Source organism: Jaculus jaculus, chromosome 3 (genome assembly GCF_020740685.1).
Source record: "Jaculus jaculus isolate mJacJac1 chromosome 3, mJacJac1.mat.Y.cur, whole genome shotgun sequence".
Classification (NCBI taxonomy): Eukaryota; Metazoa; Chordata; class Mammalia; order Rodentia; family Dipodidae; genus Jaculus; species Jaculus jaculus.
This window is the reverse complement of record NC_059104.1, coordinates 32,521,611-32,632,753: the sequence shown is the minus strand read 5'-3', so window position 1 is coordinate 32,632,753 and position 111,143 is coordinate 32,521,611. Positions and strand designations below refer to the sequence as shown.

At 41.9% G+C, this 111,143-nt stretch overlaps 1 protein-coding gene across 2 annotated transcripts; it reads left to right on the top strand.

The window, feature by feature from the left end:
- The first annotated feature begins 9,618 nt into the window (after positions 1-9,618).
- Positions 9,619-75,007, top strand: Slain1 (SLAIN motif family member 1). 2 transcript variants are annotated; one of them, XM_045144800.1, is made up of 9 exons: positions 9,619-9,935; positions 9,990-10,291; positions 23,471-23,610; positions 48,140-48,289; positions 49,285-49,434; positions 51,943-52,284; positions 61,331-61,486; positions 69,904-70,192; positions 73,909-75,007. In XM_045144800.1, exons 1-9 carry the CDS (start codon positions 9,642-9,644, stop codon positions 73,982-73,984), a joined length of 1,899 nt encoding a protein of 632 aa, XP_045000735.1. In that variant the 5' UTR covers positions 9,619-9,641; the 3' UTR covers positions 73,985-75,007. The 2 variants fall into 2 exon arrangements, with proteins under 2 accessions (XP_045000735.1, XP_045000734.1); XM_045144799.1 differs by lacking the exon at positions 48,140-48,289 and having other exon boundaries at positions 9,619-10,291.
- The last annotated feature ends 36,136 nt before the right edge of the window (positions 75,008-111,143 follow it).

Sequence of the window (111,143 nt, the reverse complement as noted above, 5' to 3'; positions counted from 1 at the left end):
CCTCTCTTTTTCTCTTGTCAGTCCACCTGTGTAGGACAACAGCATGGAAGCAAGTTGTTGTGACCACCTCACTAGCAAGTTACAGTGCCGCAGTCACTTTTTAAATTTCTGCTCATTTTAAGTTTTCTTCTTTGGGGCTACATTTGCCATTTACTAGCTCAAACACAGACGTTTCAAAGGTATGGTGTTCCGTTTCTTGTTTTCTGTATCCCCGGTTTTTCTAGTAGCATCTGGGAGCTTTAAGGTGTTGCTCTTCATGTGCTACTAATACTTGTCTCTACGTGCCATCAAATTAAGCAATGGGTAGCCCACCAAACTTCTAAATATTCATGTTCATGCCTATGGACTGGTGCCGCTCTCAGATTTGGCCGGAAAAAACTTCTGCAGTTGTTAGAAGTTTCTGTAAAGACCTCAAACTGGTCAGAATGTGGAGAAAAAGTGACTGTTGAGTACTGAGCCCTACATGAGGTGTCTATATCACCTCTTCCACGCCTCAGGGAACATAGCAGAAGTAAGGGTGGAAAGAATGCAAAGCTGGAAGATGGGGAGGAGTGCTGTGGACTGCCATCTTCCTGACATGACGTAGTCATTGCACTTAGGAACTTATAGCAGCCTGTGATCACCTGCACAAGACATGAGCAAGGTTGGGCCAACCACTGGTCTGTGATGGCTGGGGGAGAGATTCATGAGGACCTATCCCACCCTGAGGAGCTATTGGCAATTCATGGTTGCTACAGGAAGGGGATAGCCACTAGTAAATGGTATAGCCACTAGTAAATGGCTCATGCTATGGTAAATAACCATCTACTCATGCTCATACAAGCAACCCTAATTCAATTCAGTAAGTCATACACACATAAAGACCCTTGTGGTAGTTTGAGTCTAAAGTGTCCCCTACAGCCTCATGTGTTTGCAATTAAGCCTCATACTCAATCCTTAGCTGGTGGCAATTAAGGAGATGGAACCTTGCTGGAGGAGGTGTGTCACTTGGGGCAGACCTTGAGGTTTATTACCCCAGCATGCCAGTGATAGATAGCTCACTCTTGCCTCTTGCTGCTACTTCCCAGTTGCTATGGCAAGATGCAATGCCCAACATCTACTCTGCCATACTTTCCTGCATGATGAAATGTCCCCTTGAGAGCTGTAAGCTGTTTTAGACCCTTTCCTCCCTTCAGCAACTTATGGTCAGATGTTTTGTTGTTCTAGCAACATGAACGTAGCTACAATAGACATCAAAGGAGAAGGGGCATTAGAATACTAGTTGGGAAGAGGAAGGGTTTCAGAAGAAGCAGGAAAGGGAATGAGTGGTGAATTTGATGAAAATGCATTTCATATGTATAAAATTTGTCAAAGTAAAATTAATAAAACATTAATCCCTGAGGCTGAGGTAGAGACTTTAAATTGGTTATAAAGATGGAAAACCCTCATGCAGTTAATTTTTCTATTCCCCATCCATATTGTCCAAGGAAAACAAAGGCATGAGAAGAGGGTGAAAATCACCCCTTGGCCAACAACAGGTGGATAACAACATAAGGAGAGTGTATCAAACACTGGCAAGGGGAAGCTGGCTATAACACTCCTATGCCACTCCCATCACCTCCAGGAGGCTCCAATTCCCAAATTGTCACTAGCTGGGGACCTGACATTCAGAACACATAAGTTTATGGGGACAACAGAATCAAAGCACCACACTTACTTTCTGAAAATAAGCTATTTACTAAGATAAAAATAAGAACATATAGTCATATGTTGGTTCATAATGGGGATGTGTTTAGAGAAATGTATTTTAAGATGATTGTGAAATTGTGAAAACATCACAAAATGTACTTAAGCCAATCAAGATGGTGATGCTGTCACCTGGTAACATAATCTTATGGCATGGTAGTACTGCTGTTTCTGTGGACTTAAATGCCATGATATGGTGTATAAACCCATCTGTAGTCTTGAGACAAGGTTATGATCAACATTATCTTGTCAATATAGTCACATACAATCATATAATCACAAAATCAACAAAATAAGTGAGGCAATCTTAGATTATGGTTGAAATATAGGTCATCTCTTTATGATACAATTACTATTGTTTTCTGAAAATTATGTATACAGAGCATGCATTACTCATTGGAGGCTTGATTTGAACAAATGGGGTACAAGTTCTTTCATGGTGGGATGATCTGGCAAAGCATGGTGAGCACTCTAGTCTGAGTACCCCTCTGCACCCCAGTTTGCTAAGTTCCCAGAGTCATGGACTTGCGGCTGAGATGGTTTCTCGTGGAGGATGGAGGAGATCTACAGGGTCTCAGACTACAGGTGAACTTGTTGCCTTCCCATGTCCCACAGGCTATCAAATGATTTCTGGCTTAGATTTTTTAAGAAATGAATGAATTAATTAATTAATGTGTGTGTGTGTGTGTGTGTGTGTGTGTGTGTGTGTGTGTGTGTGTGTTGGCTTTTACATAGGATCTGGAGATCAGAATTCACACACTCAGTGTGGTGCAGCAGAAACTTTATTCACTGAGCCATCTTCCCAACATGGGCTTAAATTTTTTTTAACAATTTAGTGTGATTGTGACTTTTATAAGTAAACAAAAACTAAGGTAATGGTAGTATAAGTGACATTTTTTTTTCTAGCCAGAAAAATAATTTATTTTTATAGTTAGGTATAGTTGCTTTTGTTAATTTATTATTATATTGATGTATAAATATAAAGTAACTTTCGTTCATTTATTTATTTCTGTAAGCACATACTAATTGTACAAGTAAATGGATCTGACTGTGACATTTCCCTAGATGCATATATAGTACCTTGATTACTTTTACCCTGCCTTGTCTCCTCTCACTCTCTCCTTCTTCACCCCTTTCTTCTCCCTTCCTGTAGCTTCCTTCCTGGTTCTTTATAGTCCTGTTTTTTTTTTTTTGTTTTTTTTTTTTGTTTTTTTAGCTCCAATATATGAAAGAAGTATGTCACTCTTATCTTTTTGCGCCTCTGTTACTTTGATTAGCAGGGTATCCTCCATGTCTGTCCATTTATTTTTTTTTAATTATGGGATTTTTTATGGCTGAATAATTCCCTATTGTGTATATAGATCACATATTCTTTATCCATTCATCTGTTGATGGTAGTCTGATCTGATATCTTGGCTATTGTAAACAGTGTTGTTAATAAACATGGTTTGCTTGTATCTTTTCTTTGTTCACTACTTTATTCATAAGATCAATTTTTAAATATATTTTAAAGTTAGCAAGCAAAGTGATGTGTTTTATTATGACATTCTCATGCATATATGTCATTATACTTTGTTCTTGTCCATGCCCCTGCCTCACTGCTGTCCTCTGCCCACCCTGTACCTGCTTTCATTATCCGTTCCTCTCCACTCAAACAGTCCTCTATTCTGCTTTTTATGTCACATGAATTCAGCTGCTTTCTCTTTCCCCTGCCCCTTCCCTTAAGATCTTTTCCCCATTTTCATGGTCCCATTTCTAGTTTAATGGCTTATAGCACACACACACACACACACACTTAACTCTAGCTTCTAATATCAGAGAAAAATGGTCTTTTGGTATGCAGGTATCTTTTGTTTTCATCAAGGCACTTATTTGCAAGAAGAGCAATCCTCCATAAAACTTCTATTTGCTTTAAATAAAAACTTTTCAATTTTAAAAAAAGTTTATAAGTTTTTTTGGACTTTAAAAATTTAAAACACTTTCCAAGCCAGTGTCCCATGAACTTTAGCATTTATTTTTTTAAAAAATATCATTTTAATTTATTTATTTGAGAGAGGAGTGGTGGGAAAGAATGGGTGAGCCAGGGACTCCAACCACTGTAAATGAACTCCAGACACATGTGCCACCTTGTGCATCTGGCTTACATGGGTGCTGGAGAATTGAACCTGGGTCCTTTGATTTTGCAGGCAAGTAAGTGCCTTAACCACTAAGCCATCTCTCCACCCTGCATTTCTTTTTCAAGTAATTTTATGAATGATCTTAACATGAAAGAATCCAGGTGGCTAGAAATGAAAAACAGTTCAGTGATAACTTATGCTGTTATTGTCATCTGCTGAGAAATAAGCATTGAATTTATTCACTGTGCTCTCAGAAGTGCTTTTCCTGCACTGGCATCTTTGTTGATCTTGGAAGATCACTGTTTTCATCCGTGCTTCACTCTTACAATAACATTTCCTTGTTAATGAATCTCCCTTTGTTCAAGACATCCCAGGTATTTACTAGTGAGTAGCTTTTACTTATAGGCCAGGAAGACCATACCAAGGTACTTTGCTATGTGCTCCAAGGTTCAAGAAGAAATAGTGCAGTTTAAGAACTTGGACTATCATCCCCATGCTAGGTAAAACTTACTAGCTTTGATTTCTACTTAATGGTTGGGTAACTCTGGGCAGATTCACCTCTCTGCTTCAGTTTCCTCATTTATAAAATAGAATAATAACTACCTCAAAGGATTGTTTGAAGATTCAGGGGGTTAATTACTAAGCACCAGTTGCCACTCTTAAGAAAAACCATAGAACGTTCCCAGTGAAAATAGTAGATAAGAATTATTAATTTTAAAAATGCAAGCTAATTTGCCACAGAGGAAACAATATTTAGAATTTGATCTGGTAGACCCTAAGGAGACCCAAAACTCATAAAAGCAGAAAATCAGAGGCTATTGAAAGCAGAACACTAAAAAGGACTTTATATTTTATTTTTATTTATTTGAAAGAGGGAGAGAGAGATGGGGGGAGGGGGAGAATTGGCATGCCAGAGCCTCCAGCTGCTGCAAATGAACTCCAGATGCATGTGCTATTCTTTGCATCTGGTTTACGTGAGTCCTGGGGAATTGAACCTGGGTCCTTTGGTTTTGCAGGAAAGCACCTTACTTGCTAAGCCATCTTTCCAGACCCTAAAAGAGACTTTAACCATGCCCCCCCCCCACCACGCCAGGCTCAAGAGAACACTGCAGAAGAGGTGGCAGAAAGAATGTAAGAGCCTCAGGGTGGGGTGGTGTAGCCTTTGTCCCACATACAGGAACTGACTTGTGCAGTCATGACCCCATATTAAATATGGAAAACCCCACTGAGAAGGGCCCTCAGTGAAATGTATGTGGGGGAGTATAAGTTATAAGAGCATAACCCAATGAGAATATGACCCATTTTGCCATATATTCATATATGAAAGTTCTCAATAAGAAAAATAATTGGATCTGGGTGCTATATCCTCATTGTATTGTTGAGTTTTTATATCCTTACCTTGACTGATAAATGATTACCATAGTCCTTGTCCTAATGCCTCACATCTGGATGAATGGAACCAAATGAAGTCATGTCATTTTTCTACATGAAGCCTTTACAAATTATTTAGCCAAAATGGCTCTTTTTGGCCATCTCCTATGCCACTGACTTGTTTTTTTTTTAATATTTGTATTTATTTATTAGAGAGAGAGAGGGAGAGAGAGAGAGAGAGAGAGAGAGAGAGAGAGAGAGAGAGAGAGAGGAGAATATGGAAGTATTAGGCACTCCAATCTCTGCAAACAAACTCCAGACACATGCGCCACCTTTGTGCATCTGGCTTATGTGGGACCTGGGGCATCCTGGGTCCTTTGGCTTTGTAGGCAAGTTCCTTAACTGCCAAGCCATCTCTCCAGCCCTGATTTGTGTTTTATTCATCATACTTGTCACACGAAATTTGGTGCAGCAGGTAATTGTCCACATTCTTCTTTCTGCAATTGGATAAAATCTTGATGCAGACACTCTCTTAAATAATCATAGTGTAGTGTGACTTGGCCATCATAGATAATAAGCATTTATTTTTAAAATCTTTTAAAAGTATAGCTTTCTAAATGAACAGAATTATTATTACTGCCTATATTGTTATTACAACTACTACTCTATGTGATAATTGTGTAAGAATAGTTACATGGGTTACTGATACAGAGATGAGTAGCAAGTGTTGAGTGAAGTTAGGATGTGCAAACCAACCAGGGTGATTATCAGCATGCTTTCATGTCTTCTTGTTTCTCTCCACCTTATCCTCTGACATTTCAACACAACACCTCCAATGTTGAAGCATTTTTCTAGTTTAATTTGGGTCAGATGTGAAATAATTGATTATCATGGGGTCTGCAAAAAACCTTCTTGGCTTCCCTTGTTGCTTGCACATGATAAATGAGGCTTATGGAAATAACTAATTAGATGCTTGTCTAAATCCCAGCTACAACATGGGGATTTATTAATTCATCCGTTTTTAGAAGCATCTCAATGTTGCTTTGGGATGTGTCCAACACTGTGAGGGACTGTGGGACCACAGGGGCAACTGGACAGAGATATTCACTTTACTGTGTGAACAAGCAGATATCTCAGTAAGGGGCATGACAATCCCTCAGGCTATTTCCTTTGCATCAATTTGAAAACACAGTCAGGGATGCTTGTTCTTGATTTTACACATTAGGTTACTTTTCATTTCTTGGGGGAACTGGACCTGAGATCTTGATTTCATGCAGGGTACAGAGGAGCAATTATTGGGTTACTAGGAACTGCTAAGAACTGCTATCATTTTCATGACTCAACTTGGATAAGTAACCTCATCTGGCTCAATTATAAAACCAGGATCACAACAGGCTGTTTCTACTTTTCTTTGGTGAATTATATTCATATGTTCAAGAAGAAACTCTGCTGTGTGTGCACTTCTGTTGGATCAATGATTAGATCAATAATTGATTGCTGAGATTAAAATAAGTTCATTTTATTTCTTAAAGTTCACTGATGTGATCTTGGTATAATTCTGAACTCTAAAATAAGGGCCTACTGGGCATTATGCATTTCCTTACCAGCTTTTTTTTTTTTTTTTTTTTTTTTTTTTTTTTTTTTTGAGGTAGGGTCTTGCTTTAGCTGAGGCTGACCTGTGATTAACTATGTAGTCTCAGGGTGGCTGTGAACTCATGGTGATGTCCTATCTCTACCTCCCAAGTATTGGGATTAAAGGCGTGCACCACCACTCCTGGCTTATACTAGCTTTGAATGTGTTATATATGGATGCTTTCCATTACTTTATGGTGTTTCCTCCTATCTTTAAAGCATAAACTTTTTAACAAGATATACATTTTTATGCTCCCATTTTTTTCTTGCAGATCTCTGAAGTCAGCTTATTATATCATTTAACATGAAAAGAAAAGAGCAACTATGCCTCCATTTTTCTTTCAAAGCACACAGCCAAAAATTTGCATCAAAATAAAAAGCATCAAGACTGCTTAATTAAAACCTTGACACCATCAACCTCTTTAATTATGTGTTAAGAAGACTGGCGTTCTGGGGATGCAAGCTTAAAATCAGTGTGCATGTTACACGTGTGTGGTGTGTGTACGTACAATAGTTCTCTGAAGGGAAGAAAAGAGAGAGATCTTTAATGGGAAAGAATGATCTACAAATTTCTCTGAACCCGAATGCTTTCAGGCTTTCAGATAGAGGGCAAGTTTGCAGAACACGGAAGTCAAAGAAAATGTCCCCCACTTTCCCGTGTTTAAATTGTCGATGTGTGCTTTCTTTTAAAACCATAAAGATTCCTACAATAATTGTTGTATAGAAAAACACACTTCTGAAGCCTGGGAGTTCAGGTTGCTGTGATGTGTTTTCTAGACCATACAGGGACCATGGGAGAGGAAAGGGTTGCTTGTTCCTATTCACTGGAGTATACACATTGTGTTGTAAAAGACCACTTCTCTTTACTTATTTCTGTTGTCTTTACTATTACGTGCCAATTTCCCATTTCTTTCACGAGTGTGAAATCCAGCAGCTCTTTGTTCTCCTTGTGTCTGTCCTCTCCCTTTCTTTGTGTGGCAGGGATCCTGCCAGCCGCATCTGCCACTGAGCATGCGGAAAAATCCCTCAATTGATTCTGTACTGGGGACTTTCTGTAGTATGACTCCACGCATCCAGGTTTTAGCAATAGCCAATACACCAAAAAAAGGTAGACTGAAACTTGGAAAGGTGATGGGAGATACAGGTGGTTTGGAGGTAGGCTGGAAAGCTGGGACTCCAAGGAGGGAAACTTCAACATTTAATTTGCTGCAACATTGGTCAACCAAGTTAAACTTAGAACACCCTCCCTGGGCATACACAGACATGAGAGATGAAGCTTGACCAGTCACACACGTGTTTCTGAACAGAAAGGCATACAGCCAGATTTAAAAACATTAGATACACGCTTGCAGTGTCAGCAGCGTGGAGTATCTTGTCACAAAGGATGGTGTGTACAGTTCCTAACCTAGGACCTTCTCCGGGAGGTGAGAGCCAATGGTATGGGCTTTTCTCATCATTAAAAGGCAGGCTCTCTTCGGTGTCACACACGCAAAATGCTAAGTCAACAATAATGGAATGAAATGATTCCCTTCTGCTTAAAAAGCCTTTTGTTGAAAAGATATTTTAAAAGCACTGTTTTCAAGAGGTAAGAAACTGCAGGTTTTGTTCTGGGTGAGATTCGAGGGGGCGGGCTTAGGGTAGATTTTGAGGTTCTCTGAATTTTGCTCTTGACAAGTCTGACTTTAAATGGCATGCAAATTACTTAACAGACTGAGCACCCCACAATGTTGTTATCCCTCCCCAGCCCCCACAGTGGCTTTTGCCTGACTGTACACAGCTCTGAGGAGGGTGTGTGGCATACGGCGGGCCTTCAAAGGCCTTTTGTGGATTGAACGCATGGCAGGATCACAAACAAGGGACTCACTTTATGAAGACAAGAGTTCAGATTTGGCTATTTTAAAAGAGCTGCGGGGGAACACTTTTGTTTCTTTAACACCTAGCTGTTCTTAGCAACAGCAGTTTTCCCTCTTCCTCCCTGGTCTCCCCTCTCCCACCATCTTGTTTTTCTGTCACCACCCCCCGACTGCCTCAGAAGCATCTCCCCAGAGCCTTTCTGATCTGCTTCTGTTTCTCCGCTTGTTAGAATCGTGTTCCTGGGCTTTGGCACGGGGGTCGCGTCAGGAAGTGGCCAATAAACCCCCTCAGTCAGCTTTTGGAAGGGACGCAACCATTGGCCCAGGGAATATTATTGTGGCACCTGCTGCGGCTTTTTTGGAACCCACCCAGGCGGTAATGCTGGTCGATGCTGGCGAGGTGAACGGTGATGCCGGCGGTGAGGGGCGCCCTTCGCCCTCTGCCCGCTGCAGCGGGAAGTACCGGTGGCGGGAAAGTCGAGGCCAGGTCCAATCAGGCACCTGCGGGTAGGTGGCGTGGGAGGGGACTCGATGGCCTCGGCCCGGGTCCTCGCCGCAGGCCACGCCCCCTCCCCAGCCCCGGGGCCAATCCTTCACCTTCGGCTCCGCCCCCCGGCCATGGCCCCGCCTCTCCCCGCCCCGGGGGCCGGGACCAAAACCCGGAGCCTCCGAGCGCCCAGAGGACCGGAGGGACGCACTGAGCATGTGCAGAGGAGCCGAGGCCGGGCCCCGGTGCTGATGCTCAGGCCAGGCTTGGCATCGGTGCCCGCGTGCTGGGCTCGGCGAGCCGGGCATCCGTCGTAGCGCGGGCGCGGCGTGGGGAATCCATCCGGGCGGTTGTGGGGTTGGGGTGGGCGGATCAGTGGGGGGGGGTGGGGTGGGTGGGCTGATCGGGGGGGCGGCGACGCCCCTCGGGGAATAGGGGAGGGGGCTGTCCCCCGCGATGATGGCGGAGCAGGTGAAATGCGCGTCTCCGGGACCCGGCGCGGGGCCGGTGGTGAACGCGGAGCTGGAGGTGAAGAAGCTGCAGGAGCTCGTGCGCAAGCTGGAGCAGCAGAACGAGCAGCTGCGCAGCCGGGCGGCCAGCGCGGCCTCCGCCGCCCCGCACCTGCTGCTGCTGCAGCCGCCCGCGCCGCCGCCGCCGCCCTCCGCGCCGCCCTCCGCGCCGCCCGCCGCCGCCGCCGCCGGGGCCTGCAGCCCGCTCGGACCGCGCAGCCCCCCGGCCGCCGCCGCCGCCGTCGTCTCCTCCACGGCCGCCGCCGCCCCGGGGAGCCTGGGGCTCGGGCTGCAGCTCGGCCCCGCCGGCGGGGCTGCGGGAGGCTCCGGGCCCGCGTTCCCCGCCGCCTTCTGCCTGCCCAGCCCCGCGCCCTCCCTGCTCTGCAGCCTGGCGCAGCCCTCCGAGGCGCCCTTCGTCTACTTCAAGCCGGCCACCGCCTTCTTCGGCGGCGGCGCAGCCGAGCCCGGGCTCGCGGCGACGACAGCGCCCGGGGAAGCCGCCGTGCCGCCCTCGCCGCCCCCCACGCTGCTGGATGAGGTGGAGCCGCTGGACCTGGACGGTGTCGCCGCCTGGAGGGACGAGGACGACGACACCTGGTACGGAGTCGCTCCGCCGTGTGCCCCGGCGGACCCGGGAGGAGAGGGCAGGAGCGTGCGGAGGATGGGCACCTCGCGGGTACCCCCCCATCCCCATCTCCCCCCTCCCCCCCAGTTCCGGGTGGCCTAGCAGGTGCCGAGCCGCAGCCCCGAGCTGAGACTTTTCAATGAAGGCACAAACGTGTTTCCTGAGACCTAGTCTCGGTCCGTCCAGGGACCGGGCAGGAAGTGGGACCTGCCATCTGCCTGGCGTTTCTGCGCTGCGCTCGTGACTGGGTCCCAAGTGCCTCGTTAGCATTAGCTGCAAACCCGTGTCATCTCGTCGCTCAGCCCCGCTCTTTATTCCTGCCTGTGTGTGTGTGTGTGTGTGTGTGTGTGTCTCGGGGGTGCATTGGAGCTGGCTTCCATCTGCCACTTACTGTTCTTTCCTTCCTAAACAAACGTCGGGCACGATTGCCTTGCTGTCCCCTCTCTTGGCATCCAAAGCCGCCTAGTGATGGTTCTCTTCTAAGTTCTTGTGTTGGAGCCATGAAGTCTTTATTCTCTCTTTCTCTGTATTTTAAAAAAAAAAAATTATTATTGATCATCTTTTTTTTTCCCCCAGACAATGATTTGCTTTTTAAAGATGGGTTGACTTTTTTTCAAGAATGATGTAAAAAATGAAGTCTTCCTTGGGAATGGAGGGTCCCTGAAAGCCCCCCCCCCTCTTTTTTTTGTTTGTGTGTTAGCACATGACACGGGGATTTTTATTAATTAAAAAGTTAAACTTGAATGAGAGAAGTGTAATTAGAGAAACATTATTTTATTGTTTTTAGAAACCTTTAGTTATCAGAAAAGTTGAGACTGGCAGCATTTATTGAGCAGAAATCTGGTTAACTAACCATGCCCACTTGGTATGAATGAGTACGTTTCAGAGGGGCAGGTAGCTTGTTCCTTTCTCAGTGTGTTTCAGAGTAATACCCATGAAAAGAGTGACTTCCTGGGGTTGGTTTGGTCTGTTTTCTTGGTCACTGGTGGTACTCAGTGGAATTGGTTACTGAAGGTGGAACTTGGTGCCAGTAGCATGAACAATAGCTGTGGTGGTTTGTGTGTTAGATTATGAGGAAGGACGTCATGTATCCCAGGCTTGCCTTGGACTCACTATGTAGCCTAGGATGTCCTTGAACTGCTGCTCATCCTGTGTCCACCTCCTGTTGCACGATTGCACTGGATGGAAATTGGAGATGGCCAACTTTCTTGTTTTCCACTGGGAGCTACAGTGTTTCTTTTTCCTTTACACTCCATCTGTACACTCTGCTATCTATATACTATGCTAACTGCTTCCGCCGGAGAATCAAAGTATCTAGAGCTTTGTAAGCCTTTCAGGGACCCATTCATCGTCTGTCTCAGCACTTGAATTTTGGCAGCTGTTCAGGTAGCTTAAGAGGTACAAATCAAACAACTGAACACTTCCTGAAAGTTTAAGCCCGTCTTTGAAAACTACAATATTTTGTGTGTGTTGGGGGGAGTCCAGGTTTAATTGTAATCTCACTTTCATCCTGAAGACGGTCTTGGGAAATAGTGTCACGATGGAGTGTAGATTTTTCATTAGTACTTATAAACCCTTGGCCTCTTTCAAGTCATTTGAGAGTGATTTGGTCCTTGGTCTTTATTTCATGATGTTGTACATGAACAGTGGGAAGTCGCTTGCTTATCATTTTGAAGTAGATGCAGGAGAGCAGTTAATTCCATGCTTTGAAAATACATAGTGAAAGACTGGCACCATGGCTTAGTGGTTAAGGCTCTTGCTGCAAAGCCAAAGGACCCAGATTCGATTTCCCAGGACCTATGTAAAGCCAAATGCGCAAGGTGACGCATGCATCTAGAGTTCATTTGCAGTGGCTAGAGGCCCTGGTTCACTCCCCCCCTTCTCTCTCTCTTAAATAAATAAATAAAATAGTTTAAAAAAACCTTAATGCCATGATGTATACATACAAAATTTGTTCTTAATAATTAAAAAAAAAAAAAACTCATTGCAAGGAAAAGAAAAACATAGTGAATTCCAGGTCAGCCTGGGCTAGAGCTAGACCCTACCTCAAAAAAAAAAAAAAAAATACTGGCATGTTTAATGTAGTTTGAGCTGCCATAGTATTGATTTTTGTAGCACAGGCTGACCTTGAATCCCTGATATTTCTGCTTGAGCCTCTGAAGTGCTGGGATTATAGGTGTGAGCCACCATGCCTGGTTTGAAGTTTGTGATATCATTATTTATCTAATTAATAATAGTACACATACACCTAATTTAATTTCAATACTGTCTTCTCTTTTGAGTGGATTTCTACTATATTTACTTATCCAACTATTCACAGATATTAATATGTAGGTTTTTGTTTCATTAATTTTTTGCCCAAATATCATTATAAGAACTATTTTTTGAAAATATTTTATTTATTTGAGAGGGAGAAAGAGACAGAGACAGCTGGTGAATGGGTACGCCATGGCCTTTAGTCACTACAAACGAACTCCAGATGCATGTGCCATTTTGTGCATCTGGCTTTATGTGGGTACTGGGTAAGTGAACCTGGGTCCTTAGGCTTTGCAAGCAAGTGCCTTAACCACTGAGCAAACTCTCCAGCTCTGAAAGAACTATTTTTTTAAAAAAAACAACTGTTTGGTGGGATTGGCATATTCCTTTATACAGTTTGAAGTAAATTTAAATTAAACCAGGTTCTGTTAATTTCATTAATCAAATGTAAATGTGAAAAAGTTAGTGCCTCAGTGTTTGAAAAGAAAAACACTTCTGAGGACATATGGTACACTATTTCTAGTCTCTTCACATGGGACGGGATCCCAGGTAGAAAAATGAGGAGGGGTCATGGATCTTAGTTGGATGGACTTAAAACCTTAAGGTCACCTGATTTATGGAAAATCTTCTGTTATTACATTTTTTTCATATTGCAATATTTTGCAATATTGATGCACAAGTAATCGACAGGATTTGATTTCTTTAAGTTTAACTTGTGTTAATACTTGCAAAGGACTCCAAAGTCCCTTTACCACTGTAGACATTGCATGTCCCTCACCTTGTGCCTTGACAACATTGTGCTTTTCATTTGGATTCCCTAATAGGGTACAGGATGGATGTGTGTGCGGGTGTGTGGGTATACGTGTGTGTGCAGGCCAGAGGTTGATGTCAGGTGTCTTGCTTGATCTCTTTCCTCATTTACTGAGGCAGGGTCTCTTACTTGAAACTTGAGCAGCACTCATTGACTCAGCTAATCTAGTTTGACTCCCTTTCGCCCCCTCTGGAAGGCAGGCCACCATACCCATCCTGTATTTCCATGGATGCTGGGGATCTGAACTTCTGTTCTTCTGCATGCATGGCGTGGGCTGTATTCACTGAGACATCTCCCCAGCCTCAAGCTTATTTCTTATGTATTCTAAACACATTTGGTGTGGGTATATAGTACCAGGCTATTTTAAAAATAAAATACAATAAAATAAAAGCAGAAGTGAATATTAAGTTACAGGTTGAAAACCCTTTCTTGTGTCTGGAGTTCACTACCAATATAGAATCAATCCTATAAACGCTATAGATCCTTCCAGATAAAAACATAATTATACAAAGTAGTATAAAATAAATACATATCAAGTGGATTTTTTTATGTTTAATATTTGGCTTTTCGAGGTAGCCCTGGTTGACCTGGAATTCACTATGTACTCTCAGGGTGGCCTTGAACTCTCTTTGATCCTCCTAGCTCTGCCTCCCAAGTGCTAGGATTAAAGGACTGCACCTCCAAGCTTCAAGTGGTTTTATACTTAACCCTCATTAAACAGATTCTAGAAATTTATGTAAATGTAACTTTGCATGTCTTTAAAGTGACAACTGTCAGCCCCAAGATACTGTTAGCGATCACCTAGTTTTCCTGCACTTTTATGATCTCAGCTAACAGATTAAGCAAATTATATTAGATAATTAGAACAATGTCATGCATTTAAGAAAGTAAGTTTACAAATGTAGATCTTCATTGACTGTTTGAGGGGTTCTTTCATCTAAGTATGTCCCTTCTCATAAAACTTGGACGTTTTGGCTTAAGAATCATAATAGAAAAAGTATTTTAGTGAGATAGTTTATTTATTTATGAATGACCAACCAGCTCTCTTAAGAGACATAAAATGTATCTTTTTATGAACATTTATTTAGCCTGTACGTAGTATTTTGAAAAAAAAATGTTTAAGTATATGTTCGGCTTCACTTAAGTTTTTGAAACATTTTATTTCTTTGAAAGCTTATTTCAATTGAATTTAAAGTATCTAATTAATCAAACCTGGTTATCTTAGCATAGGGTTGCTAGAATTAAATGTTTTAAAAATTAAGGCTGACAATATTCTAGAACCTTAATTTTCAAGTTCATTTACTGTGTCCATGTAAAGTTCAAATCTTTACAAGTAATTTGGCAGCTTGCCTCTTCAGAAGACCATGGGCAAGAAAAAAGAGAAAATGAGAACCAAAAACAGACTTCTGCTCTCACAACTCATAACCCATACCTCCATGGTGAATACCAGTAACCTGCTGAGGAGGGAGGGCCCTGTGTGGAATGGGCATGGAGGAGGGGAATGGTACCAACACATGATTTGTCCATACAAAGCTTCTGCTTAATTTAGAAACAAAATTAAAAAGCAGACAAAAAGTTCAAAAGGAGGAATATCTTGATGTGTCTCAGGAACATGGTGCCACTGGATTGATTCCCAGTCTTGGAAAGAACGTGTCTCTGCCCAGTGTTAAGCAGGTTGAGGAACCAGGGGTACAAACAGTAAAAGTCAGGTTGGTGTGGAATGGCAGTGGGAAACTTTGACTGCAGATGAAACCTTTCTGTTGATGGACAGAAGCTGTCAGATAAAGTGACTTAAGACTAAACTTTGGGTTCACAAATTCACAGGGGTTCCACCAATGATGTTTTCCCACTAGCAACATTGTGATCTAGCGTGGACCATGATGTTCTACTTAGTGCATGATGTTTTCCCACTAGCAACATTGTGATCTAGTGTGGACCATGATGTTCTACTTAGTGCATGTACTAACTATTTTATTTTAAATGAAGTTCAGTAGATTTCAAAAATGAGAGTCCATCACACTTTATATGCCTGTCTTGGTTAAACTTGCGTGCCTTGACTTGAAGTATTGAATGCGTTTGTATGTTATGGTCAAAGTTAGAAACACAACTCTTTACATTGTGAAAACACAGTGAACTTGGAGAAACAGGTGGAAAAACAGCTATTTGAAGCAAGTGTAACTTTGTGGTTTTAAGTCCAGTTTTGCACACTTCAATGAAGAAGACAGACTTTTTTTTTCTATATTTAAGGAACTGCCAAGATAAACACACTCTAGTTCATAGAAAAATATGCCAGCTAGGAATGGGTTTTAGTGGACATAGTGACAATTTGCAAAATGCTGAGACTTATATAAAGGAGATGTAGTAGAAATTTTAAGTTTGCTCAAGTGGAAGGGACAGAAGAAAAATTATTAATTATATCAGGGGACATGATAATATGTACAAATTAAGGGAAATTTAATGAGTAAGATATTCATCTTCCATATGTAATCCCAAGACCCTGGACAGCTGGCTAAAATCGTTGCCAATTCTTCATCAAAGCTGTTAAACACCTTGCATTATACATATGGCACAGAGAAATTAGCCCACCTAAACTGATCTTTGCATAATTGATTTTCTGTGAGAAGACCACAGGGGGCTTCACTTTCTGACAATGCTAATTGAAAATACACAGCGTCACCTAGGAGCAAACGGTGTTGACCGAAGTAGAAGAGGATGCGTATTTTAACCAAGGAACTTAGAAACGATGCAGTGAGTCAGTGAAGGACTAGGAGTTTACACACTTGGGGTGGACGGAGTGGAGGGGAAGTTTGCTGTAGGACAGTTTGATAGCCAGAAGGTGGATTTCGTGCATCTTCTAATAGCTGAGTTCTGCAGTGGCTGGCCAGTTTCTTCCCAGCTAGATGCTGGGGAGTCTCATCCTGTACTATTTGTGTGCATTACATCATTTCCTTAAAACAGCGGTGACTGATGGCTCTTAAAATTACTTGTCTGAAAGTCATCATATATTACTTTTTGGTGAAGGCTATACAAGTGTATGTAATTGTATATATTTGTTGTATGCTTTTTTTTCAGTTCCAGTTGTTTTCTTTTCTTTTCTTTTTTTTTTTTTTGTTTTGTTTTGTTTAGTTTAGAAGGATGGTTTTAGAGCCAAATAGTTTTGAATGTAACTGGTTTTCTTTTCCACACTGTTACACTACTTCGCTTGAGACACTCAGGTTATCACCCCAGATTTTGGGTTGGTTTTGATCTTCCAGTGTTTCTTCAGGTACTAAGCGAGGGGGTCCAGAATATGCATGTGCACAGGAGGAGATTCTTTGAGGACGAGGATTTCTAGGCAGGTGCTTTCTGCATGTTATAGAAGGGAAGTTAAGGAAAATTAGAGAATGACATTTCAAATTGTAGTTTTCCTAATATTTGAAGAATCCTGAAGTTTTCGCTGAAGGCTTTTCAGATATCTTACCAGACTTCAGCGTACCATTAACAAAACGACTGACGTTAAGAGTGGCTTGTCACTGGAGACATGTTGCACAAGAGATACAAAGAGCATTGTAAAAGTTACTGGTGGTATCAGGGGAATTCATAAGGCAGTTTTTATGACTTTTTAGAAGCATAGCCCTATTGAAGAGGAATATAGATTTTGCTTTGCTTTTCTAATCTGTTCCATGAGTCTATATGAACTAACACCCTCTTTATGACAGTCTAGTTCTTGGCCTCATGGTAAACATCACAGGCACAGAGCTGTCCTGGACCCTGATAGAGACCAACCCTGAGAATGATCAGTTCTGTTTTCATGTCCTGCATTTGCAGAGAGCTTCTATAGTTTTTTTCTTTTTTGCATTTTCTTTCTTTGGAGAGAAAGAGAATTGGCGCACCAGGGTCTCTAGCCACTGCAGTCAAACTCCAGAAGCGTGCGACACCTTGTGTGTCTGGCTTATGTGGGATTTGGAGAGCTGAACATGAGCCGTTAGGCTTTGCAAGCAAGCGCCATAACTGCTAAGCTATCTCTCCAGCCTGAGCTTCTATGTAGTTTTATTACAATAGCATGTTATGTCCCTCAGAGGTTGTCTAACCCAGTGCCAACAGCTGGGGGCCACGTATTCCATCACATGAGACTATGAGGGGTGTTTCCCATATTAACTATAACACTCTGATGTAAAGATTAATAGGCAGAATAAAAGCATAATCGAAATCATTTCCCCTCAGGTTCAAAGGTGTTTTCCCTTTCATTGCAGTTGCTAGTATGTTCTAACTATTAGTGTGCGCTGTAGTTTGGGTAGGCTGACTTCCATTACTTTTCCTTCAGCTTTCTTTATTCCTAGTATTGTAGTGTGTCATGTTGTACCAGTATGGGTCTTTCTATTTGGTGCCTTAAGCAATTATGGTTTTCCATAGGAAAGAGTCCATACAAACAAGGACCAAAGAGAGGATCTAAAGAGGTTGGTGGGAATATCTGAAGTCTGGAGGCAAACTGGTTGGTGGAAGCCTCACAGCTACAGAAGCTATCAGTAGTGATCCCAAAGGATGCTGCTTAAGGTGATGGGTAGACAGCTCCTGTTGGATTACTAGTGAGAGGAATTGGAATGCAACAAGCAAAGGCCAAAAGAGACTGCTTCTGTGGAAACAACAAAGAGGAAAACCGGTTAGGTGTAGAGAAATGTTCCACTGGCAAGGAGCGGCTCTGTTCTCAGGGCTCACTCTTGTGTCTGTTCATGTACGTGGTAATGGCAACTATGAGCTTTACACCTGAAGAGCACAGAGAGACAGAAGTGGTCAGTTTCTTGTGGCATCTTTTAAAAAAAGAGTTTTATTGAAGTGTAACTGGTACGTAAGTGACACTCCCTTTTTTGAGTTATAGTTTCATTCTAGTCCAGGCTGATCTTACATGCTAATCTTCCTGCCTCAGGTACCAAGTCCTGGGATTATAGGCACGAAACACCGCAACTGGCTCGAATGACACATTTTTAACATGCATAGTTTGATAGTTCTTGACATGTGAGTGTCTGGGAAAGTATCACTGTGGTCAAAGTTGTGAGTGAAAACACTGTTAAACTTGTTTCCTCATGACCCTTTCTGTTTCTTCTTTCCGAATCCTACCGGCCTCCAACGACAGGCAACCACTGATCTGTTTTCTGTCAGTGTGGATTTAGCGTGCCCTTTCTATAGTTTTCAAATCATGTAGCATGTCTGCTTAGCATTTGTTTAGTGTGATCTGGTTTATGAATTTCATGCACACTGTTACATAAATAAGTAGTTTACATTCTCTCTCTCTCTCTCTCTCTTTCTCTCTCTCTCTCTCTCTCTCTCTCTCTGTGTGTGTGTGTGTGTGTGTGTGAGAGAGAGAGAGAGAGAGAGAGAGAGAGAGAGCGAGCGAGCGAGCGCACAAGTGAGCTATTACAGGCTAGATAGAACCACTGTTTGTTATACCCTCATCTTTTGATGAGCATCTGGGTTCTTTTCAGTTTTTGGTTATAACATAAAATGACTTGAACTACTGTGTCTTTGTGCATGCCTTCTCATTTCTCTTGGGTGCATTCTTATGACTTGAGTGATGGGAACTGAGTAAGTTTGTGTTGATTTGTTAAGATGCTGCCAGACTTTTCCCAAAGAGGCCATGCCAGTTCCTATTTTCACCAGCAGCAGATGTTTTGGCCCTAGTTTTGCTCATCAGTACGTGCTATGGCTAGTCTTTTTTTCTTTTACCATTCTAGCAAATGTGTGATAATGTCTTACTGTATATACACATTGCATTTCCCAGATGGAGAGCATCTTTTCATATCCTGTTTGTCATACACAGGCCTTCTTTGGTGAAATATGTATTCACATCTTTTGACTAGTTTCAAAATAGTTGCTCACTATATTTGAAGATATTTTCATTTTATTTATTTATTTAAGACACATGTGTGTGCGTGCGTGCATGCGCATATGGGCATGCCAGACTGCAAACAAATTCCAGATGCATGTGCTATTTTGTACATTTGGCTTTACATGGATGCTGGGGAATTGAACCTGGGTCATCAGGTAATGCCAACAAGCACCTTCAATTGCTTAACCAACTTCTCCAGCCCTAGTTGGTTATTATTGAGTGTGCAGTTACATATATATGTATGTAATCTATATCAACATTCTTTGCCAGGTACATGGATTGCAAATATTTCTCCAGACCTATAATTTGTCTCTTACTTGCAATGTCTTCAGAGAACAAAGATTTTATTTTTGATAAATCCAACTGATAACCTTTTTCTTTGATGGATTTTACATATGCTTTCAGTCTTGGAAATCATATCCAACAAATATTAAGGTGTAGGCCTATGGTTTTTCACAAAAGGTTTCTGAGTTATTTTTGTAGGTTATGTGAGAAATAGATGACCGTTCACTGTTCTTGTGTATGGGTTCTCTTTTGTTGCAGCATTGTTTGTTTAAAAGATCAATCTTTATTGAATTTTCTTTGTATGGTGTTAAAAAATTCAACATTCTGCATGTGGTTATGTTTTTGGACCATATTTTCCCCAGTGACACATTTATGTTTTTGCCACATTAAGCTGTCTTCATTATTGTTTTGTCTTGTCTCGAACAGTTAGTGACCACTTTCTAACTTTGTTGCTTTTAAACCGTTATTTGGCCCTTCTAGGATCTTCATATTTTCATGCAAACTTTAGAATCAGTCTCTACGTAAAACATGCACATGCATGCACGCGCACACACACACACACACACACACACACACACAGTCCTATTAGGATTTTGTTATTGAAAATCATATTTAAGGAGAACTGACACTTTACTTCACATTATTTAGTCTAAAGCTGGTATATATCTTTCCATCAATTTGAGTCTTTAATTTCTTTCTCTGTTTGTTTTATAGTTCCTAGTGCAAAGGTGTTTTACATATGTTTTCAGATTGTTTTGTGCATATAAATGTGTATTTCGAGTATGAGTGTGGTATATGCACATGTGTGTGCAGGTATGCATGCCTCATGTGTGTAAGTATGAGTGTGGTTTATGCACATGTGTGTGCAGGTATGCATGCCTCATGTGTGTAAGTATGGAGGAAGTCAGGTATATGATCAACACTCAACCATGCATTTATTTAACTTGGGGTCTCTCCCTCAACCTGGAGCTGATATCCCTCAGTGAGCCCCAACAATGCTGTGGGCTCCACATCTCATGGACTGAGGTTACAGATTTGTTTTTAACGTGGGTTTTGGGGAGTTGGCTGTCTCTGGCCAGAGAGCCCCTCATACTTAAGTGACCAACACACTTAATTGTTGAGCCATCTCCTTAGCCATATTGTCAGATTTAGTTTTAGATTTCCTAGGTTTTTTTTCTATTGTAAATGGAAAATGAATTTAAGAGTACTATGTTTTTTTTTTTCTAACATATACAAATACACAGTTAACTACATGAATCCTATCATATTGCTACTAATCTCACTGGTTTTAATATCCTTAACTGTAGAGTCATCAGGATTTTTTTTTCATAGAGCATCTTATCTATGATTAAAAATAGACTTACTACTTTCTTCCCAATCCAAGTACTTTTCATCTGTTGCCTGATACCACCGGCTCGAATCTCTGTAGCATATTGGAAGTGGGGAGAGCCAATGTCCTTGTTTTGTTCTCTAGGGCAAAAGGGTTGTGTCTTCTCTAGTCAGAAGTACTTTGAATGGAGAGAGAACTGTGGATTCTGCTTTAGAGAATCTTTGAACAGATCTTCATCTGGAGAGGATGGATTCCCTTCTGTTTCCAGTTTACTGGAATGTGTCTGTAAATTAGAAATAGCTAGCAAGTACCTTTTCCTTGTCTATTCAGGTTATCGTCATTTTTCCCTTTTAGTTAATACAGTAATTTTAGTGTGTTTTAATGTTAAACTACCCTTTCACGTCTGAGATAAGCTGCAGTTGGAGGTGATGAAGTAACCAATATTGAACTTGCTGAATATTTAGTCTAGATTTGTTGCATCTGTTCATGAGTGATACTGGTCATTAGGTTTTTCTTTTGTTTTCATATCTATGTCTGTTTATGGAGTCAGGATAATGTTCCCTCATAGACTGTGTTAGTATGTACTCCCTCCTCTTCTTTTTATTATCTTAAAATATTTTATTTATTTATTTGCAAGTGGGGGGAGTAGATATAGAGAGTGGGCACACCAGGGCCTCTAGTCACTGCAAATGAACTCCAGATGCATGTGCCTCCTTGTGCATCTTGCTTTTGTGGGTTCTGGGGCATTGAATCTGGGTCCTTAGGCTTCGCAGGCAAGCACCTGAACTTCTAAGCCATCTTTCTAGCCATCTCCCCTTCTGTTTTGTGGAAGAGTTTGTGAAGAATTGATTTTTTTTTTTTTTTTTTTTTTTAGTGTGTGGTAGAATTCAATCATTAGCCTTCCTGGCTTGGTCTTTTCTTTGTGGGTATCTTTGAATTTTGTTTTTCCTTTTAACATACCTCTGTATCACTATTTCAGGAGTGTTTTCTGTAAGCAACATGTAGGTATGTCCTTTGTGTCCACATTAGACATGAGGAAAAATTTGCCCACAGCCTACCACATGATTTCCCTTCATTATTATTGACTTGGATTGTATCCAGAGACTGGGCCAAGGGAACAGTGGAATTGTTGTGATTGTTTTAGTCTACATCCTCTTAGGTATGCCCTCCAGACCAGTGATATCGGCATCTCCCGGGAACTTACTGGAAATTTAGATTCCTTGAACCTACCACAAAAAAACAAACAAACAAAAAAAAAAACAAAAAAAAACCACCACAATTTGTATTTGAAGCACCAGCGATTAGGAATAAGTAACCAAGCCTAAACCTGTGTTAGAGTAGAAAGTTGTAGACCCGGTAGGAGTCTGCTGGCAAGAAGGTTAGAATGGATTATAACCTATCACTATTATAGAAGAGCAGGAGTGGTGCCCAGAAATAGGAAGTTGGATCTAAGTAATGCACTTTTAATGGAGATAGAACTGTGGACTGTACCAGTATATGATGCATTGAAATTACCGTGAAATCAATTGGAAGTGATATTTTATTTGTAAGGGAGTCAGCTAAGTGTGTCCCTAGGGAAAGTCAGATCTGTTACGTGCTTTGTGTGGCTGGAAAGATAAAATTCTACATTAAAAAAAAAAAAAATTACTTATTTTTGAAATGGGGATGGGGGTAAAGTGGGTGCACTAGGGCCTTTCAGCCACTGTGAACAAACTCTAGATGTGTGCGCCCCCTTGTGGTGTAATGTGTGACATTGCATGCTTGAATCACTGCCTGTCAGGCTGGGTGGGACCTGGAGAGTTGAACATGAGTCCTTAGGTTTTGCAGGCAAGTGCCTTAACCCTTAAGCCATCTCTCCAGCCCCAAATTTCACATTTTTAAATGATGGGAAACATCAAAAGAATGTTGGGAATTATGGGTCATATAATTTCATCACCTATAAGTAAAATTTATAGGATCACAGGACTTATTTATATACATATTATCTGCAGCTCTTCTTGGCTAGAACAACAGAGTTGAGTACTTGTAATAGAGACTGCGTTCCCAAAAACCAAGGATCTTTACTAGCTGGCCCTTTTCAGAAGCTGTTTACCATCCTCTTGTCTAGAGGCATAAATTACCAAAGAATTCCCCGCCTATCATGGATGACTAATACGTTACTCTAATAGGTGGAAACCCTGTCTAAGTTAGCAAAAGTGTAAATAATGAGGTTTGGTATTTCAAGAATATGTGCACATTAGGATTCCAGTAATGTTGAAGGATTCTGTGGCAGGAAAGAGATGGTGTTCTTTTCCTGACAGGTCAACTGAGGTCATAAGACTCTTAGTGCCCATTCAGTTGCAAAATTCCCTAGTGTTTGCCTTTCTGAGGCACAGTCAAGGGAAAATTGTTTGCCCTGGTTTTGAAGTCATTCTTGGCAGGCTTTGGAAAGCACCCTGTTTTATTTGGGGATATTTGTTCATTAGAAATGACTTTGGACAGGTACTCAAATGTGAGTTCCGTTTCTGTAGAAACTGCTAAATGTATGCTGTTTTCCCCCAAAAGACAGGCACTGTCTCGCTGTCTCTCCCTGTATCATACCTATAATGTAGATTTCTCTTTTCAAGGTTATACGTTGGCTCTTCAAAGACATTCACCTCATCCGAGAAATCCCTGAGTCCTTTGCAGTGGTGTAGACGTGTCCTAGATAACCCGACTCCTGAGATGGAAGCAGCCAGGCGTTCCCTGTGCTTTAGACTGGAGCAAGGTACTGTGAATGTGTGCATTTTTCGTTCTCCAACTCTCGCTCTCTTTCCACTCTACTTTTGTTGCTGGGTTCCAAACCTTCCCCTCGATGTCCAAGTGTGCGGTTCCCTTCACACATATTACTCACTACAGTTTCTCAGCGTAGGTTGGGTTGAGTTTATTTATTTATTTATTTATCTCAAATTTTATTAACATTTTCCATGATTATAAAAAATATCCCATGGTAATACCCCCCCCACTTTCCCCTTTGAAATTCCATTCTCCACCATATCTCCTCCCCATCTCAATCATTATACTTACATATATACAATATCAACCTATTAAGTACCCTCCTCCCTTCCTTTCTCTTCCCTTTATATCTCCTTTTTAACTTACTGGCCTCTGCTACTGAGTTTTTTCCTTCTCATGCAGAAGCCCAATCATCCTTAGCTAGGATCCACATATGAGGGAGAACATGTGGCGCTTGGCTTTCTGGGCCTGGGTTACCTCACTAGTATAATCCTGGGTTGAGTTTTGGGCTGTACTTTTAGGCCAGTTTTAAACTTATAACAGAGAGACACCTATTCTTTTCCTTTGTACTTCAGAATATGTCAGGAAGTAAAATGGGTCACTTCCGTTTCCTGATTTGGTCCTGAGGCAGTTGTGCTCGGTTCTATGTCAGAAAATGAGGGGTTTCCATTGGGATCTGAGCACCAGCCTTCCTGAGCTCCTTCTGTGTTAGTCTTTAGATGTGTCCCTGGAAGTTTCATAAACCAGGAAGTAACCTTAGTGTTTTCTGTAAGGTTGGTGAGATTGTGGAGCCCAATGGAAATGGTAACACACACACATACATATACATGCACATACACACCACATACATACACACACACATATACACACACATATACATACATATACACACACATACACACACGTACACACATACACACACACACACAAAAGAAAAGGAAATTTGTAGAAGCAGCAGCAGAGGGAATGAGAAATCTTCACTCCTCACTGTTTGAGGCAGGAGACCAAAGGCTGAGATAACTTGAGCTTTCCGCTTTTTCTTAACTGCCCTGTGTCTGTTTGCATTGTCTAAGAGGCTATTTATATTCTCTGGACCCTTTCTTTGCCTTCCAAGTCACAGCTGAATCTGACAGGAGAGCATTCTGCCCCCTCCAGGGTAAAGAGTGAGTGTATCTGAGGGAAGAGCCAGGAGAATTCCTCATTGCCAAGTTCACAGATGTGACTCTCTGGCACACTCGGTAGGTAATGAGTGCTTATGAAATATTTGACTATAAATCAAACCATAGGTAACATTTCTTGGCCCTGGTAGTCAGTCCCTTAAGGTCACCTGGCATAGGTACTACACTCACCTGTACAGAGGAAAAAAAAAAAAAAAGTTTTTAGGATTACAAGGCCCGCATGATACCCGGGGACAAGATCAGATCCAGTGTCTCCCTGACATCAGAGATCCTGTCCTGAACTAGTATTCTGTCTGTTGTACTGATATGACCATAAATAAATGCCAACAGAAATATAGCTTCATTACCTGAGGCAGGTAGAATTAAGGCATCCTTTTTTTTTTTTTTTTTTTTCCTTTCAGGTAGGGTCTCACTCTAGCCCAAGCTGACTTGGAATTCATTATGTAGTCTCAGGGTGGCTTCAAACTCAAGGTGATATTCCTACCTTTGTCTCCTGAGGGGTGGGATTAAAGGTGTGTGCCTGGGAAGGCACATGTTTTATTTACGTGTTACATGCTAATTAAAATGAAATAACTGATGTTAATTAACAGTAGCAAGTTGAACAGTCACAGAGGATCAGAGATATACTTGGGGTAAAACCTTAGCCACTGTTGTAGTCATTTCCTCATTTCTAGACAAGCACTTGACCAGAACCAGCTTCAAATTCAAGGGACCATCATCAGTGAAACCTGCTCACTTCCATTGTATAAGCAGAGGGACACCATCAAACAGCCAGAAAGTACCAACATCAAGCAAACAAGAACAGCCAGAGTTCTAGGACTGATCTCAGCACACCTAATAGGGCTAGACTCCAGATTAACCCCCAAACACACTTTAGGATGAGCCTCTAAGATCTGCCGCCTGTGACAGGTGCCTTGTAGCAGGGATCCGTCTGCTAGGGGCTCGAGCTGCAAGCTCAATTTTAATCAGACACCTGAGTCTATGGGGCCACACATTCAAACTTCTAGAGCCTCCAGTGCTTATCCTGTAGTGCAAGCAGCTCCCTCCATATCCTGTCCTCCTTTCTTCTTCCTTCTCTCTCCTCTCCCCTCCTCCTCACTTCCTGCTTGCTTGCTCCCTCCCTCCCTCCCTCCCTCCCTCCCTCCCTCCCTCCCTCCCTCCCTCCCTCCCTCCCCCCTCCCTCTCCCCCTCCCTCCCTCCCTCCCTCCCTCCTTTCTTTCTTTCTTTCTTTCTTTTTCTTTCTTTCTTTCTTTCTTTCTTTCTTTCTTTCTTTCTTCTTCCTTGTTCTTGTATCTATCTGATGGCTTTTTGTTTTCAGTTATTCAGATGGTAAAATCTGTTTTTGGTAGAAATGAGAGAGGACCAGTTGTTTGGGCTGGGGTTTAAGCACTTTCTTAAATATTTTCAGTCTTGTTAAACTTTACTTCGCCACAAAACTTACTCCGCTCTGTGATACCTTGTATGTGGTGGGTGGCCATCATCCTGCATTTCTTTTGTCTGTCTGTCTGCTTTTGCTCTAGCTGTTTAGCCCTTGATAACTTCTTGGCTATACATGTGTTGTGGGGTGGGGAGGGCATTAGCTTTCTTGCGTTTAAGGAGTGAGCGACGCAAGGCAGCATAGGAATGAAACCTTGTCATCCTTAGTTTCTCTCTTTTGTTCTTCTCTATCCTTCCCCTTTTAAATTTTGAGATAGGGTCTCATGTAGCCCATGACTAGAGATCCTCCTGCCTCTGCCTCCAGAGTATCAGCACTCCACCTGAGCCACACACCAGCCCATGTTTGGCTTCTAGGCACATCTGGTTACACTTCTCTCAGAGTTTTCTTCAGAAAGCTGCTCATTTAGGGACCTCTGAAGGCCATCTCGTTCTAGTTCACCTTTGACTGTGTGACCCTGGATCAGACTAAGAAAATACAATAAATTTATGTGAAAATTTATGGAAATTCTTTAAGCTGAATGTTGAAGCTCTGAGAACAAGCTCAAAAATCCCGCCCTCCTGAAGAAAATGAGAGGAAGGAGAGATATTTTGTGAAATTTAATTTTTTATTTATTTTTTATTGACAACTTCCATGATTGTAAACAACATGCCATAGTAATTCCCTCCCTTCCCCCACTTTCCCCTTTGAAACTCCAGTCTCCATCATATCCCCTCCCCCTCTCAATCAGTCTCTCTTTTATTTTGATGTCATGAACTTTTCCTCCTGTTATGATGGTCTTGTGTAGGTAGTGTCAGGCACTGTGAGGTCATAAATATCCAGGTCATTTTGTGTCTAGAGGAGCACGATATAAGGAGTCCTACCCTTCCTTTGGCTCTTACATTCTTTCTGCCACCTCTTCCACAATGGATCCTGAGCCTTGGAAGGTGTGATAGAGATGTTTCAGTGCTGAGAACTCCTCTGTCACTTCTCAGCACCATGGTGCCTTTTGATTCATCCCAAGGTCACTGCCATCTGAAAAGAGAAACTTCTGTAACCAACAATGTGAGTAGCATTAATATAAGGGTATTAACATTAAGAGATGAGCTTACTTGGCAGTTTGGTGAGCATAGTATATACATTTAGCCAGACAGTAGTAGACGTTACACCCCTAGGGCTCATGACTACCCCTGTTGTAGGTTTTCAGTATCAGGGATGTATTCTTTCCCATGGAGAGGGCCTCCAGTCAAATTAGAGGGTGGTTAATTTTCCCCATAACAGACATGTCACTATTGCAAGCATTGGCTTATTTGGCTTGTCTGGCCAGATACAATGCTTGCAGTGTCCACTGTGGGGTGTCTTCACTGGTGACTGCTCTCTCTCCCATGCCCTGCATGCAGCATAGCTTTTTCCAGCTTTCTGTCAGCTGGTCTACATGAAGGAGGTTTTCAGCTCAGTTCCAGCAGGATTTCTCAGTGGCCTTGCAGCCCAACTATATGGCGTCTTCAGCAATAGGGTCTTACCATCTATTCCAGGTGGGAAACCAAAGGCCTCGGCAATGGTCTGTAATGTTTTGGGGGCATCAGGGACCTCCCTGGCCAACAACTCACTGGAAGGTATCCCATCTGTTGCAGTCCGGTTCGCATTGCTGGTAGAAATCACCCAACCAAGAGCAGCTTCTGGGAAAAAGAGGTTTATTTGGCTTACAGGCTCGAGGGGAAGCTCCACGATGGCAGGGGAAAACGATGGCATGAGCAGAGGGTGGACATCACCCCCTGGCCAACATAAGGTGGACTACAGCAACAGGAGGGTGTGCCAAACACTGGCAAGGGGAAACTGGCTATAAAGCCCATAAGCCCGCCCCCAACAATACACTCCCTCCAGGAGGCATTAATTCCCAAATCTCCATCAGCTGGGAACCTAGCATTCAGAATACCTAAGTTTATGGGGGACACCTGAATCAAACCACCACATTCTGCCCCTGGCCCCCATAAACTGATATCCATACATGATGTAAAATACAATGCTTTCAGTCTGACTTTAAAAATTCCCATAGTTTTTATCAATTCCAATGATGTTCATATATCCCCATAGTTTAAGACCTTTTAACTGAGCCATAATACCAAAATATAACCTCAAAAAACCCATAATGGCACAGAATATTCACACTGCAATAGATGGCATTGGGCATAGCAAAGAAACATTTAACCAATACAAGATTTAAAACAACCAGGGCAAACATCAAACTCTGTAGCTTCAAGTCCAGCAACTCTAGCCAGTGACAAGTCTTCAAGTCCGATAATTCTAACCAGCAACAAGTCTCTGGAAATTCCAATTCCGCCCCTCCAGCTAGGCTACTCACAGTCCTGGGAAACTTCATCCGGCCGGCAGCTCCTCGGCAGCCATCTCATGGTCCCGGCATCTCCACTGGGTCTCCACTGCAAGCCACGGTTCATCCTCATGGCCCCATGGGGTCTCTATGCAGGCAACCAGCAAACCCGCTTCACACTGCCCATGGCCATTTCCAAAACACAAGACCGTGTTGCAAACTCAATGACCCTCTTTCCAGCATTTCTTATACTCCACGATACCAGGTAGGGTGCCATTTTGTTAATCCAGGGGGGAATAAAGCAGACTTTGAAGAACAGGACTCCTTAAGCACTCAGGCCCCTTCAAAAGAGTTGACATTCTTTCTGTTGCCCCAGCACAGGTCAGCTAGCCCAGTCTGAAAGGTTGTCATCTCTCAGTTGCAGCTGAACGGGCAGCAGTTCACCCAAAGATTTTCCTTTCTGTGCCATATCCCTCTGTACACACCGGTTCATTTCTACGCAAAGCAACCCTGCACAACTTCTCAGGACATGGGCACAAGAGCAAGCTTCTCACACAAACTGCTAGCCCAGTCCAGGCACAGCTCTTTCTCACCCTCATAAGCCAAACCTCACAGTCCATAGTTCTTACTGCATTCAGGTCTTAGAGCTCAGACCAGAATAGTCCATTAAGCTGTACTTACAGCACTGCAAGGCATCTCTTAGGCCTAGGTTTCAACTCCTTCCACTTTCCTCTTGAAAATAAGCTCCAAAAGGCCAAAGCCACATAGTCAGGTGTCTAGCAGCAATCCCACTCCTCGGTACCACTTTACTGTTGCGGTCCGGTTCGCATTGCTGGTAGAAATCACCCAACCAAGAGCAGCTTCTGGGAAAAAGAGGTTTATTTGGCTTACAGGCTCGAGGGGAAGCTCCACGATGGCAGGGGAAAACGATGGCATGAGCAGAGGGTGGACATCACCCCCTGGCCAACATAAGGTGGACTACAGCAACAGGAGGGTGTGCCAAACACTGGCAAGGGGAAACTGGCTATTAAGCCCATAAGCCTGCCCCCAACAATACACTCCCTCCAGGAGGCATTAATTCCCAAATCTCCATCAGCTGGGAACCTAGCATTCAGAATACATAAGTTTATGGGGACACCTGAATCAAACCACCACACCATCACTGGCACTGAAAATTTTCTAGTAACTATATATGGCTCCTGTGTGTTCCATTATCTGAAAAAGTAGGTTTACATATGACTTATTTATATCCTTTTAGATTTTGATTAGCCCTCCTTCCACTTTTCCTTTACTCAGTCTCTTTTCCTGACCTCATTTAGGCCTTTTGACTCCCCTTTAATCTGTTCTTCTACTTACATATATATAATACCATTCTATTAATTGCCCCCATCCCTCCCTTTCTACATCATCACTGTTACAAAGAATAGTTTGTTGAAAGTAGCAAAAGTAATACTGAAAGTAAAACGATTGCTAGAATCTTCTAATACCTCCAAATCAGTAGTTTATTTGTATAAAACTAGTTAATAAAGCCTAGAAATTATACACGCACATACATTTCTGAGCACTGATTTGAGTATTAGACTGCTTAGTGAAAGCTCTGATCTTGGTTGGTTTTTCTTTTTTAAAGATGGCCTTACTTTCCATTTGAGCAACTCCATTCAGTTAACCCTTTTATGCAGTTTAACCTAAATACTCCTTTTCCCAGTAGGAAAAGTATCTGATGATAGAGGCCCATACCACGATTTTGTCTTAAATTACTAGTGCTTAATTCAACTTCAAACATGTTTTAGATGTTCGATGTTTATATATATATGTATATGTGTGTGTGTGTGTGTGTGTGTGTGTGTGTGTGTGTGTGTATTTGGCTTTTTGAGGTAGAGTCTCACTCTAGCCTAGGCTGACCTGGAATTCACTGTGTAGTCTCAGGGTGGCCTGGAACTCACAGCAATACTGATACCTCAGTCTCCTGAGTGCTGGAATTAAGTGTGTGTGCCACCACAGCCAGCTTAAAATATTTTATGTAGTTATTTGTGAGGGGAGAGAGAGAAGGGGGGGCATATCATGGCCTCCAGCTGCTGCAAATAGTTTTTTGATGCATGCACCATTTTGTGCATCTGGTTTTACATGGGTACTGGGGAATCGAACCCAGGTCATTGGGCTTTGCAGGCAAGCACCTTAACCACTGTGCCAACTCTCCAGCCCCAGAATGTCTGATTTTCATAATTGACTAATTTGATACATTTACATTTCTTTTCTCTTTGCTTTTTGTTTTCAAGGTAGGGTCTCTCTCTGGCTCAGGCTGACCTGGAATTCACTATGTAGTCTCAAGCTGGCCTGGAACTCTTGGCAACCCTTTTATTTCTCCCTGTTGTGTGCTAGAATTAAAGGTGTGCATCACCATGCCTGGCCATTTACATTTCTTGGATGTGCAAAAGAACCAATTCTCATTGAACATTTGGTATTGCAAACAACATCCTACTAATCAAGCCAGAAAGGCTTCCTCGCCATATGGTGGTGCTCACGAAAATGTCAGCACTGAGGATGGAACTGAAGTCTGTCCTGAGGTAGCCCTTTCAGTTACTAGAGAAGTTCTACTGTTGTAGGCACTGAATGCTGATTATTGAATGGTTTGCTATGGTGGAAGGAGTTTTAACCAGTAGCCAGACTTAGTGTCCCCCAGTGCCGCCTCAACGCTTCTCAAGTTTGCAGGTGAATGCAGGCTTCTTGTTTCCAGTGTCTCAGTTGGTAAGGAGGTGCACTGAACAGAATTCCTTGGACGACTAGAAAGAGTTCAGCAAATGTTGAGTTTAGGATTGCCTTGAAGACTATGAAGTGCAGTGTGAACACACACAGACATTTCTGCTGGACAGTTAGCTCCTGAAGATTCAGGAATTAAATAAACATGCAGGACTCCTCTCTAAGTCTGCTTATGCAAGAATAATGTCATTTACTCTTTTTGAGGGAGGTTCTGTTTATTCTACCTAATGGTAAAGGTACTTGTTTGAGTTAGGGATTGTAAACTGGAAAGTTTTAGAAAAGGATAGTTGGCTTAACTCATAGAGTTTGAAAATTCAAAACCCTCCCTAATTTGTTCCTTCTGCTTCTTTGCAGAATGGTTTGTATAAGTTGGGCATCACCAATTTCAAGATATCCCTACAAAATACTTTAAAATTGGGAAATTTTGAAAGCCAACATAATATTACAAATGGAAAATCCCATGCTATCCACTTTATTTCATGCACAAAATTATTTAAATATGTATGTAGTTATTTTCAGTCTGTTATGTCTAAAGTATATGTAAAACCAAAGAATTTTCTATTTAGACTTGCATCCTATCCCTAAGATACCTCGTTATGTGAATGTGCCTATTCTAGAATATTAAAAACAAAATGACCTCAACATCTGAAAACCTTTAGCTCTGTTCCTGAACTTGGTGTTCCATTGTTGACATGCCCTTCTTTAATCTTCCCTAGAACCTCTACACTTTTCAAGTGCAAATGCTGAAACCCCATAGAACTTCCAAGGGTAGCATTGACCCATGTGATATTGTGAATTAAAATAATGATAATGTCGATTTTTTGCTAAATCCATGTCATGAGGCTGGGATGTTAACCAATAGCCGATTAAAAAGTTTATCTCAGTAATTTGAAACACTCAATGTGTGACTCACTTAATATGGGCCCAGTGAGTAAAAGCTTATCTTGACTTAAGGTACTCACATATCCTGTTGAATCAGGACAGGTCACATTTGAGGAGTCTGGGTGTAGTTTTCACAAATGGCATAGCTCTGCCCAGTTGCTGCCGTGGGTCATGTTTCCCTATGACCATCTCATTTCCTTTAGGCTTATATGCCGAGGAAATGTGAACAGATCTCATCCTTCATTGAGCTTTTCTTTGCCTTCGTATAATTCTTGATTCCTTTCTTCTTTCAGTTGTTAGTGTAGTGTTAATTTCTGAATTTAGCCTGTGAAGAAGAAACTTAGCAGTGACCCAATGATCTGAAGGTGGCCTTTTTGTTTGTAAAAGCCGCACAGATTGAGCAGAGACATTAAGTTGCTTATCAAGAATCTGTCTCCTGGAGCCTGCCCAGTGTCTCCTTGCATGGCCCAAGATGCTATCTGTACCAGCTCCTGTTTCCACTAGAGATGCCGTGTCAACATTCAGAATACAGAATTAAAACTTAGAGAGTGGGGTTCATGTTAGGTAAACTTGGAAAGGATTCCCTTTCTCATTGGAAAAAAAATAAATTGGAATTAATCTTAAGTATTTTGTATGAACAGGATCTTCTTACCCATTGCTATTATATGTGGTCTGGAAATTAAAAACACCTTGTCATGGCTGTGGGGTTCCATCACTTGTTTGCTTCGGTATTAGGTTCAAAATAACCTCCACGCGTGCTTCGGTAGAGACAGTGATTTAGTGTCGTGGCTCAGAAATAACTAGGGGGTGTGCTTCTGTGAGGTTTCCCAGCGAGCTAGGTGTGCGTGCCACATACCCTGAGACCACACTTCTTTCTTTTCTTCTGCCAACTGTACATGTGTTTATGTGGTTTTAATTTTGTTTTGCATTTCTACCATGATTAGAAAGGTGTTTACTAAAACAAACCAGAAACTCATGACAGTGCATAATTCTTGTCTCAGAGAGTTTATTGTTGACACACTCTTCTGTTATGTCTAAGGAAGACAAATAAAGCAGTATAAGGAGTCTCCGAAACTGTGTGTGTGCGTGCGTGCACCCATGCCTGCTCACGAGGGATTTAACCCAGAGCTTGTGCTCTGCCATTGACCTCACCTTCAAGCACCCAAAGTTGTTTTTTTTTTAACTGTTTTCATGCTACTGTGGTGGTTAAGTTTGACTACATAGAAATGAAATTTGCTTTTATGTGGTGGATAGTCATGTTTTATTCTTGAGACCTCTGAAATACATTGTTAGGTTTAAGTAAGAATTCCAAGAGAGTGCTTTTATCAACACTGGGGCTTGATCACAGCTAAGTCCTGAAATCATTGAGTGTTTACTAGCTGCAAGCAACGGTGCTAAGTAGAAAGCGTAGCTGGACAAGCTCAGTGCCTGGCCTTTTGATCGGCCAGTTGAATGGAAGAAACGGATGGTGTAGGGAACAGTTCTTACACTACTTCGTCCTCCTCAAAACAAGCATAATGACGCTGCATCTGTGAGGCGTGGTCAGTAGCACTTTCCTGAGGATGTGCCTTGGCGGTGGACATGTGAGGACCAGAGGCATCAGCCCTTAACTTTGGAGGTTGGGTCAGAGCAGAAGGGTGTCCCAGGCTAAGAAACAGCACTTGGATCAGCCTTGCAATAAGAAGGGATGTATAGCCTGAGAGGTACTGTCAGGCCTTCGTGGAGGGTGTAATGGCAGAAATGAAGAGGGAGAAATCCTGAGCTGAATGGCTCTGAATAAAGGTGGATTCTGATGGGTTCTCACAGTGTGTCCGGATTCTGGACATGACTCTACAGTGGTTGGGAAGCAAAGGATAGCCTTGAACATGAATGCTATGGGCTATTCTGCATTGTCTTGAAAAAAACAGGATAGCCGGGCGTGGTGGTGCACGCCTTTAATCCCAGCACTTGGGAGGCAGAGGTAGGAGGATCGCCGTGAGTTCGAGGCCACCCTGAGACTACATAGTGAATTACAGGTCAGCCTGAGCTAGAGTGAGACCCTACCTTGAAAAAGAAAAAAAAAAAAATAATAAAATTTAAAAAAAAAAAAGGACCCTTGGGCTAGGGAAATGGCTTAACGGTTAAGGCACTTGCCTGCAAACTCTAGTTTGATTAAAACAGGACCCATGTAAGCCATATGTACAAGGGGGTGCATGCGTTTGGAGTTCATTTGCAGTGGTTGGAGGCCCTGGCATGCCCAGTCTCTCTCTCTCCACCTCTTCCTCTCTCTCTTTCTCTCTAAAATAAACAAAGAGATAAAATATTTAAAAAGGGTCCTTTTTGAAATCAGACAAGATATGTTGAGTAAAATAGTGATTTTAGAAATTCCTTGGAATCTAAGGTTAAGCTTTAGCATTTTTTTTTATATTTAAAGAAAGGAATTCTTTTTCTTTTCATTTGTATGTGTGGATGAATGTATATGTGTGTGCTTCTGCAGGCCAGAGACCCCACATCCATTGTTTTCCCTCAGTTATTTACTGTCTATCATATATGTGTATATATATATATATATATATTTTTTTTTTTTTCTTCCTCAGTTGCTATTGTGTGTGAGTGTGTGTGTGTGTGTGTGTGTGTGTGTGTGTGTGTGTGTGTGTGTGTTTGGGCAGGGTCTGTCACTAAACCTAGAGCTTGTGAGTACAGATAGCCAAGCTAGCCAATAAACCCCAGGGATGCTTGTGTCTGTGTCCGTCCCCCCCCCCCCCACCCCGTGTGTGCTGGGATTCCAGGTGCTGCCCATTCTCACCTGGCTTTCACATGGGTTCTGGGGATCTGATTCCGGTTCCTCATACATGTGTAGCAAGGCCTGCTTTTAGGCTAGGACATCTCACAGCTCTGGGGGTGGGGTGGGGTTGTTCTTTAACTGAAAGAGACTGGAGAGTTTGTTTTGTTTTTCCTGCTTTGTGCATTGATATGCTAAATTTCCTGTGTAAAGCTGTCTAAACATGGCCAAGCTCTTCTTGACACTTAATTTGCTTTGAATGATAAGGACTTGACTTGTTGGTATTCTAGATTGCTTACAATGTGTAGGGACTTCAGGGTTTAACATAGTCATGTTTCATGTATTTGAGTCTTGATGCTCTTATTACTTTATATTTGTGAGTTTCTTTTCTTTTTTTTTTTTAATAATCCCTTGTTGCAATTGTCTTGAACTCATGGTGATCCTCCTACCTCTCTGCCTTCCGAGTGCTGCTGGGATTAAAGGTGTTTGCCACCCTGCCCGGTCTTGGTTCTGAATTTTTATAAAGTAATAGCATAAACAAAATCAACAGATCAGTTAGCTTTGTGGGGATAAAGAATTTTTAGTGTGCTCAGATTTATGAGAGAATAATCCATCTTTAAAACAAGAATGAGCTGCTTGTAAAATGATGCAGTCAAATCACTGTTAATTTAGTTACTGTTTTATTCTAGAAGTCCTGAACTGAAAAATGGGCAGAGGCTGAGAAACAGACTATGTCTGTGGAAAATCAAAGGAGTTATCCCAAAGTGATGTAAACCTGAGAGGCGTTAGGGAGATGGAGGGAGGGTCTGATGTTTAACAAACTCCTGTGAGCACTGCTGACAGGTCTCTAAACAACAGAAGAAAACTTCCTGGAGCTGAACGCAAACAAATCCTTAGTTCAAAACAGAACACAGAAAAACTTGCCTACCTGGTTGAATTCCATATTTTCTAAAATGAAAAGAGAAGTCTCTAAAATGAAGAAATAGGTTATCTGTATTAACAGCCTTCAGATACTTTGAGAATAATATTTCTTAAGTAATATGAAAGTAGTATATTCTCTTTAAAACTTTGACCAATGTTATTTGTTTCCAAGTAAGTAAGTGTAAAGACAAAAGGACGAAACTTAGTTTTCTAAAGATTTAGAACATTTTTACTACATTATGTGTCCTGTTTGAATGATGGGAAAATATGAGGTGAAAGATGGTATGAAATTTACAAAAAAACAGTGGCTGTTGAGGTGACCCAGGAGAAGACGAGAAAGATGAAATAAGGCCTTGAGGTGATTCTCAAGTCGGGTGACCACCTTCACCTGTGGTTAGATAGAGTCCAAGTGTGAAGCCTTGCTTGAGTGAATCTGACAGGTATGTTACACTTGGGGATTTTATTTTGTAAGGCTCAGAAAATGAACACCTATTTCAAAATAGTAACATGCCTTCCTGGACTTTCCCAGACCTTCGTCTCTTTACTTTTCAGGTTCTGGGGCACCATAGAAACTTATGCTGCTCAGGTTTATCCAGTAAGAAGGAATAGATAGATAAGCTGAAGACCATATGCTACTCTGGGGGGCTTGCTCACACTGGAAGCAGCTCAACAGTGCTCACACACTGAGGCTGAGTTTTGCTTCATTCTTGCTGGTTTGTAAGAGTAAAACAGTAAAATGCTTTGGTTTTAAAATTCTTTTCTAAAAACTTGTCCAGGCATTTGAGTATGTGCCGGGTTTGTGTTGGAAAGGATGGCACAGGAGAGATGAAGGACTTCTTGCCTGGGTTGTTTGTGGGCAGAGCTTAAAATACTATGGTATGGATACATTTTCTGCCCATTTTTCAGAGAATAAAAAGAATAATAGGACTGGAGGGATGGCTTAGTGGTTAAGGCATTTGGCTGCAAAGCCAAAGGACCCAGGTTCGATTCCCCAGGACCCACGTTAGCCAGATGCGCAAGGGGGTGCATGCATCTGGAGTTTGTTTGCAGTGGCTAGAGATCCTGGCGCACCCATTCTCTCTGTCTCTCCCTTTTCCTTTGTCAAATAAATAAAGAAAAAATATTTTTAGAAAAGTAATTATAGAGAGATGGTTGAGAAGAGCACTTCCTGTTGCAAGCACCAAGGCCTGAGGAGGTGTGAGAGACTGTTTCAAGGTCAGTGTCCAGGACACACATAACCAGCTGAGCTTTGCTATGTGCATCTGCTACCCCAGTACTGTGTGGAACAGAGACCTGAGAATCACTAGAGATCATTGAAGAAGAGCAAGCTTCAGGATCAGAAAGAGACTCTGGCTCATAGATGAGAACAGGTGGAAGAGGGATGGAGTGGGACACCTCACATTTCACTTTGGCCGTTGCTAGAGAGTGCATTCTTCCCCAGCGAAGAGCACGTGGTGCCACAGGAGCACACAACTCAAACACGCACACCATGCGTTGAAAGAGCTACTGATAATGTCTTGTACCTAACATTGCTGAGGACCATGTAATTGAAGTTTCCTTTGTGGCTAAGCTGAGTTGAGGCCTGACTGCTCGTTGCCTAAAGAGAGAACAAAGCAGAATAATTGAGAATGCTAAACTGGCCTTGTTTTCTGTCTCTTTTTCTTTCCAGGACTGTGTGGTGATGAACATCTTTGTATTAAGATGTTTGAGTCACCTTAGGGCTCTTTGGTTTTTGAAAGAAGCCATATTTCATTAAAATGTGGCATTTGGGACATTGCTTTGACCTGAGGTAGTCTTGGATAAGTAGGTGAAAACTGGCTCACATGCAGTTCAGCTCTTTGTATCAGATTACTAACATCCGAGGAAACAGAAAGTCTGTGAAGTTGTCTGGATAGAGTAAAAAGTATTCCCATAATTTTGGGAAGTCTGGGTTAATCCCTCAAAACTGAGAAAAGACACCTAAAAACAATGAGTTTCTAGAACGTTTTCCTTAAAATGTAGACTATTTTTGTTACAACTTGCCAGGAATTTTCATTTATAAAATGCCTTATAGTTTGATAGCATGTGTTGTATACATCACAGTTTTTTATTACCTCCCCACAAACTTACTGTTTTTTTTTTTTCTTAAATGAGAATGCTACAATGCTCTAAAGTTAGGATGCTACATAATTTATTCCAAATCTAAACACTGCGTGTGGCTGGATGGAGACTGGAACTGGGCTGTTTGTGGTTGTACTCCTCTGTCCTTTCAGTCAGGACTTTGTTATTTTCCACAGTATGTTATGAAAATGCCAATAAGGAGGAATTCTAGTGGGCATACTGGTGCCTGCCCACTGAGATTAAAGGATCTTGTAGGAGGATTTAGAGTTCATGGCCAGCCTAGGCTACATAGTGAGTTTGAGACCAGCTGGGCCATATCAGTAGACCCTGTCTTAGAACATTTTTTTAAAAATCAGCCCCCATTGTTACGTTTGAGTACCAGGCATACTGCATCTTTTCTAGTGCTGTCCATCTTTTCCAACAACTGCTATATAACTGTACTGTCTGTCAGCTCAGGGCTTGGGAAATGATGGCCATTTGACCCATGCGATGTTAATAAGTTCTGTTGTCAGTGTATATAAAGTTTCACTTCCAAGTAGTCATGCATGTAATTTCATTTATATATTGTCTGGGGCTTTTCCTTGTGCTGTGATCTCAAAGTTGAAGTAGGTGTGAGTGAGACCTCACAGCCAGCGAAGCCTGAAGTAATAGCTGGCTCTTTGCAGAAATATTCACTGGCCACTTGCTCGCTGGTTGCTTGCTGTCTTTGATGTTGAACGGTCTTCTAGACCCCTGTAAAACTCTTTTTACTGGGAACTTGCCCGTGATTTCTCAAACTCACAGTGGTGGATATGCTCATTGACAGTATCTGGTTTATTTCTCTTTACTATGAATTTATTCCACTGCCATTACCACCAACAATACGGCCACCACACATCCATTATATAAACCTGACCGCATAGAACAAAGACCGTGAAAGAATCATAAGTGATTTCTTCAAGTGTTTTATTGAACCTCCTATGCTGAGATTAGTTTCATTCCAGAGATATGCTAAACAGCTTTCCCTAGGCAATCACTCTTTCCTCTCCATGGTGAACTGTTTTTCTCATTCTCAGTGGTGTTCATTGCAGACCATTGCTACAAAGGCTGGGAACTTGGCTCAATGGTAGACTGTTTGCCTAGCATGTGCAAAGCCCTGTATTTGTTCCCTAGCATTGAAAAAAAAATCATGGTAAAGTAATTGCAGATCATTGCTAAATGAGGTTCTTTTTGTCAGCTCCTGCCATCTCAGTATGCATTGCCTTCTAACTTTTACATAAGGAGCACCTTAAGGCCCACATTCTTCTCCCGTGGTGTTTCCACTGTTTTCCTTGTTTCTATGGTTGCGCCTCCTCCCCTTCCCCCGTCTTCCTCCTCCCTCTCTAGCCCATTCCTCTGGTCTTCAGACTCATAACTCTGTACCTTCCATTTCCTGGCAACTTCTCCTTCCTCTCCTGTTTCCATTCCTTCCATTTCTGTGAAAATGTAGGTCTTCAGAGAATGTTTGCTTCCTCCTCTTGTATCTGCTTAACCTATTAATACTGGTTTTTCCTTCCTCCATTGGAACAGGACCTTGTTGTCTGGACAGAAGCCTGTCCCTTGGTCTTGTTCCTGCAGGATCCCTCTGCAATGGTTCCCATGCCATTCCTTCTGCACCAGCCCTGTTTTCTTTTTGGACTCAACCAGTTTTTGAGTCTCATGTGATGTTTCTGGAGCTTCTCAACTGTTTCTCCCTCTGTGTATTATTTATTATTTATTTATTTATTTATTTATTTTTGAGACAGGGTCTCACTGTGTAGCCCAGATTGACCAGGAACTCATGGTAACCGTCCTGTCTCAGCCTCTCAAGTGCTAGAATTACAGGTGTGAGCCCCTGTGTTTGGCCCTGTTTCTCTATCTCTAAGTGTTTCTTCCTTATCCACCTTCTGTTTTCCCTTTGTACTTTCTACGATGATTTCCTTCATGCCTGTGGTTTCACCTTCCTCCAAGGCATGCTCCGTCAGAGGTCCTCCAGTGTATTGCTGTTCAAACTGTGTATGGTTCACCAACACACAGGAGTGTCCTGGGACCATCTTGGTTGAACTTGTTTTCATGATTATTTCTGGCATGCTGCGATAGCTTGAGCGCAATGTCCCGCATTGGCTCATGTGATATGACTCTTTGGTCCATAGGTGGTGATCGTTTGAAGGAGTAGTGACTTTTCAGAGGTTGGGAAGTATGTTTATGGGAGTGGCCACACATTGGGAGTTGTTACTGTTCCTACCGGGGTGTTAGCTAACTAGCTCACTCTTGTGGCACCCCTGCCCCCACTGCTGATCAGTGACAAGATGTGATGCCCAGCTGTTTGTCATGCCACGCTTTCTGTGCCATGTTGGCAGTTTCCTCAGAACTATAAGCTTGAAAGAAACTCTTTCCTCCTGTGTGCTGTTCTTGACTGGGTGTCCCCCGCCCCCGCAGCAACAGGCAGGTAACTACACATGTGTATCTAATGTTCTTTGTTCAGTGAATGGCTTCAGGGGATAGCATTTATTGTAGATAGTTCCACAGTCCTGGCATGAACTCCCAACCAAACAGTGTTCTGTGAGGAAGGGGTTTATTCCAAGCTTATAGATCCAGGGGAAGTTCCATCAGTGACAGGAAGAGCTGGCTCCCATTCATAAATGAGAAACAGAAAGAGGGAGAAACTGCCGCCAGGTAGCAAACACCAAAAAGCAGCGAAAGGGAACCCAGGCAGAACTCAGACCTCTTTGCATATCTTTGGGAAGGAATTCAGAAGCACAGACAAACACAAGTTTTGGGCTATACCCCAGGATGCCCCCCCCCCACCCTGCCAGTGGCACCTCCTCCAGCCGGGTGGCTGGAGATCCAATTTACAGTCTGTAACAAAACCTCTGAGTCTGTGGGAGACGTGCATTCAGACTGCCACAGCGTTGTCACCTGGCTCCTTTGATTCCCTGGTTTCCGGGTGTCTCCACAACAGCTAAAGTGAGGTGTGGCTTACTGGGCCTGCTGTGGCTAGATCTGCCCGTGCTGTAAGTGGGGACGCTGTCTGGCTAAGTCTGCTAGAGAAGCTTTCTAATTGCTCTTCTAAGTCATTAGACTGTGTCATTCTGTCTGCGTGGCTGTAGTCATAAGAAACATACGTAACTGTGTCTTCCTATTCCTCCAAGTCAGAACAATAGCTATGTATTACAGCATACAGTGTGTGTGAAGGAGTGAAGCCCCAATTCTGCCAACAACCTTCCCAGCCCCAGCTACACCCTGAACTTCAGCCCAACCTTCTGCCACTCACTGCTCTTTCCTGTCTCCACACTTTCACGCGTGGGCGCTCCGTTTCCAATGGGATCGTGTCACACATGAGAGGATCCTCCATCTTCAAGGGCCATTTTAAGCTTAATGTCTTCTTGCCAAGGCTGTGTGCTGGTCCTCACATTACGCTCCATGTACTTCTCACGGGCGTCTTGTGCACTCCCTGCCTGACCGCGTGTCTCGTGCAGTGGCTGCTCTTTAGAAACTGGAGTGGGAACAGCAGGCGCCGTCTCTTGTTCATCTCAGTATCTGTCACCTGCTGCTTCATAGCCATGATCGTGGGTGCCCACTCAAGTGAAGGGAGAGATGAAGTATAAAAAGCAGTGGGGTCAGTGGGCTCGGCCAGACTTCCCAGCATGGCCGTGGAGCGGGAAGTGCAACGTGCAGTGTGTTTCTGTGAAAGAGCTTCAGTAACCACCGGACACTGACTTTTGGTGGTGTTTGTGTCTCTTGGCAAATGTTGAATGGCTGTGGACATGGTTTGTAAATATTGGCTGTCTGAATCATTCTGTGTACTTTTTTTTTGGTTGGGGGAGGGACTTTGCTCATAAAGATTGTAATGGTAGTTGGCCAGCTTCTCAAGGCAAAATCTAGAGTAAGGATCATGAAGGAGAATAGAAGTTTAGCCAGCTGAGAAAAGAGGCCGTGAACATGAAAATTTAAAAAAAAAAATGGGCTGGAGAAATGGCTTAGCAGTTAAGCGCTTGCCTGTGAAGCCTAAGGACCCCGGTTTGAGGCCCGATTCCCCAGGACCCACGTTAGCCAGATGCACAAGGGGGTGCAGGTGTCTGGAGGTCGTTTGCAGTGGCTGGAGGCCTTGGTGTGCCCATTCGCTCTCTCTCTCTCTCTGCCTCTTTCTCGCTCTGTCACTCTCAAATATATATGTGTGTGTGTGTGTGTGTGTGTATCCAGACCTATTTAGAATACAGCCTGTGTAAGTTTGAGTAAAAAAGATCTAACATTTTCTGATCATGAGTTTTTAGTGAGAATAGGTAAAAATCCAAAGAAATGTCACATGGGATTTTACTTTATATTCATGCTGCCAGCATCAGATCACCCTTCTGGATGACAATGATTCCAGATCGCTTGCTTTGTTTGAGGGATAGGTAAGAGTATGTGGCAAGTTAGGGTGACCTGTAGTGTTTACAAGTTGTGGTTTTGCCTTTTACAGTCTTAGTGCTTTGGTAAGAAAGGAGACCAGGGTTAGGGGTAGGAAGCTCAAGGCTTCTCTCACTAGACATGTGAACCTGCTGTTAGAAGCTGCTAGCAAGAGAGGGGCATTGTCCTCAGGTGGGCTTCTCACCTGATTCAAACACCTCAGAGGCTGCATTGCTGGCAGCTGAGTGTATAGACACCCTGCTCAACATGACTGCAGTTGTGAACTCCTTCAGTGATTTCAGAAAATGGTGGCATTTAAGGATTTTGGAGAAGACTCTCTGTCCTTTTGCATGTCTTAACCACAGCATCCCTTGCAGGAGCTATCTTACCCTAGAGGGTCACTCTTACCCTAGTGATTAGCTCACTTTTTTATGAGTTGGTTACCCCAGTCGCATGCTGTAACCATTAGGTGGAAGCCACAAGCTTGATACTGATGAAGTCCAATAATTGAGTAGTTATTTGTAAATACTAGTGAAGTGTTCCCATAGACATGCTTCTGCACTGAGTTTGTAGCTGTTTTGAAATGCCCAAGGAGAATGATCTGTTTTCAGTCATACAAATTAGATATTATATTATATATTGTACATAAATGTTGAAATGTGGAATATATGTAGGTGTGTGATATACTAATTACAATTACTTTTATGTTTAAGAAATTGAGCAAAATAATGTGTATGCCAAGGTCGGAGTGGCAGGATGGTTTGAAATGAGGAAATATTGGTCAATTCAGCAAATTCTGGACCTCATTTAGCATTGAGTACTACTGTGTGCCAGGTTGTGATGGGTACTGAAGTGTTTATCTCTCTAGTGAGAAGGAAGTGTGACCATGGTTGGTTACTGAATATTTTATCATTTTTGAATTTAGTTTAATGTGGTACTGACTTCTTAGCAATTATTACAGAGATTTTATTTTTTTCTTTTAAGTAAACTAGGTCATATTACTTAAACTTGATTTTGATTATGTGATTATATATTTAGTAAATAGGATTAGAAATACATATTGCATTTTTTATGTACCTTGCAAAGATAATCAAGGACTAGTAGAAAGAAAGGACATTGTTTGGGGGAGATCTTTTCTGTCAGCAGCATAACTTCAGATTCTTTTTCAAACATATTTTTTTAAGGCAGACAACTTTAAAGATGTATAGTAAGTAATGAACAGGCCATTAAGCATGTTCAACTTCTTTTTTTTTTTTTCCATTCTGGTAGTTAGTACCTTGTTACATTCATTTTAGAGTAAAGGCTTATTAGACAAGAAAGCAGAGGAGAAAGTTTAAGGACTCTTCAAATTTTTTAAAACATTTTTGGGGCTGGAGAGATGGCTTAGTGGTTAAGGCATTTGCCTGCTAAGCCAAAGGACCCCGGTTTGATTCTCCAGGACCCACATAAGCCAGATGCACAAGAAGATGCATGCGTCTGGAATTTGTTTACAGTGGCAGGAGGCCCTGCTATGCCCATTCTCTTTCTCTCTGCCTCTTTCTCTCTCTCAAATAAATAAATAAAATTTTAAAAATGTAAAAATCATTTTTACTTATTTGTAAGGAGAGAGAGAGAGAATATGAGTGAATATGTATGGATGCACCAGGGCCTTCAGCCACTGCAAACAACTCCAGATGCATGCACCAGTTTGTGCATCTGGCTTTACGTGGATCCTGGGGAATTGAACCCAGGCCATCAGGCTTTGTCTTTCAATGCTGAGCCATTTTCGAGCCCAAGAGTCTTTCCTTAAGGTAGTTAGAGAAACAATCTAGAGATGGTCCTGAGATACATGGCTGTGGGTTAGGACAGTCATAGATGCATGACATGGCATCAAGATCTGGTTGTTACTGGAAAGCCACCACTGTACATCAGTGGATGAGAGTAAGAGTAACAGTAATGACTGACAGCTTTGGTGGGGATGTCGGTGCTGAGGGCAGGCAGCATTGCTGCAGGTTTTCATTGAGGAAGTTGCAGTGGAACTCCAGAGAGGATACAGTGAGAAATGCTCTGGGAGGCAGTGTAGTAAAGCATCTGAGAAGGAAGCCCTGGTCAAGGATGATCTGTGGTCGTCCCTGTATCATTGTGTTTGAGCCTAGTTTCACTCTGCGCTAGTCCAGGCATTAGAATTAAATGGAAAAGTCCATAATTCATGCCATCTCCATCCTCTAGGTTTCCCTCAGAGGTAGGAGTACAGGAAGTGTCTATTGTTCAGAAGTTTATCATCCATTTTCTACTTTGATACGATTGTCTTATATGACCTAGGGTCATTTTGATCATCTTTGTGTCTCAAACAATAAGGCATCGATCTGTTTATTTGCTGAGTAAGGTGGCATACACCCTCGGTCCCAGCACTTGTAAAGGTAAAGGAAGGAGGATCAAGAGTCCAAAGCCAACTTCACTACATAGTGAGTTTGAAACCAACCTAAGATACTTGTGACCCTGACTTAAAAAAAACAACAACGTACAAACACCCCCTAAATAAGTGACTTCCAAAAATCAGCTAGATTAATTGAAGGAATGAGGCAAAATGGCCTCTTTGAACGTTCTTTTCACTTGTGCTTTATGAAATAGTTTCTGTTGCATTTTCTACAATTCTTGAGCCCTATGGTAAGGAGTAAGGAGGATGTGTTCCCTTCCTCTCCCTTCCCCGCCCCTGCCCCTCCTCCATTATACCACTGGGTACGATAGAGCATCTTTGTGCCCTGAACTTGCCTCTACAATCATTCCCCTCCTGCTTCTTCAAAGCCCCAGTCCTGAAGAACAATGCCGAACATTCTTTCATGTGATAGACGCTAATTGTGTTCTTAGCTGGGATTTTGCTGTCAAAACCACAATAACGGTGTCCTTGTGCAGGGAGAGTGGGTCACAATGGTTTTTGTACAGAACAGTGAGTGCTGTTTACTGGTGGTGTGTTGTCCCTGCATCTGTAAGTAAGAACACACAGTCACTGTCACTTGCCTGGCAAGCGATCACACTAGTCTAAAATAACATCATCTGTTAAGCAAGTTAGCAGCCACAAAGAACTATGGGCCTTACTTATTTCATATGGAATTTGTAATGGCAGACTTAAAAAAGCATTGGGATGGAAGAAGGGAAGCAGCATGTTAACCCCTATTTTGCAGTAGATTCTGGGGTCAAGTTGACCTGAGTAGAAGAGAAGGAACTGGGAGTGTGCCACTTCTCTGGTTCAGGGTGGGAAGAGCTGAAGCCCAGGAAATTACAGTTTGGATAAGGAACACACAGGACAAGGTTTTGCATCCTGTGAAAGGTAATTGGACATTTTTAAGTGACAGCCTGGGCTCTGAAAACCCTCACAAGCTAAGGCTGGCCATCGTCTTTAATGTGCTAGTTAAATAGACACATAATAGGAAAAGTAGACAAAAGAGATACCTTCAGTGTCGTCACATTGGGAAGAGGAACAGAGAGTTCCACTGAACCCCCCTTCCAAGTTTATATGCAGGGGTCTGGACATGAGGTTGAGGTTTTAACAGAGGACAAGAGATATGTATACCTGAACAGTCATAGTCAAGGTGTGGTCCTGCCTCTCATTGACCCATGTGTCTGGGACCAACTCTCTCTTGCTCTGACAGGCTATCAGAACGTGTAGAAGATGAATTCTTCCTCTAACAGGAGGCCCCAGGCTTTAAACTTGTCCTTCTCCAAGCATGAGACTCCCGGAGAAATTCTCATTCCTTGGAGCCCACCAGTGTTTCAATAAGTTTGATGATAGCCAAAGGGAGAAGGCCAGGTGTCTCTCCACAGTTTTGTATTCCTGCCAGGATGGCGACACAGCCCGACCGTTCTGAAAGCAATGTCATTATGTATATAGCTTCCCTGCCTACATAAGGAGGAAAAATTTTCTATACTTGTTATAATGTGATGGTTTTTATCCTAAGGATTCTTGCTGAAATATGAGGATGTAACCTTGCTGGGATTTTCCAGGAATCTGTACAATCCAGGAGCTGGCTGTTTTCTTGAGTGTTCTCATCTCATTTTTTCCCCACCCCACTGGCATTTTCAAACACTTTCCAGCTGCCTGTTCCTTAGCAGGGATCTGGGCAATGGGTCTCAGAGCATTTCATGCTCGTTTAAGTTTTATAAAGAATTCAGCCTAGATAAATGGACTTTTATTTTGCTATCTTGTTCACCCACACATTAAAACAATTGCTTTTCAGAAAAGTAGAATTTTGAGCACTACAATGATTTTTATGCTATGAGAAGTTAGTAAGCGATGTTTGTTTTCATATTCACTCAAGATTTATAACTTAGGGTCTTAGAATTAAGAAAGAGGAGGTGGGCTAGAGAGATGACTTAGTGGCTAAGGTGCTTGCCTGCAGAGCATAAGGATCCATGTTCCATTCTGCATGTCCCACGTAAGCCAGATGCACAAGGTTGCACATATGCCCAAGGTGGCATACTTGTCTGGAGTTCAATTGCCATGGGCTAGAGGCCCTGGCTTGCCAATTCTTACTCTCTCTCCCCCACTAAAAAAAAAAAAAAAAAAAAAAAAAAAAAAAAAAAAAAAAGAGTTATAAAGAAAGAAGGAGTAATTTTGTTTGTTTGTTTTTTGGTTTTTCGAGGTAGGGTCTCACTCTGGTCCAGGCTGACCTGGAATTAACTCTGTAGTCTCAGGGTGGCCTCGAACTCACGGTGATTCTCCTACCTCTGCCTCCCGAGTGCTGGGATTAAAGGCATGCGCCACCACGCCCGGCAAGAAGGAGTAATTTTGGATAAGGGAAAGAAAACACTGAAGGGAGTTGAGGAAATGTCAGAATTAGATCACCTCATTATAGATACGGTTCCTTTTAATGATTTTAATTCTACCTCAAAATAGTATTAAAATCCTAACCTCTGTAATCCTGCCTATAAAAGTTACATGCATAATACTTGCTCTCTGCAAAGACAAAAATTCCATTTTCTTTTTAAAGGAAAAGAGATCACTAATAGTCTGTACCCCTGCCAGTTCAAAACCTGTCACAGTGCCGGATATACAAAGCCTTCTGACTAAGTTGTATAGCATTTCCACATGAAGCTTAATTTGGTCTCATGGCCATTTGGAAGAAGTAGTCATTCTGAGTTTCTCCTGCTATCCTTTTGGTCAATATGTTCTGACTTTTAACTATATTACAAATTGACAGAAAAAAAAATCAGGCTTCTGAGTAGTTGATATAAACATTTCCTACAATTTCTAGAAAATACAATTTTTAAGTTTCCATAAACAATGCTTCCACAGTGTTTTCTCACATAAACTACATCACAAAGTGAAGTAAAATAGGACTCTGAATGGTTAATGTTAAGCATTTCCTACAACTTCTGGAAAATGCAGGTTTTTTTATTTTCCTTTGATGCTAACCTTTTTATACTATTGAAAAATACTTAATTTTTTAAATTCAGCAATAGAGAACATTTCTAGTGTAGAAATCTCAATTTTCCATTTTCATGTGGGCATACTGGATTTCATGAGAGTGAGATTAATTTATTTTTTCCTAATGGATATGTATATGGAGTCCTAATTCACAAATTGCCTATTTTTACATGTTTTTCTTAGATAAGTAGAAGTCAATTAAGGCATTCTTATATTCAAGTTATCGTATCTACATGTACAAAATTTAATAAAAGAAAAAGAAATCTTGAAAAGTTACTGTTTTTTTTTTTTCCTTTAAAAAATTTTAAGATCTCTCTCATTTCTTCCTCTGACAAATCGACACCTGCTACCATAGTGCTAACTGCTGCTATTTTCTGCTTCTGTGACAGCGAGCCGATGGCGGAGTCTCTTCTCTTCGACTGCCTCCCTGGCTTTTCCTTATAGCCCTGTTGCAAGACTCAGCCCTTATAGCAATGGCATTAGTGCTCCCAGCTTCTCTAAAACCTCCAGTAAAGCAATACTAACACCTGAGAGAACAGGTAATATTTTTACTTCTCCATTAGCTGCTTGCTTTGCAATTCACGAAACACCAGCTCAGATACCATCTTTCACTGAAAAGCTTGAGGGTAACTCAACATGATGGAGTTATGCTGCACACTCACCTTCTGAAACACAAGGGATGAGTATTGATTGATGTTTCATCCATTTGTGTCTTGGTCTCGGTTTTGAGTAGCACACGGTCACGTTAGCAGAAGCTCACGTATTGTCATGATGTCTGATGGAACTTTCATGCGTAGGTGTCGAGCACAATTGAGGTAGTTTTTAAAAGGGTTCAAGGTTGCAAGCCATTATGTCTTTTTTTTTTTTTAAGTATTTTATATTTTCTGGTAGTTTTCTAAAGCCAGGGCTCTAGAGAAGGAACAGTTATATTGGCTTTTTGAGATGAGTGTCTCTTGTTTCTCAATTTGTGTCAACATTGGTGAGATTACATCCCCCCAACTTTCTTTTCTTCTCTTTAGCTCCTTTCTTTGGTTCTTTAATCTCAAGTCATTGTTTTTTGTGTTTTTTTTTTTCTTTTTCTTTTTTAAATCTGAGTAACATGTCTCCCATGATACTCACTGCAATAAAGTATGAGGGTTTTGCATATGTTTCTTTGTATGCATGTGTACTTTTATGTGTGATATTATCAATGGATAACATTTGTATATTTACCCATTAAAATTATACCAGATTAAACTTTAATTATGTAGTCATCAGTTATTGCTAGAGACAGATCTTATATATTTCCAAATACCATACTTGTAGATGTACACAGTGCAGGGTGATCTTATTAATTTCTGAAACTTGAATTGAGGAAAAAAAGTAAATGAACAGTTATGAGCATGCAAAGGTGGGCTTAATTGTCTGTCCATCAGTGGTGATGTCAGCCATGTTTTTGTGACCTTATGAAATCAAAAGTGCTGTGTGTGTGAATTGTCAAACACATCTAGAGAGTGGTTTTTAAAATAACAAGCCTATTTCCTATTTGTCTTAGGTTATACTTCCAGGGCTTCACCTCTCAGTCCCCAGTCATCTATTGACAGTGAGCTGAGTACTTCGGAATTGGAAGATGACTCTATCTCCATGGGATATAAATTACAGGACCTCACTGATGTCCAGATCATGGCTCGTCTACAAGAAGAAAGTATGTTCTTTAGAAGCCAGGGAAGTTTAAACTTGGAAGTTTACACTTAGAAGTTTGGGGAAGAGGGGGCTGCAGAGATGGCTTAGCGGTTAAGGTATTTGCCTGCAAAGTCAAAAGACCTTGGTTCAATTCCCCAGTACCCACCCAAATGCACAAGGTAGTGCATGCGCCTGGAGTTCGTTTGCAGTGGCTGGAGGCCCTGGTGTGCCCATTCTTTCCCCTCTTCTTAAATAAATAAATAAATAAATATAAAAGAAGTTTTGGGAGGAATTCAGGCACTTTTCCCCAGGCAGTGGGCGAACAGGCACCCCACTTTGTAGATGGATACGTTTCAAAGGCTTAAGATCATTATAAGGTAATAGGCATGTTTTGAGCATAATACGTTGATATATCAAGATTGTATGCATGCCTTGAACATTTATCCCAGTGCTGTGGAAATTTGTGCTCACATAAAAACCTACATGTGCATATTATTAGCATTTTTATTTGCAGTAACCCCTAATTGGAATTTGTTCACATGTCCTTAAGGAAGTGAATGGTTCAATAAAGAAGGTATGCCCATACCATGGAAATATTACTCAGCAATACAGAGTAACAAATTATTGGGAGAGCTCCAGGGAATCATACTGAGCAAAGGAAGATGATCACAAGAGATTGCGTGCTGCTTGTTCCCATCTGTGTCACATTTTGAAGTGACAGAAGTTTAGAAATGGAGGGCAGATTGGTGGTTTCGGGCTTAGAGGTGGGGCATGAGGTTTTGGAAGGGAGCGGGTGGTGGATGTGGTTATACAAGGGAACCATGAGATGTTTGTGGAATTGTAAAGGCTCAGTATCCCCCGCACAGTTGCAGATGTGTCAGCCTGTGCATAATAACATTGTAAAATCCTTGATACTAACCCAATACATGTACATGTATGATCTGAAAAAACGATGGGTGGAATTTATCATTCTAATTATTATGCTGTTCAATGTACTGCAAAATGTAACCATTGGAGAAAGCTGAGTAAATTGCACCATATTATTTGCTAGGACTTTATGGCAATCTGTAATAATCTTAAGTATTTAGTCAAAATGAATTATATTCTGGATAAATAATTGTGGAAGGCTAGGCCATTGGAAACGGAGGAGTTTATCACTGGTTCAAATAAAATTATGAGCAGACTGGACGTGAACTATTTGGAAGGCAATACCATTAAAGTATGTGATAAGATGTAGATCACAGAGCCAGGCTAAGCTTGCCCTGGGCTTCTCTTTTTTCAGGCCAACATAAGGAGGAACAGCTAAGTCTCATTCATCATTGAAACACCTGTTTCTTGCTTTTGGCATTAGACAAGGGTAGCATGAAAAACGTGATAACATGGTAACTTTCCATATGCAGGATTTAATAAGATATATCTTATCTTCCTCTTCTTCTTGTTATTCTTTTTGTGTGTGTGTGTGTGTGTGTGTGATCTGGGGGTGGAATCCAGTCCTTGCACATGGATTCCTTGCACATGCTCTGTGAGCGTTGTACCACTAATCCACGTTCCACCTCCACATTTTCAAGGGCAAGGTGATTATTTTGTATCATTAGCAGTAAATTTAAATAGCTATTTAAAGTATACATGCCTAAAAGAGTGGATGTCAATATTAGTAGTTGAATAGTCATAAACAGACTGCTTTTTATTTTTATTTTTTATTTTTTAAACAGTGGTCTGGGTTGGTTAAATAGTGAAAGATTTGCAGTGTGGCTGTTCTGGAATGAACCAACACTATTTAAGTACTGAACATCAGCATGCTCTGAAGGTAATATTTAGTGGCCAAAAAAAAAAAAAAAAAAAAAAAGCATAAAAGAGAAATGACCTTGTTGGAAGATATTTGTACTTCAGGCTTTAAACAACTTTTCTGTTTTGAGGCCGAGTCTCACTGTAGCCCAATCTGACCCGCCACCCCCTACGTAGTCCCAGCTGACCTTGAACTCACGGTGATCTCCAGCTTCAGCCTCCTGAGTGCAGGGTTATGGTGTGAACCACCACACCTGGCTTTAAACTCCGCCTTTGACTTTGCATGCCGGTTTAAGGAGGGGCTTTCTGACTTGGGCAGAGATTTTGCTATTATAATTCTTCCAGCTTATAGGAAACTCTCCTGATAACGAATGTTTCTTCCTAAACTCTGTTTTCCTAGGTAGCGCCAGGTGGAAAAGGGATCATTTGGAGGTCATAGATAATGACTGTTGGAACTGTGGCAGGCGTGTTTAATCTTCACTGCCCGTGTGTGTGTGTGTGTGTGTGTGTGTGTGTGTGTGTGTTCATGATTTTGTAACATTGAATGGCCTGATAATAGGTATCTGTTTGGTAGATAAATATGTATATTTGTGTCTTAAGGGGGAATTTAACAAATGAAGAACAAGATGACGAGTGTCTGTTTGAATAATGTATTGGCACAGATTTTTATAAAATTTCACTTTTCATTTAAAGTGAGGTATATCCAGATGCCTTGCAAGGTAACACCGTGTGTTGTTTTTTGCAGGTCTCAGGCAAGATTATGCTTCTACGTCTGCATCTGTGTCAAGGCATAGCTCCAGTGTGTCATTGAGTTCAGGGAAAAAAGGGCCCTGTAGTGACCAGGAGTACGACCGGTACAGTCTGGAGGATGAGGAAGAGTTCGATCACCTGCCACCCCCTCAGCCTCGCCTTCCCAGATGCTCCCCTTTCCAAAGAGGCATTCCCCACTCACAGACTTTCTCCAGCATCCGGGATTGTAGGCGCAGCACCAGCTCCCAGTATTTTCCTTCAAGTAATTACCAGCAGCAACAGTATTACTCACCTCAAGCCCAAACTCCAGACCAGCAACCAAATAGGACCAGTGGAGGTAGGCTCTTGTTTTACGGCTGATGTTGTTTACTGACAGACAGTGCTCACACTGATTAAGCTCATTCTTGAGACCTTCGGTGTCTCGAGTTTGTAGATTTATGACCTCAGGAAAATCACCATGATGCCTCTGGCTCAAAACGAGTTCTATGTGTGAACATCTTTATTCTGCTACCAGTATAGCTGTGGTTATGCAGGGTGACAAGTGCATGGTCATGCTCCTTGCAATCTTAACGTCTTGGATTGCAGCCATCCACTGGTTACTAACTATTTCAAGCTCAGAGAAATGGTGGGCATGGACAGTAATTCTTGGGAGGGTGCTGTTTTTCACTCCCAAGTTTAGGGAGAGTTGGGTGGATGCAGTCTGATGTCCTGACACCTAGAATTAGGATCTCTTAAGCAGCGGGATTATGGAGGCTGGTAATTGGCATGGAAACTCTTCTATTGTGACAATGTGGTGGGTTGGAATATGTGCCATTCCCTTTCTCATTTTTCTTTCTTCTCTTTTCGTCATTTATCTTCCTCACATTTCTAGGAATTTGGCTCCTTGGGGTCCAAGAATGTTAGGGAGAACATTCGTGTAATGCTCCAAGGCTGGTGTGGTTTTATACTAATGATTAATCAAACCCTCTCATGCAAATACTATATAATAGAGAAAAATGAAGTACTTAATGTTTTTTGTATTTATATAGTTAGTCAAAGGCTTTCATGATTAAATCATACAGTTTCTCAAAGTTAGACCTAGAAGCAATAGGATTGTATGTAAGAGTATTGCCAGAGCAAATACAACTTTCTTTAGAGATCAACTCTTACCACAGTTTTAGTTTTTACCTATTCTTCCTTTGTTCCTGTATCTTTTTTATTTTTTTGTCATTTTTTTTTATATGTACACAGTGTATACAATGATTGTTGGTAACATCTTTAGCCTCCTCTCTGTCCTCCCCCTCCACAGGGACCCTCCTCATTGGAGAATATGGGTCATGCATTGTGGGGTTAGACAAAAGTTATGGGTAAGAGGCAGTGTCTTTGTATAATGACCCAACATGTGGCTCTAACATTCTTTCCATCCCCTCTTCTGCAAATTTCCCTGAACCATGTTGAGTACATTTTAGGCCTACTTCAATGATAAGGTCTTGGGAGCCTCTGTGTCTCTGGATATCTGGTTTAGTAGGAGTTCAGTGTTCTCTGTGTGAACTGTCTTCTTCACCCTTGTGCTGGTACCAGGTTCACTAAGAAAGAAAAGAAAGAAAAAACAAACTTTTTCTCATTTTCCCAATTACTCTTAGTTTCAGCTGGGGCCCTTTTGAGGTGTGATAGGTTGGTTCTATCCTTAGGATCTGCATCCATCTGAAAAAGAGAAGCAAATTCTCTAACAGAGAGTAAAGTCAGCACCAGATAAATGGGATAACCATTGTTTTTTGTTGCTATTGTTAGAGAGAATTTAATGGGTATAGGCCCTCATGTAGCCCACCATTGATGGTAGCTTGATAATGGAGAGTGGGCTCATTTTTGGATATGGTTCTAACATGTTTCCCAGCTTCAGCTATGGGTTCATTCTACTGAGCATAGCAGTTAGTCAAATGAAGAGCAGTTGGTTTCTCACCATGGCTGTGTGCCACTATTGCACTTAGGTGAGCATCACATCAGATGGTTTGCTGCTGAGTAGCTTAGACAATGAGTTGCTTGGACAGATGTTGGTCATTTTCCCCCAACTGCTCATGTAGCACCTTCTGGCATTTGATGAGCTGTCTGGTGACTGACTCTTCCAAATTCCAGCTAGGTCACTCCATGTTCCATATCAACAGCATATGGTGTATTCAGCAGTAGGGTCTTACCACTGACCTTTGGTGGGTCAACAAGTACTCCAACAGAAATCTGCCTTCTTTTGGGAAACCTTGTAGGTCTCTCTGATAAAAAGCTCATTGTGGATGTTAGCCACAGGCTGGAACTGGGAGTTACAGGTCAGCGCCAAAGAAAAGAAGGAAGAAAAAGGTAGGTAATATAAAGAGTTAGAGAGAGAGAGAGAGAGAGGAAGAGAGAGAGGGAGGGAGAGAAACAGGAGAGGATTAAGGTTAGTCTTCATCATACCTTCTCCAGGGCCTTGTGATTCAGGTCAGTCATTTAGTCTGTCTTTTAGGTGTACCTATACCTTTACTGAAAATTGACAGATTATTCATCAGTATCTGAAATATTGTATTCCTAATTTCTAAGTAGCTCTGATTTCAAACTTAAAAGAGTGTCAGTTAAAGAATGTTATCGTGACTGATATGCAAAGCTTATAGTACCAGCCAGACGGTGCTGCCTTGTCCTTGCATACCTGATGTCATGGCACCATGCTGCAGTCGGGAGACAGGCGCCTGGGCTTGCTTCCCGGAAGGTTTTTAGTCAAGCGTTTCAGAGCACCATGCTTGAATTGTCAGGCAGGTGCCAGCTCTGCCTCTTGAACCGAGTTGCCAGTGGGATTGTTTTCCTCTATGCCATGGTTTGTTGTACCGTGAAAAGTGATACCTGTTTTCATCACTTAACCATTTTGAAAAGGATCATGTTTCCCTGAAACCCATGCCATGATACTGCTGGCAGAAAAGTGGGCACCTACAGCAATTCAGCATCTGGTCGTGGTGGTTTTATTTTAGTGCAGTGGTCTTGTTTCTGTATGCCAAAGAAGATGGAACACAAGAGTGATTTTGTGGATGTGACTTCCGGTTAGTTCGCTTGCTGTTGAGGGCACAGGTGAATGAATGGTTGTTGAGTTACAGTCCTGTTGTGCTGTTCAGCCCTTTCATGGTGAGGTTTCTCAAGTCTCTAAGCTTTGGTTTCCTTAGCTGCAAAATGCAAACAAGATAATATCTGTCTTTTAAAAAACTTAGCTACAGTTTCACACCAAACCATCTGGTATATATTCTCCCCATCTAAATATGTCATAAGGAATAAGTTAAATAATGAATGCCACCTTTCCCGGAGTAAATGTGCAGAATAAAATTTGCCTCCCACTCCGCCCATACTTTCTGAACTTTATTTTTTTTTCTGAACTTTTTTAAACACATGGCTCAGATATCTGAATTTTCATTGGCTACCACATCATGTTATTTTAGTCCAATTGTGAAATAAATAAGAATGATAACCTTGTGGAGCTGGGGATGTAGATCAGTTGGTAGAAAACTTGGCTGGCATGCATGAAGCCCTGGGTTTGATCCACAGCACCTCATCAACCAGGCAGGGAGTTCATGCCTGCAGTGGCAGAATGTGGGACGTGGAAGCAAGAGGATCAGAAGTTTGACGTTACTCTCAGCAACATAGTGGTTTGGAGGCCAGCTTGGACTACGTGGGATCCTGTCTCAAAAAAAAAAAAAAAAAAAAAAGAAAAAGAAACAAAGAAAAATACAGTAACTTCCATAATAATCAGTGTTTGTTTGACTAAAACAACAATCTAGATGGGAGAGGATATTAGCTCTTCAATCTGTTTTTTAAGTAATCGAAGATTAGATATATATATTTATATATTATATATAATATAGGATATATTGCATTTCTGCTTTAATTGCTCCTACAACTGCCTCAATTCAAGAGACAGCTCATAAAAGCTTTTGGTATATTTAGAGGAATCATTGAATTCAAAGGAAGATATTGGCCAGATAGCAGATAATTTGTCAGATATCAAAAGTAACTAACTTTTGGCAAATTCTTCTCCAACTGTTCTGTTCTGTTAGTGTTGTGGCAGGGGTTTGTGGTGGCGTGTTGCACTCATTGGTGGCATGGGGACCTCCTGGGCTCTGTGTTCACTGGCCAATGAAGCCAGGTATTTGGTGAATAACTGAGTATCCTTGGTTGCTGAAGATTCTGGAATCAACTTGATTCCATTGAGTGCTCTGCTTCTTGACTATGAGCAAACTCATTTGAACTCTTTCTTTGGTCTTCCAATTCCTGGCTGCATGTCAGTCCTTGAACATGAAAATTGCTGGAGTTGGGATATTACTTTTCATTCCTTGAACTTTAAAGTGTGTATAATTAATAATACATTCCAAATTGTTTGGCAGGAAAGTGAACCTCATTTCCAGATGGTCTGCTACAACTTTGATATCACAGCTTAGCTCCCAGAAGCACAGTGTCCTAAATATTTACTTTTGGAAAGCTTTATTTTTAAGAGCATATTTCAGAATTACAGCTTTGTAAAATTAACTTGGTGCTTAAATATGATTAAAGATTGGTTTTAAGGACTAATGCATCTGGATTAATGGAGATTAACTGCATGTAATCCTATGTACCTTGACAAGATCATGGTTTAGAATGGAAATCTTAAATGGAAGACATTCCTGAGATGTGTGAAAAAAATTGTGTATGCATTTCGATGTTGTTAATGTGATTGTGATGAAAGTATTGTGACTCTGTAGAATTTTCTTATTCCCAGACTATTCATATGCTCTTAAGGTATCAAGTTATTTGTAGCTTTTATATTTATAGGACAAACAAATGTGTAAGTCAAGATGAATTAATGATGAGCAAATGAACACAATTGGTAGATGTAGGAAAAATACATATGTATAGTTTTGATGGTTTTTAAAAAATATTTCTCTATAGTAATGAACTTTTATAATAGACAGACAGTATTTCTTTATGTAATTTATTTATTTTTTGTGTTGTTGAGGATTGACCTGGGACCCAGTCCATGTCAGGTGAGTGTTTTCCCACTGAGATGCATCCTCAGCTATTGAAATGAAAATTTGAAAATACAGAAGGTCAATTTGCTGTTCAGTAGCACACAGTTATTTTGCTTTGCCTTCCTACTGTCTAAATAATAAGTACTGAAAGTAATTTAGTCATATGTTCACTAGGATCTCCAAACCAGTATTTGCAATGTTCAGGAGACTAGATGTACACATACTGACATTTTATCCCCTTCTCTTTTAATTCTGTTCTCACCACATACTCTGTTTACACACTCAGGATAATGTTTGTTAACTGCTGTAAGTACCTGCTGCATGGAGCAGGGGCTTTAATAAGAATTGGGGGATATAAGACATACTATTAAAAATAGGCCTTGTAGAGGGTTGGGAATGTAGCTCAGTGATAGAGCGTTTGTGTAAGTGAGGCTGTGGATTCAGTCCCCAGTACTGTGGAGGAAAAGCCCAAGGAGGTACAGTAGTAACACGTATTGGAGATTTTTCTTTCTGTAATTTGTTACCTACTGTTTACTGTGATCAGAAGATGTTGAAGGGAAAAAAATCTCAGAGAAAAATGGTTCATAAGTTGTGAATAACTTGTATTCCATATTTGTAAATACATTTTATAAGGTCTTATTATTACTCAGCATGTATAATTTATCAATGAGGCTTTATTTTAGGCATAAATGTATAGGAAAAGTATGTGTGTGTGTGTGTGTGTGTGTGTGTGTGTGTGTGTGTGTGTGTGTGTTGGTATTCTCCATAGTCTCAGACATCTACAGTTCTCTTAGAAGGAATCAATTGAGAATAAGGGGAAATTACTGTAATTAAAATAACCAAGAAATAGGAGAGCAAGTGGCAGTTTACTAAGAATAGGAAGTGTGAGAGTGGTAGACACCTCAGTGCGAAGGTGTATAGGAAAGTTTCTCTAAGGTGGGGAGAGAGTTGTGCTAATTCTTAAAGTATTAACAAGAGTTGGCAAGTTGCGTTAAATATTGTTGTAGACAGCTTCATGTTGCTGCAGTGAATTATCAAACCAGCTACAGTTTAAGGAAGGAAGAGATTGATTTCAAGCCTACAGATCCAGAGAAAGTTTCATCAAATTGCAGAAGAACCCGCTTCCATACATCCAAACAGAGAAACAGTCACACACCCCACAAAAACCAAAGGCTACAAGCACGGATAGGCAGCAAGCATCAGGAACTCTGCCAGGGCTCAGACTTCTCTGTACACCTTTGAACTGGAAATCAGATCTGCCCTCAAACACACCTTAGGACTCCCAGGATCTGCCCCCTGTGACACCTCCTCGAGCCAGGAAGCTGGAGTTCCAAATTACAAGGTTAATAAAACACCTACGTCTCTGAGGGACATTCATTCAAACCACCACAGATAATTCAGTTGCTCTTCTGTTTTAAAACTGTCCAAGTTTTACGTTTCTACTCTTGGTATATAAGTATGCTTATTATACTTGTTAAATTTTCTGTATGTTCTCTAGACTACCTATGGAGGAAGAATATTGTTGGACAGAAGAACAGTTAATAAAAAACAAATAATGTTGTGGGCGTCATGTACAAGGGGAAGAAAGACAAAATCAGTGTGGTGTGACTTCAAATGTATTTGCTAGAGTATGCAAGTATTCATTTTTCTCATTTAGTTTGAAAGAAAAAGACCACAAGGTTGTATGTTCTGGTAAATGTAGTTATGTGTTTTAGAGTATATAGTAATAAAGATAAACATACCATGTGGAGTTGAGTGCAGCAAAAGAGGTACAACTAACTGAAGTATTGCAATGGTTTGGGGTCCTCCAAAAGCTCATTCCTTCGTTTTATTTACTACATGGGAAAAGGTGTCTACATGGAGGGACCATTGTGCTTACCATTAGAGAGTGCTTCCTTGTGCCTGGGAACAGGCCAACTGACAGGAGGCCATGTTCAGAAGCTTGGGAAGTCTAGCAGACAGCTTCAGGGTACAGGGATGAACCTCCAGACCAGACACAGTTTATGGGAGGAAGAAGATCCAGGGGAAGGTCCATAATGGCAGAAGAAGCTGGCCCTCTTTCACCAGTCCAAGAAGAGAGAGAAAAAGCCACAAGGCACCATCGGCACCACAAGCAAGTACACTTCAGGAACTCCAGGCAAAGCTCAAGCATTTGGTGTATCTTTAGACTGGAATTCCCAATCCACCTCCACACCTTAGGCCTGGACCTTAGGACCCGCCCTCAGTGACACCTCCTCCAGCCAGGCAGTTGGAGATACAAGTCACAAGCTTTCAGTAAACTTCTGAATCAATTGGGAGACGTCCATGTAAACCACCCCAGGCTGTGGGGTGGAAGTCAAGGTGAGGGATTGGCATTGGAAGGGTGTAAGCCAGAGGATGACTAGATATGCCCTATGTTCTAGGAAAAGTGGAGCTGACTGTACAGTAGACAAATTGGGATAACAAGGCCGGGTCTGTGGAGACCAGTTTTTTGGGAACTGGGTGATAAAGACGAGTCTAGGTCAGAACTTGGTGTTGGGAGATCTACTAAACATTAGAATGGATAGGATTTGGAGTCTAGAATGCAGAAGGGAGGGGGGTTTGGGGAAGCACAGGGCTATCAAGTAAAGAGGAGAATGAGATGAATTCAGCTTTGTGACTAGTAAGGACTTGGCCCAGTATTCAGATAGATTACATATATTCTGAGTGTGAGTGACCAGGCTTATGCACCTTGATAGAGGTTCAGCTGCCTTGTTTCGTGTGGTTTTCAGATCTCAGCCACATTTTGTATATGACTCTCTGCTGCCTATTGGTGGCAGAAAACATACCTACAAGAAGAAGAAGAAAAAAAAACAACACCTACAACCTTTCTGTCTTTTCTAAGTACTCACGCACTTTGCGTGCTATTGAGGGTCAAAACTTTCCAATTGATGTGACTAGTGGAATCTTAAGAATCTCTCATGTTGGAACTTTATTAATGTGCTCCATTTGGATATGTCAGTGAAATTTTCAGTAAATCTTGGTTTCAACTCCTGTTTTTTTTTTTTTGTTTTTTTTTTAGCATTTATTGCTAGTTTTTGCAATGAAATAGCAATTAGATTATATGATAACCTTATTTGGTAGAATTTTATCTACTTAACTGAGTAGAAAAAGACAGCTAATCAAGTAGCTAGTTTTATTTTTTGGCTTTTTGTACAAGACTTATTTTCTTTTATTAACAGTGTATTGGATAGAATTCTTTGCTTATAATTTTTTATTTTTTAAAAAAATTTTGAGGTAGGGTCTCACTCTAGCTCAGGCTGACCTGGGATTCACTGTATAGCCTCAGGGTGGCCTCAAACTCATGGCAACCCTCCTATCTCTGCCTCCTGAGTGCTGTGATTAAAGGCATGTGCCACCACTCTTGGAATTTTTTTTTAAGGTTGATTTTTATTTATTTATTGGAGACAGAGTGAGAATGGGTGCGCCATGGCCTCTAGCCACTGAAAATGAACTCCAGACACATGTGCCTCCATGTGCATGGCTTACATGGGACCTGGAGAATCAAACCTGAGTTCTTAGACTTCATAGGCACGTACCTTAACTGCTATGCCATCTCTCCAGCTCTATAATTTTTATTTAATTATTTGTACTGTGTGTATTGGCACACAATGATCTCTTGCTGCTGTAAACAAATGCCTGTTTTGCTTTATATAAGTGGCTAGGGAATTGGACCTGGGCTGGCAGACTTTGTGGGCAAACAACTTAATTTGCTGAGCCATGCCTCCAGTCTCTAGAAGTCTGGTGGAGAATATATCTTCTATATAAGAGTTTCATTCTCTGTTATTGAGCAGAATAGGACATTTGTGTATGAAAGTGATAAAAATCTATGTTTTTTTCTTTAGTTAGGTTTTTGTATGTGTGTGTGGTGTACATGTGTGTATGCATGTCCATATGTGTGGATACATGTGTGTAAAGGCCAGAGGTTGACATCAGCTATCTTTCTCAGTTTCTCTCCATCTTATTATTTACTTAGTAGTTTTTTTTTTTCAAGGTGGGGTCTCAATCTTGCTCAGGCTGACCTGGAACTCACTATGTAGTTCCAGGCTGCCTTTGAACTCACAGTGATCCTCCTGCATCTGCCTCCCAAGTGCTGGCATTAAAGGCATGTGCCACCACACCTGGCCACCTTATTTTTTTGACATAGCATCTTTAACTGAACCTAGAGCTCACTGATTCCACTACACTAGTTAGCCAGTAAACTGTACATATCCTTCTGTCTCTCTCTTCCCCCATTGCTGGGATTACAGGCATAAATTACTATGCTGCGCATTTTATATGGGAACAGGGGATTTGAACTCAACTCTCCATGTTTGTGTGACAAGTGCAATGTCATAATTTTTATCTTAGTAAAAACATTCTTTCTTCTTGCAGATAAGCTCCGAAGAAGTATGCCTAATCTTGCCCGGATGCCAAGTACCACTGCGGTTAGTAGCAGCATTAGCTCTCCCGTCACCGTGAGGAACAGTCAGAGCTTTGACTCAAGCCTGCACGGGGCAGGAAATGGGCTTTCAAGAATACAGTCTTGTAGTAAGTATAATGACTTTTAATGCCTTAATGTGGCTTAATTAGTTCTATACCATTAGGAAAGTGTCTTATTTTTACATTTCTATCTTCTCACTTAAGGACAATGAGGGAAACTTCGGTTTGTCTTGTAACTTATTTTTCACACTTCCCGCTGTCAGGTAGTATTTCCTCTTGTGCCTACATTAGCAACAAATAGGATAATTAATTGTAAGTAGGCCTTTACATCTAAGAGGAACAGACACACTCAACAGCCACTAGTTTATCCACTCATCCTACAAAAGTACCCTCTCTCTTACTGTTTGTTAACTTGATCCTTTCACTTTGAAGAAGGGAATTAAGTTTTCGTGTGTGTGTGTGTGTGTGTGTGTGATTTTGTGCATGTGTGTGTGTGAGAGAGAATTGGTGCACCAGTGCCTCCTGCCACTGCAAACGAACTCCAGACACATGTGCCACCTTGTGCATCTGGCTTAGATGGGTACCGGGGAGTCAAACCTGGGTCCTTAGGCTTCACAGGCAAGCACCTTAATTGCTTAGCCATCTCTTCAGACCAAGAAGCACCTTACTTTTGTCTAGCTGGTATTTTGTTCATGTTTTTCACTATTCTATAGCATTTTCCTTCCAAAATGAAGTGGTTCTGTAGTGTGTGTAAAGGAGTTTTTATCTGCTCCATTTCAGCCTCCCAACACCCCCTGTTGTTCATGTTCTGTCCAACACTGATCAGCTGTGTAAGCAGTAACTTTCAGCACAGGTAGGGATATGGTGGCTCCAGGCTATTTTCCCTGGGTTTACATAGGATACCTGTATGGATTGTTGGCGGTGTAGCAGACAGCTTCAGGTTCACTGAGATGAACTTCCAAACCAGGCACAGTTATGGAGGAAGGGATATTTATTGATGCTTACAGATCCAGGGGAAGTTCCATAATGGCAGAAGAAGTTGGCCTGCTTTCACAGTAACAAGCAGAGTGAGAGAAGCACAAGCCAAAAGCCAAAAGCCACACATCACAGCACACTTTAGGAACTCCATATCTTTTGCATATCTTTATATTGAAATCTGAAACCCACCATCACACCTTAAGATTCATCCAGTGACACTGCCTCCAGCCAGGTGGCTGCAGATGCAAACTACAAACTAATAAAAAAAACTGAATATATTGGGGCCATCTATTCAAACCACCACAGGGGGTAATTGTTATACTGACCTTGGGAGGAAAACCCAGGTCACGGTCCCAGTGTTCACACACCCAAACGTGAGAGGCCCGAGGTGTATGCAAAATGTTCTGGCAGAGGGTCATCAATGTCTAGCCTCCACCCAAATTCATATTTAAAAACCTCTCTGTCAAAGTCCAGTTTTGGATCCCAGCAATTTCCAACATGTGATAGTCTCATTATTTTATGTCTTAGCTCCTGAAAATAAAATGGAGCATTTATTCTATACAAGAATCTGTGCTGTGGGCTGGAGCGATGGCTTAGCGGTTAAGGCATTTGCCAGCAAAGCCAAAGGATCTGGGTTCAATTCCCCAGTATCCATGTAAACCCAGTGGGGTTTGTTTGCAGTGGCTAGAGGCCCTAGTGTTCCCATTTTTGTTCATATTCCTTGTCCTCTCATCTTCCTCATTGTCTCTTAAATAAATAAATATGAATCTAAAAAGTCTGTGCTGCTGGGTTGATTTGCATTATCTGTCATATTTAATTCTACCAACATCTCTGTGAGGTAGTCTCCGTTACATTCCCATGTTGCAGAGAAGGAACAGTTTGCTTTATATATTTTATTTATTTATCTGACAAGGGGAAGGGAGGAAGACAGTGAATGGATACACCAGGGTATCCAGCCACTGCAAACGAACTCCAGACGCATAAGCCTCTTTGGGGAACTGAACCGAGGTCCTTTGGCTTTGCAGGCAAATGCCTTAACCACTAAGCCATCTCTCCATCTCAATGGATGGTTTTAATTAAGTTAAATTGCCCAAGGTCATACAGGTGGAAGAGCAGAGATTCAAACACAGATCTGGACAGATCTGGTTACTGATGGAGCTTGTGTGTGTGTGTGTGTGTGTGTGTGTGTGTGTGTGCACATGCATGTTTGTTCAGGTGCACATGTGTGCACATGCATGTAGTGTCTTCAGGAATGTATCTACCGCCTTTGAGACCTGGTCTCTTAGTGGTCTTGAGTTCACCATTTAGGCTAGGTTAGCTGGCTACCATGCTCCAGGGATCCTCCCATCTCTGCTTCACCAGTTGCTCACCACACAAGCAGCATTTTACATGGGTGCTGGGGATCGAACTCAGGCCCTTGTGCCTGTGAGGCAAGGACTTTACTTACTGAGCCTGCTTTTCCTTTTTACTCCTGTGTTGTTTTGACTCCACATGATGTCCTGTCTCATCATCTAGCTCTCTTCTATTTACCTTCATAGTACAGCCCAAAGGCCACATCCCTTGTTTTTTGTAATGTGTGCATGTATGTGTGTATATGTAGTAAGCACATGTGGAGGTTTGAGGACAACCTCGGGTTATTTGCCTTCCCACTCCATTTTGCTTGAGAAAGGATGTCCTCCTCTTTTTTCTGCTTTGTACACTGGTGTAGCTGGCACATTAGTTTTCTAGATTGTCCTGGCTCTGTCTCCCATTGCTGTAGGCACATTGGGACCATAGATAATGTGTCACGTTGTATCCAGTTTTACATAGGTGCTTGACTTTGGTCTGTAGGCTTGCAAGCAAGCACTTTTAATCACTGAGTCATCTCCCAAGCTCCCAACAACCACAGCGTTTGAAAAATCTTCATTGCTTCATGGGGGACCCTAACACATTCTTTTTAATACTGTAAAATAGTTCTAGAACAGAGTGAGGCTTTCATACTTACCTCTGTCATTCAGTGTATAAGTTGAATTTCTGTAACCTGAAAATCCAAAGGTTCCAAGGTCTGAAACTTCAAAGGCCAACCTAATGCCACAAGTAGAAAATCCTATGCCATGCTGCTGCTTGACACAAAATCATTTAAAATACTGTATAAAATTACCCTCAGGCTATGTATATATAATTGAAAGAAATAAATTTTATATGTGTGCTTGGGTCCATCTCTAGTTTGTCATAATTTCCATTGCTATGGTAAATATCTGAGAGAATTTAAAAGGAAGAAAGATATGTTTGGCTCACACTTTCAGAGGCTGAGCTCCCTTGTTGGCTGACTGCATTGCTATGGACCTGAAGAAAGGGGAAATATCCTGGTGGATGGAAATCTAGAGAAGAAAGCTGTTCACCTCACAGTGGCAAGGAAACAAGCAAAAACAAACAGGAAGGGGCTAGGAACAAAGTATATCTTTGTAGAGCATGCCTTCAGTGATCAATCAACCCAATGATCTATTTACTTCATCTAGTCCCCACCTCCCAAAAGTTTTTGCACATCCCAGATAGTGTCCCCACTGGAGAGATGTTGTATATATGCGAACATCCCCAACTCTGGAGAAATCCACAATCTTAACACATCTGGTTCCAAGCATTCCCGACAGAGGGCGCTCGACCTGTACCATGCTTTATTGCCAATATGTTTATCTTCCTCATTAGGTTGTAAGCTCCCTTTGGGCTTTAGACCCCAGTGTATCAGTTTCTTTCTTCTTGCTGATCGGCAGCAATTTAAGGAAGGAAAGGGTTTGTTTTAGGCTTACAGTTCCTAGGGTAAGTTTTATGCCTTGGAAGGCATAGAGCAGGAAGCCCTCTCTCATCATGTTGACAGACAGGAAAAGAACGGAAATTGGGTCCTCACTACAGAATGTCAAGGCATCAGTGGCCCCTAGCAAGGCTCCTTCTGAAATCTCTGCAAGCTTACTAGACAGCACCACTGCAGAGGAACAAGAACCTATGGAGTGTGCGTTTTACCTTTATACCCACCACCAAGTTTACTTGATTTTCTATTCCTACTGCCTAATATGCGACTGCATATAATGAACCCTTAGTGAATGTGTGAGAGAATGACTGCATGCTGTAGAGCCGCATCTTAGTGCTTGACCTACGAAATATTTGCATTAATATTGTGTGTAAAGACAATTTTCTAATGGCATGCAACAGAGGACTGCTAACTTACTTTATATCATTTGCTTAGATAAAGGGCTCATTACATCATGAAGAAATTTAGCTAAGAGAAATAGGAAATTCTAAATTTAGTACAAGTAGAGAATGGGAGAAATATGTTTTGACCATAGCAAATATGGTACTGATTAAGAATTTTGTTGACTCTAAGTCTATGTGCATTAATAACATATTTGAGCATCAGAAAAATGCATGTAACTCAAAATAGAATAGAATGCAAATGATCCAGATTATCTAGCTTTGAAGAATGAAAAAAGAAGCCCAAATTTAATAAACTGTCAGTGGCCAAAGCTGAGCCACAGAATAAATAATAAAAGTGACTTATCACTGATAGAGTAATGTAGAGAGCCATGGATTCATGCTTCAATGGAGAAGAGGGGGAAATAAGATAGAATTACACTTAATGCATATGGAGTTTAAGAAAATAGAAGCATCATTTGTAAGTCAAGCATAATGCTGTGATATAAGGAAGAATATTATTGTATAATAGAAAGCCAGTCAACACTTTTGGTTTCAAGCCTTGATTCTGCTCTCATTTGCGTGTGAAGCTAAGCATCCTATGCCATTAGTTACTGTCACAAAGATTCTTAGTCCTAGAGCATTTTATTTTCTGCAAAGGCAGCATGGAGCAGCAGGAACACTGGTAATCAGAGCTTTGCCTTGGAGTCTTCTCAGTTATAGACTCTCGGGCAATTGTAGTCTTTCTGATTCTTTATTTCTCACATACAAAACTAGAAACATGCCTATTTTAGCTAGTTTCTCTTGCCAGTTTTTTTTTTTTTCTCTTTTTCTTTGCACGTTATGAATTACAAGGTTTATTTTAGGGAGAGTTAGAGAGCCAGAGGGAAAGCAAGCAGAGAAGCCCAAGCTAAAAAAGTTGTTCACGAGCTGGAGAGATGGCTTAGCAGTTAAACGCTTGCCTATGAAGCCTAAGGACCCCGGTTGGAGGCTCAATTCCCCAGGACCCACGTAAGCCAGATGCACAAAGGAGCTCATGTATTGGAGTTTGTTTGCAGTGGGTGGAGGTCCTGGTGTGCCCAGTCTCTCTCTCTTTCTCTTTCTCTGCCTCTTTCTCTCTCTGCCTGTCACTCTCAAATAAATAAATAAATAAATTTTAAAAAAAGAAGTTGTTCTCCCCTAGCTTGGCTGGGATGGGGAGGGGAGATGGAGAAAATCTCCCTTCACGTCTATGGGCTAGAAGCCTCTAGGGAAGGCACACAGTGTCTGGACACCCGCACACATGTGGAACGCAGAGCAGGAGAGCACCCAGCATCAAGGCAGGGAAGTGCGGGGACACAAAGAAATCCTCCCTCTCCCCAGCTAGGCTGAGAAGCCAGGCTTCTCCAGGAGAGGAGACCAAAAGAGGCTTAACACACGTGCCAAGGGAGATAGAGAGACATTTACGTACATGGTTAGGTTTCTTTATGGGTCAAACATCCAGTGAGGAGGAGGAGCCTCTCCATCAGACCCTGGTATCCAGAGGGGAGAGCTGATTGGTTGGTGGACTCATGAGGCTGACTTAGAAGAGGCTGGCCCACAGCTGTGTCGGTCTGGGGGGAGTCATGAGGAGGCAGGAGGTTGTCACTGGAGTCACTTTCGGGCCCTCTTTGGATGACACTTGGTCAGACATGGATTCTAGTCCTGCCATGACTAGCCAGGTGGCATATCCTTGAGCCTCTGGTGGACTACCAAAAATAAATACATAAACAAACAAACAAATAAAAGCTACCTTGCTCCTTTTCTGCATCATTCTCCCTCCCTAGAAGAGCCTCTAACTTCCACTAGGGAAATGGGGCAATGTCTGCTGTGCCTTATTCAAGCAAGCATGACTCTTAGATCTGTCCAGGAGGGAGTTTGTCCAAAGAAGGCCCATACTAAGGAGGCTTTTTTAATTTAAATTTTTGTCTGACCATCATCTGTATGTAGGTCCTTTATTTTGGCCCTTTCTTTTGAACCCATGATAACATTTATAGAAGATAAATAGCTTTAAAAAAATGATGGGGACTGAAAAAAATGGCTTAGTGGTTCAGGCACCTGCCTTGGAAGTCTAAGGACCCAGGTTCAGTTCCCCAGTGTCCACATAAGCCAGATGGACATGGTGGTGCATGTGTCTGGAGTTAGCTTGCAGTGGTTGGAGGCCCTGGTACACCTGTTCTCTGTCTCTTTCTCCTTCCTTCCTTCCCTTCCTCCCTCCCTCCTTCCCACCCTCCTTCCTTCCCTCATTCATTCCTTCCTTCCTTTCTTTATTTCTCTTTCTCTGTAATAAGTAAATAATAAAAAAATAGATACTTTTAATGATTATCACCAAGACAGCTAAAGAGAATCTTGTCCTGTTGGAAGGATGCATAAGTCGACAGGAAAGCTTCATATTTTAAGCCTTAAGCATATGACCAAGAGAAGTAAATACCTTTGTTTAGCATCAAACATAGAAGCCTGTTAACCTGTATCTTTGTTTACATTGAGATATTCGTTGCTGGGTGTTTAAGACCATGTAGGTAGCCAAAACTTAACTATACATTGTAGTTTTTAAGGTCAGGATGGCTCAGGAGGAAGGACTCTTAGGGACCTATGAGGAGCTTGATGACTCAGCCTTGTGTCATCTGCTAGGATGCGACAAGACCGGGGTGACTGTGTGGCCTCCCTTGGAAGCATTCCTGTGTTTGCGGACTGTATACTGATTTGGAATCCTGTCTCTGGGTGTTCCATGTTCTCGCTGACTGAGAATACAGATGGCTTGATGGCTTACCAGAGTCACAGGACATGTTCACAAAACCATACTCAGAGTAGTTATTAAAAACTCCTAATGTTGTCTAGCAGGGACAAAATTGTAACAATTTGGAGATTACTGAATTTGTTCCAGAAATGGACCTGTGCTGAGAATATCCTTCTAGACAGACAGCTGGCCCCTGAACAGTGTAGGTTTGAACTGAGTAGATCCTTTATACATGATTCTTTTGTTGTGTGATGTATGTCCATTTTGGAAAAAAAAAAAAAAAACTTACAGATTAACTTTGCAGCTTAGAAATATTGAGAAATCTGGAAGAAGTTTGATATGTTAACCATACGTCCATAGACATAGATGGTATTCTGTTTTTATCATTTAATACTACAAAATATTTTAAAACATATGTTAAAAGTTAAAATAGGCCAGGCGTGGTGGCACACGCCTTTAGTCTCAGCACTTGGGAGGCAGAGGTAGGAGGATCACTGTGAATTCAAGGCCACCCTGAGACTACATAGTGAATTCAGCCTGAACTAGAATGAGACCCTACCTCAAAAACCAAAAAAAAAAAAAAAAAAAAGTTAAAAAATAATGCACATTTGTAGATCATAGCAGTAGCAGACAGATTCAGGCTCACTGAGATGAACTTCCAGACCAGGCATAGTTATGGAGGAAGGGATATTTATTGAAGCTTACAGATCCAGGGGAAGTTCTATAATAGCAGAAGAAGTTGGCCTGCTTCACAGGACCAAGGAGAGAGAGGGGGGAAGGGAGAGGGAGAGAGGAAGAGAGAGAGGGACAGTAGCCAAAAGCCACACAGCACAGCACACTTCAGGAGCTCCAGCCAGGCACACTTTGCATATCTTTAGATTGAAATCTAAAACCCACCACCTCACCTTAAGATCCACCCAGTGGGCTGGAGAGATGGCTTAGCGGTTAAGCGCTTGCCTGTGAAGCCTAAGGACCCCGGTTCGAGGCTCGGTTCCCCAGGTCCCACGTTAGCCAGATGCACAAGGGGGCGCACACGTCTGGAGTTCGTTTGCAGAGGCTGGAAGCCCTGGCGCACCCATTCTCTCTCTCTCTCCCTCTATCTGTCTTTCTCTCTGTGTCTGTTGCTCTCAAATAAATAAATTAAAAAAAAAAAGATCCACCTAGTGACACTGCCTCCAGCCAGGTGGCTGCAGATGCAAACTACAAACTAATAAACTGAATATACTGAATATACTGGGGACCATCTATTCAAACTACCACAATAGCTAAGCCAGAGAACTGTCTACATAGAGACACAGTATTAAATCGTCACCATTACAAGTACTTACTACACTGTTTCTGAGGATTTGGGTGAGCGAAGCCACTCCATTTTGGCGAGAGAGACAAGCTGTGTAGAGTTTTGATCTCATGTTGATCAAAGATCAACCACGTTTAGGCTCTCCAGAGCATTGCTGGTTGACAGAATGGGAGGCACATGACATGACATTTTCTCCTACCGTATGGTGTCTGAGATCTGTACTGCATTTATCTCTTCCTTTCAGACCATCTCTGCTCCTCTGGATGTGGAACATTTTCTAGTTGAGTGTAAGTTGAGATTTCCTCACATGAATATTGTTTTGTCTTCCAGTTCCATCACCGGGACAGATTCAACACAGAGTCCACAGTGTGGGGCATTTCCCAGTGTCTGTGCGGCAACCCCTTAAAGCCACAGCCTATGTGAGTCCAACTGTGCAAGGCAGCAGCAGCATGCCAATCTCCAACGGCTTACAGCTCTATTCCAACACAGGCATCCCCACCCCTAACAAAGCGACCACTGCAGCTTCTGGAATCCTGGGCCGCAGCGCACTTCCAAGACCTTCACTGGCAATAAACGGGAGTAACCTGCCCCGGAGCAAAATTGCACAGCCTGTCAGAAGGTAGGGATCTTTGTTTAAGTAACTTCACCTGCAGTCTAAAATTCAAAACTGTTCCCCAAACCACCCTCACTTTGATTCATTTTAACCATATTAGGTCACTATCCTTTATAAGTTAACCTGTGTTCCCAGTTTTCAAGAAAGTGTCCCTGAGTGGTCAGTTTCATTGCTCTTGAATCCTGTTTTCATCTCTCAGTCACTTCACTTAAAAAAAAATACAGGGGGGCTGGAGAGATGGCTTAGCGGTTAAGCGTTTGCCTGTGAAGCCTCAGGACCCTGGTTTGAGGCTCGATTCCCCAGCACCCACGTTAGCCAGATGCACAAAGGGGCGCACGCATCTGGAGTTCGTTTGCAGTGGCTGGAGGCCCTGGTGCATCCATTCTCTCTCTCTCTCTCTCTCTCTCTCTCTCTCTCTCTCTCTCTCTCTCTCTCTATCTGCCTCTTTCTCTGTGTCTGTCACTCTCAAATAAATAAAATTTAAAATAAAATTAATAAAAAAAACAGGGCTGGAGAGATGGCTTAGTGGTTAAGCATGCTTGCCTGTGAAGCCTCATGACCCTGGTTCGAGGCTGTATTACCCACGACCCATATTAGCCAGATGCAGAAGGGGACGTGAGTTCATTTACAGTGGCTGGAGGCCCTGGTGTGACCATTCTCTCTCTCTCTTTCTCTCTGTCTATCACTCTCAAATAAATAAATAAAAATTTAAAAAAATATTAAAAAACACAAACAGACATTTTAAAAGATACTTTATTTATTGGGGCCAGAGAGATGGTTTAGCGGTTAAGGCGTTTGCCTGCAAAGCCAAAGGACCTTGGTTTGATTCCCCAGTACCCACGTAAGCCAGATGCACAAGATGGTGCATGCATCTAGAGTTTGTAGGGCTGGAAGCCCTGGTGCACCCATTCTCTCTCACTCAATCATTCTGCCTCTTTCCCTCTATCAAATAAATAAATACAAATAAAATATTTTACACAAATAAAATAAAAAAGATACTTTATTTATTTATGATAGAGAGAATGAATGAATGAATGAGAATGGGCATGCCAGGGCCTCCTGCCACTGCAAATGAACCCCAGACACATGCACCATCTTGTGTATCTGGCTTTATCTGGGTACTGAGGAATCAAACTCAGGTCCTCAGGCTTTGTGGGCAAGCACCTTTAACTGCTGAACCATCTCTCCAGCCTAGCCACACTTTTGACTCCATACTTGCTTTTTTTTTTTTTTTTAAATTTTTATTTATTTATTTGAGAGTGACAGACACAGAGAGAAAGACAGATAGAGGGAGAGAGAGAGAATGGGCGCGCCAGGGCTTCCAGCCTCTGCAAACGAACTCCAGACGTGTGTGCCCCCTTGTGCATCTGGCTAACGTGGGACCTGGGGAACCGAGCCTCGAACCGGGGTCCTTAGGCTTCACAGGCAAGCGCTTAACCGCTAAGCCATCTCTCCAGCCCCATACTTGCTTTTGCTTGAATGAGCTACACTCACCTGTAGACAGTTAGTTCCTCAAGCCTCACGTTAATTTGTGTGGCTTCCTGCCTTCTGCCTGTCTTCGCCCACACTGCCGCCTCTGTCCTGGGTTTGTAAAGCATCTCGGTGGTACTCAGCAGAGCTTTATTTACTACTGTGTGGTGGTCAGTTCAAATAGTTTACATAGATGTTTTCTTCTCAACTTCCACATGTCAACTTACAGAGGACATTTTAGGCAAGCTTGTTATATTATATACCCTTCTGGAAAACTGGATATCTTGGAGTATTGCATAGCAGTAAAAAAGACAAGCCCTGCTGGGCATGGTGGCGCATGCCTTTAATCCCAGCACTCAGGAGGCAGAGGTAGGAGGATCATGATGAGTTCAAGGCCACCCTGAGACTACATAGTGAATTCCGGGTCAGCCTGGCCTAGAATGAAACCCTACCTTGAAAAACAAAAACAACAAACAAACAAACAACAACAACAAAAAGACCTTAAAAGTGAATTGAAAGGCTGGGTATGGTGATAAGGCAGGAGGGCTGTTGAGTTCAAGGCTGTTCCGGGCTACATAGGAGTTCTCTAAAATCCTGATTACATAACCCAAGTCCATATTTCAACAAACTTGGATTGATAACATTGATAATGAGAAAATGGAATTAATATAGTCAACTCTTTCAAGGAAATAGATGTGAGAAAGGGAACTATAGCAAAACTGTGAAAAGAATGTGGGGGCAAGTATTTATTCTTCCTGCTTATAATGTATATATAATTTTGCCGTTTTGTTTTATGGGAAGAAGTGATGTTTATTATGATTTAAATAAACTTCAGAGACTAAAGAAAATAACAGAAAAATAAAGGCAGATTGACTATATTCATTTTTCTTCACTCTGACCAAGTACCCTACAATAAGCAACTTATGCACAGAAGGCCTTGCCTTGATGTACAGTTTGAGAGATATTGTCCAACCTGGTGAGAAGGGCTTGGTGGCGGGAACATGAGGTAGCTAGTCACCTTGTTGGTGAGCAGGAAGCAGAAAGAGATGAATGCTTGTCCTCCTCGGGATTTCTCCTTTAATTCAGTCAGGACCCTCAGCCCATGAGATGGCGGTATTCGTATTTAGGTAAAGTCTTCATTTCGTAGTGAAACCTCTCTGTTAACACCTTCACAGACTGCCCAAAGATGTGTCTCCTAAAGGATTCCAAATCTAGTTCAAATTGACAACTAAGGTCAGTCATTACCTGTCAGGCACTGCCAGGCACAGGCTGGAGCCTTCAGGAGAGGGGCCTGAGCTGCCAGGCATGGCTAGGGTACCCTGGGCTATGGGAGGCCACACCCTCTCCAAGCCCAGCACACCTGAACTTAGGCTTTGCCAGTAGCCCTGTAACCTTTGGCCAGTTGCCTAGGAAACTCCTTACCAGCCTTCACACAAGCCATCCCCCTGAGACCCTAGATCACCTGACACCCCTCCCCCATTGCCTACCTGCTGAAATGAATGTCCCCATATGTTAATTTGGCATCAGAAGTGAACTTGGTACATCCAATCCCCTTAGGGTTCTCCCCCCCACCATCAGATGCTTATAGACCCATTTCACTGACAATAAACTGAGAGAGCTGTTCACCATAACTCCTCCCTGAAGTCTTTTGCTTTCATGTGCGCTCCCATCCTGGTTGCCTGGGCATCTTTTGGGGCACTGTGGCTGGCTCCAGAGCCACCAAGAATCAGAGCTATAACCACCTCTGCCCTGCTGGTTGGCAAACTCATGGCTACCAGGAATCCAGTTTTTATTGAAGTTGTCCTTGTATTCCCTGTTTTAAAAAAAAAAAAAAAAAAAAGCTTTATTTGCCTTTTAAAAAAATTTCTTTGGTAATATGATAGAAAAATCGTTGATTATTTATAAAGTTTCTGCCTATCCATTTATGTGATTATATTGAGTGAAGCTTCTATTATGTTTTTAGCCATTTTTTCCATGGAAGAGTTTATCTTTTTCATTGTGATCTTGAGAATGATTTTTAAGTAGTATATTGAAATTGGACTTGACATGCCACACATGTGGCTCTGCCCTGGGTTAGGTCTCCAGCAGACACCCATAGGCTGTGATGGTCCAGAAGTGTGTAACTCGAGGTACTTTTGGGACAGTGCCAATAGTCTTTACTGGATGGGGCGGCAGTGGAGGGAGAGGAGATCAAAGACGACGTGACCTGTGGTGTGACTAACGGTCTGTTTCCTTTCTTCGTCCCTTTATAGTTTCCTGCAGCCTCCAAAGCCGCTGTCTTCACTCAGCACGCTGAGGGATGGAAATTGGAGAGATGGTTGCTACTGACGCGGTTTTGGGTACCCGTGACGACTGGGAACGATGTGAAAAATGAGGGTCATGTTGCCTGGCTGGCTGGGTAACAGCGGATGTTGGGATATTCTTTCCCTTTCACATTTTAACGTATTTACTGGGTTGTTTTTCAATGGACCAATCTACCAGAGACTAATTATTGCACTTAAATATTTGCCTGAGATACTGCAGCATTCTCAGAACTGCGGTTGCAGTATTGTGACATTTTAGACCTAGGAAGATTTTTGTAGAACTGCTCTGTACCTGAATACTTTTTTGAAAGAACTGAGACGTGTCAATAATGCTTTGCCATATGAGTTTTTTAAGGTAACTTCTTCATTTTACTGACGTGTTCTAAACACCTTTCCATTACACGTTCCACATTTTAATATGTTCATATTTTATAATTAGGTTCTGTAACATATGCTTTGAGGTTTACTTTTTTTTATAGTTTACAGGAATTTTATTTTCTTTTGTGCCTATTTCTTTTTACACCACTGTGTGAACCACTATGGAACAACTTAAATTTTGTGCCATAAAAATATTTTTGTGGTAAGGTACTATTTTTTTAGCTCTAGGGATATATCAGCAAAAATACACCATGCAATTTGAGACATAATTTTCTGTTGAATGAGCACAATGTAATCTAAATCATTGGAAGGAGACAGCCAGACGGCAGAGTTAAAACAGTCTTGTCTTTTTCATTGTTAATTTATTGTCGTACATGGGTTTCCTATTTATAATGACATCACAAGCTCATTGCATTTAATACCTGCAATGTTTGCTACTCTACCACAATTGATTTTCAATACTTTATTACAAAGAATGAAAACTGTAATGTTTTATTAACAATGCTTCTGGAAATGAATGCATTTTAAAGCAAATAAATCTTTTTGATAGACCTTTTACAAAACCCATTTGCACTAATGAATGCTTTCTTATGGTATATGACTTACTGTTTGTTACTGTGTACACTGCTGTTTTGGAATGTTCAGAAATAAAGACTCTATTTCAGCAATACCAGGTCACGCATGACTGTGCAGCAGGAAGAACGCATCCCGTGGGCGGGTTTCGTGGCGGTTGTGAACATGGTTCCCATGGCCATGTTGTTAGATAAGGACGCTTGTATTTTGAACAAGGGAACCTTAGAATCGCTTCTGCAAAAAAAAAGCTACTTTTCTGTCCCTGAAATACTTTGATGAGAACCATAAGGTTTTGGTTTTTTCCTACAAGGTTCAGGTCTCATCCACAAAGGCCTCCAGATCTCAAAAAACACATGGATGAAGGGGCACGCAGTCAGTGGAGATGTTGATATCTTACGGAGGCTGCATTTGAAATAACTGTCTCTTATCAGTAAGATGGCAAAACACCATCATTCCATATCATAGTTTGTATGCATTGGAGGACCTCACATGAAAACAGCATGGAAAGTTTAAGCAGAGCTTTTTATGATAGGCTTACAGAATAGGCTTACAGCCATTGTTTAATGTTCTCTTGTATATAATTCAGTCTAAGACTATAAGAGCTTGTTTTAAAATAACATCGAATTAAAATGAAGTGTGAGGCAAGGACATGAGACGATAGAGGAAAGAGTATTTACTGAATGTTTCTGTGGTAACAGGAGCCATGCTGGGCATTTTATATAGTTTTGTGTAATTTATTTTTAACAGTCAACTACTGTTACTGTCATTTTAAAGGTGAAGACCTTGAATCCCAGGGAGATGCTGTCAGACTTTGGAGAACATTGCCTGGCAAATCATGAAGCCGACTTTGGAGCCCATGCTCCTCTGAATCCAAGTCTGTTTTTCTTCACTACTGCACTCTTTTCTATGAACACATGTACTTAAGTTAGTATTGTCTTAAACATTGGTCTCTGCATTCTGAAGAAGTTAAGGATTTAATTCATTTTCAAATTGAATATTTGGTGTGTGTGTATGTATATGTATGTATGTGGATGGATGGATGGATGGATGGATGGATAGATAGATAGATAGATAGATAGACAGACAGACAGACAGATAGATGGATAGATATTTGGTTTTTCAAGGTAGAGTTTCACTCCAGACCATGCTGACCTGGAATTCATTATGTAGTCTCAAGATGGTTTTGAATTCACAGTGATCCTCCTACCTCTGCCTCCCCAGTGCTGGGATTAAAGGCATGTGCTACCACGCCCAGCTTGATTTATATTTTTAAAAAGTCTGCTTCCATCATACTATGAAAGACAATGATCTCTTCTTCTTGGAGTTATATTCTTGTTCAATGTATTTTATTTAGAGAAAGAGAGAGACACAGGGCAAGAATGGGAATATGGGCATGCCAGGGCCTGTAGCCACTAGAAATGAACTCCAGATACATGTGCCACCTTGTGCATTTGTGTGGATACTGGGAAGTTGAACCTAAGTCCAGACTCTGCAGGCAAGTGCCTTAACCACTGAGCCATCTCTCCACCCCCAGGAATACATACATAGATACACTCACACACATACATATATATGAACACACACACACACACACACACACACACACACACACACTAGTTAGAGAAAGAGTATGTGTCAGTATGTTAGGTCCTGACAAGCTTTCATCATTTATGAATTACAAAATTATCTTTACAATAGGTTGACTTTTAATTCTCTTAATTACGTGTTTTGATAATACAATTGTTCCTTTTAATACAGTTTAATTTTCCATGCATTTTGAAAAGGTTAATCATTTTATGTCCTGTTTAAGGAATATATCCTTATCCTGGGATCATAATACAGCATTTGCCTGTATTCTAGAAGTTCTGTTATTGCTTTCACTGGCAGGTTTATAGTTACTCTTCATTTTTGTGTATTGTACTAGTTAGGAGGTATAGTAGTATACTATGTTTTTCACGTGGGTGGGTATCCTGTCAACACTTATCGACAATTCCATTCATGTCTACTTCTGTAAGCCCTATTGTTTTATGCCCTTCTGTGTCTCTTTGGGCTGTCTACTTTTACACCAGGTCTATACAGTTTTAGCCACTATAGCTCTGTGCATTTTCCGAAATAGCAGGACAATTGTGTTCTCTTGCTTTGTCTCAAGACTGTTTTAGCTATTCTTGCTTTCTCTGTATCCGTGAATAGCTTGTCCAGTGAGAGTTTTGACAGGGAGTGCGTTCAGTTTGGGGGAAGTTGAATCTTCACAGTTTTGAGTCTTCTGCCCCGTGAACATGCTCTGCCTCTCCTCTCATTAACTGGAGTACTCTTAACTCTCTCATTGATGTTTTATAACATGTCTGAGGAGGACAACTTTTGCCACAGTAATTTCTAGGCATTTGATATTTTTATGCTATTGGTGATATCAAAAACAATTTATCTCCAGGGCTTGTTTTCAGTGTTTTATTCAACACCTTAAATATACATTATATTTATCTTTAGAGTCCTTATATACAGTCAAATGAATGGATGTTAGCTTGATTTCTTCCTTCCCTATCCTCATTTTTTTCTTTTCCAATATATATATATTTATATATAATATATATATATTGGAATATATATAGGAATATATCTATCTATCTATATGTCTATATCTATATCTATATCTATATCTATATATATATATATATATATCTTTCAGAAAAAAAATATATGCATATGTGTGTGTGTGTGTGTGTGTGTGTGTGTATTGGTTTTTCAAGGTAGGGTCTCACTCTAGCTCAGGCTGACCTGGAAGTCATTCTGGAGTCTCAGGGTGGCCTCAAACTCACTGTGATCCCCTACCTCTGCCTCCCGAGTCCTGAGATTAAAGATGTGCACCACCACACCTGGCTTGTCTTCAGAAATATTGTTGTACCTTTAGTACAATATTATAGATAAATGATAATGAGTACTTTTATTTGGTAATTTCAAAAGGAAAGCTGCTTTTTCTTTTACTACTGAGTTTCAAGTTTGCTAATATCTTTTAAATAAAAGAATGTCAATATTAACAAACATTCCCTGCATATATTAAAATATGATTAGTCAACCTGTGTTTGCTGACATTAATTGTTAAATCATCCTTGAACTATTGAGATAAACCCAGCATGGTCATATGGTATTGTAAAAGTTAGATGGATTTTATTTTGAAACTTTGTCCAATTTTATGAGAGTACAGTTTTATATATAGGTATATTCTCAACTCATTTTTTTTTAGATTAACACTATTTGAAAGAATTTGTCTTATTTGAAATTTTCTTCCTTAAGTATGTAATTGGCAGTGCAACCATCAGGGCTTAGAATCCTGTTCCAGTCCTATTTTTAAAATCACATGTTATGGATATTTTGCTTTTTAGAGCATCACACAATAAATCCTCTCTCAGTGAGGGATGTGTCTGTTTTTTCTCATAGTTCCCAGTGTTTGCTTTATGTGTTATGAAGCCATGTGATTTTGATATATATGTGATTAATATGTTTTATCTTCCTGACAGTGGACCCCTTATCAGTGGAATTATTTTCTTTTCATATTTAGAAATCTACTTTTCTGAGATTAGGTAGCTATATCATATGTTTCAGTTTTTGTCTTTGATTTTTTAGTTTTTGATTTAAAAAATATATATATATATATACATATATATACACACACACTTTATGTTTACTTGAAAGCAGAGAGAGAGAGGGAGAAGGAGAGAGAAGGGATGTACCAGGGCCTCCTGCCACTGTAGGTGAACTCCAGATGCATGTACCACTCTGTGCATCTGGCTTTTTGTGGGTACTGTCAAATCCACCTGAGCCTTTAGTCCTTGTAAACAAGTACCTTAATCACTGAGCAATTTCTCCAGTCACTGGTCATTTTGAGTAACCCTTTTGCTTTCAAATATTTAGAATTTTAAAAATATGTATATTCATATATACATATATATAATTTTAATTTATTTATATTTAGACGGGCTCTCACTGTGTATCCCAAGCTGGCCTTAAATTCATGATCTGTGTCAGCCTGTTGAGTACTTGAAGAACAGGCATGAGCCACCACACCCAGCTCAAACGTTCACATTTTTTCTTGTAAACAAAACATCATTAAATTTTCATCTTATGAAAAAAAACTATGAAAATACTTGTCTTTAGTATGAACATGTCAGCCATTAGAACCTAAAATTATGACTGATATATTTAGATTCAAATCTCCCATTTTATGAGCTGTCTCATCTTTTTCCATTGGCTGCATTTTATCGTCTTCTGGGTTGTTTAATCTATCTTTCTTTCCTGTTAGTTTAGAAAATTACATCTTAATTCTCTTTTGTTATTCATCTGGTGGCTAAAGGAGAAATTAAAACTTAAAACACACACACACACACATACACACATGTATATGTGTATATGTACATTTTATGTGTGTGTGTGTGTGTGTGTGTGTGTGTGTGTGTGTGTGTATGTGTTTCAAGTTTTAGCCAGAGAATGAAGAAAGAGATCATGTGTAGATGATGGTGTTCTCAGAAACTCATAACGCCAGTGGAAACAATGCAACATTTAAGGTAAAGGATTTAGAGAAAATGACACAGCCAATGATGTTACCAAAGGGCGTGATGGCTTAGGATCAGCAGATGCTTCAGGTTTCCTAAGTGTGATTACTTAACCCCCCACCACACACCCATTTACACCCAAAGTCTTTCCTGAACCTGTCATCCTCCTGCTTCAGCTTGTACCTTGTATTGTACATGGCTTAATTATTTTATCTTAAGTGAGTCCCTGAGTTCATTCCCTGAACACATATTTATTGAGCAGCTGGTATCTCAACCGGAGGCTGACTATATAACAGATACATCTCTTATCCTCACGGGAACCACATTCCTGAGCCTGTGAGAAAGATTCAAACCCAGTAAATGAAATACTGTTGTTTCCTTGTAGAAAAAAAAAAACAAAAAACATGAAGCTATGATGCAGAACAGCAGGAGGTGAAGAGCAGATGGATAAGGATGATTTGCCTAAAAGAGCAGATGGATAAGGATGATTTGCCTACAAGAGTACTGGAAGGCCTTTCTGTTGAGCTGTTGGGAGGAGAGTGATTATTTCAGGAAGAAAGGGGAAAAGAATCTGGTTTTGAAGAACCAAAAGAAGGTTGATTGATAAGGCTGGACTTTAAGAACTACTGACAAGACAAGACAAGACTCATGACTTGTGGGGCCGAAATGCAGGGTCCCTTGTTGAAACCATTCAGCGTTTCAGGATGGTGGTGGAACGTTAAGCAAGGCACAGGACCTGTGCTCCTGGATGTGTAGAAAATGATAAGAACTGGAGAGTTGGCCCAAGTGTTCAAGAGCACTTCCTGTGCAAGCGTGAGGGTCCAAGGAGGCTTAAAAGACTGTGAGTTCGATCCCCAGGACTTGCATAAACGGCTGGGCATGGTCATGCACATCTGTAGCTCCAGTCCTATGGGGAGAGTCGCAGGGGCCCCAGGGTCAGTAAGAAACTGCAGCTTGAGTAAGATTGGGTGGAAGAATGGTGGAGGCTACTTCATATTCCCCGTTGGCCATAGAGGCCAGCATACCTTTCTACAGGTGAGAACATGGGACACTGATGGGAAACACACATGCATATACCACATGACATACACACACAAGCAAAAATTGAAAAACGAACTGATTTGAGAAAGAGGCAGGGTAAGATATTTTGGAAACTCAGGTCTATGTTAAAAACCTTCCATTTTATTCTAAATTCAGTGGTAGGCTAGTAATAGTAACACTCATGAACTTCGTCCTCTATACCAGGCACTTGGATTAGTTCTGTAGAACTTTTTGCTAATGTGGTCCTTACACAAACTTACAGAGTTAAGTCCTGTTATTTTATTTTAAAATGAGAAGACTCAGCTGAGCATGGTGACACAAGCTTTTAATCCCAGCACTTGGGAGGCAGAGGTAGGAGGATGACCGTGAGTTTGAGGTCACCTTGAGACTACACAGTGAATTCCAGGTCAGCCTGGGCTAGAATGAGTCACTACCTTGAAAAAAAAAAAAAAATTAGAAGACTCAGGGACAGAAAGGTTAAACAATCTGCCTGCTGTCACAGAGCTGTTAAGTGGCAGAGACAGAGATTTTTTTTAAAAAATGTTTGTTTATTTATTTATTTATTTATTTGAGAGAGAGAGAGAGAGAGGAAGAGGCAGGGAGAAAGAGAGAATGGGTGCGCCAGGGCCTCCAGCTGCTGCAAACGAGCTCCAGACACATGCACCCTCTTGTGCATCTGGCTTATGTGGGTCCTGGGGAATCAACCCGGGGTCCTTAGGCTTCACAGGTAAACACCTTATCAGCTAAGCTCTTTCCCCAGCCCCAGAGACAGAGTTTTAACCAAAAAAAGGACTGATCTGAGCGTGTGTGGATTTAGTAAGTCACTGTACCTGTCAATAAGGGGATTGGGATCTCAGGATGACAGCAGGCATGGGAATACTTGAGCATGTGCACTCCTTGAGAAAATAGTGCATGCAAGTGAACAGTATCTGCATAGAATACACGTTAAATTGCTAGGTAATTGGATCATTATTTCTGCATTGTAGAGCGGTAAGAAATCAAGCTGAATGCAGCCTTTGGGGAGAGAGAAGACCTCAATGATGTTAAACAGCAGTGGACCCTGAAAGCTTTTACATTAGCCAGCCAGACCAAAGGTGCCAAATGGTGCAATGGTGGCATCTTTGTTGTGCAGCAAACCAACTGCTTCCTAGCTGGACTTGGGGCCTGCTCCATAGGAGGGAATAACATACCTGGTACTAGAAACGTAGTCAAAAGCCTATGGCTGGGGAGGTCATGAGCTCTAGGGGAGTAACGCCTGCTGATCTCTGGCTAAATGTATATGTTATGCCCACCAAACTGTCCTGTAAGCACCTTTTTATGTTTATACCCAGATATTAATGCTCCTCTCATTTTTGGTTCAAGAAGGTTCTCTGCAGAGGGCGGTGACACCTAACATGATTCACAAGTCACCATAGTGCTGAGAAGTGACAGTGGAGTGTTCAGCACGGAGACATCTCTATGACACCCTCCGTGGCTCAGGATCCATTGTGGAAGAGATGACAGAAAGAATGTAAGAGCCAGGGAAGGGGAGACTGCATACAATGTGATCTTCCAGACACAAAATGGCCTTGATGCTCATGACCTCACATTGTCGCACACTACCTACACAAAATCTTTGTAATATGAGGAAAAGAAGGACATCCAAATAGAAGAGAGACTAGTTGTAAAGAAGGGACTCAATGGAGGGAGGATCTGAGTGGGAGCAAATGGGTTGGGGGAGGGAATCGTCATGGCTTATTGTCTATACTTACGGCAGCTGACAATAAGAAAAGTTAAAATGAAACCAAGCTGAAAGGATAGGCGGGAGCTAACTGGAGAGTCCTTGCTCATGCAGGATGGGAGTGGGGAGAAAGAAAGGAATGGTGTCCAATTCTATGTTACCCATGACTCAGTGCAGGTAGCCTGAAGTATTTAAAGCAGAGTAGCTCACCATGTCAAACACACACACACACACACACACACACACACACACACACACACACGCAGTCATCTCTTTGTGGCTAAACATTTAAGATAACTTTTTAGCTACTTTGAAATATGCATAAGTAACTAGAGTGGCTATGTCATGCAGGGTAACCCCAGAGCTTATCCTTAAGTCTTGCTTTAACTTTACTGGACTTGTGGCCCAACATTTTCCTTTTCTCCCAGGTCCCCATTCCAGTAGCCACATTCTGTCTACTTCTGTGAATTTGACATGTTTAGATTTCACGTGCGAGATTATCCAATATTTGTCTCTCTCTGCTAGCAGCCCCAATATCAGTATATACCCCAAGGAACCAAAATTCATACATCACAGAGATGTCTGCCCTCTCTTGTTCATTGCAGCATTATTTACCTATAGAAATAACATAAAGCCCAGTAATGGTTGAAAGCCTCAAAAGTGGAACATATGCAATGCTATTTGGTTTTAAAAACAATAAACAAATAGGAAACATTTATGACAACATGGTTGAGTCTGGAGGACATTGTTAAATAAAAAAAAGTGGAGTTTGATACAGCAATTTTGAGACCATCATTGGCAGGATCCACAGGCCAGGTGATGTGGGCATCTGAGAATGGCTATCTAGAGACCAGGGCTACCAGGGAGGCTGTTAGGATGGGAGAAATGGAGATTCTGAAGCTACCCTGGGGCCCGTCTCCATACACGCACTGCCTTCATTTTGGTCTAGGGGGTCATTGTGGGGCTTCGTGGCTGGCCAGCTCTGTGACAGCCTAAAGTGGACAGGCCATGTGCTCACCTGTCTCACAAAAGTTGTCATCAGGTAGATATAGGACGTCTACCAGTGCTGCCACAGAGTAAAGTGAGAGCCTCACTACCGTGTTAACCTGCATATACACACTGCTGAACCTCTCACACTGCAGGGGTGTCTGACAAGAAAACTCTGATCCTATCTAGAAGAAGGGTGGACAGATGGAGATTTTAGCTTCGCATATCCTGCATAGGGAAACCTCCCCAAGCAGCGTCATATGTACCACAGAATGGTTGTGTCCACCCCTAGACATGGATAGACCAGAAGTTAAATGCAGCAGAAGCATAGAAACGGTGAGGTAGACAGGGCTCGATGGAAGATTTGGTTTCAGAGCTAAGACAGTGAGGCCGCTTGTGTTCGATAGTTGATTTTCCTTCAAGAAGGAGGGCTGTCTGCTTTCACACCATTTTGTAGATGTTATCACAGGCAGTAGCTTTCCTAACTATCTTGCTGTATAGCGTAACATGGCCAGCCCTGTTCTCTGATAACCATTTTCCTAATTTCACTGTGCTTGACTGCTAACCAGGTAACAGGCCTTGCATATTAAGCTTGTCAAAGAACCCCACTCTTATAAAGACGGTCACCTTGATTTTCCCCAAAGCAGATCCCGAGGCAAGGTAGGTGGTTTCAGTGGGTGGTGTGGGAAGTACTCCAGGTGAATGGGAGCTTAAGAAAGGACTGGGCCAATTTGTGTCTCAGTGCCTGACACTACCTACACGAGACCATCATAATAGAAAGAAAAGACCGTGACATCAAAATAAAAGAGAGGCTGATTGAGAGGGGGAGGGGATATGATGGAGACTGGAGTTTCAAAGGGGAAAGTGGGTGGGGGGGGGAAGGGAGGGAATTACCATGGGACCTTGTTTACAACTATGGAAGTTGTCAATAAAAAAATTAAAAAAAAGAAAGGACTAGGGAACTAGACGAGGGGTTTTAGCAATGCCCCTTGTAACTTGCTTAAACCCACATGGGACTTCTGAGAATAATATAACACGCACTTCAGTCCTATTTCACTCATGAGATGAAGGGTTCATATACCATGTCATAATGTTCAGTTGTTTGTGGGGTACCTCAAGTACTTTTAGCTGGTTATCCCAGCCCTCTAATGTTGGGGTTTGAGGCTGTCTTCCCCAGTTTTGGAGGAATCTGTCAATCACTAAATGAATATTACATAGTGTTCTAGATCAGGGCTGGCAAGCTATAGCCTATGGGTCCAATCCTGCCCTCCAGCCTGATTTTATACTTTATAAGCTAAAGAGGACTTTTACATTTTGTAGGTATTAGAAAAAAATTATATGTGATAGACTACATGGCTTATAAAACCTATAGCAGATATTACCAACCTGTGGACCACTGACATGCATCCTCTTGTAGCTGTGAATGCAAACTTACACGTGTAGATGACATCATGTCACAATGCCAAAAGGTTGGACACCCGCTCTTCACAGAAAATGCTGAACAATCCCTGGTGTTATGATCTTGCTGTAACAATTGCCACGTCTTAGATGGAAAAAAAAACAAACAAACAATAATAACACTTTGGTGCTGGTGAGATGGCTCAGTTGCTAAAGGCACTTGCCTGCAAATGGCCAAGTTTAATTCCCCAGTGCTGAGGTCAGCCATATGCACAAAGTGGCACATGTGTCTGGAGTTCATTTGCAGTGGCTGGAGGCCCTGGGATGCCCTTTCTGTCTGTCTCTCTCACTTGCTCTCTCATCTATCTCTCCTTGCAAATAAATAAAATACTAAAAAATACATGCTTTTTAGTTGTACTCTGTCTCACAGGGTGTCAAGGAAGTCTGCTGCGTGTGGTCACCCCTCCCTGTTACACACTGCATTGTGTTACTTCTTGAATTCCAGCAGAGGGCACCAGAGTTCAAGGTAGCAGGGAAAAAGGAACTGAACTAGACCACCAACTCCATGGTGGTTTTAGCGATGGGATTGCATGTCTGTCACTTGCTGCCACACAGCCTCTCTGGCCTGCGATGGAAGCTGAGGACACGGAGCTCTGTGTCTAGGAAGGAGAAAACATGGGGACGCTGGTGAGCGGTGCTCACATCTACTGCCATTCTTTTTTTTTTTTAATTTTTTTTCTTTGTTTATTTATTTGAGAGCGACAGACACAGAGAGAAAGACAGATAGAGGGAAAGAGAGAGAATGGGCGCGCCAGGGCTTCCAGCCTCTGCAAACGAACTCCAGACGCGTGCGCTCCCTTGTGCATCTGGCTAACGTGGGACCTGGGGAACCGAGCCTCGAACTGGGGTCCTTAGGCTTCACAGGCAAGCGCTTAACCGCTAAGCCATCTCTCCAGCCCTACTGCCATTCTTCATACCCTCATTTCATCCTCTCAGCATTGTTAGGCTTTGATCCAGACAGTATTCATTGATTTCCTGTACCAGCGTATATACCATGAAAATACATGTGCTCATATACATCGAGGAATGGGCTGTTTTACTTCGTAAAACGTATTTGAAATTTCTTCAAGCCCACAGCTGTACTTTTAAAAAAGTATGAGAGTTCTTCAATCCTATGGCATATTTTTTTCTTACATTCTGTAAAGATCTATAAAATATTTTTCTTCCCCATAGACAAACTTGCCAGGTAAACTTTTAGTACTCTTTAACTATGAGCATTTCTTTTTTAAAATTAAATTTTATTTACTTATTTGCAAGAAGAGAGACAGAAAATGGGCACATCAGGGCCTCTAGGCATTGCAAATGTATTCCAGACACACGTGCCACTTGTGCGTCTGGCTGTGGGTACTGGAGAATTGAACCTGGGTCCTTTGGCTTCACAGGCAAATGCCTTAACAGCTAACCCATCCCTACAGCCATACTTAGGAGCATTTCTAATAGTTGCAGAATGGCTAAGAATTAGTAACAGTAGCTTCATTTTAAAAGAATATTCCAGCGGTCTGGAGAGATGGCTCAGCCATTAAAAGTACTTGCTTACAAAGCCGGACAGGCTCGGTTTGATCCCCCAGTACCCATGTAAAGCCAGATGCACAAAGTGAAACATGTATCTGGAGTTTGTTTGCGGTAAGGAGGCCCCTGCAGACCCATATTCTCTCTCTGTCTCGAATCATTACTAACAAACACAACACTTTGTATTTCCAGGTGCTTCCTTAGTTTCGAAGCTGTGGAAGCTTTCAGTTTTAAGAATAAATTTAGAACTATGTGCCCAGGTTTATAATTTTTGTTATTCCATCAATAACAAAAGTTTTTCTTTGTTTAGTTTGTGTGTGTGTGTGTGTGCATGTGTGTGTGTCGGCATGCGCATGCGTGTGTGCTGCATTCATTTGTATGCATTTGTATTCATTTGTACTCTTGAGACACCCATGTCGTCACCTGCAGCAGTGTGAGCTTGAGCTTACCTGTAGTGGCCAGAGCAGAACATCAGGTGTCCCTGTGCCTTTTCTCTGCTGCTCATTTTTTTTCCCAACAGACGGGCCTTTTTTAGTACTCTTTAATAATGAGCATTTCTTTTTTAAAGCCCAACAGACTGGCCTTTAAAAAAAAACAAAAAGAAAGAGAGCAAGAGTGAGAGGAAGAGGGAGAAAGGAAGTTGGTGCACCAGGTCTTCCAGCCACTGTAATCAAACTCGAGACACGTGCGCCACCTTGTGCATCTGGCTTATGTGGGATCTGGGGAGTCAAACAGGCGTCACAGGCAAGTGTCTTAACTGCTGAGCCATCTCTCCAGCCCTGTTCTGCCCATTCTAATTTGAGCTGGAGTTTCTTACTGACCCTGGGACTTGCCGTCTGCTGATCCAAATCCTGATGAATAATTCTTAAGTTTCTGTTCCCCTACTGGACTGTACTTACAGATGGATGTGGCCATGTCCTGCTGTGCATGTGGGTCCTGGGAATCAAGTCCGAGCACTCTCTTGGGTCACCTTACTCCCTAAGCTTGCTCTTAACTGTGAGCCATCTTCTCAGCTCAGCTCGGTTTTTTTTTTTTTTTTTTTGGATACAAGACATGGACTTGATGCCTTTATATTTTGCATGCCATTTTAATGTCAATTTAAAGTATAATTGCACTATTGTAATGAAAAAGTAATAGTTGTCAAACACTTAGGAAATGCTCTGATACGTCCCTGAAAGAAATATTGAAAGTCCATCACCCAATATATCAGAAAACTTCAACAGTATTGTGGCAGAGGAGAAGTTGCTTCATTTTGCTGCACAGTAAATTATGAAGTGAAAAATTCAAGTGGAATAATACCATATTTTCTATTGCCAGCTAACAAATCAACACACGTTACTACAAACACATGACTGCAATTTTATTATCTCACAGTTTTGATAAATTAAACGTCCAATCTTGGCTAAACTGAATTTTGACACTCCCATTAGGCTGACTTTGAGGTATCTGAGGGGCTGCCTTCCTTTATTGAAAAAAAAAGTTACTTGTGCCTTACTTTATGAAGTTAAAGATCAGGTCCTCCAAGTCCATTCATGTCGCCAGCAGAACTCGGTGTCTTGAGCTTGGGGACTGAGACACTTGCTCGGCTGGCTTTGTTCAGTCTCGGGCTCTGCTTGGAGTAGTAGCAGCATCTTGTCTGGTGGCCCCTTTCTTTTGCCATCTGAGGCTTCAAACCGTCTTTCTGGAGAGACTGTTCTAAGGTGTGACTAGTGAAAATTTCTCCCAACTTGATAATCTGTTTTTAGAATAGCTCGAAGTCAACAGACTAGTGACCAGGAGGGACAATGGATTCTATCCGAGGCCCACACTTGGCATGCACTTGACGAGGGAATTACGCAGGTGCACACTAGGGGGCAGTCATCTCGCGGCACTGCCTTAGAATTCTGTCTGCCTCCACTTTGTTGATTGATGGTCAGTTTATCACAGGTCAGCCGGTCAAATGCGATCATAGTGAAGACTAGATCAAAATGACATTTCCTAGTTTAAAGGTGGAGTGCTGTCATCCTGTGAAGAAAGCCTTAGGCCCTCTGTAGTTCCCAATGATCCTTTCCTGACGCACTGTTCTAAGACTCCGTGAGTTCTTTGTAATATTTCCTAGTCATTGTTTTATTTTGTATTCTGCAGGATTACTTTTAAAAGGCCAATCATGAGTAATGAAATGGATTTGAAGAACTTTGGTTTCGAAAACAGTTTTATGGGAGACATTTTTCTAATTAGTGATCTGGAACCACATTTTTAAAGGGAAAAATTATAAAAATCATGCAGGAGTAACTGCTTTTGAACCGGTGTGTAGAGACAGCTATAGGTACAAAGGCGGAAACAGCTTGCACAATTTTCAAATTTAGTTAGTTTGTACGGATAGCCTGCAATACCATGACAGTCCTCGGGAGGGCAGCATTTGCCCAAGGTATATCTGACGCCTACAGAGCTCGCTATTTTCTTTTGAATAGGAATTCTGGTAAGTGAATTCCTTTATGGTATACTAGTATAAGCAAAAAGTGGCTCATATTTGCCAATTAGGAATCAGTCCTGTCAAAATGGAAATATCGATGATTTCTTTTTTTTGTCTAATCCGAGAGAATTAAATATTGAATTCATTTGCAGCTTCCTTCTTTCCTCCTGGTCCATCTTTGTAGGTTCTCCCCCAAATGGTCCAAGTTCGTCCCAGTAGCCACGGACCCCGAGAACATCGTGAGCAGGTTCTGTGCTGACCCACAAGCATCGCCCATCGTTTCTGAGTTTCTGTTCTGAAGTGGACTTGTACCAGTCCTCTGACCACGTGTGCTGACTGCTGGCTCCCTGGACCAGGGTTCAGGACGACAGGCTGTCATGCACAGGAAGTCTTAATCTTCAGACTTCTAGGTTTTCGGGGGAAGCTTTCACTAAGTCACAAACAAACAAAACCGAAAGCAAGGTGGGACGTTACAGTTGCAATCGGTGAGAATTCTAGGAAGGAAATACACTATTTTGAATTCGATTCTCTCAAATCTCTTTTCTGGATCCATCATCTCACCTTAAAAATCATAGGCTGAGTTGACAGTGCTCAGTGACTCAGTCCACGGGAAGTAGGCAGCGGGGGCCACTCAGTCTAGTTAGAGGTGGAGCAAATTTCCTGCCCTTTGTTTTATTTATGTACCTATTGTCACAGGGTGCAGCACTAGCCATGTGTATTTGTTTCAGATAATTCTATTTTGGGAGGCGTTGGCTTGACTATGTTGCATTTTTACCGTTTTCTCCTTTCTGCACTAAAAAACTATTTTTATTTATTTAGGAGCTGTGGAAGGGGGGGGCGGGGAATCTGCATTCCAGGACCTCTGGCCACTGCAAACAAACTCCAGGTGCATACGCCACTATGTGCATCTGGGCTTATGTGAGTTTTGGGGAATTGAACCTGGGTCCTTAAGTTTTGCGGGCAAGTGCCTTAACTACTAAAAAATCTCTCCAGCCCCATTTCTGCCTTTTTAAAGGCATATGTGCGTGTGTGTGTGTGTGTGTGTGTGTGTGTGTGTGTGTGTTAGTGCATGTGATCATGTGTGCATGTGTATGTGGAGAACAGAAGACAATCTGGGGTGTCACCCTCAGAAATACTGTCCACTTTTTTTGGAGACAGGCTCTCTCATTGGTTTAGAGCTCGTCAATTAGGCTAGACTGGCTGGTCAATGTGCCCCAGGGATCTTTCTTTCTCTGCCACCCAAGCTATAGGATCATGCCACCATACCTGGCATTTTGACATGAACCTTGGGGGATGAACTCAGGTCCTCAATATTGTGAGGCCGGCACTTTCACTATCTTCCCCGGTCACGCGTACATTCCAAAAGGCGCAGCAGCGTGCTGGCTATAGCAGCCTATGTGAGTATCATCGTGTTGCTTCTTTTGGCCAATGTGCTAGTGGGGTCGTTCCACACTTGGCTTGCTCTCTCTCTTGTCTGCATTTGCATTCTCTGCTCCAAGTGCTATTCCTTTAGCCCTCTTTTAGAAAAAAAAAAATTATTACTTTTGTATTACTTTTTGAACACAGTCAAGTTGGCGCCCTGGTTAGCCTCCTCCCTGTCCTCCCCCGTACCCTCTTTGTTGGGGTATATGGGTCATGCATTATGGAGTTAGCCATCAGTTATGGGTAGGGGGAAATGTCTCTGTGTATCATGACCCAACACGTGTGGCTCTGACAGTTTTTCTGCCCCCTCCTCCGCAAATTTCCCTGAGCCATGTTGGGTTCATTTTAGGTCTGCTTCAAGCAAGAGTGCTGTTTTCTTGGTGAACCCAGCAGCAGCATAAGGATGAAGGAGACAGACACAGAGAACAATCAACTTCTACCAAACCAGATATGCAGAGACACAGAGGCTCCCAAGACCTCCTCCTTCAGCCCTCTTGGTTTTCTTCCTAGGCTTCAGGAGTCACGATGACCCCTCTGGAAGGCCTCGCCTGGGCTGCAGCGTCTTGCAACACCTCAGCATGGAAGTGGCTTCCAATCGGAAGGAGTGTTTCCCTTCACTGACTGTACTCTGCCAAGTCCAGGACTGTGTCCTCTTCCTAGACTTGGCATGGTGCTGGGCGGCTGTGAGACACATCCTGGTCATTGTGTATAAACTAAGTCATAAGTAACTGCTAAGGCTATTATTGACCTCGAGCTGTCTGCCAAGGAACTTGGTGGGCAAGCTCTCAGTGGGCAGAGTCTCAGCCAATTGAAAGAAGCCACCGGGTGGGCACCAATCCATGAGAGTAAGTGACTATTGTGAGCTCTGGACTAAATGGGACATACAGATCACCCTCTCCAAGGCTTGGGAACCTTGGAAGAAAAGAGGGGGTCAAAAGAATGTAAAAGTAAGAGCTTGGGGAGGAGGGCTGTGAAACAGTCTTCTGGATGTGACCCAGCTAACTCACGGCAGCTGTGCTTCCCTGCACAAGACGGACATGTCAGCATTTCATCATGGATGAAGGAAGGGCTTGTGAGACCCCTCACCTACCACGTGGCTAGTGGCAGCTCATAATTGCTGGGTGAGGGAAGTCCTAGTCTTCAGTGGTGTATGGCTAACTTGCCCATACTATAGTCCATAACTTTCCTACCATGCTCATGCTTATGCGAGCAGCCCTTATGTAACTCAATAGGTTAAGAAAAAAAAAAAAGAGCGGGGTGGGGGAAGGGGGCAAAGTAGGATGAGATTAATTGAGAAGAAGAATGGTTTAGTCGGAGTGGGAGAGGGATAAGAGAGGATAACTGGGCAGAGGGAATAAGATTAGAATACATGTATATACATGTATCAAAATATGAAATAAGAGAAAGAGAAACCAGCTCGGTGGTGGGGTGGGTGAATGTGTTTTTTAAAGTGTTCTGAATAGGATCAGGTGAGGTCAAGAAATTGGGGAAAGGGGATTTTTAGGTGATGATGGAAACTTCCAGGATCTGAAGAGGTCTGGGGAAACAGCTGAATTCTCTGAGCAAGGAGCAGGTGTCAGACTTCTAGGATGGTATCTTTTGTCCTGTTGTCAGGATTCTTCGGGAGGCTTAGCCCGAGAGGCGGGGCATGAGCAGATGGGTGTGGTACGGGAGACGCAGGAGCCGAGCAGCTGTGGCCATGGCTGGGCCGGGACCTCCAGTGTCACGTGGAAAGTAAGAGGAGGAGCATCCCAATGGTGCCAAAACCCAATGACACGTTTGCTAGAGCTATGTGCTCCTGCCCAGAGTCACCCCCAAACACATGCTGCTTTTCTTCTCTACAAAAATGACATGAGGAGTAGCGCATGGTGGTGCACACCTTTAATCCCAGTTCAAGGCCAGCCTGAGACTACATAGTGAATTCCAGGTCAGCCCGGACTAGAGTGAGACCCTACCTCAAAAACCAAACCAAAACAAAACAAAACAAAAAAAACACTATGAAAGGGCTGGAGAGATGGCTTAGTGGTTAGGGTGCTTGGTGGCAAGGCCTAAGGACCCAGGCTCAATTCCCTAATACCCATGTAAACCAGAGGCACCAGGTGGCTCATGCATCTGGAGTTTGTTTGCAGTTGCTAGAGGCTCTGGCATGCTCATTCTTTCTCTCTCTCTCTTAATAAGTAAACAGCGTAAGTAAACATTTTAAAAAACATGACATGAAAATCCTCCATCTCCCTCTTTTCAAAGTTGTAATAACTGTTCTGCATCATATTCCTCTTCTCCGTGAGGCTTCCACAACCCTTTACCTTAAAAGGTGAGGCCAGGGCTGGAGAGATGGCTTAGCGGTTAAGCACTTGCCTGTGAAGCCTAGGGACCCCAGCTCGAGGCTCATTACCCCAGGACCCACATAAGCCAGATGCACAAGGGGATGCATGCATCTGGGATTTGTTTGCAATGGCTGGAGGCCCTGGCATGCCCATTCTCTCTCTCTCTCTCTCTCTCTCTCTCTCTCTCTCTCTCTCTCTCTCTCTTTCTCTTCCTCTCTCCTTCATTCTCTCTGTCTGTCACTCTCAAATAAATAAACAAAATAAGGCGAGGCCAGAAGTCATCTCCTGCAGCTGCTCATAGAGTAGCTTCTCGTAACACCCCAGCTGGACTCAGGGAACCCACTGTCATTGTCACTTTTCCCAGAAGTGACCCAGGCCACTGAGGTTGCTGTAGCCCAGTGTCTGAGCAACGCTCCGGGGCCAGACTGTTATTCCAGGGCTTGTACAGGAAACGGCTCTGTGCTTAGGGGGGAGCAGCTCAGGACCTCCCAGGCAAGGACCAAGAGGGATGCATGTTTCAGTATTTTGCACCCTAACATCAACCAGTTGAATCCACAGTTTGAATACAACTTGAGAAAATATCATTTCTAAAACACAGACATTAAACCATGTTCTCAAACTTGGCAAGTGTCCCCGTCATGAACGCAGATATTCCCTGTTGGATCACAGAATGACAAACTCTTCGAAACTTCACAGTCCTCAGAAAGTGGGTTCGGGAAAGCTAGTCTGGTTTGCTGGTGTCCCGGTGGATTCTACAGTTGATAAAAAACATGCTATGTTTTTCCCACACCAGAACAAATGCTTTGGAAAGCCCAGATGCTCAGCTCAGATACACAGGTGACCATTAGAATGAGAAGTGAGCTGAACACATCTTGTTTGTACTCTCAGAAGTTTGGTTTTCATAAGTATTACAAAGAAGGAGAGACTGGTAAATATCCAAAAGTCAAAATGTATGTATGTTGTATGAAGAGCTTGTATGGTGTATGAAGATGAATGCATATTGTATAAAGATGTGTGCATGGCCGGGCTTGGTGGCACATGCCTTTAATCCCAGCACTCGGGAGGCAGAGGTAGAAGGATCACCATGAGTTTGAGGCCACCCTGAGACTTCATAGTGAATTCCAGGTCAGCCTGGGCTAGAGTGAGACCCTACCTCAAAAAAAAAAAAAAAAGGAATAAAAAGAAAAAGATGTGTGCATGTTGTATGAAAATGCGCATGTATTGTATGAAAATGCATGAGTGTTATATGAAAATGTATGTGTGTTGTATGAAGATGCATGTGTGTTGTGGGTTAAAGAGGTGGCTCACCAGTTAAACTGCCTGCCTGCAAAGCCTAACAACCCAGGTTCATTTCCCCAGTACCCATGTAAAGCTAGATGCGCAGAGTGGCACATACATCTGGAGTTCATTTGCAGTGGCTGGAGGCCCTGAGGTGTATGTGCATGTCCTCTCTTTCTCTCTGCTTGCATATAAATAAATAAAATGTATGTGTGTTTTATGAAGATGTATGTATGTTGTATGAAAATGCATGTGTGTTATATGGAGATGTATGTATGTTGTATGAAAAGGTCCAAGTGCAAGAACCCACTGAGGAGGGTTTCTGTTTGGATGGTTGGTTTTGGTTCTAGTTCTTGCAGACATCATTTTGCTATGTGGTCCAGGCTGGCCTTGAACCTACGCTCTTCCTGCCGTAGCCTCTTACGTGGTGAGAATACAGGTGGGCTTCACCATGCCCAGCTGGTGGATTTGTTTTATTTTATTTTATTTTTTTGAAGCAAGCCCAACAGACTGGCTTTTTAAAAAGTTTTTAATGTGAGAGAGTGAGAGGGAGGATGAGAGTGGGAAATAGAGAAAAAGAGAGAGAGAGAGAGAGAGAGAGAGAGAAAAAGAATTGGCATGCTAGGGCTTCTAGCCACTGTAATTGAACTCCAGATGTGTGCATCACCTTGTGCGAGTGTGTGACCTTGTGTGTTTGCATCACTTTGTGTGTCTGGCTTATGTGGGACCTAGAGACTGAAACATGGGACATGGGCTCTTAGGCTTTGCAGGCAAACACCTTAACTGCTAAGCCATCTCTCTACCCTAGTTTTGTTTTTTTTTGTTCTTTTTTTTTTTTAATTTGAGAGCGACAGACACAGAGAGAAAGACAGACAGAGGGATAGAGAGAGAATGGGCACGCCAGGGCTTCCAGCCTCTGCGAACGAACTCCAGACGCGTGCGCCCCCTTGTGCATCTGGCTAACGTGGGACCTGGGGAACCGAGCCTTGAACCGGGGTCCTTAGGCTTCACAGGCAAGCGCTTAACCGCTACGCCATCTCTCCAGCCCCTGGTTTTGTTTTTAACCACAGTAAGAAGATAGGAATGAGCTTCAAATAGGAGTATGGGTAAAGAAACCATAGCAGATAGCAGAAGAATGTATGCTGAATGGAATGAGCAGAGCTACACAGGACAGCATAAAAAAGTCAAGAATAGAATTTAAATCAGGCAAGCAAGAGGCAAATGATAACCTTTAGGTGAATTTTTTAACATTTAAAAAATTATTTTATTTATTTATTTATTTATGAGACAGAGAAAGAGACAGAGAGGGAGACACACACACACGGGGTTGGGGGGGGGAGAGAGAGAGAGAGAGAGAGAGAGAGAGAGAGATTGAGAGAGAGAGAGAGAATGATTGTGCCAAGGCTGCCAGACACTGCAAACGAACTCCAGATGCATGTGCCACCTTGTGCATCTGGCTTACATGGGTCCTGGGGAACCAAACTGTGGTCCTTTGGCTTCACAGGCAAGCACCTTAACCACTAAGCCATCTCTCAAACCCTTTAGGTGAATTTTACCATTGAAAGACATATAAATTATATACAACTATGTAAAACTGTAACAAAAGCAAAACAATACAAGAATGGAGCTAAATTCAGGATGCTTACTTTTCTTTTTTAAATATTTTATTTATTAGAGAGAGAGAAAGAGAAGGGGAGAGAGAGAGAGAGAGAGAGTATGCATGTACCAGGGTATCCAGCCATTGCAAACAAACTCCAGATGCATGTGCGACCCTGTGCATCTGGCTTATGTGGGTCCTTGGGAATCAAACCTGGGTCCTTAGGCTTTGCAGGCAAATATCTTAACTGCTAAGTCATCCCTCCAGCATGATGTTCACTTTTCCATGCATTGTGAGGAGAAAAAGATGGTAAATTACGATTGTTGTTGCAACCAAATGACCACTTATCAAAATCAAACTTCTCAAGTTAATAGAACTTATTATATTTTTGTAATAGATACATAGATGCCTGTTTTATTGCACTGTACTCTTTTGGTGGCTCAAAAGATAAAAATAAAAGCGCAAATATATATGTACATAAGTCTCTAAAAACCATGCCTTACATACCATTGGTTGTCAAACGATTCAGCACATCATTTGTTGGCCTTTTTTTTTTTTTTTTTTTGGTTTATCAAGCTCAGGCTGACCTGGAATTCACTATGTAGTCTTAGGGTAGTGATCACCTACCTCTGCCTCCCAAGTGCTGGGATTATAGGTGTGCACCACCATGCCCAGCTCTTTGTTGGCCTTTTAAAACTAGCAACTCTGTTTCTTTAAAAATGTCCCTAACCAGTGCAGCAGAGAAAGAAATGTAAACATGAATGAGTATTCAGATATCAGGAGGTTTTTATTTTCTCTGAAACTGAGGCTCTCTGGAGGCAAGGCACGTCTTTGATCTTCATGTCAATCTAGCACATTAGCTCAGTATTTGGAACACAAAGGCAGATAAAAATCAGTAACAAAACTTTGAGCTGTTCCTCTGAACAGTTCAAAAACATGGATTCCCTCATATAACCTTCCTGAGGTCCTGGGAATCCCATTCAGGTCACATTACCATCGCTACCAGCTAGTCTGTGCAGTCTGGTCCCTTGCAATATGGGGGATATCATGGAGATAGATAGGTTTTATTGGATTGCATGTGGCTCATGACTTCTCTGTTGGATTGCCTTGAAAGCAGCTTGCGTTCAATCCCTCAGAGCCCTACTTAGCGTATGTATTTTCTCTTAGTGCTTGCAAATAACACTTCTGAAGGTTTTTATGGTTTATATCTATAAACCAGAGTTTTATAGTTTTCTCTGTGAAACATGCCTTGAGAGTTATGTGAAGGTGATGGTGAGAGCTGGAAGCCTACTTTTCATTCTTTGATATTTGTCCTTGTAGATCCAAGGTGGTCATTTTCTCTAGGCCAAAGGAAACTATGCTGGGAGCTCTTTCACTGAGCTGATGATTTGTTCCATGATCACCTGTTACAAATGGGCTCCTGTCAGCCCGGGGCACACTGACCTTTCCTTTACTTCACAGAGGTCATTCTGCCATCAACACCTTAGTTACTGGTGACCATATCTGACAACCAGAAAAAATTGTGTGATTACTTCTAAAGGAGAAGAAAGGTCCCAGAATGTGCTCATGCAGACTTCAAAGTGTCCTTAGGGTGCTGAGGGGTGGTAGTAGATGTAGGTGCCATCTAGGCCTGGAAATGATCTCTCAACAAGAAAAACAGTTCTCATGAATACAGAAATGAAAAACATCAGTTAATCTCATTGATTATAGATACAGATTATGATGTAGGAAGAACCAGCACACGACAACCAATGCGCCAAATCTGGCCCTTCACCTGAGTGTTCAAATAGAAATTTTATTGCATTATAGCCACATTTGTTCCTTTACTTACTGTCTATGACTGAGTTGAATGGCTTGTGTCACAACTACAAAGTCTAAAATACTGGCCATGTTGAGTTTTACAAAAATGTTAGCCAGTTCCTGATTTCAAACATGAACAAGTAGAAAATATAAGTTTTTTAGCTGAAGCTTTAAACACAAATTGATATTTAATCCCTGTTCTGTCTGAAAGATTGTAAAGATTAGTTGATTTGGAGGTCAGAATGCCATGCTTCATCTCAATGATTGTAAGTTGACTTTTAAATTAGTACTAATTACCAAACTTAGTTCTTATCACCAAAAAGCTTACATCTTATCAACTTTTTGTATCAAATAGGTGATAACTTAGCAAAGAATTAGCACAGGAAAACTAAAAATAAATAAGAAAAATGACTCCAAAGGGTATTTTCTACCACTGCCAGACTTTTTTATTATGTGTGCGTATATCTGTGTGTAAAGATGTGTTCATATGTGTGCAGGTAGATGTGAGTGTGCACGCATGTGGAGGACAAAAGATATTCTCAGGAATGCTTTTCTCCACCATGTATTTCTTTTCTTTTTCTTTTTGAGAGAAAGTGAGAAAAAGAGGGAGAGAAAGGGAGAAAGAGAGCGAGAGGGAGAGGATGGCCATGTCAGGACTTCCAGCCGGCTGCGAATGAACTCCAGGTGCTTGTGCCCCCTTGTGAACACGTATGATATTGCATGCTTGCATCACTGTGTGTCTGGCTACAGGGGACCCGGAGGTTTGAACATAAGTTCTTAGGTTTCACAGACAAGCATCTTAACTGTTAAGCCATTTCTCTAGCCCACTCTTTCTTTCTTTTTCTTTCTTTCTCTCTCCTTCCTTCCTTCTCTCTCTCTCTTTCTCTCTCTCTCTCTTCTTTCTTTCCTTCTTTCCTTCCTTCTTTCTTTCTTTCTTTCTTTCTTTCTTTCTTTCTTTCTTTCTTTCTTTCTTTCTTTCTTTCTTTCTTTCTTTCTTTCTTTCTTTCTTTTGAGGCAGGGTTTCCACTCAAACCCAGGTTGACCTGGCACCAGTCTATAGGCAGGTTGGCCTAAAATTCATGACAATTCCCTTCCTTCATCTTTCCAAGTGCTGGGATTATAGGTGTGAGCCACTGCACCTGACTTCACTCACCCTTTTTTTTTTTTTAATTTTTTTTAAAACTTTTTTATTTATTTATTTGAGAGCGACAGACACAGAGAGAAAGACAGAGGGAGAGAGAGAGAATGGGAGCGCCAGGGCTTCCAGCCTCTGCAAACGAACTCCAGACGCGTGCGCCCCCTTGTGCATCTGGCTAACGTGGGACCTGGGGAACCGAGCCTCGAACCGGGGTCCTTAGGCTTCACAGGCAAGCGCATAACCACTAAGCCATCTCTCCAGCCCTTCACTCACCCTTTTTAAAGATAATCTCTCATTGGCCTAGAGCTCATCTACTAGGCTAGACTGGCTGGCCAGCAAGCCCCAGGAATTCTCTTGTCTCTATGTCCCCAGTGCTGAGATTACAGGAGCCTTCCACCCCACCCAGCATTTTTTATGTTGGTACTGGAGATTGGACTCAGTTCCTCATACTTGAGAGGCAAACATTTTACCAACTGAGCTATCTCCCAGCTAAGCTCCCTTTCTGAAATGTGGCTTTCAGAGATACTGCCAATCTGCGCATTCTTGTGAGAGCTGCATACTTTTAGCTGTCTGGTCAGTCTTGACTGGCTCTTTCATCAATCTTGACCAACTTGGCCTTATCCCACCCAACAGGTGGTTGGTTTGTGCAGTGTCTCTAGGATTTGTTCTACCAGGAAATCAGCTTTGCTCATCACTGCCCCTATAGGAATGAACCCTAACCTACAACGTTTGACCACCTCTCACCTTTACCAGCCTTTATGCCTCTGAATATCCTGTTCTGGATGGATGCTCTCCCTCTTTCTAAAGCAAAGGTCTCCAGGGCCATGATTATGTCATGTTGGCATCCAGAATTGCTCAGGCTTCTTGGCTGTTAAAGCTGCCTGGATCATAAGTACAGTTCTGTTTTCCCTCTCACAAACCCATCTGCTCTGCTCTGCTGGCTGATCACTTCAAGCAGTTTGGGAGTTTGGGTCAAAAGCATCCTAATTCTGGTTAGACCTTGTGCTTCAGGCTGCTAGGTCTTCCAAGACCCATCCCTGCACTGGGTTAGCCTCTCAGCCTATTCTCTATAGATCCACACTGTTGCAGTCTGGTTCACATTGCTGGTAGAAATCACCCAACCAAGATCAACTTCTGGGAAAAAGAGATTTATTTTGGCTTCCAGGCTCGAGGGGAAGCTCCACAATGGCAGGGGAAAGCGATGGCATGAGCAGAGGGTGGACATCATCCCCTGGCCAACATCAGGTGGACAATAGGAACAGGAGAGTGTGCCAAACACTGGCATGGGGAAAATGGCTATAACACCAATAAGCCCACCCCCAACAATACACTCCCTCCAGGAGGTGTTAATTCCCAAATATCCATCAGCTGTGAACCTAGCATTCAGAACACCTAAGTTTATGGGGGACGCCTGAATCAAACCACCACACACATTAACTTCTTTCTCTCCAGCAGCCAAGTTTTGAAGACCCAGCATGCCTTACAATCACAAACATAAGGTTTGGAATGCAGTCCTTAAGCTATTAAATACATGCCCCACGTATTTGGAATAAATAGGCTGATAGAACTAGCCTGTTATAAGACAAATGTCAAAAGTGAGATATTTATCTATTGATAGAACATTTTTTTTTGCTAACCTGTCTCATTATGTGAGCTCTTGACAGCCCTCTCAACCCCTTTAGGACCAATGAGTTGGTGAAATGTCCAAACTGTCCCATGGCAGAGCAATTTCAGGTGACTCCAACAGTATCTCTCCTCACTGGAGTCTGTGACATTACAATGGCTCTTCAGGCCTTCACAGGTTCTCACAGGGTTCCTGGTCCTATTTTCACTTACCAATTGGTCATTAAAACACAGTGTTGAGACTCTATTACCTAGAATTCAATGAGTGTGGGGCTGACCTCACAGTCACTACCCAGCCATACACTTACAAGATGTTACCTAGATTTCTATTTGGAAAATCCCAGTGGGAAACTAAATTTCCACACACTTAGGGACCCAGCCCTTCATAATTCTTATAGACACACATTCAGCACATTGTGTGGCCAGACTGGCCCTTTAACGCATAAATCAGACTATATATTTTCTTGTAAAATGTATCATAACCATATGCTATAGTTATGATATGGAGTGTCCCTACAAAGGACTGTATCAATACCTTGTTGTCCAGATGCCAATATCAGGAGATACTGTGAACCATTAGAGGTAGGGCCCAGAGGGAGGCCCTTGGATCACTGGAAGTATGCCCTTAATGGTAACTGTGGGACTTTGTTTCTTCTTTGCTTCCTGATTGATGAAGTGGGTGGTTTTGCTATGCCACATGCTCTTGCCCAAAGCAGTGGATCTGCTATATCATGGGCCAGAACTTTGAAAACGATGAGCTAAATAAACATTCTTTCTCTTGAAGTTAATTATCTTGGGTATAGTGCTATACCAATAGGAATTTCACTAATGCACACAACAATCTTTACAACTCAACAGATCCTTCAAAGTCTGGCCCAAGGCAAATGGATCTCATCACTGATTTTGTAGATGTATGCCATTTTGAAAAAAAAAAAAAACATGTTTAGATATGGACTGGTAGACAATAATCATATATGTCTAAACCATTCATTTTTTATTGATTTCTGTATAATTGGCCATGGAGGCATATTAGCAAAGTTTTGATCAGAAAAACAGAACCATGGTGAGAGATGAGATGAAGTTACTGCAAGGATTCAGCTTGATGCAATTATGTTTTCTGAGTGTTATGTGTAGTCCTTGGAATTTCCACTTTCTGAAATGTTATTAACATACTGTTTTATATCATCTCAACTACCTTGACTATAATTTCTTTTACTCTTATCGATTGCACCCGACCAAAAGCAGCTGATGGTAGGAAAGGTTTCATTTTGGCTTATAGTCTCAAGGGGAAGCTCCATGATGGCAGGGGAAGGTATGGCATGAACAGAGGCTGCATCTATCACCTCCTTGCTAAAGCAAGTAAGAACACTACAGTATGAGAGTGAGCCAAACTCTGGCAATAGGGAGCTGGCTATGACACCCCTATGCCTGCCCCCAACAACACACTTCCTACAGCAAGACTTCATCTCCCAAACTGTCATCAGCTGGGGACCAAGCATATAAGTTTATGGGGGACATCTGATTCATACCTCACTGTATCTTTTTATGCTTCACATTGAATTTTGGGGTAGGAGGGCTGTTAGACATGAATGGACCTATTTAATGTAAGCTCACTAAATGAAAATCTCGGCTGGAGTATGTCAGCTGAGATCATTGTATCCCTACTGTCATGGCTTTCACTTTGGATGTCTTAGGTGGAGATGACTCTTCCTCATGTGCTAACTAGCCGTGCATCTTAGGTCATGCCTGCCTGGACTTGCAGCTTCTGTGAGGCATCTCTGCCTACCCTGATTCCTGCTTTCAGAATGTCTTCATCAGCGTTCTCTCTCCTGGTGTGGACAATGCTCCACCACCTAGCTGATCATTCTAGCTCAGTTGATCACTTAACAATAGTTACCATCAGGGCCACCAGGCACACTGTGGAGGAGTGCATTTACTTGCCTGTGTGTAAAAGCAGTGCTATGACTAATTCTACCTTCTGGAAGATTCTAATGCCAAACTTATTCGAACAATATGAGCAGCCACATTGCTCTCAGCTGTGTTTATATGCAGGTCCAATTAAACAGGATTTCTCTTAAAGGGTCAGAAGTTTCTTAGGTCATTTTCTAAGTGGTAATCCAAGTGTATTTGGAGGCAGAGGAGGCTTCCAGAGGAGATGGATGTGGATTTTCTGTCTCCTCCACAGCACTAAGGTGGAAAGAGAAGGCAAGGAATGAGGAAAGCTTGTGCACTACTTGGCATATTGGGAAATTCTGCAGTTCTGCATGTCCACACAGACTTGGGTCCCTCCTCCTCCCTTAACTTCATTCTAAGTTCTGCATGTCTTCACAGACTGGGGTCCCTCCTCCTACCTTAACTTCATTCTAAGTTCTGCATGTCCTCACAGACTGGACTCCCTCCTCCTCCCTTAACTTCATTCTAAATTCTGCATGTCCTCACAGACTGGGCTCCCTCCTCCTACCTTAACTTCATTCTAAGTTCTCCATGCCCTCACACACTGGGATCCCTCCTCCTCCCTTAACTTCATTCTAAGTTCTGCATGCCCTCACAGACTGGACTCCCTCCTCCTACCTTAACTTCATTCTAAGTTCTGCATGTCCTCACAAACTGAGGGTCTCTCATCCTACCTTAATTTCTTCCAGAAGTTCTATAGTCCTTAGCAGACTAGAGGGTGGGCATATGTCCTTTCTCCTTCTTTATCTTCATCAGGAAGCTCTGGCCACATCTATTTGCCTTCTACTGAAATCCACCAGTAGTCATAACCCTGTGTCAATGTGTTAAGACAATTGCAATTATGTACTTTACAAATTCGGCTTTGATTTCAATAGCTGTCTTAATTAATTATGAAATGTTATTAATTTGTCCTAGAAATCAAGGCCAAATACTTAAGTGAAGACTCCCTAATTCTGTGAATCAATTTGTGCTGTGTACAGAACTTAGGCATCTGATAAGCTTCAGTGTTTCCCTTTATCTGCTTCTGTCTCCTCTGTCTCCTTTCCAATTACTATTATCTAGCATGCAATTGATTGTTTATATTAGATATTTCTTTCATTAAAAGCTGGTTAAGACATGGTTCCTATCTCAAAGGGTCTTGTTGTCAATGTAGTAACTATTAATATTGAGATTATTGCTCAGTTACGAAGAGGTGAAAATAATTCAAAAACACGCAGCTTTTGTTTTCTTCCTCACTTACAGTCACATTCTCTTTTCTGCTCTGTTCTAGTTTTCATTGAGAAGAAACTTTGTCATCATCAAATTCGTCATTTCTTATAACGCACATGTCATGCACGTTTGCTCCATTCTGTTTCTTTTTCTCCTCACAGAAAGATGTGTCATCATTGGAAAGGGTTTATTAGCCTTTAAATAGGCAGTCTGCCTCAAACCCACCCATCCTTTCTCCTGCAAGACAACTGAAAATAAATGAACTCATCTGTTTTATATTTTCATGTGCAGGACTCATGAGGTTAGAGTTGGTTTCTTTCATTATCTTAATTGAATCCTTCCTTCATGGAAGTATTTTTAAAGGAAATGTCAGTTGTATTGGCACAGACAAGGACCTTGAGCTTGAGTGCTCTTTATTTATCTTTTCAAAAGACTTCTTGTCAATCCTTCCAAAATATTCAAGCATATTTTTGCCTCAGTTTCTCTGTCCTAGGACTCACCATCATTGGCCACGTTTACTTTATAAATGTTGTAAGAAAAGAAAACGGTCAAGCATATTGCCATTGCTCTTGAAATACATTAATTCCATCTCAAGAATGTGGAATATCACAAATTGCAGCTCCCCATTGCCATGATCCAGAGCAAGGATGTGGAATACTCTCTCTATCCTCAGTGTGGCTCAATGTCTGCTTTAGATTTGTTAATCAGTTACATGCTCTCACTCTTACTCTGGAAAAAGGAACATTGCATGTGTCTGATGAGGTAAAATAACTTTAAATGAATCCAGCTTGGCAGGATAACTACTTTTGGCTTATAAATTATTCCTTGTGGATTTTTATACACATGAGGCTTTGCTCCTTGGTACCTGTATCATTTTCTCTCTGTGGAAACTAAAAAAAAAAATTTTTAAAAATCTGTAAGCAAGTTAAGTTTTCTGCTTATTTATGCATATCAAACAAAAATCTAGTTTCTTAAGCTTATAGTGGAATGGATGAAAGTTTTTAAAAAAAAGGGGGAGGGCTGTAGAGATGGCTTAGCAGTTAAGGTGCTTGCTTACAAAGTCAAAGGACCCAGGTTTGATTCCCTGGGACCCACATAAGCCAGATGCATGAGAGGCATACACATCTGGAGTTCGTTTGCAATGGCTGGAGGCCCAGGTGTGCCCATTCTCTCTCTTCTTCCCTCGTTCCCTTTCTCCCTCTCTCCCTCACCCATATGCCTCTTTCTCTCAAATAAATAAGTAAAAAATATATATATTTAATTTTTTAAATTAATGTTCTGGTATATTTTCTACATATAGATGCTTTCTTTTTAAATCTACTTAGTTCATATCTGGAATCAGTTAAAATATTATCCCACTTTAAGAGGAAGTTCTGTTCTAATAAAATGTATAGAAATTCAAGTGCTTATGGTTTCTTTATAAAGTTGAGGATCACTGTAATGCCACAAATTATTATATGATTTATCAAAACCTGATTCACATACAGCCTTCCATGAAGTCACCTGAACTTTTCATATCCCACCCCAAAATAAGACAGCTGTTCTTCTAAAATATCAATCCTGATGAGGTTTTGTTTTACATGATTTCAGGTAAGCTTCCTATTTTACAGTAGAATCCAAGATTCAAGGTTAGTATCATTAGCAGTATTATTTCTGACCAACACCCTTTTTTCTAATTACCTTCTCCTACACTAACTCACTGACTGATATACTCACTTGAAAAATACTCAGGGAGACCTAGAGAGTACTAAGTAGTGTTCTGTCAGTACCACTGAAATCCCCTGCAGCTTGCACCTTAGGGGCAGAGAGACAAAGAAAACAATACGTAATGCAAGAATGATAGAGCCAGTGAGGCCAAGTGACGTGTGCAGTACATGCAGAGAAAGGAGTGAGTGAAGTATGAAGCTGAGTGATGAGACAATGGAAAACCAGTCTACGAACGCAGCATAGAGAGAACCAAAGGCCTGAGGTAGAGATGGTCCTATGAATGTAGCAGAGAAGAAGAGAGTGTCACTGGAAATGAATGAGAGAAGCAAAAGGAGGCCTTGTGAAATGACAGAGATCAGCAGGGTGAAGTCATGTAGGAACTTGTGGTAGATGTGATATAACAGCAGTATAGTAATAATAATAATAATAATAATAATAGGTTAAGAAAATGTTAGTAGACTCAGAAAGGATATTCAGATTCTACATTTTTTTGGGGGGAGTTTCAAGGTAGGGTCCCACTCTAGCTCAGACTGACCTGTTACTCACTATGTAGTGTCAGGGTAGCCTTGAACTCACAGCAACCCTTCTACCTCTGCCTTATGTATGCTGAGATTAAAGGCATGTGCCACCACAACCGGCTCTACAGATTCTTTTTATTTTTTATTTTTTTATTTTTATTTATTTTTTTTAAAATTTTTATTTATTTATTTGAGAGCGACAGACAGAGAGAGAAAGAAGCAGATAGAGAGAGAGAGAATGGGCGTGCCAGGGCTTCCAGCCACTGCAAACGAACTCCAGACGCGTGCGCCCCCTTGTGCATCTGGCTAACGTGGGACCTGGGGAACCGAGCCTCGAACCGGGGTCCTTAGGCTTCACAGGCAAGCGCTTAACCGCTAAGCCATCTCTCCAGCCCCTACAGATTCTTTTTAAAGGTGGAGACAAAAGCATTAAAATTGGATTTATTATGGTACATGTGAGAGTGGGGGAAGAATTGAAGGATGACTCCTGAATTTCTGGCTGGTGAAACTAAATAAATATTGGTCTTGTGCATTAAAAGAGACACACTAAGAGAAAAGCATGATTAGAAGGAAGAGTAAGGGTTTCGCTGGGTATGTGGCATTTGAACTGCCTGTTAGAGTCCTTTGGAGATATCAAGGACATCCAGAATGCCAATCAGGAGCTTTTGAGAGAGTCTGAGACTGGCAAAGGATGATGGTGCTTGAAACTGAGGTGATGGATACATTCAATTAGGAAACTGATGTGGATAGAGATGAGGGTAGTGCCCTCAGTCTAGGGGTATCGCAATGTCTACAGGTTAGGAAAAGGAAAAATTGTCCCCACAGGAGACTGTAGGGCCATTAGGTGGGGCATGAGATAAAATAAATTATGCAGTGTGTTGGAAATGAAGTGAATAAAAAAGACATTCAAAATGGTGAGAACAACGCACAGGGCCAAGTGCTGTCGACTATATCAGGTGAGACAAGGAACACTTTGGCAAATGGACTTAGATGGAACCACTAGCTCACCTGGATGGGAGTGGCTGAAGTGTTATGGTAGGGTTGAAATCATCAAATTGACATCAACTGAGCGGTTGTCTAAGACATGTCTAGGATGGATCCTCCCAATATTCCCATTCTTAATGGTGTTACTTGCATTAAGATTAAAGTTGATGAGATTGTTAAGAGTTCAAGGTCTTGGTTAGGTTGCATGAAGTTTGAGTCATAAAATAAGCAAGGCTGTAGATGAGATATATTCTTGAGATCAAGTGCTCAGGCCCATAGCAACACGGGATCAGGGCATGGTACACCGACACTGTCCATGGCTGTGTGGTCTGAGTTCAAATCCTGACACTTCCAGCTGTACTTCAATCACCAACTCTCTTGAACAGCAGTTTCTTTGTATATAAAGTAGAAATGTTAAGAGCTGTACCAAGAAATTCATGCAAGGATTTACTATGCAAAGGGCCTGACTAAGGAGTTTCATCCACTCTGGTGTTAGAAGAAGAGTTAAGTACACATCCCATGTTTGTCATTCAACATACATGCTCATGTGCAGAAGAGGGCCTTCATCTCCGTACATGACATGTAACAGGTAGTTCAATATTGAAGCGGCCGTGTGCTAGTAAGCTTTCGGGTGCTGTAACAAATATCTGAGAAAATCAGTCTGTCTAGAGGGAAACTTAATCTTTGGCTTTCAGTTTTGGAAGTCAAAGTCCCAAATCAGTTGGCCCCACTGCTTAGGGTCTGGGGGTAAGGCAGCACCTCATGGCAGAAACCTGTCCACCTAATGTCTGAATGGAAAGGAGAGGTGAGAAGAAGAAACCAGAGTCCAGTAATTACTTGTGAAGACCCATTCTGACAAACTCAAGCCTCCCAATAAGCCCTTTGTAAGGTAGTGTTCCCTCTTAAGTTATCTGTCCATAAAGCTACAGGCCGGGGACCAAGCTTTAAACATCTGGGCCTCTGGGGAGCATCCAGATTCAGACCATGTCCGTCAGCTTCCTCCTGATGTAAGAGTGAATAAGGTTCATGCTGCTTAGAACTCTCCCTGGAAAGAACTATTTTACTTAATTTTAAAGGAGAATCTCCCTGTCTTCTTCTCTGTCTCCTTCCTTCTGCTTTTCCTCCTCCTGGACCTCCTCCTTCTTCTCCTCCTCTTCCTGGTTAACATTACGTTTGTTTTCTATCCTTAAGACTGATGCTTACTTATTTTAAGGGGAAGGGGGAACATTTTTAATTCTCAAAAAGAAGCTTTAAGCCACTTATAGCCATATTTGATATATATATTTTTTTCCAGATAGGGTCTTGCTCTAGCCCAGGCTGACCTGGAATTCACTATGTAGTCTCAGGATGGCCTTGAACTCAAGGCAATCCTCCTACCTCTGCCTCCCAAGTTCTGGGATTAACGGTGTGTGCCGACATACCCGGCCAGTTTGATAATTTTTCACCATGGGTTTATTTCCCTACAACTTCCCAACTCACTTTTGAGTGTTCCACCTCTTGGCTAAGGACAGAGAGAACTCCTTCCCGTTCCTTTTAAACAAACGAGTGAATAAATACAACCAAAGCCCTCTGTGAAAATGCCTATAAAGTTTCAATTTCTGATCTCATTCAGATGTCTGCTTCTTCCCTACATCTTTTTAGCTGGAGAGTCTGAGTCCTTAACAACTTCCAGAGTGCCTGAGCTCCTGGGCTCCTGGCACTGTTTGACAGGTGTGAGGTAGCCCTGATAATCCTTCGTACTCAGCTCTAGGATACTTTCCAACCTGTGGCCCTATCACTCCACCGGCATCACTGTGGGTGCAGAAGACTTCTGCGCCCAGTGACAAATGCTGATATTTCAGGAGGCTGATTCCTGTAGCACTTGTAGAAGCAATTACTCTCCTGGAAGAGTTGTGGGCTGGGCTGCCTCATTTGATTCTTGTTTCATGGAGGAACATGAATTTAGAGAGTAAAGATGTGCACTAAGGCACCCCTTGCACAGAGCTACAGCATCTGTTTTTGCCTCATTTGTGTTTATTGTACCCAGCAGCCGCTCTGTGACAAGGAAGGGGCAGGCTTTGCTTAGTATTAGTTGATTGGCACAGAGGAATCTCTACCCAGAACGAGGCAGGTTTTCTGTGCATGTTTTGCTTGGGAGCTTTCAAGTGTTTACATGAACTCCACAGGCACCTGGGATTTATGTTTTAAATGTTGCCAAAGTTTGTACAGCAAACTTTTGGTTTAGTCTGAGAGGGAGACTGTGAATGTGTTATGAGAATACTGCTGGAAACCAAATGATGTAACTTGATGAGCAATTGCTCTAAGTGATTTCAAAGGAAGTGAGGAGTTATAGAAACACTCATTTAGAACCAAAATTGATATCCTTATCTAAGGACCAGAGTAGATGAGAAAGACTTCTGAACTCTGAGAAACCTTGTCTGCATGCTTTTCCATTGTCACCTGAGCTTTTTTATAAAGATAATATTTTATTTATTTATTTGATAGAGAGAGAAAGGGAGAAAGAATGAGAATTAGTGTGCCAGGACCTCTAGCCACTGCAAACGAACTTCAGGCATGTGTAACATCTTGTACATCTGGCTTTATATGGATACTGGGGAATCAAAACTGGGTCCTTTGACTTTGACACCAAGTGCCTTAACCACTAATCCATCTATCCAACCCTTTATCTGAACTCTGAAAAGAAGCTGTCATATAAAACAGAGAAGCCCATTATGTTAGTAAACTCTGGAACATATTAGGTTGAGCTGCAGGGGAAATCCCATAGTGGCAACTAGTGGGTCTTGACACTAGTAAAGTTATATTAGAAAGATTCATTTTGCTGGGCATGGCAGCACACACTTCTAATCTCAGCACAGGGATGGCAGAACAAGGAGGATCAAGAGTTCATGGTCAGCTTAGGATACATAGTGAGGCCTTGTCTCACACAAATATATCAGTCAATCAAACAAACACAATGACTCTTCTTTTTTCTTTTCTTTTCATTTTCTTTTTTTGGTTCTTTTGAGGTAGGGTCTCACACTAGCCCAGTCTGAGCTGGAATTCACTATGTAGTCCCAAGCTGTTCTTGAACTCACAGAGACCCTCCTACCTCTGCCTCCCAAGTGCTGGGATGAGGGCGTGTGCCACCGTGCTTGGCTAATGACTCTTCTGACTCTTCTTTATAAAGCATATTGTTTTAAAAACTCTGTATTATTTCTACAGGCTATTAATAAATGAAAAATCTTGATTTTAAAAAGCCCTTTACAACAAACAGGAACCTACTTACACTAGGTTCTCATCAATGTAGTAAAGAGCAAAAGAAAAAAAAAAAAAGATGCTTTGTTCTACATGAATCATAAGGTCACGTGGAGGGTTTGTTCGAGTTTTCAGTAGTTGGGACTGAAGAGATGGTTCGGTGGTTAAAAGTGCTGGCTTGTGAAGCCTCATGGCCCTGGTTTGATTCCACAATACCCACATAAAGCAAGATGTGCAAAGTAATGTATGAGTTCATTTGCAGTGGCAGGAGACCCTGGCACATCCATACTCACTCTTTGCCTCTTTGTCTCTTGCCCTTTCTCAGATAAAGGAATAAAATTATTATACTTTGCTAATATAAGTAATTGTATATAACCAAAGAAGGGCTGAGGAGATGGATCATCACCTAAGAATCCTTACCACTTAAGCATGAGTGCCCGAGAGGGCATAGAATGCTGGAATTCAAAACCCAGAAACCATAACAAAATCAGGGTAAGGGCACATACAACTGTGCCCCCAATCCCTGTGTGGGGTGGGATATGGGAGGCAGAGGAGCGTAGATGAGAGAATCTGTGAGACTTGCTGATTGTAAAGAGTGTCAACTCTGGATTGAGGGGGTGGCCCTGTCTCAAGGAAGTATGAATTTGTGAGACAGAGAAAGATACTCTAAATTTTCCTGTGGTTGCTACACAAACACACATGGCCCACACATCTGCACACACACATGTCCACACCATATACACCACACATACTCTACACTCACCGAGTGCCGAACAAAACTAGCAAAGTCAATAAGGCAAATTCACTCAACTCTATTAAATTAAAAAAAAAAAAAACTATAATCAGCGAGGATTTTGTTTTCAGAATCCCATAATAAATCTGTTTTATTATGTCTGCCACGTGAAAGTTCTAAGGCTTCAGAGGAGAATGTCAACAGCAAGATATAAATGACCACTCTGCTCTACATGAAATGGACACAAAATAACAGTAGAGAAACAAGACCCAAATCCCAAATAATTTTCAACAACTGCCAGATGGTTCTTATCTCAGAAAAGCATTCACACAGCTATCAAGAAGTCACATCAGCAGAGAGCCATGCTGTCTTTGTTGTTGTCCTGCTTCTGCTACTTGTTATCATATCTATAAATTCTTTTTCTAGAGTAGGAAATAAATCAGGTCGTTTGTTCTAGGAATTGAGGGAGATGGTGTCATCGTTTTCATGAGATGGTAAAGGGTGCTGGCTGGGGAAAAGAACTCAGTTGCACACAATTAGATTCTACTAAATGCTGTCATCGAATGCTTTTCAGGTCCCTGAAGTACTACTGAGGGAACACTGTGGGGAACATGATCTCCTGCGAAGTTTCTGGAATTCTGGGCATGTTCACATTTATATATCCTAAAGTATAATCATACGTGAGTAGCTAAAGTATGGAATTTACCTAATTCCACAGTGGATGAGTGGAGAAAGGAAATGTAGCCCTTGATCACAATGGCCTAGTGTTCAGCCTTGAAAGAGACTGTGATGCTGTGATTTGCAGCCACATGGACGGGTCTGGAGTACATTATATTGAGAGTAATAATCTAAGCACAGAAAGACAAGAACTGCACTATCCCATTGAAATGAAGACTTGTGAAGAAGTTAATCCTACAATAGTGATTACGGTACTGGTGAGAGGCACTGGCTAAGGAAAGAATGGTAGCTGAGTTCGGGTACCAAGAAGGCATAAATTGTAGT

Bases quoted from the DNA above. Each gene is read 5' to 3' on its own strand.
- Slain1 (XM_045144800.1), top strand. From the start codon at position 9,642: ATGATGGCGGAGCAGGTGAAATGCGCGTCTCCGGGACCCGGCGCGGGG. The intron at 10,292-23,470 runs GTACGGAGTCGC...TCTCTTTTCAAG, and splicing joins GACGAGGACGACGACACCTG to GTTATACGTTGGCTCTTCAA. The intron at 49,435-51,942 runs GTATGTTCTTTA...TGTTTTTTGCAG, and splicing joins GGCTCGTCTACAAGAAGAAA to GTCTCAGGCAAGATTATGCT.